This window comes from Emys orbicularis, chromosome 8 (genome assembly GCF_028017835.1).
Source record: "Emys orbicularis isolate rEmyOrb1 chromosome 8, rEmyOrb1.hap1, whole genome shotgun sequence".
Taxonomy (NCBI): Eukaryota; Metazoa; Chordata; order Testudines; family Emydidae; genus Emys; species Emys orbicularis.
This window is the reverse complement of record NC_088690.1, coordinates 37,080,068-37,224,246: the sequence shown is the minus strand read 5'-3', so window position 1 is coordinate 37,224,246 and position 144,179 is coordinate 37,080,068. Positions and strand designations below refer to the sequence as shown.

Sequence of the window (144,179 nt, the reverse complement as noted above, 5' to 3'; positions counted from 1 at the left end):
TCCTCCTCCAGTCTGTGGCTCTCTTGCAGGTGTGGTGGGGCTGAACGCAGACCAGCTCTTTAACCCCTTGTTGTCCAGTGTGGGGTTCGTAAATGCTATCACACAGCCATTAGCTTCAGTCAGGAGTTGGGGTGTCTGTTTCAGAGCAGAAAAGTAGGAAAGGTTGTGAGGGAAGAAGAGCAACATTGGTGGCAAGAAGTGGGGTGTCTCAGGGAGGAAAGGGAAGCTGCAACTCATGGGAGCAGACGGGTTCTGTCTTGTGAAGGAAAACAGTAGGTGGAGTTGGGGTGGAGAATAAAAACACTTATATCAATTAGTTTGAAATGGAAAGGGAGCAACTATGGGGAGGGGCTTCTAGGAGTCTCTTGGGAGAGGATGAAGGAAGAGGCAGTAGTTCGAGAGGGGGGTTGGGAAGTTGTTCTTGGTTTCAGAGTATACCTATTGCATTTTAAGGACATCTCTATTTGATGCCTCAGCCCTGTAGCCAATAAAAAAAGCATAAGATTGGATAAAGGATAGTTTGCAATAACCAAGCAAGAGATCATATACTGTCAAACAAATGTACAGTTCTGTACCATGAATAAAATACTTAGGTGAAATGCTTTAAAAATAAGCTTTGTGCTGTATTTATATGTAGTTTTTCTTTATTCTCTTGAAGTGTGGATAATCACCTTATTTGGGAGGGGGGGGGGTTGAAAGGGTCAGCGAAGCAGAGGTGTCTCGGGAGAAGGGAACCAGTATTAGATGAGGTGAAGCAAGAGGAAGGTTTCTCATGGATGAGGAAAGGCAAGGCCAGGACAGGAGCCAGACACAATGAAGAAATAGATGAAAATGGGTTTCCTCCCTCTCCCTCAGATCAGAGCTTGGAATTTGGGATGGATCCATAACTGCAAAAGATCACTCTGTATCCTGCCCCCTTAATTTTGGCTGTTCAGATAACTGAGGATGGAACAGGCCCTGTGTATGTCAAAATGTTACTGTTATTATCTTTAAAATGTTGTGTCATAACAATCAGTGGTAGATACAGGAAAACGCCACCTAATTCAGCATGCCTCCCCTTACCTCACATACCTTAATTCTTGCCTCCTGCTTTTCCACTAGTCTTTACAATTGCCCTTTGGCTTCTGTTCTCCACACACTAATCAAGGTGTCTCTAGAAATCATTTGTTCTATTAGTTCCAATTGCTTTCCCTGGTAACTTATTCTATTTATTATCCTTTGCATAAAATAGATCTGCCTGAGTTCAGTTCTTGATCTCCAGCCCTTCTTTAATTTGTTTAGTGAATTTCCACTCTACTTCTTCAGATTCAAAGGTGTTTGTGTGTTTGAATTCCAGTGTGAATATACTCTTGTAATAGAATGCAGGGTGTTGGTCTTGGGTCAATGGTTGAACTGGTGGCACATAAAGGGCTATGATTATGTGTCATAATGGTCTTATTTGTCACCTTTATTCTCACCTTCTGCGGTACATGGAGATATTTTCAATTCCTTTTCTATTTTCATTGATTCTGTGAGAATTTCCATCAATGTAATTCCTTTAATTTGCTCATTGTAAGGAGCTAACTTTGTGGAAAGAGAATATTTTATTTTGCCAAGGCAAATTCGCTCTATTTTTTCTTTTGCTCAATAGATTACAGCGTATGTTAATATGGATCCCAAATAGGGCAGATATTCTAAAGACTGGTCTACAGTACAAAGTTAAGTCGATGCGAGTCAGCTTGCATTAACCTAGATGTGCATGTGACTACATCAAAATATGTCTCCCGCCAACATAAGTGCCCCCATTAGAGTGATGCAATAACGCCAACTCCAGGAGCGACACCACAGTCACCGTTTACCTACTTAGGTCAATGCAGTGCAACTATAGACACTGAATGACTGCGTCAACACTAACAGTCCAGCAGCTGTCCCTCAATGCTCTGTCCCTGTGACTGTGGTCAGTCCAGTCACAATTTTGAACTCCACTGCCCCAGGCTCAAAGACCTCCTACCCTCCTCACTTTAAAACACCCTGCATGTTTTGAAATGCCTTTTCCTGATTGCCATGCTGGCTCCAAGTACACAGGTTTAGACGCACTCCTGCCTGAAGCAAGCAAGATGTCTTTGATATACTAGACCTGTGGAGAGAAGAGGCTGTGCAAGCACAACTATGGAAAAGCCGTAGAAATATTGACATCTATTTGCAGATTGAGTAGAGGATGCTGAAAGAGTGGCATGACAGGGCTGAGCAGAAGTGCCCCGTGAAAGCAAAGGAACTTCAGCAGGGATATCAGAAGGTGAGGAAGGGCACCAAGAAATCTGGAGCTGTCCCGACGACCTGCTGCTTTTACAACAAACTGCATGGCGTACTTGTCAGTGACCATACCAGCACCCCACAGACAACTGTGGACATTGATCCCCTACCAACCGTCCCCAGCGTTAACCCGGACACAGAATCAGGGGAAGGATCAGTCAGTAAGTGTTTTAAACATGTAAACATTTATTTTTAACAGAACAGGAATATTAACAATATTAACAATGGGTTTTTCATGATTAGTTTGCCCTAGGCGCTTAACGTTTCAGTCCTTGGCAGTGCAACTACTGAAAAAAAATCTAACAATGTCTGGTTTAGCATGATTGTTTTGCCCTAGGCACTCTACTGTTTAGTCCCTGCCCGTGCAGCTACAGTAAAATCCGGTCTATATGTCCGGGGATAGAGCAGAAATCCTCCTGGGACATCTCCACGAAGCTCTCCTGGAGGTAACTGGAAAGCCTTTGCATCAGGATCCTGGGGAGAGCGGCCTTATTGGGTCCTCCGTGGTAGGAAACGTTTCCGCGCCAGGAGACAATCAAGTACTCGGGGATCATTGCCTTCCAGAGCATGGCGGCATACGGCCCTGGTCTTTGCAGGCTTTCCCGAAGCATCCTTTCTTTCTCCGTCTCTGAAATCCTCATCAGAGTGATGTCGCTCATGGTGACCTGCTTTGAATTAGGTAGGGGAATGTTAGTATTGGGACTGCTTGCCTGTTCCTTTACAGAACTGTAACCGGCGGTTTACAGCCACGCGGTGGAGGTGGGAGAGGAGCAGCATACAGGGATCTTTCCCTGGGACAGCCGCGAGGGGGTGGGACAGGGGCAGAGTTCATGCTTGCCGGATTGCTGGCAGCAGGGACTGGCATTGCTTTGAACGTGAAAGGAGGCCAGTGCTATTATTAAAGTTTTAAGCAGCCACAAGTCTACGGCTTACCATGTCAGCCTGTTACCCAAATTCCGCTGTCCTGCCCCGCTTGTCTGATCTGCACTGCAAGACCCCAGGCACTGAATGCGAAGGCCAAAAATTCGACCTTGTCCTGAGTGCGCATGTGATAGGTGCTGTGCATGGTCTTGTTCACAGAGAAAGACTATGTTCTTTGTTCACCCAAAAATTTATCTTTCTGAGGAATTCACTCCCTTTTTCCCATCCCACAGCTGCGACTGTCTCCCGACCTACCCTGGCATCACACTCCCAGAGGCTAGCGCAGATTAGGCGTAGGAAGAAGAGGACACGGGAGGAAATGTTCTCGGAACTTATGGGCTGCTCCCGAGCCCAGGCAGCCCAGCAGACCCAGTGGAGGGAGAACTTGTCCCAAATCCACCGATCACACATGGAACGGGAGGAGAGGTGGCGGCAGGAAGACCAGCAGGCAACTCAAACGCTGCTTGGACTAATGAGGGAGCAAACAGACATGCTCCGGCGCCTTGTGGATGTTCTGCAGGACCGGAGGCAGGAGGACAGAGCCCCGCTGCAGTCTATCTCTAACCGCCCTCCCCCGCCACAAAGTCCCATACCCCCCTCACCCAAAGTCCCAAGAAGGAGGGGCGGCAGAGTCCGTGGAAACTCTCACTCCACCCCTGCAGACTGCTCAAGTACCAGAAGGCTCTCATTCCCCAAAATTTGATAAGTCCTTTCCTTCGCGCCTCACCCAAGCCCCCGTCCCAGTTTCATCCCCCAGTTTCATGTGTAGTTGCTAATAAAAAATACGTTTCCGTTAATTACTGTTTCCATCATGTTCTTTTAGAGGAGAGTCTGTTTGAAGGGGGGAAAGGGGGTTGGTAATAAGACAGGACAGTCACCTTTACCAGGGTACAGACGCGGGGGCAGGTTCAGCAGCAGGGCACACACACATTGCAGTCACTAGTTACCCTGGTCAGTCTGGGAGGTGGTTTTCATGTTCTGTGGGGGGGGGGGGGGGGCTATGTGACTTTGTGGCGGGGGAGGGCGGTTAGAGATCTTATGCAGCGGTCCTTATCCTGGATCACAGAGCCACGCAGCAGGGGATCTGTAACCGTCCTCCCCCTGCCACAAAGTCACATAGCCCCCACACACAGAGTCCCGAACAGGAGGGGTGGCAGGCTCCGTTGAAACAACCAGTCCACCAGTGCATAGCCTGTCATTCCTCGAGTTTAGAAGTGTCCTTTGCATCACTACACTACACCCGCTCCCCACCACAGTCTGCGTACCAGGTTCAACACTTTACCGCGAAAACAGTAATAAAGAAAACGGTGTTCATTAACAAATTTTAAGTGATTTTATTTTTAAACGTGTGTTGGAAGGGGGGGAACGGGGTGAACGGGGTATGTAACTGGAGAGGATAGTGAACATTCACTGGGTAAAGAAACGGGGGCAGGTTCAGCTTCTCTGTAAAGAAACTTAATAGTCACAGGATACCCTGCTCACTGAGGAACCTAGCTTTCAAAGCCTCCCGGATGCACAGCGCGTCCCGCTGGGCTCTTCTAATCGCACGGCTGTCTGGCTGGGCGTAATCAGCAGCCAGGCTATTTGCCTCAACCTCTCACCCCGCCATAAAGGTCTCCCCCTTGCTCTCACACAGATTGTGGAGCACACACCAAGCTGCAATAACAATGGGGATATTGGTTTCTCTGAGATCAGAGCGAGTCAGTAAGCTTCTCCATTTCCCCTTGAGACGTCCAAAAGCACACTCCACCACCATTCTGCACTTGCTCAGCCGGTAGTTGAAGAGTTCTTTTTCACTGTCCAGGGCGCCTGTATAGGGCTTCATGAGCCAGGGCATTAGCGGGTAGGCTGGGTCCCCGAGGATCACTATAGGCATCTCCACATCCCCAACAGTTATTTTGTGGTCCGGGAAGTAAAGACCTTCCTGCAGCCGTCTAAACAGACCAGAGTTCCTGAAAACACGAGCTTCATGAACCTTGCCCGGCCATCCGACGTTGATGTTTGTAAAACGTCCCCTATGGTCCACCAGTGCTTGCAGCACCATTGAAAAGTAGCCCTTTCGGTTAATGTACTGGCTGGCCTGGTGGTCCGGTCCCAGGATAGGGATGTGAGTTCCATCTATAGCCCCACCGCAGTTTGGGAATCCCATCGCGGCGAAGCCATCTATGATGACCTCCACGTTTCCCAGGGTCACTACCTTTGACAGCAGTAGCTCAACGATTGCGTTGGCTACTTGCATCACAGCAACCCCCATGGTAGATTTGCCCACGCCAAAGTGGTTCGCGACTGACCGGTAGCTGTCTGGCGTTGCAAGCTTCCAGAGGGCTATGGCCACTCGCTTCTGGACAGTCCGGGCTGCTCGCATCCGGGTGTCCTTGCGCTTCAGGGCAGGGGACAGCAACTCACAAAGTTCCAGGAAAGTCCCCTTCCGCATGCGAAAGTTTCGCAGCCACTGTGATTCATCCCAGACCTGCAGCACTATGCGGTCCCACCAGTCCGTGCTTGTTTCCCGGGCCCAGAATCGCCGTTCCACAACATCAACATGACCCATTGCCACCATGATGTCCTCGGCGCGGGGTCCCGTGCTTTGTGACAGGTCTGTGCCACTCTCAGACTTCAGGTCCTCACCGCGCTGCCGTAGCCTCCTCGCCCGATTTCTCAGCATCTGCCTCTGGGAAAGGTGGATGATAAGGTGCGAGGTGTTGACAACGGCCATAACTGCAGCGATGGTCGCAGCGGGCTCCATGCTCGCAGTGTTGTGGCGTCCGCGCTGTCGCTGACCAGAAAAGTGCGCGAACTGATTTCCCGCCGGCGCTTTCAGGGAGGGAGGGTGGGAGTGACGGTTGGATGACGACAGTTACCCAAAACCACCCTCGACACATTTTTTTCCCCAGAAGGCATTGGGGGCTCGACCGAGAATTCCAATGGGCAGTGGGGACTGCGGGAACTGTGGGATAGCTGCCCACAGTGCACCGCTTCCAATGTCGACGCTTGCCCCATTAGTGTGGACTCACAAAGTCGAATTACTGTCCTTAGTGTGGATACACACGTTCGACTTTGTAATATCGATTCCACATATTCGATTTAAGTAAAATCGAACTACTCTCGTAGTGTAGACATACCCTTACATTGGAATAGCTTATTTTACTTTCTGTAGAGGAATAGATATCAGTATAAAGCATCCTTTATACTGGTATAACTGCATCAGCACGAGCGAGGTTGTACTTGTAGTAGTATAGTTAAAGTGATACAACTTTTCTGTATAGACAAGTCATAAAATAAACTAATAAGAGGAAAGGACATCAGCTTACAGAGTGGGGTCATTACATTTTGGATTTATTAGAAATTGAATGCTTGCATTTTGCCTAAGGAAGATAATACTCACTTTCAAGAAACAGGCAGTTGTTATGAATTAAAGACTCTAAAAATCCAATTATGTAACTAATAACTTTACAAGCATTAAGTGTATTGCTTCTGACCTCTATTTAGCAATTTGTATAATCGCAGCAGTTTTAGTAGTACCATGCCCACAGAATGGTCATTTTTCAGCATCACTGTACTGATGATAACATACTTGTGATAATAAAACATAGTTATCAAAAAGTACTATATTCAAGGAGGCAGAAGTGTTAGAAATGGCAATCTGCTTTAATAGCAATCTATTATTCTGTTCTCCGCCCCCCACCCCATGGGTAAATTATGGAGAGAGCTAAAACACTGCTCTATCTGTAGACATTCCCAATATTTTGATGTATCTTACTGATTTTTCAGGGGGAACCTGAATATTTTCATTGTTGAAAAACTGTAAATGGGGTTAACTTCTGGACAGCTCCGTTAGGCCCTTGCATGTAGGATATTTACCCTTAAGACCATAATCAAATTTGAGACAAAACTGAGATTCAAAATCTTCCAACTTTATGATTATTCCCTTTGCCTCACTGCTTGAAATAATTGTAAAGTCAAGGTTTTAAGGTTGAAAGTTAGCAACTCTCAAGGGCATTTTGATGTTGCAGTGCTTCACAATATAAAGTCCAGGATTAAAAATCCCAAACTGAAGGAAATCAATGAAACTGACGTCATACAAATCAAGTCATTAACAATATAAAAAAGTAGGAAACCCAAAGAATTAGTACCTATAAAACAAAAAATGTTCAGCAACTGGCATTCTGCTGGAAGGTTGGGACTAATAATGTAAAAATGCCATGAGTGCAGGGGATTGGACTAGATAACCTCTCAAGGTCCCTTCCAGTCCTATGATTCTATGCTTATAATAGATTTTATAGATATACATAAATATGTTCAGATCGTGTATTAAAAACATGATATCTTAAATCTCAGAAATGATATTTGAGGCAATTACTAATCAGCAAAAGATTCTAATAAATCAATCAACATAAAGTTTGTTCTTCATCAGCTAAATTCATGGTATCTTAAGTTATTTGCATTTTTAAATGGCTCACCTGGCTTAGCAATGATATTCAGATAATTTCCATAATGTCGCCTGACAAAGGCAACTTATAAATTGCTTATTCAATTTTTGACTTTTAACAGACATAAGTGGGATAAAAAAGTTAAGTTAGCTGAAGTTAGGTAGAAAATTCTATGGCCCTAATACTGCTGCCTTCCCACATAATGGTTGGAGAGTTTTACCTTCCAAACCAAGAGCTGTCTCAGGATCTACAGGGAAAGCTCTCAGACGCGAGGGCATCCACAGAGAGTTGGAGTATTTGTTCAGGAATTCAGTGTCTACACTCTACTCTCTCATCTCCCCTTCCTTGGAAACTGCTCAACACCACCACCTTGATCAACTTTTTGTCTTCCTGCTAGGGTGGTTTTGACATGGCTCTGCAGGTCTCTGTGTAAGATAATGCTGGCAGCGACTCAGCATTCAGTAATAAAGAGATGATATGGCCTACATAATAATCTGGCAAACTTCCTAAGAATATCAAGGGCTCCCACATCCCTAGGAAGCTCATTAGGGTATCAATGAACTTTACAAAGCAAAACTCATTCAGTCTCAGAACAACAGGGAAGATAAAATATTTTTAAACATTGTAATAACCATAAAAATTAGTAGAGGGACTAAGGAACAGGTGTAAGATCTAGACCTACTTTTAAACTTTTTTTTTTTATTTTACTGACAAAGGGTAAATTTTTCAAAAGCATCTAAGTAACCTAATCACCTAAATCTCATTAAAAAAAAAAACTTAAGGCACTTAGGAGCCAAAGTCACATTAAAAGTCAATGGGATTTAAGCTCCTCAATCACTTATGAAAATGGCACTTAGCTCTTGAGTCACTTAGGAGCTTTTGAGAATTTTACCTTAGACTTCCAGCTGAGAGTATCTTTAACAACTGTTTTCTTTGTCCCAGATCTTTAGAAATTGCTAATCCAGGTAACTTCAAATTTGATCAAAAATTGTAGAGAGGAATCAGTCATATTATTAACTGAAACAGCTTTGTCTACAAGAATCTTGGGGTCCACAAGTAGCGCTCCTAGGCACTATCGTAATATAAATAATAATAATGGTAATAAATAAATAAATAAATGCATTAATAAAATAAAATAATAATAATAATAAACAGTTTAATCTATATGGGATAGTTACCTATCTGTAATTCTGCTTCTCCAGACCTCATTTGAATAGATTCTCGCTCCTTAAGCAGCAGTGTAGACCAAGCCTAAGTCGATGTAAGTTATGTCGCTCAGGGGTGTGAAAAAATACCCCGTGAGCGATGTAGCTAACATCGACCTAACACGGTGTCTGTGTCGCGCTACGTCTTACCTTCCAGCTCTCATGGAGATGGAGTACTGAAGTCCACGGGAGAGTACGCTTCCATCGACTCATCGCATCTTCACCAGGCCTGCTAAATCGATGCCGCTGCATTGATCGCAACGGCATCGATTTAGCTTGCAGTATAGACAAGCCCTAAGTCTCAACTGCCTAGTACAAAACAGGCCAAAACTTTCTCAGCTGCAACAGACATTTGACCCTTTGAGAGACAGGTCTTCATTCTGAGACCAATTGCCAGTCCCTCAGGACCTTATAGAACTCTCTGTTTCAATTCCTTGATGAGAAGGAAGCAGATCTCTGCAAATTCGAAATATAGTTTTGTAGAAAGAAATATATTCCACTGTGTTAGCAAAAATTCAAGCCTTAGACCAGATGGCAGACTTGACTATACCAGACATAAAAGCTAAAGGCTAAGGACCAGTTTAAGAGCATTCTCCCCAAGAACATCTAGTTCAGAGGAGGAAAATCCTTCAGGAGGGCAAAAGCCTCTATCTCACATAGATGTAAATGTCTACCCAATTTGACAAATGGAACCTAGGTTCCAATACGAAAATAATTCTCAGTTACTATATGGGAATGGTGTCAAGAAGGGAATAGCTATAGACCATTTATTTCAAGTACCCCTAAAACATTTGCAGACAAACGTCAATATTGTTCTGATTCTGTTGCAACTTAAATGAACTATCAATTATCAATAAATACCTCCAGTCTTTCTGACAATACTAGTGGGTTATTTTGTTTTTGATACAACTCTTAGTGGAAAATCTGAGAAAACAAACCCTCAAATCTTTATAATTCCTGATGGACAGATGTGTACTGAGGACTTGCTCAGGGACAGTTATGTTACCATAAAATGTGAAAACTAGGTTTCATCCATAGGGCTACACAGAAGGTCCATTACACTCCATCTTTCACTGCAGTTAAGGATAGCATTTGTTTGAATTCTCAGAGTTAGATACATACTAATGCAGTAACAGCTCGACAACACTAGCACATTCATATTCAAAGATGAGTCAGGAGTTGAGTTACCTAAGACCAGAAAAGTTCACCTAACATAACCCTCATGTTACCTACGTGACTAAACTCCAAAGGATCTGAGGATGTCTACAGTTCTAAGTGACAGGAGAATTTGAAAGTCATCACTTTCTAATAATTTCAGCTTCAAAATATGATGCCGGGAGAAACAGCTCATACTTTTGAAAGCAAGAGAATAGTGTTTTCTCACCATCTCAGTTGGCTACCAAGCAGTAGTGGAAGGTAGCCCATGGGAATCTGCACATCTTCTGTGAGAACAAAGACAAACTAAGGACTTCACCTCTGAACATATTTCAGTCATATCTAGAAGTGAAGACATGAGACAAGAACATAGAAACAGAATCTCATGATTCATAGAAGGTGCCAAAGTGAATGATTTAGATATGAAACTTTTTAAGCACTGAGACCACGAAAACACAGCACGATGAAAGGCGATTCTGATGACAAAACCATGAGGCTCACACTGACAATCCCTAGTGCACTCGGCATGTTAATGCTTGAAGAAAACGATGAGGCCAATGACCCTCATGAGCTGCAGTGGCTATGAATCCCTCCCTGCCTCAAAAAAGGACAGCTCACAGATTATTTCATCCATGCAGCTATAAGCATTGAAGGAAGCTGGGGTTGTGAGAAGCCAAACCAGAGCACTGGAAAACTATAAGGGAAAAGATCAAATCAAACGATTCAGAAACACTATCCAAACTGAAACCAAAATCTGTAGTGGGGAGTGGATGCTGGAACTGGCCTAAATGGATGCAGCTCTGATGGGGAGCAGGTCCTTAGCTCAATGTGGTCAGAAAGGAACTGAAATAGAATGTTCTAGAGGGCAAGAAGAAACTGGCAGTTGGTCTTCGAATTAGGTTGATCCATCTGAGCCTTTTGTTTTTATTGTTTCTCCTGAAATATCACATACATTTTCTTTTTTAAAAACTTCCAAGAATAAAAAAAACTGTTTTTAGAAGAGTTATAGCAGATGCAGAACTTTTGCAATGATGTACATAGTGCTTTGAGCTAAGAAGCTGGTCTGCTTCCAAGCCAACTAGAAGAATTTGGAGAGTATTTGCATCAAATCATATCCTTCCTCATGGAAATATGCATTGGAGCACATTTCTCTGCTTGTTCTGTCTTTGTTAGGGAGAAATAGCTATTGCCAACTTGCTATTATAACAGAAGAAGAGATCCTGGAAACTTTTTAAACGACAGTAAACACAACTTGTTGTTGAGAACTGTACACACAGGTGTTGCTGGATTGTCTGCTTGGCTCCAAGTGCCATAGCAACGTGCTTCTGCTAAGGCTCACTACATAATAATTCCCTTCATACAACACTACTGGTAACTTTGGTTTCCACTCCCAGGTTCCTACTATCATTACATAGGGCATCTAAACTGGGAAGACTAAGAGATTCTGGAAAACAGTCCAGATACTTTCAAAAGGGGGAAAAAAGGGCAAAGCAGCTTTCTCTGCCCCCCGACCCCCCCCCCCCGAACAATGATTGGTACATTAAGAAAGCTCAGCTAACAAGGTAGGAAACCTACACAGAAGCAATAGTATACAGCTGAAGGACATTTTTCAAGCATCTTTGTAGAAACAATGCCAAAACTAGTGTACAGTGATCAAGAACAATTCCTACCACCAGGTTCTTTGCATTTATTTAAATGTTTATACAAGTTGTATGATTGACATTTATAAAATTTCTAAATATTAACCTAAATATAACAAGTATTCCCTGGATTTTTGAATGGGCCAGTTTAAAACATACTGTTTCTCCTTCAACACATAGTGGGCAATTCAATTTTAATGCAATTTCTGTGTGTGTAGTTTCCTAGGTTTTTAAAAAAATCAAACTGAAAAAACAAATTCCATAATGTGACAACACCTAGGTGGACAATGCTGATGACATCCACCAAGATGTAATGGAAGTGCTCCTCCCTCAGCTTCTTTGTCCTGGTCTTGAAACCATGACAAATGGAGCATCCATCTCTAACATGTTCCTCCTCCAAACACTTGAGACAGTGAATAATGGTCACTGATAGGCATAAACTTTGCTCAGGTTGCAGAAAGCCTAAAACCTGGGGATCTTGGCACAGGCTCCCCTGGTACTAGGCAGGGCCCGTGGCCCTCCTGACTGGAAAAAATGACATAACTAAAATTTGAAATAAAATGAAAAATAAACAAAATTCAGATTTTTAAGAGACAAAAGGAGTATCACTAGGTATAACTGAGTCGATACATAAGAGGGACATTGGATATTTGCAATTCTTTGCATTCTAAGATGATACACAGTCTAATTTTTAATACTTATTGATATATCTAGTGAATCCATAGTTATTCTTGATCCATTCAAAGTTGTTAAGGATAATAGCAAGTCTAGTACAGAAAAACAACTAAACAACCAAACTGGACTTGAAGTGGAAATGTTCAACCATGAATTATAGTCTCTTGTATAAGCTAATGTTGTACCATTTTTTTAAAAAGGTAAACAGCCTCATGGTAATCCAGGTAATTATAGGCAAGTTAGCACGACACTGATCCTGGGCAAGATAATGGAGCAGTTGATACAGGACTTGATAAATAAAGAATTAAAGGAGAATAATGTCATTAATGGAAATCAACTTGTGTTTATGGAAAATTGATCCTGTCCAACTAACTGGATATCTTTTTTTGGATGAGATTACAAGTTTGGCTTATAAAAGTAATACTATTGATACCAACAGAACTCCACTGGCCATCACCTACAGTCCTCAGCTAAAACCTCTCCAACGCATCATCAGTGATCTACAACCCATCCTGGACAACGATCCCTCGCTTTCACAGGCCTTGGGAGGCAGGCCAGTCCTCGCCCACAGACAACCCACCGACCTTAAGCATATTCTCACCAGCAACCACACACCGCAACATAGTAATTCGAACTCAGGAACCAGTCCATGCAACAAACCTCAATGCCAACTCTGCCCACATATCTACACCAGCGAAACAATCACAGGACCTAACCAGATCAGCCACATCATCACCGGTTCATTCACCTGCACGTCCACCAATGTAATATACGCCATCATGTGCCAGCAATGCCCCTCTGCTATGTACATCGGCCAAACTGGGCAGTCCCTACGAAAAAGGATAAATGGACACAAGTCAGATATTAGGAATGGCAATATACAAAAACCTGTAGGAGAACACTTCAATCTCCCTGCACACACAATAGCAGATTTAAAGGTAGCCATCCTGCAGCAAAAAAACTTCAGGACCAGACTTCAGAGAAACTGCTGAGCTTCAGTTCATTTGCAAATTTGACTCCATCAGCTCAGGATTAAACAAAGACTGTGAATGGCTAGCCAACTACAAAAGCAGTTTCTCCTCCCTGGGTGTTCACACCTCAACTGTTAGAAGAGGGCCTCATCCTCCCTGATTGAACTAACCTCGTTATTGCTAGACTGATTCTTGCCTGCATATTTATACCTGCCTCTGAAATTTCCACTACATGCATCTGACAAAGTGAGTATTCACCCACGAAAGCTTATGCTCCAATACATCTGTTAGTCTATAAGGTGCCACAGGACTCTGTCGCTTAGTATTGATCTAATATTCTTAGGCTTCTGTAAGGTGTTTGATTTGGTACTGCATGTCATTTTAATAAAAAATAGAATATAAAATTAACATGGCACATATTAAATGGGTTAAAAACTGGCTGATAGGTCTCAAAATATAATTGTAAATGAGGAATCATTATCAAGCAGATGTGTTGCTAGAGGGGTCCTGAAGGGATGGATTCTCGATTATTTTTATTAGTGACCTGGAAGAAAAACATAAAATCATAAAGTTTGCAGAGGATACAAAATTAGAAGAGTGGTAAATAATTAAGGAGACAGGTCACTAAATCTGGATAGCTTGGTAAACTGGGTGCAGCAAACAATGTGTGTTTTAATATGGCTAAATGTAAATATGTATCTCTAGGAACAAAGAAAAGAGGCCATATTTACAGCATAAGGGACTCTATCCTGTGAAGCAGTGACGCTGAAAAATATTTGGGAGTCATGGTGGATCATCAGCTGAACATGAGCTCCCAGTGTGATGCTGTGGCCTAAAAAAAAAAAAAAAAAAAAAAAAAAAAATGCTAATATGGTCCTGAGATGCATAAACAGGAGATCTTGATTAGCAGTACAGTGGTTATTTTACCTCTATATTTGACATTGGTGCGACCACTGCTGGAATCTTGGGTTCAATTCTGGTGCTCACAATTCAAGAAGGATGTTGATAAATTGGAGAAGGTTCAGAGAAGAGTCCTGGGTATCTTGACAAAGAGGTTAAAGGGTGACTTGATCTCAGTTTATAAGTACCAACATGGGGAATAAATAGTTAACAATGGGCTTTGCAATCTAGCAGAGAAAAGGATAACACAATCCAATGGCCACAAGTTGAAGCTAGACAAATTCAGACTGGAAACAAGGCATACATTTTTAATGGTGAGAGTAATTAACCACTGGAAAAAACGGTTACTCACCTTTGTAACTGTTGTTCTTCGAGATGTATTGCTCATATCCATTCCAATTAGGTGTGCGCGCGCCGCGTGCACGATCGTCGGAGAATTTTCTACCCTAGCAACACCCGGTGGGTCGGCTGTGGAGCCCCCTGGAGTGGCGCCTTCATGGCGCTGGATATATACCCCAGCCGACCCAGCGCCCCCTCAGTTCCTTCTTGCCGGTTACTCCGACAGTGGGGAAGGGGGGCGGGTTTGGAATGGATATGAGCAACACATCTCGAAGAACAACAGTTACAAAGGTGAGTAACCGTTTTTTCTTCTTCGAGTGCTTGCTCATATCGATTCCAATTAGGTGACTCCCAAGCCTTACCTAGGCGGTGGGGTCGGAGTGAGACATCGCTGTGTGCAAAACCGCTGATCCGAATGCAGCATCGTCTCTGGACTGCTGTACCAGCGCATAGTGAGCGGCGAATGTGTGGACCGATGACCAAACCGCCGCTTTACAAATGTCCTGGATCGGGACCTGAGCCAGGAAGGCGGTCGAGGAGGCTTGGGCCCTCGTGGAGTGGGCGGTGAGGCGCGGTGTCGGGACACCGGCCAGGTCGTAGCAAGCACGAATGCAGGACGTGATCCAAGAGGACAGGCACTGTGAGGAGACCGGTGAGCCTTTCATCCGGTCGGCCACTGCAACGAAGAGTTGTGTCGTCTTCCTAAACGGCTTTGTACGCTCAATATAGAAAGCCAGGGCCCTGCGTACGTCCAAGGAATGCATATGCTGGTCTTGACGGGTAGCGTGCGGCTTAGGATGGAAGACCAGGAGAAATATATCCTGGTTCACATGAAAAGGTGAAACTACCTTGGGAAGAAAGGCAGGGTGGGGGCGAAGCTGCACCTTGTCCTTATGGAAAACTGTGTATGGAGGCTCAGATGTAAGCGCCCTGATTTCAGAAACACGCCTTGCTGAAGTGATGGCTACAAGGAAGGCTGTCTTCCAAGATAGGTACAGGAGTGAGCAGGTAGCCAATGGCTCGAACGGGGGCCCTGTGATCTTGGAGAGAACCAGGTTGAGATCCCACGTCGGAATGGGCTGGCGTTGCTGTGGGTACAGTCAGTCTAAGCCCTTGAGGAATCTGACGACCATCGGGTTAGAGAAGACCGAGGAAGCGTGTTCTCCTGGGTGGAACGCCGATATAGCGGCCAGGTGAACCCTGACCAAAGATATCGCCAAGCCCTGCTGTTTTAGGGATAGGAGATATTCAAGTATAAGAGGAATTGACGCCTGCAAGGGGGGCGTGGCTCGCTGCTCGCACCAACAGGAGAAACACTTCCACTTGGCTAAGTAAGTGGTCCGTGTAGAGGGCTTTCTACTTCCCAGCAGAATCTGTTGGGCGGGATGCGAGCATTGCCGCTCTGTCCAATTCAGCCATGGAGCATCCACGCTGTGAGGTGGAGCGACTGCAGGTCGGGGTGACAGAGCCGGCTGTGGTCCTGAGAGATCAGATCTGGGCACAAAGGAAGCGTGATCGGTGTTTGAACCGATAGCTCCAAAAGTGTGGTGTACCAGTGCTGCCTTGGCCAAGCTGGAGCGACTAGAATCACCCATGCCTGGTCTCTGCGTAGCTTGAGCAGTACACTGTGGACCAGTGGGAATGGAGGAAAAGCGTAAAACAGGTGGTCCTTCCACGTTAGAAGGAACGCGTCTGACAGGGAGCCCGGAGATCGCCCTTGTAGGGAGCAGAATGCGTGGCACTTCCTGTTGGCTCGAGATGCGAACAGGTCGACCTGGGGAAATCCCCATCTCTAGAAGACGGAATAGATGATGTTCGGGCGAATCGACCACTCGTGCGTCTGGAAGGACCTGCTGAGACGGTCCGCTAGTGTGTTCTGGACTCCAGGAAGGAACGATGCCGTGAGATGTATCAAGTGGACGATGCAGAACTCCCACAGGTGGATGGCCTCTTGGCATAGAAGAGACGACCGGGCTCCTCCTTGCTTGTTGATGTAAAACATGGCCGTGGTGTTGTCGGTGAGGACTGACATGCAACAGCCCTGTAGGAGACCGAGAAATGCCTGACAGGCTAGGCGCACCGCCATCAGCTCTCGAACATTGATGTGCAGGGCTAGTTGGGGTGCGGTCCACATTCCCTGGGTATGGTGCTCCCCGATGTGAGCACCCCAACCTAGAGATGAGGCGTCCGTGACCAGGTGCAGGGAGGGTTGAGGGGCGTGGAACGGCACTCCTGCGCAAACCGCCTTGTGGTCCAGCCACCAGGTGAGAGAGGTCAGGACCGAGATCGGGATTGTGACCACCATGTTTAGGCTGTGTCGATGAGGGCGGTACACTGACGATATCCAGGCCTGAAGTTGGCGAAGTCGAAGTCTGGCATGCCTGGTTACGTAAGTGCAAGAGGCCATGTGACCCAATAGGCCGAGGCACGTCCTTATTGTGGTAATCGGAAAGGCCCGGAGCCCTCGAATGATGCTTGTGATGGTATGAAAACGATTGTCTGGTAGAATAGCTCGGGCGAGTCTGGAGTCTAGGACTGCCCCAATAAATTCTATCCTCTGGGTTGGCTCCAGAGTGGACTTCTCTTTGTTGAGTAGAATTCCCAACTCGTGGAATGTTTGTAGTATTATGTGGACGTGAGCTTGAACTTGCTCCCTGGTGCGGCCGCGCACCAGCCAGTCGTCTAAATACGGGAACACCTGTATCCCTTGTCGACGAAGGTATGCTGCCACGACAGCCATACATTTTGTGAACACTCTTGGAGCCGCGGACAAGCCGAAGGGAAGGACTGCAAATTGGTAGTGCACCTTGTTTACCACAAATCGAAGGAAGCGCCTGTGAGGGGGGTAGATCGCTATATGAAAATATGCGTCCTTCATGTCGAGGGCGGCGAACCAGTCTCCAGGATCCAGGGAAGGGATAATGGTCCCCAAGGAGACCATGCGGAACTTCAACTTTACTATGAATTTGTTGAGTCCGCGTAAGTCTAAAATGGGTCGCAGACCCCCTTTTGACTTGGGGATCAGGAAGTAGCGGGAATAAACCCCCCTGCCCCTTAACTCTGGTGGCACCTCCTCTATGGCTCCCATAGATAGGAGGCCAAAAACCTCCTGTATAAGGAGATGCTCGTGAGAAGGGTCCCTGAAGAGGGACGGGGAGGGGTGATGGGAGGGGGGAAACGAAGAAAATTGGATAGCGTAACCCCTCTCCACCGTGCGAAGGACCCAACAGTCTGATGTTATGAGGGACCAAGCACGGTGGAAACGGGAGAGGCGATCCCGAAAAGAGGGAGATGGATCCTGGGTAGTGGCTGGGGCGCCGTCCTCGACCGCACCTTCAAAAGTTTTGTCTAGGACCTGAAGGTGGCCTAGGCGGGCCCTGGTTCTGACCGGGTTGAGGGGCGGTCGACCTGCGCCTACCACCTCGTCCCCGCCTTCTGGCGAAGTCCTGTCTTGGACGAGGCGGGGGAGGGTAGAACCTTTGAGGCTGGGGCCTAAAGGGTCTGCGCTGGGGCCCTGGGACATGCATCCCCAGGGAGCGCATGATGGTTCTCGAGTCCTTGAGGCTCTGCAACCGAGAGTCCGTCTTCTCCGAGAACAACCCCTGGCCCTCGAAAGGTAAATCCTGCAGGGTCTGCTGCAGTTCCGGCGGCAAGCCCGAAACCTGGAGCCAGGAGACTCGCCGCATGGCGATGCCTGATGCCAGCGTCCTGGCGGCCGAGTCCGCTATGTCCAATGAGGCTTGTAAGGAGGTCCTCGCCACCTTCTTACCCTCCTCCACTAAGGCCCCGAACTCTTCCCTTGAGTCCTGGGGAACCAACTCTTTGAATTTTCCCATGGAGTTCCATGAGTTGAAGCTGTAGCGGCTCAAGAGCGCCTGTTGGTTTGCCGCTCTGAGCGGCAGACCTCCCGCCGAGTACACCTTGCGCCCGAACAAATCGAAGCGCTTAGCATCCTTCGACTTGGGCGCTGCCGCCTGCTGGCCGTGACGCTCTCTTGCATTTACAGAAGACACAACCAGTGAGCACGGTGGAGGATGAGTATATAAGTACTCATAGTCCTTGGAAGGGACGAAGTACTTCCTCTCTACCCCTCTGGCTGTGGGTGGAATAGAGGCAGGAGTTTGCCATATGGTAGTGGCATTAGCCTGAATCATCCGAATTAGTGGCAATGCTACCCGGGATGGGGCATCAGCCGAGAGGATGCTCACCACCGGGTCCTGCACCTCTTCTATCTCCTCCGCCTGGAGGTCCATATTACGCGCCACCCTACGTAATAGGTCCTGGTGGGCACGAAGATCTATTGGGGGCGGGCCCGAGGATGTTGTGCCCGCCACCGCCTCATCCGGGGAAGATGAGGAGGATGCCTCCGGGGGCAAGGGGTCTAAAGGAGGATCCTGTTCCAAGGGTCCCTGAAGCGGAGGATCGCCTGCCCCGGGGTCCAGGGCCTGAGGTGGTGTAGGCACGGGAGCCTCCATGCCCCCGGGGGAGGACGGGAGATGGTGGCCTCCGGGACTCTGGGCTCTGCGCATGCCGAGCGAGAGGCTGATGGTGGAGCCCCTTGCGTCTGGTGATACGCCCACGGGGTCCAGAAAGACCAATGCGTAGGGTCCTGCGCAGGGTCCTCTGCCGCCTCCTGCCAGTGGCCCAAGTCAGCAGCAGCAGCCTGACCCTGAGGAGGGTATGCTGATCTCGAGGGCCAAGGCGGTGCCGAACGCGTCTGAATGGGCTCGGTACGATATGGTGCCGATCGGTGCCGGTCCGTAGACGATCGGTCCCTACGCGGTGCCGGTGAGCGGTACCGTGATCGGGATCGGTGCCGCTGGCCATGTCGGTGCCGAGATCCGGATCTGGACCTAGACGACGACCGCGAGTAGACGTGGTACCGGGAGCGGCCCCTCGAACTGGAGCGGCGCTCGTACCGGTGCCGAGAACTACGTCGTGAGTCCGATCGGTACCGATGATCCTGACGGTGCCGAGACGTGGACCGGTGCCGTGAAGAGGACCTAGGCCGCGAGTACGACTGGTGCCGAGGTGATAGTTGGCACCGGGACTGCGAGCGGCGTCGGGACCTGCTCCGAGACCTGGAGCGGTGCCGTGAGTCCACGCCCGGAGACGGCGGGCGTACCAGGGCAGGCTTGCCCCTGGATTGCACTGTGTGAGGAGCGGGCGGTGCTGCGGGTTGAGATGGCGCCGGCTCCGTGAGAGCGATAAGGTCTTTCGCCGTCGCAAAGGTCTCCGGAGTCGACGGGAGACAAAGCTCCACCATTGATCGAGGTGGTGAGCCAGTCCGCACCGGACTCAACGGCCGCGGTGCCGGAGTCAACGGTGTAGCAGATATCTGCAACTTCTGGCGCTCTAAAGGCGGACGCGGCTCTACCACCGGCACCGGGGGAGCCGGCGTCTGCAGGATAGCTGTCTCCTGTGTCTTGCGGGATTTCTTGTGCCCCGGAGACAGGGAACGGCGCCGAGGCCCTTGTGGCGTCCGCGGTGCGGAAGGAGGCCGGTGCTGTGAGGCCTTATCCGATTCTGCCCACAGTGTAGTACTGGTCGGTGCCGCAGGGGCACTGCGCACCGAGGCGCTCGGTGCCGGGGCTTGGCGCGCTGAGGGAGGATCTGGGATTTATGAACCGTCTTGAGTGAACCTGTCCCTCTTGAAAGGTTTAGATTTCAATGCAATGAAAGTGTCAGTGCCCTCCCATAATATTTGGGCTGCCTTCTTTGATGTTTATGATTAACAAGTGCATGACAGATTCAATTATAGCCTTGAGAGCTCCTGCTGTAACTTCTAAAACTTGACATCTCTTTGATCTTGCTATACAGTTAAATTCTGATATATATATATATATTGGACATTCTTTAGGGTGTAGTCATATTTGTGTTACGTATTTACAATCCCTCATTTTGCATTATAGTTTCCCAATTTCTTGTTCTGCTACTGGTGTTTTAATATTACTGGTTTTATTTAAGTATTACATTGGTATTGGCAAAACCAAAACTGCTAATTTTATTTTTCAAAACCCTCTGTATGCTAATTCAGCCATTTAACATAAGCCGTATCATGAGCAGATGGTGAAAAGAAAAAATTTGAGTTCTCATGATATTTCTCAGAGGGAGATGGATGGATAGATGGTTTCTGCTCAGTGCAAAACTTGCTGACTAAAAAGACTATTAAAAAAAACACAAGGAAATATTCAGATAGCATCAACTCTATTGAAGTACTGGACTGCTGACACTGAGGTTGCTCCAACTCATTGCCACAGGCAATGAGAAGGAACTGAGTGGCAGTTGGGGTTACTCCAGGCTTTATGCCCTGGGGAGAGGGGGGTGCCAGGGCATGTAGGATTCCAATGAACACTGCTGATTAAAAGATTCCTTTGAATGCACACCAAGTGTGGAATCCACATGTACAGATAGTCAAAGAAAAATGACAGCTGCAGAGGATGAGACACTCCAGATCAGGAGTCCTTGTGTGCATGGAAAGGTGCCCACCTTAAGGCATGGATCAATAGTGGAGTTCAGGTCCATTTCCTGCCACCTTCCTCTAAATTAGACTCTGTGGCCTCAAAGAGCACACTAGGAGGAGGACAGAGGAGCTCAGAAGGAAACATCTCAAAGCCTGAGGGAGCACAGTGGCTAATATCTCATTGATGGAGACTCTGAGCTGCCCTGAGTGAATAAAGTAGAGGGACAGCAGAGAACTTCTCAAGGGATAGGAAGCCAACATAATCAGAAGCCATGGTTTACAATCTATTGTTAGAAAGTTTCTCCTTACATCTAACCCAAACCTCCCTGGCTGCAGATTAAGCCTCTTACTTCTTGTTCTACATTCAGTGGACATGGAGAACAATTGATCACTATCCTCTTTATAACAGCCCTTTACATATTTGAAGACTATCAGGTTCCCTGACCCCCCTCAATCTTCTTTTCTCAAGACTAAACATGACCAGTTTAAGCTTTCCACATAGGTCACATTTTCTAAACATTTTATCATTTTTGGAGCACTTATCTGGACATTCTCCAATTTTTCCACTTCTTTCCTAAAGTGTGGCTACCAGAACTGGACACAGTACTCATGCTGAGGATTCACCAGTGACAAGTAGAGCAGAATATTATCCTTTTATGCAACTACATCATGTTGTTGTCTCATGTTCAATTTTTGATCCACTATAATCCTCAGATCCTTTTCAGCAATACTACTGCCTAATCAGTTATTCCCCATTTTGTAGTTCTCAATTTGATTTTTCCTTCCTAAGTGTAATACTTTGCACTTATCTTTATCTCATCTTACTGATTTCAGACCAATCCTCTAATTTAAGTGGTTCTGAATTCTAATACTGTCCTTGAAAGTGTTTGCAACCCCTCCCCGATTGGTGTCACCTGCAATTATTATAAGCACATTCTCCAGTCCATTATCCAAATTGTTAATGAAAATATTGAATAGTACAGGACCCAGGACGGAGCATTGTGGAATACCATTTGATATATCTCCTTATATGGTAACAGGAAGTAGAGCCGAAGTATAGCTTTCTAAATGCAAAACAGAGGACAGTTTGGGAATAAAATTTTTCAGGAAATTTGGTGACAGAAAGGCCATGGATGAAGAACTAGTGATGGCATATTGGCTGGCAGGCATCTTATGCAGCTGTACAGGTAAGAAACTACCACTGCCTCTACTGAGTTAACCATGTGTGGAAAGTTAAGAGATATGACAGTTGCCATTCTTATTCCCCTATTTAAATTTTGCTCTAGCTAAGACAGTCCCCTCCAGATTTAAGAACCCTAACAATGTGGGTGGTAACTAGGGACAGAAAATTCCTCTGCCTGCAAGACTTGGCATGCCTTACCAGTAAGCCTCTGCTCTCAGCACCTGATGCTTGGTTGTCTGTCATAGTGATAGAATGCTCTTACTAGATTCTCCATGTATTGCCCTTCAAATCTTGGATGAAGTGGGTAATTGTATGCTAAACCACACCAGTTTCTAGAGAGTGGAGTTCCCTCTCTGCTAGTGATCAGTTTCTTGGCTATCCAAAAATTACTTGAGGGCTAGAACAACTATGGTACTCTGAACTTGCTGAGAGTGAGCGTGGGGTAAATACATTTTTTTAAAAGTGAAAACAAATACAGTTGAGTAATCCACCACTTCTCGGACTAAGTTCTGCCCATTAACTGGCTGGCTTTGAAATCAAAGGCATACTTTTGTTCATGGAAACAAGAGTCAATGTAAAGTTCAGCACCTCTGTGAACTTGTACATCCATGATTGCTGACAGTTAATGAGGACATGATCAACAGTCCTGGTGAAATCATCTGGGCTGTATCAGGTCTGCTTATGAATCTTTGGGAGATGCAAAAGTGAGTCAGCAATCACCATGTCACAGGCAGTGGCAAATTCCAGCAGTTGCTGTCCATTCCTGTTCTTCTGCCCAGTACCAAACTTCCTGAACGTACTCGCCCAGGTGTCATTATCCTTTCCAATCTGTACATTAAACGTGCCCAGGATTACGACAACATCTTTTTGGAGTTTCATTAAAGACTGACTGTAGTTGCTGGTAAAACTTATCTGTATCCACATCATTGGCTTTGTTTTTGCTGGGAACATACACTGCAATGATGGTAAGATGCCCACAGCTGGTACAGAATCTGACACTGATAAGTTGCTCATTAACACCAGCCAGCCCTGCAATGCCCATTGGACATTGGGTCAAAGTACAATAGCTACCCCTTGCTGAAGTAAATCTGAAAGGCCTGAGAACAAAAACATATAGTCCTCAACTTTCTTCTCATCACTTCCTGGCTAGTCCTGTCCCTGCCAGCAGGTATATGGGATCTTGGGGAGCAATTACCACACAGGTGGGGTGCCAATTAATTTCTTTATTAAAGGAAAAAGGAAGTGGTGGGAATTTAACAATGAAATACGATGGGATGGGGTGTTTAGGGTGTTTACAATAGACAATGATGGGGGGGTTCTTCTAGTAATGGGATAGGGGGGTTCAATAGTGGGGTACAATACAGTTGGTAACCAATTAACACCGAAGTATAAATGTAACAGGTAGCTAACAATTTCTATGTAAAGAGTGTGTCACAGCAGCATATAACCAACTAACAGTATGGGTAAAATGTGTTAAATAACCAACAACTTTAGGTAAAAAATGTGTCACAGTGGTGTAAATGTAAAATGTGAGGTGTATTAGAGAGAAAAGGGGTGACCAATGGGGTTTTATGCTAGAAAGAGAGAGAGCAGACGGGCTGCAAGTTTAAACAGCAGAGAGAAAGAGAGAGAGAGAGAAAGAAAGTGGTAGAGAAGTGAGGTTGGGGGATGGGGGAAGAGGAGCACGTGGTGGAGCAGAGGCCAAAGGCAGAGGGAGATTTAAACTCAGGGAGACACAGAGAGCAGACAGGCTGCAAGTTTAAACAGCAGAGAGAAAGAGAGAGAGAGAGAAAGTGGTAGAGAAGTGAGGTTGGGGGATGGGGGAAGAGGAGCATGTGGTGGAGCAGAGGCCAAAGGCAGAGGGAGATTTAAACTCAGGGAGACACAGAGAGCAGACAGGCTGCAAGTTTAAACAGAAGAGAGACAATTATACAAAACACAGCAAAATCTTATCTATGATTTAACTTAACCAAAACTACACAAATTAGCAAGTAACAAAACACAATGCAACAGTTCTTTAAGCCTAACTTACAGGGTACAATGCAAGCAATTTTCTAAACCTAACTTAACTACAGCTATGCAAAATGAAATTACAACTTATCTAGACTAAAGGACAAAATCTAACCTAATGGGTGCACCTTATACTAGGGGTAGTTCCAGAGGGCAGAGTGGTGTGTGCCCAGGATACAGCTCCAAGGGGGGAGGGGGATTTAACTAGTGGTGGCTGCAAGCTGGCAGCCCAGGATACAGTCCAGGACGGCACAGGCTTATTTCTAGCAGCAAAGGCGCTGCAAAGCAAGAAACAGATTACAGATACAGACCAAGGAGTTTAAGAGAGGTTTTAAGACACAGACCAAGGTTTAGCTTTAGTCTGTGTGCTGGGGAAACAGAGCCAGCAGCTAAAGTAATAAAAGTATAGAAAGTTTCACAGAGGGATTCTTACCAGTCCCCAAGGCAGCAGCAAAGGCAGAAGCAGCAACAACATCAGAAGAAGCAAGGAGGGCTCGGTACGGTCTTGATAATCAGGAGGTCTCTCAGGCAGCAATTCGTTCTTCGTGGGGGGGGGTTAAAAACGGGGGTACGCTCAAAAATAAAACGAGAGCGGAGAAAGGACCCCCCAGAACCCCTGGCTGATCAGACCAGGTAGCAATGCAGGAACCTTTCTGATCTTTGTTTCAAAAATGCCTGTTCTTAAAGTCAATCTCAGGCAGTTTCCCCACCAGTAATCCTGATAGGCTCCTTCTGTCACAGGGGAGGAGACACAGGGAAAAACTGCAGGTGAGCATAGAGACATGCCTGGGCAGAGTCCTGGACCATAGGCGTGAGTTCCCACCTCAGGACTCAAAAGCACATGAGGCCTATGACTCATGCCCAGGATCTTAAAAACACATTAGGTCTTGCAGCTCTGGACATTGCCTACCCTACACCGAGCCCAGGTTTAACAAGGTGATAACAGGACCAACCCTTTGAACAGGGCAGTAGTCCCACTTAGCACGTAGCACAAGTGGCCATCCCTTTGAGAAGGGCAATGGCTCTTGGTAAACAACTTAAGGGGCCCTCCCTTTGAGAAGGGCAGTGGCCCTGGTAAACAACTTAACAGCCAGGGAGGGGCGGCCACAGGAGGAGAACAAAAACAAAATGGAGTAAGGGGACAGCTGTAAGAAACAAAATGGAATAGGGGGAAAGCTGTAACAGACATGCCCCCCTGGCCGACCTGAACGGGCTGTGAGGGGGATGTCCCATGCAAAGACCAAAAAAAATGGAAGAAAAAGGGGTTTTACAAGTCGTCGTCTTCGTAGTATGGAGGTGGTGGCTTGCTGCTGTCCAAGGGGATGGAGGAATACCTCACCTGCAAAGGCAGGGCTGACACAACCTTACGAATCAGCTGCTTGACCACTGCTATCCCCAACAAGAAGGTTACAAGAACAATAGCAACAGTAATAAGCCACTGCTTAGCGGACTGAGCCCAGGACCCCAGACCCCAGCTGGACCACTGAGCTTGCCACCAATCCCACTTATTACGCTCTTCACGAATCTGGACGGCGAAGGAGGATAGTTGGTCAGCCACGGCTGAGACGTTGTTCCACCCAGGCTGAAGGCGCAGGCAACATTGTCCCTTAAAGCGAGGATCGAGGTCCTCCAAGGCGACACAAAAGTCTTTTTGTAGGATGGTCTGGATCAGAAGGTGGTTCTGCTTGGCGTAGTTAGCTAGGATAGTGAGGGCGTCGCTGGTGGTGTTGCACATGAACAGAGGCCGATGAACCCAGTCTGTGTTGTTGCAGGCTGAAGCTGGATGCTGTGGAGTAAGGTTCGTGAGGCGGAGGAACTCCCAGAGGAAGGGGGACCCTCCCTCTGAGGCCTCTGGTCTTGTACAGGCAACGCAATCGTGTGATGGGGGGACATCTGACAGGTTCCCGATGAGGACCTCCTGTAGGGCGTAGGCTCTCAACCAGGCAACCAGGGGTTTTCTCGAGGCGGGGCGGCAATCATGGCAACTGATTCCTATGAAGACATAAAAGAAAAAGTGGCCCATCTAGGGCCTGTTATGACCGAACACTAAGCCAGTTGTGGTGGACCAGGTCAGGCTTGCCCCGTCCATCTATTTGAATATGATAGGTGTTAGGGAACCGGCCAGGTGTGATGATGGTGGCTGCTAGTGGAGTGCAGGTTCCCTGGGCATTGGGAATAGAGACCCACACTGGCTGAGAAATACTGTAGGCAGGTTTCCAAGGTTCCCGTGGTTTAGGAGCGATCTTTGGCCATCGGCTGTATGCTGCATTAAGGGAAATGAGGGCTTGAGGCAGCGGTCCCACCCCTTGTAATCAGGGGTGCCAAGTATGGCCCGAATCTGGGTCTTCAGCATTCCGATCCGTCTCTCCACGACTCCGTTGCTTTGGGGGTGATATGGCAGGTGGGTGTGAATACGCACCCCCCACTGAGACACCGTCTGGTCTATAGCTTTACTGGTGAACGGTGGCCCTCCATCGGTCTGGATTTCTTCGGGTGCCCCCCAGGCAGCAATTACCTGGAGAAGGGCTACAGAAACAGCTGGTGCAGTAGATCGCCTGAGGGAAGAACACATTAACTGGCGAGACCCTAGGTCAACTATTACAAGCCCCTTTGGATACCGTTTTGCCCCCGGGAGGGGGCCAATGAGGTCCATCTGCCAGGTTTTACCCGGGCTAAAGTGCTCAGGGCTATAAGCACCATGAGCATAGACAGGCTTGTTAGTGACTCGTGCCCGTTGGCAGCTTAGACACCCTTGGACAGCTTGGGTGCACTGTTGCCTAGACACGCTTGACGTTAGTCTCCCTCGGTTAGTCAACAGTTGATGTAGGGCACGGGCAGGCAGGTGCCCCCACTCTTTATGGAGCCAGGTGATGAAGGGATCGCTGCAAGAGATAATGTTAACCTGGGATGTGTTACACTTATATTCTCGGAGTTGTAGATCCAGGCTGGAATGAAGAGGGTTACTGTCAGACCTGTGTGAAGGACAATGAGTAACAAACCATGGCAGCTTGGACTGCTCTGCCAGTTGAGTAATCTGTGTCCATGTTTCTTCATGAGCGGTGGGCCGTCCTTCTCCCACCAGAATGGACACGCAGTAGCTTGAGTCCACTCCCAGGACCACGCGTGTTTTCGGGTGGGCTGCCACGTGAGAGGCTGCCAACAGGACGCCTTCTGCTTCGGCCTTCTGAGCTGAGCTGGAAAAATCTAAGGGTTTAACTTGGAGGGTGTTACAGGTAGCACACAGCATTCCTGCTCGGGGAGAAGGCGATGTGCCCCCATCAGATACAATCCAAGGGGCATAGGCACTCAGTTGGGCAATAGCCCCCGGCTCAGTGGGAGCTGTGGTGGAGGAGGACTTGAGGGCCCAATGTCCAAATACCTCTTGGACCTGATAAACAAGTCGCTCCCAGGTAGCAGGGGCTCCCTGGAACTGGGGGGCCGGGGTGAAGGTGAGGTATGGGAGAAGCTCCACATGAGGCCCCTTTAGGGTGCCTGTGGCAGATTTACCCCATGGGAGAGCACACTGGACAGCAAGCATGGCAATGCCCACAGGCCCATAACAATATTCGGGTCCTGACAGCTTCCGGGCCTGATTGTGGACAGGGAGGTCCTCTTGGGACACAGTTACGGCCACATGGTCTGAGGACACAGTGAGGGTAATCTCAATAGGGTTGGTGGGATTCCATCGAGCCAAGGTGGGCCCAGAGCCCAACCAGGCAGCCAGGGAAGACACCGCCTGCTCGGCCTCTGGTGTCCAAGGGGTTTTAACATTCCTGGCATATCGCTGCAAAACAGATAGTTGTGGTAACAAAGCAGCAGGGAGAAACTGTCTGTGATAGTTAATTACACCTAACACATGCTGCACTTCACGTCTGGGGGGAGCTACCCCCAGGAGGAAAGAATTTGAGAGTGGGTGGTAAGTTGAGTGGCATAGCTGTCCCTTCTCTACAGTAAAACCTAAAAACTGAAAGGTAGAAGTAGCAGTGAGGACACTTTTAGGCAAACTGAGGTTCCACCCATCGGTGGATAAAGTGGCCTGAACCTTTTCAGTGACCTTTTGTACTTCAGTTGGTGTGGTGCCAGTTATAAGAATGTCGTCCACATAATAGATAACGTGAATGTTGGGGAGGGATGGTACCTTCTCTAATGTGCGGGTTAGGGCTTCGCTGGCATAGGCAGGTGAGTTTTTGTACCCTTGGGTACATGCTTGCCATTGATACTGGGCTCCCTGGTAAGTGAAGTTTAACAGTCCCTTGGGGTCATAGAGGGGGATCTGGTAAAACATATCTTTTAGGTCTATTGTACAGGCCCATTGGTTAGAGTCATCCAGTAGGATGCGTTCTATAGTGGGGATATCCCATTTGGCAGCGAATGCTACCGACCGTATGTGTTTGTTAGCAGCACGATAATCTATAACCATCCTATACTCATTGGTCTTGTGTGGTTTTGGGATTCCCCATGCACTGGACAAGTATTTGCTCGCTGACACACGCCGAATCTTATTATCTTTAAGCAGTGTCTCAATGAGCTGGGCAATGTGTGGTTGACCTTCTGGGGCTGTGGGTATGGGTCTGTATTTCCAGGGTGTGGGGTTGAGCAGTTCAGGCTCGTGGGGGGCACTGGCACCCAATAGGGTGACTGGTAGTGCATCAAGCACGGCTTTGGCCAGTTTAAAACGCCGTAGCTCCTGAACCCCAAGGAGTGGCATGGGTCCCACTAGGGCCCGGAACGTTACTGGTGTGCGGCCTATGGATGCGTGTACCTTTACTTCTGGGCGGGGTTCTGTGCTGTTGAGGCCTTGCACATAAATGGTGTGTCCTGTGGGAGTGTGAGGGACGTGAGGAGGAACAATGGACACCTGTGCCCCCGTGTCCAGCAAAAAGGGGATGACGAGACCCTTGTCAAAAACTAGCGGATAATAGGGGCGGGGGTCCCCTTGCCGGGTGCTGGCCGCCGCCGAGCACCCGGCCATTACCCGTTTTTTGGCTGGGAAGGTTCTGGGCGCTCTTCCCATCCCAGAGTTATGGCCAAGGCTCTTTGCTGCTCGCTATTGAGCTTACGTACAACCTCCTTAGTGAGGCCCTTGTACAATAAGAACCCAAAGATTTTGCGTTCTGTAAATGAATGCTGTGAGTATTGGGACCTGGGTTGTGAACTGGTATGTGGTGGGGGTGGACTGATGTGTGGTGGGGGTGGACTGATGGGTAGAGCTTGGGCTGAGGGCCATCTTATTTTCTCGAGGGCTTCATAGAGTTGCCCAATGGGGCGCCCAGCATACCCCCTTAGCCACAGAACTGCCCCAGTGTCAGGGGTGGTACTGTTATCCATGGCTAAGTCAATGGCAGCTTCGTCTATGGGTATCTCGGTGGGGTCAATAACATGCCTAAAGGCATTGACCTGGTTAATCTGGGCCTGAGTAAGTCCGAGAGGGTGTTGGGTAGGGGACCATAGCATGATGGACCCCCCTGCGATGGCACATCTCAGGGAAGAGATGTCCTTGACGCTTCCTCTGGGGACTTGGACCCCTTGAAGGGAGTGCTGTAAATGGAGGGAGGCCAGGGCTGGGGCAGTTAGGGTCCATGCGGTGTTAGATATTACCGGGCTCCCTGAGAGACCCCTGGACCAGCTACTGGTCCTGGCTAATACTATGCCCTCTTCTCTATCCACTAACTCCTGTCCATTTTCCAGAGCCAGGCGGCCTAGCCACAGTAGTGGTGGCTCATTGGCCCCCCTAGCGGTGTCTGAGATGAACTCCTTCATCTCTGCTTTGGAGCGGGGTCGGAGTTCTGTCACCTGTGTGGTGTTGCCCTGGTCATCAATCTTTATACGACTGATGGATACTGGCAGGGCTTCACCAGAGGTGACAGTGGGTGCAGGTTCATGGGCTTGGGCCTCTGGAGGGGCTGAAGGTAGGGCTGGGTATAGTGGGGTTGTCTTGAGGGGATATGAGGCCTCTGGGTGGGTATATGGGGGTGGTTTTTCAGGGGATTCATTGGGACTGGGCAGGCTAGGGGTCAGTGGTGGTCCCTCCTGGCTAGGCTGTCTGGTGGCCTCCTTGGCCGAGGTCATTAGGGCCCCATGGAAAACAGTTAGTTTATCAAGGGCCTGAGCCAGGATCTCATAGGTAACTGTGGCTACCTTTTGGGGCTTATATACATCATGCCACAGTTTCTTGGGCTTTCGAATTTCATCCAGCTTCTGCACCAGTTCGGTTAATATCTGGTGGGTGGGGGACCCCTGCAAAATTCGCGGTTCAGGGGCGAGCTTAGATGGGGCCCCCCCGCAGGCTTTCATGACCCTTCCCACCTCTCTCCAGAGGCAGGTGGGATCTGAATCTGCGACTGGCTCTCCTGCCTTAGTGCAGACTGGCCAGAGGCTGGAATCAGCAGGGCTGGCCCTGACTGTGGAGTGGCAGGTTAAGAGGCACCCCACATCCGTGAGCCCCAGGTGGGTGGTATACACCCTGGAGCTCTGGCCTTTGCCAATAGTACAGACCCATTCTAGGGCCTCAGGCTGCTGTTTACTTTGCAGCAAGTGGTATTGTAGGTGGTTGGTCTGATCTTCCTCTGTCCCAGAGGTCTTGGCCTCTTTCCAGGGACAGGGAGGGCAGTAATTGTTACCCCAAGATCCTGTTCGTGACGCCATGTCCCTGCCAGCAGGTATATGGAATCTTGGGGAGCAATTACCACATAGGTGGGGTGCCAATTAATTTCTTTATTAAAGGAAAAAGGAAGTGGTGGGAATTTAACAATGAAATACGATGGGATGGGGGTGTTTAGGGTGTTTACAATAGACAATGATGGGGGGGTTCTTCTAGTAATGGGATAGGGGGGTTCAATAGTGGGGTACAATACAGTTGGTAACCAATTAACACTGAAGTATAAATGTAACAGATAGCTAACAATTTCTATGTAAAGAGTGTGTCACAGCAGCATATAACCAACTAACAGTATGGGTAAAATGTGTTAAATAACCAACAACTTTAGGTAAAAAATGTGTCATAGTGGTGTAAATGTAAAATGTGAGGTGTATTAGAGAGAAAAGGGGTGACCAATGGGGTTTTATGCTAGAAAGAGAGAGAGCAGACGGGCTGCAAGTTTAAACAGCAGAGAGAAAGAGAGAGAGAGAGAAAGAAAGTGGTAGAGAAGTGAGGTTGGGGGATGGGGGAAGAGGAGCACGTGGTGGAGCAAAGGCCAAAGGCAGAGGGAGATTTAAACTCAGGGAGACACAGAGAGCAGACAGGCTGCAAGTTTAAACAGCAGAGAGACAATTATACAAAACACAGCAAAATCTTATCTATGATTTAACTTAACCAAAACTACACAAATTAGCAAGTAACAAAACACAATGCAACAGTTCTTTAAGCCTAACTTACAGGGTACAATGCAAGCAATTTTCGAAACCTAACTTAACTACAGCTATGCAAAATGAAATTACAACTTATCTAGACTAAAGGACAAAATCTAACCTAATGGGTGCACCTTATACTAGGGGTAGTTCCAGAGGGCAGAGTGGTGTGTGCCCAGGATACAGCTCCAAGGGGGGAGGGGGATTTAACTAGCAAGCTGGCAGCCCAGGATACAGTCCAGGAAGGCACAGGCTTATTTCTAGCAGCAAAGGCGCTGCAAAGCAAGAAACAGATTACAGATACAGACCAAGGAGTTTAAGAGAGGTTTTAAGACCCAGACCAAGGTTTAGCTTTAGTCTGTGTGCTGGGGAAACAGAGCCAGCAGCTAAAGTAATAAAAGTATAGAAAGTTTCACAGAGGGATTCTTACCAGTCCCCAAGGCAGCAGCAAAGGCAGAAGCAGCAACAACATCAGAAGAAGCAAGGAGGGCTCGGTACGGTCTTGATAATCAGGAGGTCTCTCAGGCAGCAATTCGTTCTTCGTGGGGGGGGTTTTTAAAAACGGGGGTACGCTCAAAAATAAAATGAGAGCGGAGAAAGGACCCCCCAGAACCCCTGGCTGATCAGACCAGGTAGCAATGCAGGAACCTTTCTGATCTTTGTTTCAAAAATGCCTGTTCTTAAAGTCAATCTCAGGCAGTTTCCCCACCAGTAATCCTGATAGGCTCCTTCTGTCACAGGGGAGGAGACACAGGGAAAAACTGCAGGTGAGCATAGAGACATGCCTGGGCAGAGTCCTGGACCATAGGCGTGAGTTCCCACCTCAGGACTCAAAAGCACATGAGGCCTATGACTCACGCCCAGGATCTTAAAAACACATTAGGTCTTGCAGCTCTGGACATTGCCTACCCTACACCGAGCCCAGGTTTAACAAGGTGATAACAGGACCAACCCTTTGAACAGGGCAGTAGTCCCACTTAGCACGTAGCACAAGTGGCCATCCCTTTGAGAAGGGCAATGGCTCTTGGTAAACAACTTAAGGGGCCCTCCCTTTGAGAAGGGCAGTGGCCCTGGTAAACAACTTAACAGCCAGGGAGGGGCGGCCACAGGAGGAGAACAAAAACAAAATGGAGTAAGGGGACAGCTATAAGAAACAAAATGGAATAGGGGGAAAGCTGTAACAGACAAGTCCCACTTTATGTAAAGCATAGATCTCAATATTCACACTTTTCATCTGCTTGACAAGGATTGCTTTAGCTGTTTCAAACAACATTCAAATGTTCCAGGCACCAATTTTACATTTGCCACCAATACACAGGATAGAAGAATGGCCTTTTCAGCTACAAGAACAATTGACCAGATTGTCACAGATGGTGGCTTCAGTGTAAACATCCTCATGATTTGAAGAGGTTATTCACCTTGTACAGTAACTGAGATTCTTCAAGGTGTGTGGCCCTATGGATGCTCCACTATAGGTGTGGCAGCGCTCCCTGTGCCTGGGATCAGAGATCTTCATTAGCAGTGTCTGTCGGGCTGCACTTGTGCACCTCCCCCTTCTCGCGCTGCGAGCAGAACATACATATAGTGCTGTGCAGTACGACCACCCCCCAATTTCTTCTCTACCGCCTTTTGTCTGGGATGGAATCTGCAGCAGAGCTCACTTCTCCTTTTCCCTCAGTAGATAGCGACGTACCTGTCAGTTTTAGTGTAGCTAGTACTACTTCTTCTCTTTTTCTCTATAAAAACCCCCCAACTTTTTTTGTTTTTGCTTTACACCTTTATAGTTATTCTATAGATCACTTGTAGAAGAACATATCAATCCTGGAGGGCAAAAGTGCACCTCCCACTTAGAAGAAAGCCAAAATTCATACGATTCAACCAAAAACTTTTATTACACCCAAGGTGTCAGTTGTCTTTCTGTTCTGAACTGCTTACGGCCATTGAAGCATTAGAATCTGATATCTCACTCCCTCTGTCATCTGATGTGGAAAGGTGTTGTGTCAAGTTATCACTGCTGCCAGTTCAGTACTGGAGCATCAATGCTTCAAACATCACCCATGGAACACTGAGGAGATGCTCACAACAGTCAGAGCTAAGAAAAAAGCAAGGCTACAATTGAAGTCTTCAAGGACATGTTTGTTGAGAGCAAAAGCAAAGGCTGACCGTGGTGGTTTGACTTCAGAACGTCATCAAGTCATTGTGTAAGCAAGGTGAGGAATCCTGGTGGTCAAATCAGGCCACCAATTTAGAATGACTGCTACCAAACACAGTCTCCATAGCCTCTCTTCAGCTTGGCAGTGTTTAGAGGGGAAAGTTGGGACCAGCTTGTTTCATAAAGAATCAGGATGGCAGTGTCAGCCAAAGTTTGCTAGATCAGTTGCATTAATGAGAAGATCATTTCAAGACACTCCTCAATCGTCCATCCCATGAAGTCTCTCTTCCACTTGAGGTATGGCATGAAGTTCCAGTAGAGGCATCTTCCTTCATCCAAGAAGAGATCTGAATCAGAGTCCATAAGCTGAAGTCTGGAAAGGCACCAGGGTTTTGTAACATTACCTGAGAGTTGATGAAAACAAGTGAGTTTTGTTCCATTGCAGCATAGGCTCTTCCAGACCATTTGGCATACTAATATCATCCCTCATTACTGGAAGAAGGGGGTTAATCTGCATCTGTTGAAAAAGGTGATAAAGGCTAAATGTAGCAACTATAGAGGGTATTACACTATTGTCAGTCTCAGAGAAAGTCTTCACTTCTGTATTAATGTCTCAAATCAATAATGCCAGGATACTCAGTGCGGCTTTAGACCTGGTCGTTTCACTGTCGAGCAGATCTTTACCTTGAGACAACTTTTTGAGAAGATGGCTAAATTTAATAAGCCGTGCACAGTGCTTTTTATAAGATTTTGTCAGTCTTTTGATTCAGTATATCAAGTTTGTGGGATCTGATGAGGTGTCTCAGCATCCCTGGGAAGATAATGGCATTGATAAGAAAAACTCCATAATGTGGTATAGCGGTATCTGTAGGGGACCAGCTCTGGCGCCCTCTGGAGTGGCGCCCATATGGTGCGGTACAAGGGGTGCTGCTGGCTCTCCCCACCCTAAGTTCCTTCTTGCCAGAAACTCCAACAGTGGGGAAGGAGGGCAAGTCATGGAATGGACATGAGCAACACATCTCAAAGAACACAAGTTACAAAACAGGTAACTGTCTTCTTCTTCGGGTGCTTGCTCATGTCCATTTCATTGTAGGTGACTCTCAAGCAGTGCTACCCAAGACGGGTAGGAGTTCATGGACATGTCGATTGCAACACAACTCTGCTGAATCCAGCATCATCTCTGGCCTGCAGGGTGATGGCGTAATGCATCGTGAACATGTGTACTGATGTGTGGCGGCCCTGCAGATGTCCTGGATGAGGACGTGTGCTAGGAAGGCTGCTGAGGACGCTTGTGCTCTGGTTGAGTGAGCCTTTAGTATAGGTGGCGGCTTGGTCCACGCTAACTCATAATAGGTCCAGATACACAAGGTGATCCAGTTAGAGATCCTCTGCAAGGATACCGGCAGGCCTTTCATCCTGTCCGTGACTGCGATAAAGAGTTGGGTCGACTTGCGGAAGGCCTTTGTATGCTCCAGGTAGAAGGCTAGGGTGTGCCAGACATCCAAGGTGTGCAGCCGTCTCTCCTCCGCAATTGAGTGTGGCTTTGGACAGAGAATCGGGAGAAAGATATCCTGGTTATCGTGGAAGTGAGACACCACCTTGGGCAGGAACGCTGGGTGGGGTCGCAGCTGGACTTGATCCTTGCAGAAAACTGTGTAAGGGGGCTCCAAAGTGAGGGCCTTAATCTCAGAGACTCACCTTGCCAAGGTAATAACTACAAGGAAAGCTACCTTCCATGACAGATGTGAAAGGGAGCAGGAGGCCAGTGGCTCGAAGGGAGGTCCCATGAGCCTTGAGAGGTTGAGGTTCCATTGCACAATTGGGTCCCAGACCGAATTGCTGCTCTAGTCCTTTCAGAAACCGGATGGACAGCTCATGTGAGAACACCGATTTGCCCTGGACCTGCTGGTGGAAAGCTGATATGGCTGCTAAGTGCACCCTGATGGAGGAAAGCGCAAGGCCTTGTTGCTTAAAGTGGAGCAGGTAATCGAGGATGAACTGCACAGACGACCATGTTGGGGAGATGCCATGCTCCTCCGCCCAGCAGGAGAACCACTTCCACTTTGCCAGGTAAGTCGTTCTGGTGGAAGGCTTTCTGCTTTCCAAGAGGACCTGCTGTACCTGGCTGGAGCAGGCCCTTTCCTCCGGGTTCAGCCACTCAGCAACCAAGCCATGGGGTGGAGAGAGGGAAGGTTTGGGTGCAGGAGCCGTCTGTGGTCTTGCAAGAGGAGATCCAGACAGCTAGGCAGTGGCCAGGGGGCGCCACAGCCAGGCTAATGAGCACGCCGAGGCGATCATGACGACCCTTACCTTGTCTCTTGAGTTTTGCTAGGACTCTGCTGATCAGCGGAATTGGTGGGAATGCGTACATCAGATCCCCCTTCCACAACAGAAGGAAGGCATTGGAGAGGGAGTCCCTGCCTAAGCCCTGGAGAGGGCAGAAGTGCTGGCACTTCCTGTTCTGCCTGGTGACAAACAGGTCCGCTCACGGAGCGGAAGAGCATCTCGACGACCTCTGGGTATGGAGTCCTGCTCGGTACTGGAGTCCAAAGAGGAGGGATCACATATGGGAGACCAGGACAGTGCCGATCAATCGTCCCGGTTGCAATGGTGCCGATCCCAGCTCTGTCTGAGGGTGATGACTCCATGCGCCAAGCTCTCGGAGACCAACGGTGCTCGGCGGATCTGCAACGGTGGCCCAGCGATTGATGCCTCATGCTTCTTGAACGGTGCCGGTCCATCAAGCAGGAGCGAGTTGGCTATCGAGGTGGGGAGCACGGACCTGATTGCGGTGACCCATACTTGCACTCCGGCGGCGAGGCTCTCGGGACCATTGGCTTGTGTCCCTGGAGCCGTGCCGCACACTCGGGGAGTGGCTAGGTCGGCCCTGATATCGGGGCTGCAGGGACGGGTGCACCTCCATGGGCCTGCACTAAGTCACCAGCGCTCTGCGTGCTGAACCCAGTGAGTGGTGCCCTTAGTCCAGACTGGTGAGGGCTCCTTCGGGCTGGCCTCCCTATGTCCAAGGCCTGGCAGCTCAGCGCGGGCGACCGCTGGTGGGACTCCCTGAGGAGGAGAGCGGTGCTACACAGATGGGGACTGCTGGAAAGGTCCCATGGCAGGTTTGCCCTTAGAACAGGGCACCACCATGGCCGGCACCAATAACAGTAAGATGTCCTGCTCTGCCTGCTCGACCTGAGCTGGGGCCTGGCTCACAGAGGTGAAGAGCCGCCCTTTGCGGGTCCTTGCTCCCCTCTGGCCCTCTCCTTCATTTTACGGGATGTCGGCAATCGTCCCCTCCCAGCCTTTCTTTGCCTCCCGGCTGGTGCCGGGGAGAGGGATTGGCTATGGTCCAAAGACGGCACCGGCGGAGCGCTTCGTACCAATGCTGCGGTACTAGGAGCAGAGTCTGACCTGGATGGCTCCAATGCCGGTGCTAGCACCGACTCTGTAAGGAGCACCCGGAGATGTATGTCTCACTCCTTCTTTGTCCAAGGCTTGAACCTCTTGCAGATCTGACACTTGTCACTGATATGGGTCTCGCCCAGGCACCTCAGACAGCTACTATGAGGATTGCTGATGGGCATCAGTTTTTTGCAGCAATCACAGGGTTTGAAGTCTGGGGATTGGGGCATGCCTCGTCTCTAGGCTGAGTCCCGTCCAGGACTAACTTTAACTACCTACCTACACTAAGGGAAACTACTAACAAACTTAACTATTTACAGAAAAAGGTTCATTTCAACGGATTAAGAACGAGAAGGCTTGTCAAAGCAAGAGATGTTCCACCACCGTCACTGGCGGTAAGAAGGAACTGAGGGTGGGAGGAGCCACTACAGAGGGCGCCAGAGCCGGTCCCCTACAGATACCACTGAGGGAAAAACTTCTGGCACCAGTGCATGTGGTGAGCACACAAACCTACAATGGAATGGATATGAGAGCAAGCACTCGAAAAAGAACTAGAATCTTCTAAGCCGAACACAGGAACTACCAGCCCATCTACACTGCTTCAGTCTTGCTATGGACATATTATAAATATGGAAAACTAATTCTGAAGCCTGTGGGCTTCAGCCAAGGAAAGCTGCTACACACCCAAGTAATCACAAGGGCGCTAAAAGCTTTGGTGGCTTGACAAAACTGCCAGTGATGGATATAAACTGAATATACAATCAGTGCACCTTAAACATCTTGCCAGAGATCGACCTGAGTGGCGCTCAATTTGTAAGGAGGTCACGTCCCTTAGAGATCTGTCATGATGATGGTGAGAAATGGTTATCTAAGTAGTCCTGATTGAGCAAGTGAGCCAGAAAATTCTTTGAACCCTTCTAGTCACTAGAAAAGAATTTCCTCTTTCCTCCAGAGTACCATCTTCCAGGTCACCTCTTTAATTACATTAGCTGGATTGCCTCTTTTAAAATGCTTAACTTCAAAAATGATTTGAATGATCATTGCCACTCCTCCATCACGCCATATCCATTGTAGAAAACCTTCTGCTTTAGAGCTGATAATAGTCTTAAGGTCAAAAGGTGAAATAAGCACTACTACAAATCTGAAACTACAAAAGGGAGAGGGGAACTGCCCTTCTTGGCACAGGAAAAACTACTCTTGGGAGGAAGAGTTGGGCACCCAGAGACAAGCAGTCCATTCAAATGTTCAGAATCATCTACGGATGAAGCCATAATAGTCTCCATGTGATGGACAAAAAGGGATAAATAAACTCTCACATGGGGTTTAGGAACGCTGTTTCATCTCAACATGTATGTGAAACTACTGGGAGTGCTAGAGTGAAAATTTGGGCTGCAGCAGAATAAGTATGCTGATGAAACACAGCTCTGTCTCATTTTCATTAAAGTCATATGGCTCAATGTCCTTTTTCCCAGTACCTGGACAAGAATAAAGAGAGGTATGCTGGGTTGGGCGAAAGCCCTGAAGGGCAAGACAAAATTAATGGGAGGATAGGATTCTGTTATTGAGACGATTCACCCCTCTATTATTCAGGAGATTCACCATTTGGGTCTGGATATGTAGCAGCTGTTGGAACTGATGACCAAGAGTACCTTTTTCAAATGGCTGGTTATACATTTGTGACCACTTCTCACAGATCTGTACTTCAGCGTGGGATTTGTGACTTTTAGATCCTCATTATTTAAAGAAATTTGTATCTATATGGTTCATTCAGAGTAAGAACGAGAAGAGTTTTTTATTTATTTCTTAAACTAGTGCTGGTTTGCAATGTAACACTGCAATGTATATAGCCAAATAGTTAAATCTTAAGGTTAAGATTTTTAATCTTAAAAAATTATATAGCAGCATAAATTTACATGGCAATTTACAAAACAAGGGAGATCAGTCACTTCCCCCGAAGAGCTAAGGTATGTGTTAGTAGTACACATTTTAAAATCAGAGTAAATAACATCACCTAAGAAGGTTGAAAATCTTTATTTAAAGGGAGTAAATTTGCCACAATTTTTGGTTGTCCAGATTTTGTTTTTTAAGTTCATACATAAATTCATAGTATTTGCACTACTGGACAAATAAGAAACCACTTTTGGACCCATCTTCCAAGTCCAATGTTGTTTAGCAAATTAATCTAGGTTCCTCTCCAAATGATGGAGAAATCAATTAATCTACACAGAAAAGTTCTTGAGCTATCTAAAATGACTTTTTTGCATAAAGGAAACATACTACAACTATTTTAAAGCAGATATTCCAAAGCCAAGATCTCTGTATTTTAAAATATCAAAAATGCCTACGGAACTGGAAAGTTCTAATAAGGTAGCTTATGTGGGTACCGCATTATTTGTATGCTGTCTAAAAAGTTATTCAAACCTCTTTATATGCTAAGAATAATTTACATTTGAAAAATATGAATGTTGATTTTTCAAATTATCAACATTTTATATAATTTAGATGATAATGTAAGAAAGATAATGTCAGCTCGGTCTTCCAGCAGTTCTTCCAGCAATTAGGACATTTAATCTATGCATTATCTAAACAAATATCTTTACTTTTCACTCTTTACAGTAAGGCAGTTTTATTTTTTGTTTCTTTGCATAATGCAGTAAAGAATTGTTTTGATCATTATCTTCCCAATTACAGAAATATTAACCATAATATATTTCTATAATTAATAACCTTGCAATTGTCTATCACATCTATTATTAGAGAATTCAAGTTAGTCAAGAACTGAACAGTGATTTTCTTCATTGAGTTTATAGACGACACCTTTATGGCAGTTATAAGACCATCATTTTTTAATTTAAATGTATATAAACAGAGCCTCATAATGAGTGTTAATGGGTTTATAACAAATAGAATTCAATATACATTGTTTTCTGCTTGAGTTTTTGTAACAGAACTTAACAACCTGAGAAAATAATTATAGCTACCTATTCTTAGAATAATAGGTTTGGCAACGTTCAATTAAACAAATAAAAACACCCCTAAATTTGTAAACATCTCACCAGATGCACGTATTGTAAAGTTATTTCTACATTACACACAACTTTTACTGTACAGCTATCTGATACAGATGGTTCAAGATATAAATAGTTCAGCAAGAGCTGAATACTAGGAATGGTAAACTTTCAATTCATATTTCTCCTCAGATAGAGTTGAGCACATTTTAACATGCATTCAGAAGACAAATGTAGTCAAAATCTCATTACTTATTAGTTCTGGATGCTGTCAAACTAATTCATTAAAATTCTGCTTTTAAAAATACAGGGCACATCATGCTGTTAAAAGTGAAGGACTTTTAGTCTACAACAGGCTTTTAATTTAGACTTTGTAATATACAAAGCTTTAAATTGGTTCACAAAGCTTCAGACAGAGTTGAAATGATTTTATTTGTAGTTCAGTCTGGGTGATGATTGCAATACTTGAAGCATAACTTCAGAGCCATACTTAGGGCGTGTTCCTGACCAAGCAGATTTCAATGCAATTCATTTTTATTTAGTACAGTGGAGACTAATGCAACACCTCTAGGTTATGTGGTAACCTTTAAATATTTGACAGATAGTTATTGATTATACAGCCATCCTAAAGAACAGACACCAGGTCACAAAGTAATCTGACATCAATAAACCTACAGTAGCTGTATTGAAGAAGTGACAAAAAAATGTTTTGAACCTTGATAACTTTTACCAATACAGAAGTTCAGAATTATACAGTTATTCTTTAACTGGGACTGTGTGTTAAGTTATTTTTAACCTAGAGAAATTAACATTTATTATGCGGAGAAAAATCAATTTAAAATAAATGTGTAGAAACTAACTTGCCAAAAGAATTTTCTTGAATGTTTTTCAGAACAGGTGAAACCCCCCCCTCGCCCAACAACAACTATAATATGGTCCATTGTTCTAATATTTGTTTTAGCAACATGGTCACTTTGGGGGTTTTTTTGTTTTGTTTTTTAACCCATGAGAATATTTTATGATTAGTAGAAAATCTTTAACAGACACAAAAGATGGAAGATGAAATTGCAGCAAGACAGCATGGCAAACCTGAGAGATCTATTAGTGCATAAATCTACTTAAAACAGAAAAGAGAGAGAAAAAGAGCACTAACAAACCACAACAAAAGTTGTCCTTAAAGTAGTAGGTTATAACAGGGTGGGAAATGTGTAATATATATGTACTCCTCCAAAGCAGTTACTGTCTTTCTAAATATAAGGAGCTGATGTATTTTCACAGCATCAGATTTACTTATGGTATAAAGCCATACAATTGTAAAATTATTACTATGATTATTCTTTTCCCACCCTGGCAGAGAATAAACATGAATTCAGAAGCACAGTGGGAGTGGAAAACAAAGAAGAGAAGAGAGAAAAGGCAGCAGAGAAAGACAGAAAAGGTGAATACAGAGCTACAGAAGTGTTTATTGAGCATGCTACAGAGGTAAGCAGAGTACACACAAAATGAAATTAAACGACTGTCAAACCTCCCAACTTTGTTAGAAAATTAATTTTTAATTGTGCCGCTTTCAAACTATACTGAATTTTACATTTCTAAAGATGTAAAAACTTAACTAATAGAAAATATACATGACCTTTTTCTACATAGATAACAGAATCTATGAATCTTGAAACTAAGTACATCAATTTCAAAAAGCATTGGTCATTTAAACAGAATCAGATTAAACAGTTCAGAATGACAGAAGAACTGTTTTCAAAATAATTTGATCTGTAGATTCTGAGCCATGTTCATAGTAAAGTCAGATCGATTTCTAAATACAAAATATTTTGAAGAGATTTATTAAAACTGAATATTACAATGCAAGGTAAATTAAGACTAAAGGCACATAAACTTTGGTCCCACCTGGTTGTCAGTTTTAAAAAACTGCCACAAAATTAACCTTCCTGCAAGTGTTCACAGTACACTTTCTTCATCTTTGAAAAATACATGCACCAGTTCCTGAACTAGCTAGACCAGTCTGCACATGCTCAGAAATCCACAACCATATTCCAAATCTTAATTACAAACTAAAGATGGCAATATATATTTAAATGCACATAAGTCATGTCAACTTCAAAAACATCTACGAAAAATATTCAACCACAAACAAGACATTACTTAGTGCTGACATTTATATGATACGTCCCACAAGAGTGTGTACAAAAAGGTTAAGATTCCACCCACAATGCTTTCCACATAGGGCTCAAAAACACAGAAATCACTTTTTTCTCCTTCAAAAAATTAATATTCTGTACCTTGTTAATTTTCTCTAATGCCTACATTCATAACTGAATCTAGACCAGAATCATGAAATACAGGCCATTTACAAAAAAAAAGTTAAAGTAGTAGAAATAAAACTTACTGTGTTTTAATCTTTCAAAGTAATGTATCTTATCTGATTAAAAAGAAAGGTACGTGACAACCCAATAAGTAATAAAAGAATTCCAAGCAGGAGAAACAAAAACCTTAACCTTTTTAACACACCCCTGCCTAAATATATTTTAATTCTCATGTAACACTGTGCCCCAGCCAACCAAATTCATTTTACTAGCAAATGCAATTCTAGCAACACTAGTTTTCCTTTTTAAGGCACGTATGTCAACTAACTTGAAAAACTGTGGGCTTAACTTGAAACCCTTTTAAACAAAATGATGTTTCTCTAAACAACAGATGAAAAACCAACAGTTAATATCACTGCTTTTATTTTCTTATGAATGTTTTTTTTAAAAACAACCAAGGAATGATAACAGCATGAAAGACAGAAGTCAAACTCTGGTCCCCACTCTCCTGAACAGTCAATAGGTGACGACACTGAACAATGCGATACACCTTCATTTTTTATCTCCCATTTTAAATCGTTGATTTGGAGAAAGACACTCTCAGATGGTGATTTTCTCCAAGATTGTAATTATGCAGATCAATCAAAGCCTGAATAGCTTCTTCCACTGTTGACATCTGAAGAAGTGCCATCTTGTGATCTCTTCTGAAACAAAACAACAACATTAGGAACTCAATCAATACTAAATAAGGGCCTAAAAACCTTTCTTCCCTCTCCAGAAGAGTATTTTTTCAAGACGTTCTGTTAAAACATATGAAGTCAATCTTTTGTTAAAAACATAAGGATTCAAGGAAAAGTTGCTTACTGAAAAAATTTAAATGCTTTCACAGTGCCTCCAGTGTTAGCAAACAGTGTGCGCAGATCATCTTCTGCTACTGATGGTCTAGAAAAATGGAAAACAAAAAAACGTAAGAATTAATTATTAGTGGATCTAGTATTTTATGGCTTATGTGAATCCCGTTGGCTTATTGTCATACAATACTTACGGAATATTGGACAGATGAAGTGTTGCAGACGGAGGGAATATATTCTGAAAATTTTTTGAGCCAGGTTTCTTGAAGCGATGCAAGGGTGAATTACCAAAATCTTTAGTGAGCCCTTGGTCATCAAGTCCCTCTCGAGGTAGCTGTACTGTCTGATGCTTGGAAAGGGTAACTCGAATAATCTTTCCATACATTTTTTGTCCATTAAGATGACTCATGGCTGAAAAAGACAAGTTTATTAAATTCAGTACTACATTTCAAAACCCTGCAAGGATGCCATATAGTTTCGCATTAAATCACGGATTTCAGCCAACATTGCAAGCTAGAAAAATAATTCCATTTCAAAGTTAGTTTGTAAAATTTTCAAAACTGCACTGCTATGTTTAGCCATGTATTCAGTAAAACATGCATGCAAACACAACCCTATTTTATTCTGTTATTTGAATGGTCCAAATAATTTATTCCAGGTGAAAAAGCCCACCATGACACTAATCAACATATACACCACTACCTAGTATTATGATCAAACTTCTTTTTTCTGATTTAATTGTGGTATTTTTGTGTATGCTATTGTGCTGATATGGCCAGTGTAGTAGCAGACTGATGTCCATAGGGTTAAATTAGAATTTGGAGCTAATGTTTAGTTCAAAAACTAAATTAACACCTCTTTCTCCTCCAACAACACTATTATTCTGTTCACATAAAGCAGCATATACACATACGCTTTTTGGAATACAAAATGAGTTGATGTAATAAGTTTTCATGTCGCATGGACAGTCTGGGATCGGAGAAAAACTAAAATAAGAGTAGACTGACAAATATGAACATGTTCATTTGAATTTCCACAACATGATTTCAAATACTTAAATTTACAGATTTAAATGAGGCATAAATGAATCTAATCTTACCCAGCTGTGACTGGTTCCCATCTGCCATCTGTATAAGAGCACTGTCTTTCTTATTGTATAAAATCTTCACACGCTGCACATCCCCATAAACACCTTTTTTGGAGTCAGAGAGGTAATCCAAAAGAAAAATTAATTTTAAGTCTAATCAACTAAACAGCACATCTTGACATATCAATGAAACATTCAGACATCAACAAGATCGCCCACTCAATCTCAACATTCACACAAATGAATAAAGAAGATCAAGATTTTGAATAGTGAATTTTGAAAAGAATAAATTTTTGATAAACCCTCAAAAGCTATGTGAATGATATTAAATTAAAGACCATGCAAAATATATTAGCATGCATTAAAAGAAAATCTTGTGTCTATGGAGAGTTTTTAAACAGCAAAAGAAAAATAGCAAAAGATTTACTATTCAACTTTAAGCCAAAAGTGCTAGCTACAAATAAGAATTAAGGTGAAACAAAAATTAAATCAATAATAAAAGTATAGTGCTAACAATAACATACCGAAGAGGGTAAACAGACTTTGGGGCGTAACCATCTTTAGAAGGAGAGAAGAGCAAGCAGCGTAAGACAAGAAGAGAGAAGAGTCGAGGAAGAGCGGAGATGAACAGATCATCCATAACGAAGGGTGGTTCCCGCAGAATGGTGAGGTGGTCATGGATCATGGTTCAAGGCGGTTAATTGGGGCAAGTTGGTCCGAGGAACACATTTTGTTCAAGCACAGAAGCATGAACATAGGGAATGAAGACAGGGAACGTAGACAAGGATAAGGAAAATAAAGGATAAGACGGGGGAGGGCATGGGAATTTGAGGAAAGACAAGGAAAGGGAAGGTGAACACAAAAGGAGAAGGATGAAATGGGGAAGGGAAACAGCAATGCAGAAGAAAAAAAGGAAGTGGGGAACAAAAAAAAATAAAATATAGGTCAGTACATAGGAAATGCAGGAATTTGGTCAGAAAATGGTTGGTTTATGTACTGTACAAGAAAAAAACTGAGTAAAATGTAGTCACCCAAGACAAATATGGGTAAAGTACATCCATATCAAAGAATAAATTACAGCATTTCATCTCAACATGAAAAAAAAAAAGCATGCAATAGAAATTTTAAACTTTGAACTTTAAGTGCATAAGCATGGCTGGGTATGAAATGCAGGCAAAAATCTTTCAAAATGGCACTCTGATCCAAACATTTTAACATGCAAGACTGTGGATGAGAAAATAGTAACGAATGATAAATAAGCTTAATGAATCATATTAACAGAGGCCAGTTAAAAATGAAACAAGTATTCCAACTAGACAAACTGATACATCAAACTTCCCACATTTCATACCAGCTTTCACAGCAATTAAAAAAAATTGTACAAGACAGTAAAAATGCAAAACTAAATAAAACCCCTTAGATTTTTAGAGTTAGCAAGAAAGGTAACAGTATTAAGGTGAAAAATGTTTTTGGAGACAAATGAATAATAACTGCAAAGAAAAAATTACTAAGAGAGACTGGAAGAGTGCCTCGTCAAGATCTTTGGGAGAACCTTCAAAGAAAAACGTGTTAGAGCAGTTCACATAAATTAAGATTTTAAAAATGCAGTGACATGTAAGCATGAAATGAAGCAGCAAATAATTAGAAAAGAAAAACATAATTCTACTTTACATAAAATATAATCTACAAATTAGAATACATTTTGCTGTTTTTGTGAAAATATTTAAATTACAAATTGAAAGCCAAACATGCAGTATTCACCATATTTTTCTTAGGAAAAATAGGTAGCCAAATATCCAAGGATATTTTAAGTTGTTAGCTACCTAGGGAAACAAAAGTATTTAACTATAATAGAAAAAAATATAAAGTTTATAGTTTCAAAATTAATTTAAACATACAAAAAACAAGAAAAAATCCTTTGATCTTAAAGTATGCAAGTGAAAATAGAGGCAAGTGCAAAAAAATGAAAACATTTACAAATGAAGTGTGATTAAAAAATAAGGAAAAAAAGAGTTTATGGTTTCACTGACCTCTTCATTTAAATTGCTAACCAGGAGGACTGTATTGCCACCAGCGGAGACTCCAGGCATACCCACTCGGCCAGCAGCAGCAGCGGCTGCTGCAGCAGCAGCATTCGGAATAGCCAAAGGACTCAGCGCTCCTGGAACAGCTGCAACAGGAAGCCCTAATTTTAAAATAAAGCATATTTTACGAAATACAAACAAGTCGTTTAAAAATATCTAAATTAGAAGTTCAAATACTGTATTGTTTACACTACAAAAAAATTCATTCCACGATTCGTATTTTCCAATGCTTAGTGAAATGGATCAGTACTAAATATCAGGAGAAAAACCAAGGTTCTCGCTATTTTCTTGCTTCAAAGCACTTTATATGCTACTTCACTTCTCTAAAGACCATTTTGTTTTCAATCAAATGTGTAGTGAACCACACATATTGCTCTTTTTTCTTAGATTAAAGCAAAAACCTTCCATAATAATATCTATAGGTTTAGAAAAGGTTCAGAAAAGGGCAAAAATGATTAGGGTATGTAATCACTTCCGTATGAGGAGAGATTAATTAGACTGGGACTTCTCAGCTTGGAAAAGAGACGACTAAAGGGAGATATGATTGAGGTCTATAAAATCATGGCTGGTGTGGAGAAAGTAAATAAGGAAGTGTTATTTACCCCTCATAACACAAGAACCAGGGGTCATGAAATGAAATTAATAGGCAACAGGTTTAAAACAAACACAGGAAGTATTTCTTCACAGAACGCACAGCCAACCTGCGGAACTCTTTGCCAGAGGATGTTGTGAAGCCAAGACTATAACAGGGTTAAAAAAAAAAACTAGATAAATTCATGGAGGATAGGTTCATCAATAGTTATTAGCCAGGATAGGCAGGGATGGTGTCCCTAGCCTCTGTTAGCCAGAAGCTGGGAATGAGCGACAGGGAATGGATCACTTGATGATTACCTGTTCTGTTCATTCCCTCTGAGGCACCTGGCATTGGCCACTGTTGGAAGACAGGATACTGGGCTAGATGGACCTTTGGTCTGACCCAGTATGGCCATTTTTTATGTTCTTATCAAAATGACTTGAAAAAAATCTTTTTGATGCTTAATTAATCTTGTTGCTGGAATATACCAGTCAAGTCGGTGAAACTAAATATTAATGCAAGTTATCTTCACCATTATATTTCCTTTAAATTACCCTTTGGTATTAATTACTTTCTTCACTTCAACTTGATGCTTTAGGCTAGGTTGCAACCTTGCAGAGTAAGGCAAATCGAGTAGCCTACATATTACCCATAGCGATAGGCTCAGTGGGGGGGAAAAAAAGTTCCAGCCATGAAGACGCAGGAATATTCAGTCCAGAGATATGGCTCCATAGTGGTAATCCTCCCTAGCCTCTCTGAATCCTAACAAAGTTAATTCAGGAACTCAGCTGCCATTGGCCACTTGCACTTCAGCCCCTCCCCTCCAAAAAGGCTAAGGCAGGGATAGTATTAATTTATGATGGGTTTTCCCAGTGGAATCCCTTGGGTACTTATCCCCCTAGGATACACTCCTTCCCCACCATCCTGTGAAATTGTGCCCCTGTGCTATGCCTGCACTACCTTTTACAGGTAAATTAGACATATTTGTACAAGTACATTTTATTTAGTCTCCAACAAATAAAATGATAAGACTAGCACAAAAATCATAATTGTTCAAATGATTTATTACTTTATTCTATTGCATGCTATTTTCCACTACTGCACTAGGCCTTGCAGATTTCACTATGTGGTCTTCTGATGCCTGGATGATGATGATAAATGAAAATTTAACTCAGGACCATGTAACCTTGACCAGTTGGGCCCACTAACCCATCTAAATAGAAATCTTTAGTTTGCAGATGAGAATTGAGTTTTCTCCCTTCTTCCCCTCAGGAGCTAATTTTGTTTAAAAATAAAAATAAGGGAAAGGCAGAAGAATTCTCCCGTCTCAGATAGTGAGTAAATACTGAGAAGCTAATTGTGACTGTACTTGTCAATAATAAAATAAAATATTCCCAACACTACTAAAAATAGATATTTGAGCAGAAGAAAAATGGAGAAGTGTAAAATAAGTGTGGTTACAAAGTTTATTTCACACAAAGTAAGTAAAATGTCCATGCTCCAACTCATTAATCATGTTTCTTTTACGGGGGGGAATTTATGAGAGAAATAATTAACACACTGAGATTTTACTGTGCTGGAGAAAAGGACTAGCTAAGTATATAATATTAATTTATTGTGACTGAGTGGGATAGCCAGTATCTATTATGCAGTAATGGTAAAACAAAACAACGACAAAAACAATGTTAGGGATAGAGATTAATTCTGAAAATATTTTTATGGCATTACATAAATCAAAGTTATATTCTCCCTTAGAAAACATGTTCAGTTCTGGTCATTCCATGTCAAAATCAGATACAGAAGGGTTGAAAGAAGGGCAATTAAAATTAATGATGTGAAAGGATTTTCAAAATAGAAGAGTTTTAAAAGATATTAGTCTATAGTGTCATAACACAGGTATACAAAATAATGAATGCTACTGAGAAGGTTAACTAGGCAATCCTATTTAGTCCCTCTTGTAACTCAAAAAAAAGGGGAAGGAGGCATCTAATAAAATTAAAGGGCAACACATTTAAAGACAATAAGAATGCTTTGTTTTTTAGCACAATGCATAGAGTTTAGTGGGATTCAACAAGGGATTAGACATTTTTATGGATAACAAGAACATCCAGTTATATTAGAGAGGCTAAATATGTGTACATGGACAATCAAGCTTCAGGATATAAGCCAATCACTATCTGGGGGTTAGGAAAAAACTTCCCTGCCCCAGACACAATATATGAGGGTTGTCTATAATCTTCCATTGAAATATAGTACTGTTTGCTGTCAGAGAAAGTATACGGGATTAGACAGACCACTGGTAGTTTTGCATGGCAATTCCTATATTCCTCAAAATCCACTTTTCACTTTCTTTTCCACAGTTGACCGCCATGCAAATTTATACTACTATATACAAATGTATCAATAAATAAGAGAAAAGTAAGTTAGATGTAAAAATGATGTGCCAAAGTTTTCCAAAAGTCATAGTTAAAGTTGTGCCCTGAATGTTTCAAATAGTAAAGGGCAGAGAGGCATTCAGCAATTAACTGATTTCCCTTTAACTAGCTATGTTCTGCTGTTGTATCACAGAAGAAATGCACAGATATTAGGCACTGTATTAGAGCAACAGAACCAGCCAATAAAGAGGCTGAGATAAGTGAAAAAATGAAAATATATCCAAAATATTGAACACTATTTCAATGCCTCCAATTTTTCACATATCCCATGGAAGAAGATAAGATGAACCCCTCATCCCCTAAAGCTACAAACCAGAAAGAACATAACTTTCATAAAAGTTTGTAGAGCAGACTGTTAGGAAAAAAAAAACATATCTTTGCTTGCAATATGAGAAAATGTGTTCTGGAAGTTACATTGATGCACACTTGGAATCCCATAATGCTACTTTCTGTCCCCTCAAAAACAGTATCAAAACTGTATTTTAAAGAAAAAAAGTACTCACAACCAATTTTTAAATAAATATTATTTCAGAATAATTTTAAAAAGTTTAAATACAATAAAATGTTATTTTTTTTATGTTGAAAAGACTGATTGTTAAGATCAGTTGTTGTATAAATTGGATGAAGTTTCAGGAGAGACCATTTGTTAATCAAAAACTAAGTACGGTAATTCCTCTACTATAATCTGGGGCCAGTGATAGTTGCATGAGTTAAATTTGTCAAAGCAGCTTTCACCTGTGTTCGTTATTTACATATTTTACAGTGAAGAAATGACTAATTTGGTCTTTTCTGCAAGTTACACACGTTTTTACATTATCCTGGTCTCCTCTGAGACATTCCCTCTCCAATCCCTTACTTCATAATTGGCAAACCACAACAGATGCACGTCAATGTTTAGAGAACAAAATACATTTATCCTATTGTGCAATTTAAATGTGCATTGTATTGTACAACTAATTCAAGACCCAAGTAATTTGGTCATAAATTTTTATATTTGTAATGTAGTTCCAAGGGGTGGAGGGGGTGACAGGGAGGAGAACTATGGGCTTCAAACATGTAATTTGTTTCTAAATGCTTTTACCACTCCCTGTATTGTGAGGGCCACAACATTTTTGTGACAGCCATAAAAATGATACATTTACTCTCCTTGCTAGCAGTAGTAGTGGATTTAAGTATACTTTTGAATTATATTAGTATTTCAGATTTTTGTGATGTAAATAAGAGGAAATAGAGCAATGTATAAAACTTGTTCCCTAGGAAACATATTTTGGAAGACTTTAATTCAGACATAAAAAAAATGCAGAAATAGATTTTTATATTGTACATACCCATTTTTCATGTCTGTTTTCGGTAAGCTCAAGAAGTATAGTTAAAGAAGGTCACATATGCATACGTTAGCTGCACAGTAAAAATTCAGTAAAGATGCACATGACGGGGCACTATGTGCCCACTGCACAACTTTTTCCATGTGAAGTGGCAGAAGCATAGCACAGTTTAAATGTAGGCCATTTTTATCTATGAAAATGCCATGACACTAAAGAATCACTGCAGGAGCGAGAAACAGTAGCTTTGTACCATTGGAAAGCAGAGCTTCCCAATGAGACTTAACACTCACTATTTCAGGACCTTTGAGGACTAGAAGTAACATTTTTAAGCATTGAAAAGCTATTTTAAGCCATTTTTAGAGGTTTTTTTAATGGCTCCCTCTGAGCCCTCTACAGCTAAAAGCGTAGTAACTGATATTTTACAGGTAAAGGGATAAAAAATAGTCCCAATAATATTTTTAAAACAGTCCTAAAATATTATTTTTGTATCCCCTGTGCAGACTACACAATGGCTTTCTTCTGGGATGAACTGCATAACTCACCTTATAGTTTTGTCATTTCCACAAGGCAGCCATTCCTAATTTAAGCTGGAAAACCTTTAACACATACCAAATCATATTCCTATACACCCTATATACCCAGGCATGCAATTTATAACATTTATAGTAATATGTAGCTGTATTTATCTTTTCTGGTTTTGTATCTCCTACTACTGCATATCAATCGCTTCATGTCAAAATGCTGTGTTGTGTTATCAATTTGTTGCTGAGGTAATAATTAAAATATCAGTACCTTCAATGGAAGAATAAACAGAAGCAAATTGAAACTACCAATATTCATCTATATGTCCTTACTTATTAAAATTCCTCACCACTACTTAAGGGCCTTTTCCCCTCTTAGAAAAGATATATAACCATGATTTTAATTAGAAATGATTTTTGTGTGTTTCCACAAAGCTTTAACCAACCATAAATATACAGGTTTAATCCTGACTGGGGCTTCTGTGTACTACTACTACTACTACTACTATATTAAAATAACAGATGACTGCATTTTTATAATGTTCTTAACAATTAGCATAGTAAAGCAGAATACAAAGGCACAGCTTACCAGGACCTGAAGCGGAAGTTCTCCAAAGGTTGTATCCTCTAAAGCAGCGTTTCTCAAATGCGTCCACTGGGGCCACATGCGGCCACCAGGGGCTTTTCTTGCAGCCACAGCCTCCTGGGCTGTGATGGGATGGGGGGCAAAATAGCGGCCCCTCCTCCTCCCTGTTGCTCCAGGATGCACCATCTTGGTGTTGATTGCTGGGGCTGCCAGTAGGGGTTGGGCCCTGCCCCACCCTCTGAAGACTGCTGGGGCACAACACTGGAGGAGCAGGTAGCAGGTGAGTTCCCCACCTTCCCAGGGGTTGCATGGCTCAGGCATTGGCTTCAGCCCTGGGGTAGTGGGACAGCAGGCTCTGGCTGCAGGGCTTCAGGCTCCAGCCGCCGGGCTTCGGGTGCGGGGCTCCAGGCTCCAGCCCCCTGCTGCCTCTCCTGCCCCCCATCAATCCTCCCCCATTGCCCCTGGCCCCCTCTGCCTCCCCTGACCCCCAATCCAGGGCTTAATTTCTCCCCAGGCTTGACAGGGCTAAGTAAGGCTGCTGTGAAAAGTGATACTTGTATGTTTGTTAATATCACTTTTCACAACAGACTTACTAGCTAGCAATAAATAAATTACACTGATTTGGACATGTATATGTGCATATTTGTTTGTTTTTCCTAGAGCATTTTAGGAAAAATTGTCTGAGCGGCCACCAGCAAGAGTTGGTGGTCGCAGTCTGAGGCCACCAAAAAAATTTGTCCTGAGAACCCCTGCTCTAAAGATCCACATTCTTAAGTCTTGTGTCCTCACAGATGCACCTTCAGGAGCTGACTAGCAAAGCTTGTATTATAAAGTTTAGAACCACTCAGATGGAAACAATTAAAGCATGTGTCTCAGAGGACATACATAGCACGTCATAGCCTCTAATGATTAATTCTTTTTTCAATTTAAAAAGATCTAGGTTTCTGGGGAATAAAATGGAATTACAACTCAAACAGGGAGCAGGATAAATGAATCAATCTATAGGAGGACACTCCAAATAAAAGCAAGCAAGTTCTTTCTAAAAAGGTGACCATCTTTTAATGATCTCTATAAACGAAGAATGAAATGCTTGAAATTTGTCCCTATTAATGATTTAGACCAATTGATAAAAGAAACACCTTATTTTTGCTTTTACTGGATAAAACTGGCACAAGAGATAGCCACAATCTAGAGGAGAAAGGGAAATAAATATTTAGTAAGAATAAATTAAGAGTCTGGATGATGTGGGAGACTGATAACGGAATACAAATGAACCCTATTGCCCCTGGTTCAAATCTGGCCTGGGTAGGTAAGCAGTTGTCAGTCCAAACCCTACTGGACAGCTTTTCCAAATAGAATAAGCAATAACAATCAAATCATTTTAGCAGTCTCATCAGTAAGGCTCCGTGTTTGTCACGCAGGTCACAGATTCCGCAACTTTCCATGACGTCCGTGACTTCTGCAGCGGCCCCTGCGGTTGGCCTGGGAGCTGCCTGAGCAGCTCAGGCAGCCCCTGGGCCAGTCGCAGTGGCGGCTGCTGGGGCAGTCTCAGGCTCCCCTGCCCCCAGCAGCAGAAGTTTGGGTTTGGAGGGACTTAGGGCTGGGGATTGGGGTGGTGCTTACCGGGAGAGGGGCTCCATGAATAGGCAACAGGAACTCAGCTCCTAGCTCCATGTGCTGCCTCCGCCAGCAGGCACCGCCCTCACAGCACTTACTCTTTGAATACAGAAGGACTTAAGAGAATTTACAAGTAAATCAATTAATTTGAGTTAAAATTTAAAATAATGGAACCTTTAAGAAATTTAGCGCTCTAATAGATATTTGTGAAGTCCCTAATGATCTCAATAACAAAATACTGTAGATCCTTCAAATGTAAAACTCATTGAAATTGGCTATATCAGAAAACTTTTTTTTATGATTAATTGGGGGAGGGTACTGCTAATCTACGACAGATAATTTCACAAAAAATGCCTTCTTTCAAAATGGTTACTATCTACTATTTTTCTCAGTGGAGTGAGGTGAACAGTTCCCTCTTTCAAAATGGCCACCAACTCCTATTGGGAACAATGGAAATGATGCCAAACTGCCTTCGTGGAAGACGATGGCACCCTATCCAGTCCCTTCTTTGTGGAATTCTCTGCAGAACATTATTCTTTAGTCCTTGTTGAAGTAACCAAGTTATGCAGAATGACAGCAAAAATGAAAATTATTTTCAATAACTACTCTCTGCACCATATTGACTTGACAGGAAAGTTGGGAAGGGGAACTCAGGGTGGATGTGAACAGAGAAATGTGAAGGACAATAGTGAGGAGGAAGTGGTGTGTGACCAAGTAAGGGAAATATGGAGCTTAGGTTTTAGGCGACAATGGTCCTAAAAGTTGGAATAAAGTGAAGGTTTATAATATACATCTTCAAATCATTAGAAATATCACATTGTAACATTCTCTTTGGGATTCTTGTTTAGTGTTCATACATGAACATTTTAATTAAATAAAAAGGAAATTCCCAAATCAGAACTATGTTAAACTGGAGTTAAGGTTGAGAGTACATATCAGTAACTTAATGGTTGAAAACATTACTGGGATGTTCAGATTATCCCCCAAACAAGCATTACAAACCCAGGATATTTACAGTTAAGGTTACCCTTAAAAGAAACCCCAAAAAGTTAAAGTATGAAAATCAGTTAGGGAACTCTGCCCTGTAGTGATACTAACAACAAAATATATAATGTCTTTAAAAATCAGTTTATCTAACCTGAGACCACAAACACTATTATGCATTAGTTATAACAGTATGGTTATTGCACAACATCATTACAGGGTGGAGTTAAGGTTGTTTGGATGCCTTTATGGTGTGTTTCTACGTCTGAATTTCTTTTAATTTTAACCTTAACTGAATATCCAGAGTTTGTAATACTTGTATGGAGGATAATTATAACATCACTATAATACTTTACACTTACATTACTATATACAATAAACCTTAACTCCAGTTTGTATCTTGGAATATATATTACACTGATATTGATCAGATATAACTGCTTACATATCAGAACACAGCTAGTGGTCTTCCCTGTATAGAGGATTTTCCCTATGTGTTTTTTTTCATATTATGTAAAAAATACATGCCACTCCAAAGGAACAACTATTGCTTCTGACAATTTACCTGAAAGCACTCCTTTCTGTCCATTAATGAGTTTTCCTTCTTTCAAAAGATAAAAGGCTCATTAAAAGACATCCAATTTATAATCTCAAGGATTTCTGATCCCCTTGTTCTTTCGCAGCAGAGAATGCAGTATATGAATGAATAATCATCTGTCAGGGCCAGGATTATCTTTTTGGATGTCCGGTTTCTAACCGATTATATAGTACAGAGACCTCATCGGTTAAAAGGTTCAGAGAAATTACACATCCAAGGAAAAAGTGATCCTTGTTCTGTAGATATTTACAGCTGGCTATTCTGAATTATCGGGTACAAATATTTTGATAAAAACCATGATCAATTTGTAGTATGATACACTGGTAATTAATCAACAGAATAGTATACATGATATGGAGTGAATCTTAACATATTTCAACACAGTGACCCTGCATTCATGAATTTGGTCAATAGCTGTACTTAATCTTTCTAGTTTATGGATAACACATTTTGGGAGAGGGGGGGCTGTTTTTGTTTTTTGCTGTTGAAGATGCAATCTTATCAGCTCTTTTTGCTAAAGTATACCTGGGCACAGCACATCAATGTTTTTTAAGTGTACATATATGTTGCATGGTGAGCAGTATTTGTAAACTAACATTTTTATCAGAGAGCTTAGAATCATTAAACAAATTAAAACCTTATAAAACAGAAAAGAAACTCTGTTTATATTAGGCTAAAAAACATGAAAGTAGGGCTAGGCTTGTGGTTAACGTACTAGACTAGGACTCAGAAGTTCTGGGTTCAGGTCCCAGATTTTCCACAGACTTCCTTAGTGACCTTCTGCAAACTCAATAACTCTGTGTTTCAGTTTCCCGTGGGTTTGGTCTGCCTTGTAGACTTATAGATTTACCTGTTTGGGGCAAGGATTATGTCTTAATATGTGTTTGTACTATACCTAGCACAGTGGAACCTCAATCTCAGTCCTCTAGGCATTAGTGTAATACAAATAATATAAAACACATTCCCAAATAAAAAACAGCTGGTCAATGTCCTAGTAAAACCACATATAGAGTGATACAATGGTTTTCCACTTATACAGTTTTAGATTCTCTACTCCAAGACTTTAATGCTAGTCAGACTGCTAAAACTATATTTAATTCTTGAAGAAGTGTCTATTAGGACTAAACCCTTATATTCAACATGTGGTTATGAATTACAACTTCTCTTGTAAAATCGGTAACTGATCTTGTGATAATTCTCAAATATGTAATAAAATGAGCCATTGTGTCAGAATTGAGCCCTTATTTTTCCTATCAGAGTTTGGTGATCTCATCCTAGCTTCTACAGTAACTCCTCACTTAACGTTGTAGTTATGTTCCTGAAAAATGCGATTTTAAGCGAAACGATGTTAAGCGAATCCAATTTCCCATAAGAATTAATGTAAATAGGGGGGGTTAGGTTCCAGGGAAATTTTTTTCACCAGACGAAAAACTATATATTATATAGATATACACACAGTATACGTTTTAAACAAACAATTTAATAGTGTTCACAGCTATGATGATTGTGAAGCTTATCACATGTTCACCATGTTTTCCCACCCCCTCCCACCTTACCATCACCTCCAATGATCTTTTAATTTCTTATTATTTTCTCTCCCTTTTCTATTTCAACCTCAAGTACCCTAACAAAAATGCTATTCATCAATCTGCACACACAGCCATTTAATCAACCTCATGATCATTATTCTATCCTAACACCCACTTCATTTTTAAGTCACTTGAATGTGTATACTTATACTGTAAGCTCCTCAGATGGGGACCTTGTATTTGTATATTCTATAAAGCACCTTGCTTATTTGTAATAGGGCTATCGATTAATCACAGTTAACTCATGAGATTAACTAAAAAAAAAAATCACAATTAAAAATAATTAATCGCGATTAATCACAGTTTTAATCAACTGTTAAACAGTAGAATACCCATTGAAATTGATTAAGTATTTTTGGATGTTTTTCTACCTTTTCAAATATATTGATTTCAATTACAACACAGAATACAAAGTGTACAGTGCTCACTTTATATTATTTTTTATTACAAATACTTGCACTGTAAAAATGATAAACAAAAGAAACAGTATTTTTCAATTCACCTCATACAAGTACTGTACTGCAATCTCTTTATCGTGGAAGTGCAGCTTACAAATGTAGATTTTTTTTTGTTACATAACTGCACTCGAAAACAAAAAAATGTAAAACTTTAGAGCCTACAAGTCCACTCAGTCCTACTTCTTGTTCAGCTAATTGCTAAGATAAACAAGTTTGTTTACATTTACAGGAGATAATGCTGCCCACTTCTTTTTTACAATGTCACCAGAAAATGAGAACAGGCATTCACATGGCACTTTTGTAGCTGGCATTGCAACGTATTTATGTGCCAGATGTGCTAAACATTCATATGCCCCTTAATGCTTCGGCCACCATTCCAGAGGACATGCTTCCATGCTGATGATGCTCATTAAAAAAATAATGCGTTAATTACTTAGTGACTGAACTCCTTGGGGGAGAATTATATGTCTCCTGCTCTGTTTTACCTGCATTCTGCCATATATTTCATGTTATAGCAGTCGGATGATGACCCAGCACATGTTGTTCGTTTTAAGAACACTTTCACTGCAGATTTGACAAAACGCAAACAAGGTACCAATGTGAGATTTCTAAAGATAGCTACAGCACTTGAACCAATGTTTAAGACTCTGAAGTGCCCTACAAAATCTGAGAGGGATGAGGTGTGGAGCATGTTTTCAAAAGATCCTGAACCACCAAAAAAGAAAATCAACCTTCTGCAGGTGGCATCTGACTCAGATGATGAAAAGAATATGCATCAGTCCACACTGCTTTGGATCGTTATCAAGCAGAACCCGCCATCAGCATGGACACGTCATCTAGAATGGTGGTTGAAGCATAAAGGGACATATGAATCTTTAGCGCATCTGGCATGTAAATATCTTGCAACGCTGGCTACAACAGTGCCATGTGAATGCCTGTTCTCACTTTCAAGTTACATTGTAAACAAGGAGAGGGCAGCATTATCTCCTGCAAATGTAAAAAATGTAAACAAACTGAACAAGTAGGAGGACTGAGTGGGCTTGTAGGCTCTAAGTTTTACATGGTAATGCAGGTTTTTGGTTTTTTTTAAAAACACAATTCTATGTTTGTAAGTTCAACTTTTATGATAAAGAGATTGCACTACAATACTTGTATTAGGTGAATTGAAAAATACTATTTTTGTTTTTTACTGTGCAAATATTTGTAATCAAAAATAAATATAAAGTGAGCACTGTACACTCTGTATTCTGTGTTGTAATTGAAATCAATATATTTGAAAATGTAGAAAACATCCCAAAATATTTAAATAAATGGTATTCTATTATTGTTTAACAGTGCGATTAATCGTGCAATTAATCGAGATTTTTTTCATCGCTTGACAGCCTTAATAATAAATAACGACTAGCTTTTATATAAGACTTTTCACTTGTACATCTCAAAGCGCTTTACAAAGCCAATCTGTATATTACACCCATTTTATAGATGGGGAAACTGAGGCACAGGAAGAGGAAGTGTCTTTCCCCAAGGTCATTCAGCAGGCCAGCAACAAAAGCCAGGAACTGAACTCAAGGGTCCTGAGTCCCAGTGCAGTGACCTATCCAACAAAATTAACATTTTACAGAGGGAAAAAAAGATTATATAAATCTCCATACTCATGAAATAGATGATGGTATTGGAAATTTATCATGTACCTAGATGGTATTAATTTTTTCCTATTAAAATAAGTTGGAAAAATCATCTATGGTTTTTAAAGAAAATCAATTTTTTAAAAATCAATTTTTCTGTTTGCCAGAAGCTGGGAATCGGTGACAGGCAATGGATCACTTGATGGTTACCTGTTCTCTTCAGTCCCTCTGAAGCACCTGGCATTGGCCACTGTCTGAAGACAGGAGACTGGGCTAGATGGATCTTTGGTCTGACCCAGTATGGCCGTTCTTACGTTAAATAATTTTGTCATTAAATAACAATTTCTATCCTATTCTAATAAGATTTATCTTTTAGCAGTGCCGCAGTCCAGTCTATGGGGGTGTGAACTGTAGAGCACTCTAACGTGTTGCATTCTAACTACCCTGTGTAGACCCTGCTGGCATGAACTAAAAGATGACTATGTTAATACAAACTAGGTCTTTTTGAAATAGACTACATCAATGCCTCATTCAGTGCACAGAATGGACAGTGCTCACAAAGAGTAGTTTCAATATTCTGTTTTCTCCTCATTGTTCCTTGTGTGCCCGCATGCCTTCTTTACTGCACACTAATTAAACCCTGCTCTAAAGACAGAATTATCAATTTCCTCATGGGCTTTTCTATGGCACTCATTACTACAGTATCTGAGTGCTTCACATTCATTTTCATTACAGCCTGTGAAATGAGGGGTTATCATACCCATATTACCTATGGGGAACTGAAGCAGAGAGAAATAAAAAGTGTTCACTAACTCTGGGTGCTCAATTTGAGACTTCTAGAAACGGATTTTTTCAGATAACTTAGCATTCTATATCACTTTATATTTTTCAAAGTACAGCTCCCAATGACTTTAGTTGCAGGTGTTAGTGCTCAGAACCTATACAAATCAGACCCTGGGGTCTCAAGTCAGGCACCCAGAAAATGAGAAACACAATTACTGACCACCTGTGAAAAGAAAGGTTTAAGCAACTTGCCCAGCATCACCTAGGAGCTCTGTGGCAGGGGAAGGGATATAAACCAATTCTCAAGGCAGCATTCAACTGCTTTAACCATAAGACCCATCCTCTTTGTTCCTACAATCCCCCCTCTTTCATTACACACCTTTCAACTTCTGCAATAAATATGGCAGAGATTCTACAGACAATCTCTTTTATTACACAACCCTGATTCCTCCCCAGAGCAGGTCCATCCTGTACACAGAATAAGACAGAAGCCCTATGGAAAAATGGTATGTGATCATGTAAAGACTATCATATGCATGTACACAAGATGGCCAAATTAAGGTTGCACAACCTTAATTCTGCATTTCCTAACCTCTGGCTTGACTTTGCAACCCTACTAATGTTCTTTTAGCAGAGTTTTTGCATGTGTGTGTAATTTGCTAGTTTTTAAAATGAGCTAACTGAAGATATAGAAATTTGATCACATGACATCCAAATGGGTTATCAGCAGAGTTGGGCAGACCTTTGCCTCTTGAGCAAAAAAGAGTAATTTATAGCAGTAGTAGGCTGTCCTTCTCTATATGATATGTGGATTAACACTAGAGGAGAACGAGATACACACTTTACTAGTGGTTAATCACAGATATTTGCTAACAGCAAAGGAATAGTGAGATTCAGCAGTCTGAGGTTCCATTACAGGTTCTGGAATAAATTGTGCACCAGTGAGTACAGTCTTCTGCCCATTCCCTGAAGTGAGAATCCTTCTGCTCAATCCTCCCTACTCTGGCCTTGTCCTGGTCGTGTCTCTTCCCTACCCCGGCTCACCATCCCAGTCCCATTCTCCTCACGTAACCAGTCCTTCTCCACTCATCAAGCTTCTAATTCTAGCCCAGTGGTTCTCAACCTATTTACCATTACGCAGCCCACAATGTGTTATATGGCCGCATCCAATACTACCTATATGGCCCTGCGGATGTCACGTGGCTGCAGCTGTGTGCTGACTGGGCCACAAGTGGTGCACAGGCTGCAGGTTGAGAACCACTGTCCTAGCCCCAGTCTTGTTGCCCAGCAAGTCCTTGTGTCATCCTTCCAGTCTGCCTTGGTCCCAGTGTCCCCACACAGCCACTACCAGTTCTCCCACTTCAACCCTCAGCTCTTTGTTCTCAGTCTCCTTCCCCAGTCATTCCCAGATCCCTGCTTCTCCTCATCCAATCTCTCTCCTCTCACTCCCCCATTCACATTCTCCACCCCCACTGGTTCCCAGTCCCAATCTCCCTCCATTGGCTCTTGTCAAAATTCAGTCTTCTGCACTTTCGCCCGCAGGTTCCTCGTTCCAGTCTATGTTCCTCCCACCCCTCACAGGTCCAGATCTTTTCTCCATGGCATCTGAATCAGGCAGCTTCTCACTCCACACTGCCTGGACCCACAAAGGGAGACGCTGACAGCACAGAAGAGACAGGCTTCCTACCTTCAGCTCAGGGGTCCAGACAAGGACCTTCGCAGTAGTCCAGAGCTGCAATTGCAGTGGAAGTCCTGCTCAGCCCCAGGCTGGAGCAAGCCCAATGTAGGAACACTCTTTTTAACTGCTAAAATCTAAGAAGTCTCTGAACATGTGCGAACTGTGATTTTTTAAGGCTCACAACTTGGCAAATTTGGGCGGATTTTCACTGTGATGGCAAAAGGCACATCCCTGACACAAAGATCATCCCCTGTCAAATTTCAAGTCCCTGCTCTGAAGTGGGGGTGGGGAGCACTAAACTTTCTCAAAGAAAAGGTCACCAGAATTTTTTAACAAGGGGAAAACAAATGTATTTTCCCCATGCCTTGTTCTCAGAAATGGCTGAGCCATTTTGGCTGAATATTTAAAAAAAACATTCAGTATTAGGCAGATATCTGGCATGGAAATCATCAGCCCAAATCACTGAAGTTTGGCTAAGTTATGTACAACTGACAACAGGGTCAGAGCAACTGAAATCAGAAGTGTTGGGCAACCTCAGTAATAGACAGTGCTGTCAGCTCCGCCCATAATCAAATACTTCAAAAAGCTATTTGCTGGCTGCCATAAAAGAATGCAGCACTTTACATGAATGGCTGATCCTTCCTTCTAGCTTCCCAACTCCAAAGGAAACAAACAATAAGTGGCAGGGCCGGCTCCAAGTTTTTTGCTGCCCCAAGCAAAAATAAAAAAGGGGAAAAAAACCAGAATGCCGCACCTTGAAAAGTGCCACCGCCAAAGGGCCGGAGTGCCGCCCCTTGAAAAGTGCCGCCCCAAGCACAAGTTTGGAACGCTGGTGCCTAGAGCCGGCCCTAAGAAGTGGGTAAGATAATAAACACAACACCGTTCATTGGGTCTTGTAAAAAATCTCTAAATCCAATCTGAACTCTGCTGACAAAATGAACCCTAAAACTTCAAAATATAAAGGACATCCAGAACAGGAACTGGTTAAAGCTTACTAGTTTATATAATCATGAAATTTACAGGGTTGATGCCAAATTAAAATGATAAAACAAAAACAAGATAGTGTATTAAAATTTTTTCTCTCTCAAAGCATAAGTACAGTAAGTACTGAATGCACTGCCTCTACCAACAACCAGAAGACTGTTAGAAGCTATGAATGTTTATCTATGCACTGCTCAGGGAATCTCAGTTGCTTCTTCCAATGGGTTCTAATATCTTATCAGCTCTTGAGCTTGCATAACAAAGCGCTAGAGATAAGAGTGCTGATCTATGTAAAGGAAAAAAATTCAATAATTATGAAAAATAAAATGCTAAGATGGAATTTCTTTGTATACATGGTCTCCTTTTTGTCATCTGCTCTTTTATTTCTTTGGTATTTTTTATAAAAATTATAGGATGACACTTCTTCCTCAAAGCATCTTTCTTAGTTGAAGAAAATGGACACTGCATATATGAAAGCAAGGCAAAATTTCATGACCTGCTTACAGTGCCAATAAGGACACAGATCCTGTTCCTGTGAAGTCAATAGAGAAGCTTCCTTGATTTTAACAAGACCAATATCAAGTCCCAAAGATTTCGCCATGAGGTGGGCCGGATGAAAGGAAGATACTTTAGGTCACCAACGGTGGAGGAAGTTGACTGACACCGGAACAAAAGGAAGGATGGTTTGGGGAAATTTAAAAAATGTAAGTAACTAGACAAAAACTTTTGATAATGTGTATATTCTGTCCTATTCTTGTTTCTCTCTCATCTATTTATACAGTAAGCTTGCAGGGGCAGAAACTGTCTGTCTTACTAGAATTGCACACCGCAACTGAAAACAACCCTAACATATCTTTGGGCTCTACCATAATATAAACATTAAATAATTACAATGATTAATAATTAAAAAAAACTGCATTTGATTAATTGGGAATGGGGAGGGAAGTGTTTTGAAAATTAAAATCATACCTAGAAGTGAAGTCTCCTTTGCAAATGCTGCAGCAATAGCTGGGTCCAATGCTGGTTGCCCATCACCAGATGGAAGATCAGGGCGAGTATAGTCCCTACTTTTATCATTGTTGTACTTCACATTTAAATTCACCAGTTTGGAAAAATCAATCCGTAGGGTACAGCAAGCATTATAAATATTTTGACCATCTAATGCCTGAAAGAGGAAAAATGTATTTAATAATATACAATATTGCTTGGTCACAACTGCTGAAGTCTGATAAAAGTGAGCACACTTTTGTCCATTTAAACTAAAATTATTTAGTTTAAAAACCAATAAAGATCAAACGCATTATGTAGCTCATAAAGGTCATTCCTGGAAGCTTTTTAAATTCCCTTACCTTGAAAAATTTTGCATACCAAAATACCTGGAGATTTATAGTAGCATTTTAGTGCAGTAAAACTTGAGACCTAGTTTGTCAGATCTACTGAATCAACCTGTTTTACACGCTGCTTGGTATTTAACTCAGGTTTAATGCAGATATACTGTAAAGTTTCCAAAAGTTAAAACCACAATAAACCATTCTTTTTAAAGGCATTAGAGAGAGACAGAAGACTAAATAAAAGGCATTAAAATAATATGTAAAAAGTGGTTATGTGGAGAATCACAGTATTTGCAGTGTTCTAGTAGAATGTTTTTTGTTCTACTGTTAAACAAGAGCAGCATCAACACTTAAAAGATAAATGAAAAAGAGATCTGCTACACCTATTTTAGGCAATTTTTTAAAACAAACAATTCCTTACTGTTACTGTGGTTCGAGATGTGATGCAGCAGTATTCCACTTAGGTGTGTGCGTGCCCACCGTACCAGAGCTGGAGAATTTTGCCTAGCAGTACTCACAAAGGGATGGTGCTTGCGCCTTGTGGCCATAATCCCTCCCCTGGCTATATGAGGTGGTGCTGCTTCGACCCCCGCAGGTCCTTTGCACAGAACACCCAGAGACTAGACTCCAATGCAGAGGGGACGTAGGATGGGTCGTGGAATACATGTCTGCATCATATCTTTAACAATTTCTTCTTCCTTGAGTACATGGAGCCATGTATTCCATTTAGGTGACTCACAAGCAGTACCCAAAAGCAATTGTTAGATGTAAGAGTGTATTCAGGACAATTTACTTTCTATTAGGATAGATCGAAGTAATTGTTGAATGTACGGCCTTTTGGCTAAGATCAAGTGTTGTATTCAGATGTTTAAACTTCATAGAAACTAGTAGAAAGTTACTTGTATTGTTTTCACTTATCTATTCCTGTCATAATGTAATAGCAAACATTTACATGGTAAATACCCTTGCAACCAAATTACACATCAAAGAAATCTTGTGAAATGCTAATGAAGGACTTAAGGGCTTTAACAGAAAAAGTTTATTTCAAGCAAGTGGCCATTATGTATATCAAAAATCTTCAATCTGTGCGGTGTGCCCCCATAGGGGGCGTGGAGTAATGTTAGAGGAAGGGGCACAGCTGGGTCCCAGACCAGCCCCCACAGGGGGTGGGGAGGGAGCTCCGCCCAGCTCCTCTCCTGGCCCCGCGCCAGGGGTCCCATCCTCCAGCCCTGCTGCAGGCCTCGGCCCCCTTACCCCTGTCTGCGCTTCCAGCTCCATGGGGGAGGGGCGCGAGATAAAACGTTTGGGGACCACTGATATATGTGGTTGGAGGTCAAAAATCTAAGTGCATTCCTCAGCCATCATCATCAAAGGAAAGGCGCACATGGGTAGATAGACTGTCAGCTTGTCTTCTGTGAGAAGATATAAACATGAATTCAAAGAAAGGCTCCTGTATCTCTGGACTGTTTGGATTCTAACATGGCAGAAAAACTGAACGAGAAAACAGAGATCCCCAGAGTTATTCTGGGTAGCCCTGAAAGACTTTTGGGAAACTGGTGTCTATTACATCACTGCCACCATTTGGAGTTACAAACTGTACCTGTTATATTTTACCTGCCCTAGCCTCTCAATAACTCATTCTTTTTTCTTAGCTAATAAACCTATAGGCAGTTTACTACAGAACTGACTGCGACCATTGTGTTTGGTGTAAGGTCTGGAGTACCAATTGATCTACGGTGAGTAACTGGTCTTTTGGGACTGGGAGAAACCTGATGTGGCATGATTTTAGGTTTAAATTGAACTTTTATCACAAAGTTCAATTTGTCTGGTTGGCAAGATAGGCTGGAGAGGGTAACGGGATTTGTCTGTGACTCCATGGTGTTAAGACTGGTATAGTGAGCTAGGAGCTTACATTTGTTACTGGCTTGGTGTAATCTAATTATAGAACATACAATCAGTTTGGGGTGTCTGCCCTCGTTTTCTGACAGTCTGCCTTGAGATAGTAATTCACAGTGGTGAGCCGCTTCAGACAATGTGACAGGTTTAGTTCATAAATAGGTATATGAATGACCATATAGCAGCCCTGCAAATGTCCAATATTGAGACAGCACTGAGGAACGCTACTGACTTTGCTTGTGCTCTCATCAAATGAGCTTGCACCCTCTAAGGAGGCATAGCCAAAGCTTTTTTATAGGCAGTCTTGATACGGGATGTTATCCATTTAGAGATTGTCTGTGAAGAGACCGCTTCGTATGACAAACAGGTGAGGAGAATCAAGAAATGGTTTAGTCCTGTCCAGATAGAAGGCTAGATATCACCTGACATCTAATGTATGGAGATGAATGCAGCTTTGGAAAGAACACAGGTAAATATACTGCCTGGTTCAAATGAAACTGAGAAACCACTTTAGACAAAAATTTCAGGTGTGGTAGTAAATCACTTTGTCCTTAGAGAATTGTGTATAAGGAGGCCATCAGTGCCTGCAACCCTCCTTGTGGATGTTATCACTACCAGGAACCAAGTCTTCTGACACAAAAGCAGAAACAGACAAGATGCCAAGGGCTCAAATGGAAGCCTCATTAAAGCTGCTAGGATCGTGCTAAGATTCCACAGGAAGCAACGCTCAGACTGGAGGATGGAGACAAAATCCTTTTAAGAATCTTGCTACCTTGGCATTGGAAAAGACTGATCTTCAATTAATAGGAGGATGAAATGTGGATATCACTGCCAGATATACTCTCAATGAGCTAAGCACAAGGCCCAATGACTGAAGGTGCAGCAAGTACTCCAGCTGGCTTCTATTCAGGGCATCTTGAACTCCACAGGCCAGCGAAGACAATGAAAACTGCTTCCATTTTGCCCAATAGGCCATTCTGGTAGAGGGTTTTCTATTGCTGAGTAGGACTTGTTGAACAGCCACCAAACACCATACTTCCTCCTCATTTAGTCATGAAGCAGTCACATCATGAGATTCGGGAAGCTGAGCACGGGATATAAGAGGCAAGCATGATTCTGTATGAGTAGGTCAGGATGGAGAGGAAGGGATATAAGAGGCTGAACTGACAGAGCGAGGAGGTCGGAGAACCAGCACTGCCTCAGCCACACCGGGGCAATGAGAATGAGCGTGGCCCGATCCAACCTCAGATTGAGCATGACCTGTGGGATGATCAGAATTGGGGGGAAAGCTTACAGGAGAGCCAACTGCCACCTGAGATGGAAAGTACAGGACAGGGAACCCAGACTAAGGTCCCCTCAAGAGCAGAATAAGTCAATCGCCGGAATGCCCAAAGCTGAGAAGATGACATAGAGGACACTTGTCTTCAGAGACCATTCATGACTCAGGAAAAAATTCCTGCTGAGATAGTCCGTAAGGTGATTCTGGATCCTAGGTAAGTGGTCGGCTATCGGCATGATACTCTCCACAATGCAGAACTACCACAATATGATTGCCTCCTGGCACAGCATCCTGGAGTGTGCTCCCCCTTGCTTGTTCACATATACATTGTGGTGGTATTGTCAGTAAGTATGTGAACCACTGAGCCCAATATGGTCCAGAAAAGCATGACATTGTAGATGGCCTGAAGTGCCAGCACACTGATATGCAGTGAGGCCTGCATCTCTGACCTTGACTTTTCAGCAGCCCCAGATGAGCTCCACAGCCCATCAGGGAGGCATCGGTGACAACAGACCTGGTTGGTAAGGGCCAGACAAAGGGAACACCCTGACAAACATTCTCTGGAAGTGTCCATCACTGCGATATGTCCAGCACCAGTGGAGGAAGATGGACCAATCTGTCCAAGTGAAGAGTTGGACAGTAAACTGTCCTGAGACACATTTGAAGGGGGCAAAGACGCAACCTTGCATTTGCAACTGTCAGTTGGCAAAAATGCTCTCAAACTCGTAGAGTCTATAAGGGCAACAATTAACTCAATTTTCTGAATGGGAACCAAAGTTGACTTTCCGATGTTTAGGATGAGACCCAGATGTTTGAGCAAGTGCATGTAGTGTTGACATGGAAAAGGACTTCCTCTCTGGACACTGCCCCTCAGTAAACAGTCATCGAGGTATGGGAAGTTGTGGATTCCTTCCTTCCTGAGGTATGCCATCACCATGACCATACATTTGGTAAAAACCCAACAGGCCAAACGGAAGCACCACATACTGGAAATGGTGCTCCGCTATAACAAATCAAAGGAATGTTCTGTGGCTTGTCAAAATTGCCACATGAAAATGGGCATCCTGAAGGTCCAGAGCAACCAACCAGTCGTTCCAAGACAACGGGGGAGAATGGGTCACGTATCTGATAAATCTGTTGAGGACATGAAGGTCAAGAATCTTACTCCTCCCTTGGATTTGGGCACCAGAAAGTACCAGAAATAGAAGTTCTGACCCTGGTGTTCCGGCAGAACCCCCCTTCACTACTCCCAAAGCCAGTAGAGAGCAATCCTGCTCAAGGAGCAGCATCTCATGAGAGGTGTCCCTGAAGAGGGATGGGGAAGGAGGAGGATGCAAAGGAACTGGACGGCATAGCCTCACTTGACAATGCTTAGAATCCTGATGTCAGTGGTGACTGAGACCCAAGCACTGTGAAAGCAAGCAAGTCTGTTCCCAAATGGAGAAAGCAAGGAGAAGGGAGCCATGACTGGAACACGGCTCTGGTCCAAGGAGTCAAAATGGGTACATGGAGGACTCTTGGGAAAAGCATGTCGACTGGCCAAACCAGAATGCCTCCTCCTCTGGGACCTATGCCCCTTTCTGGGGTAGTCCTGCTGTATCAGGGAGGGAAAGGCTGCCCAAATGTGGACTACAGATGCTGCTGACCACCACAGTGACATCTCTACACTGCCGGTATATACACCCCCAAGGATTCAGCGGTTGAAGGGCAAATCCTCTATGGCCTGTTGCACACGGGGAGCAATACCCAGATTCCACAGCCAGGAAGCCCTTCTCATGGTCACCGCTGAGGCCATCACTCTGCGATGCAATGTGGACCGCAACAAAGTCTTAGTCACCAACCAGTCTTTGGTGATAAATGCTTGAAATTCCTCCCTCGGGGCTTCAGGGGATACATCAAGTCCATACATTTAGCGTCCTTATCCTTGGGAGTTGACTTACATCTGCTCTGTCAGGCTCTATTGTTCACAGCAGTTACGACCAGGATATCTGGGGCTGGATGTAAGTAAAAACCCTCAAATCGCTGCACTGGAATGAAGTAGCATTTCTCCGTGTGCTTCGCAATAGGCAGTACTGAAGCTGGATTGCTTCAGAGAACTTAGCAGGCTCTCAGAGCTCATCGTTAATAGGGAGGGCGACTAACGGGCAGGCAGCTGCAAGATATCCAACAATTTATGGGTATTCTCCTGCAGGAACTCTGCTTGAATACCCAGAGAAGCAGCCATGAACTACAAAAGATCCTGGTATGCCTTGAAATACTCAAATACCAAAGGAGCGGAAGAGCCAGGCACAAAGGAATCATCCGGGGATGAAGATAAAATGGTTAACTGTGCCAGATCCTACTCCAGGACTGATGGGACCTGGATGCAACAACTCTGGATGTTCTGCAAGGGAAAGATTCACTGGTGCCTGGGCTTGTGGCAGATCAACTGTTACCACCACAGACCTGGCCAGTGATTTCACCTTAGAGCGAGATGTAGAGTGGAACCTCTGTGACCGAGAAGCAGGGGTCGGAACCAGAGTCAACAGTACAGGATCTCCATCCTCCCTGCATGGTACCAGGGAGTGGTTGACGGGTCCTGCTCTTTCCTGCATGCCAGCATTCACACTGTACCGGGCTGCGTCTCTTCTGGAAAGACAAGACACCATGCAACTTCGAACAACCTTAATCAGTCTCATGCAACCTGTTTCTCGCCACACTCAATGGGGAGGGACTCCTCCGTCTCTTTGGAGAGGTACCAGCTCCAGAGCAGGAAGTGGTAAAACTCTCAGAACCTGAGGGTGACCTCTGATCTAACACAGGCCTCGGTTCCGAAGCCGCACTGCCTGTTCGAGCAGGTGCTGCTTTAGACAAAGTTCCCGTGCCACCTGAGTCCATCTTGTGAATGATTTGCAAATCGAACACCGATCCTTGGTACTGTATGTGGGGATTGTTGTTGGGAATTGCCCCCTCACATGATGGACAGTGTTTAAACCCTGGTGAGGACATCACCAGAGAAATGCCGTATATATTCGATCATAAGCCAGTTAGTTTATAAGACGACCCCCCCAAGATGGAGGAGTAAAAATGGATTTTTTTTTATGACCCATTCATAAGCCGACTCTATAAATCAGGGGTTGGCAAACTTTGGCTCCCGGGCCATCAGGATAAGCCTCTGGCGGGCCAAGCCGGTTTGTTTACCTCAAGCGTCCGCAGGCACGGAGGTAAACCTAAGTAAACAAAGTGTCCCCACCCGCCAGTGGCTTACCCTGACGGGCTTGGACAGCAACTGGTGGGAAAATTTTCGGGAGGAGGGAAGAGAGAGAGAAGCTGGGGGTCAGGGGAGTAATCCCTGCGACCCCCCCCCCACATGACCCCCGCCTTAGCCCGGGACCCCCACACTCTCCCCATCCCTTCCCACCTTAGCTGGGGCGGGCCAGGGGAGGATGTCTCTGGCCTGGCCAGAGCTGCTTTGGCAGGCTGGGCGGCGCGGCCACAGCCTGCTCCGGTGGGCCGGGCCGGGCGGCACAGCCACAGCCTGCTCTGGCTGTGCCTGCCAGCCCCAGAGCTGCAGCTGCTTCGGAGGCTGGGGGGAGAGCAGCATGGCCAGAAGCAGAGAGACTCTGGCCCCGCCTCTTCCCTTCTGGTTCTGCTAGCTGTGCTGCCTCTCCTTGCCCCCTCTGTTGGGGGCTGTGTCCCACCTCTCCCTCTCTATACCCATTCATAAGCCGACCCCCTTCTCTGATGCTTCCCCTTTTTACTAAAAAAATTCGGCTTATGAACGAGTATATACGGTACTTAAACTAAAGCTAACTAAAACTAACACTATACCAAGGGTGCTAATTAACTGTATACTACTGGAAAGGTCACTAAGAAATAGAGAGGTTGTGAAGTTAGGAACCACACACAGCTCCAACTCCGGCCATGAGCAGTAAGAAGGAACTGAGGGGGGTTGGGGTGGTGCCGCCTCATACAGCCAGAGGAGGAGCTATGGTCACAAGACACGAGCGCCGCTCCTCTACAGGTATGGCTAGGCAAAATTCTCCAGCTCACACGTGCTGGGGGTGCACACATCTAAGTGGAATACATGGCTGTATCAACTCAAAGAATTATGTATTTTTCTAATTCCAAATGGAGTTGATGCATGTATCAGGCCCTTTTAGAGGTTTCTAAAATACTGAACATCTATATATGTATTTTCAAATTTTATTTTTGTTTAAAGAAAGCCACATCAGTGTTATTTTTCATGTCAGTGGTTGTTAATAAGAGCTATTTTTCTGTACTTCCCAGCAACAAATCTCATGACTAAATAAGCTCTAATTAAAAAGCTTAATACAGGAGAGTAATAGTGGAGGTTTTCACAGCTGATTAAGTTTTATTATTTGTTTGGAAAAAATTGTGCTCATATTAAACCAATATATGATTAATAAGTGATTCTATTAAATACAAATTATAGAATCATAGACTTTAAGGTCAGAAGGGACCATTATGAACGTCTAGTCCGACCTCCTGCACAATGCAAGCCACGGAATCTCATCCACCCACTCCCATAACAAATCCTTAACCTATGTCTGAGCCACTGAAGTCCTCAAATCATGGTTTAAAGACTTCAAGGTGCAGAGAATCCTCCAGCAAGTGACCAGTGCCCGACGCTGCAGAGGAAGGCGAAAACCCCCCGGGGCCTCTGCCAATATGCCCTGGAGGAAAATTCCTTCCTGACCCCAAATATAGCGATCAGCTAAAGCCTGAGGATGTGGGCAAGACTCACCAGCCAGACACCCAGGAAAGAATTCTCAGTAGTAACTCAGATCCCACCCCATCTAACATCCCACCACAGGCCATTGGGCATATTTACTGCTAATAGTCAAAGATCAATTAATTGCCAAAATTAGGCTATCCCATAATACCATCCCCTCCATAAACTTATCAAGATTAGTTTTGAAGCCAGCTATGTCTTTTGCCTCCACTGCTCCCCTTGGAAGGCTGTTCCAGAACTTCACTCCTCTGATGGTTAGAAACCTTCGTCTAATTTCAAGTCTAAACTTCCCGATGGCCAGTTTATATCCATTTGTTCTTGTGTCCACATTGGTACTTAGCTTAAATAATTCCTCCCCCTCCCTGGTATTTAACCCTCTGACATATTTATAGAGAGCAATCATATCTCCCCATAGCCTTCTTTTGGTTAGGCTAAACAAGCCAAGCTCTTTGAGTCTCCTTTCATAAGACAGGATTTCCATTCCTCGGATCATCCTAGTAACCCTTCTCTGTTCCTGTTCCAGTTTGAATTCATCCTTCTTAAACCAGAACTGCACACAGTATTCCAGATAAGGTCTCACTAGTGCCTTTGTATAACGGTACTAACACCTCCTTATCCCTACTGGAAATACCTCACCTGATGCATCCCAAGACTGCATTAGCTTTTTTCATGGCCGTATCACATTGGCAACTCATAGTCATCCTGTGATCAACCAATACTACGAGGTCCTTCTCCTCCTCTGTTACTTTCAACTGATGCGTCTCCAGTTTATAATAAAAATTCTTGTTATTAATCCCTAAATGCATGACCTTGCACTTTTCACTATTAAATTTCATCCTATTACTTTTACTCCAGTTTACAAGGTCATCCAGATCTTCCTGTATGATATCCCGGTCCTTCTCTGTATTGGCAATACCTCCCAGCTTTGTGTCATCCGCAAACTTTATTAGCACATTCCCACTTTTTGTGCGAAGGTCAGTAATAAAAAGATTAAATAAGATTGGTCCCAAAACCGATCCCTGAGGAACTCCACTAGTAACCTCCCTCCAGCCTGACAGTTCATTTTCAGTATGACCCGCTGTAGTCTCCCCTTTAACCAGTTCCTTATCCACCTTTCAATTTTCATATTGATCCCCATCTTTTCCAATTTAGCTAATAATTCCCCATGTGGAACCGTATCAAATGCTTTGCTGAAATTGAGGTAAACTAAATCCACTGCGTTTCCTTTGTCTAAAAAATCTGTTACCTTCTCAAAGAAGGAGATCAGGTTGGTTTGGCACGATCTACCTTTTGTAAAACCATGTTGTATTTTGTCCCAATTACCATTGACCTCAACGTCCTTAACTACTTGCTCCTTCAAAAATTTTTTCCAAGACCTTGCATACTACAGATGTCAAACTAAGAGGCCTATAGTTACCCGGATCACTTTTTTCCCTCTTTCTTAAAAATAGGAACTATGTTAGTCATATGGTACAACCCCTGAGTTTACAGATTCATTAAAAATTCTTGCTAATGGGCTTGCAATTTCATGTGCCAGTTCCTTAAAAATTCTTGGATGAAGATTATCTGGGTCCCCCGATTTAGTTCCATTAAGCTGTTCGAGTCTGGCTTCTACCTTGGATGTGGTAATATCTACCTCCATATCCTCATTCCCATTTGTCATCCTACCATTATCCCTAAGCTCCTCATTAGCCTCATTAAAGACTGAGGCAAAGTATTTGTTTAGATATTGGGCCATGCCTAGATTATCCTTAACCTCCACTCCATCCTCAGTGTTTAGCAGTCTCACTACTTCTTTCTTTGTTTTCTTCTTATTTATATGGCTAGAGAACCTTTTACTATTGGTTTTAATTCCCTTTTCATGACTTTTAGCCTCTCTCACTTTATCCCTACATGTTCTGACCTCAATAAGGTAGTTTTCCTTCCTGATCCCTCCCATTTTCCACTTCTTGTAGGCTTTCTGCTTTTTCTTAATCACCTCTCTGAGATGCTTGCTCATCCAGCTTGGTCTACAACTCCTGCCTATGAATTTTTTCCCCTTTCTTGGGATGCAGGCTTCTGATAGTTTCTGCAACTTTGATTTGAAGTAATTTCAGGACTCCTCCACCTTTAGATCCACAAGTTCTTCAGTCCAATCCACTTCCCTAACTAATTTCCTTAATTTTTTAAAGTTAGCCCTTTTGAAATCAAAAACCCTAGTCACAGATCTATTTTTGTTTATCCTTCCATTTATAGTTTGAACTGAATTAGCGCATGATCGCTCGAACCAAGGTTGTCCCCTACAATAATTTCTTCTATGAGGTCCTCACTACTCACCAAATACAAATACAGAAGGCCACATTCAAATACTATGTTGAAATCTATGTCACATGATAGTCCAGTTGACTGATGCCCGTTTCCTTAATTACACTTAATTTTTTAGGAAATTCTTTGCAAGTTTCATTTTTTATAACTAGTTGAAACAATTATGCATTGAAATTTTCCTAAAAGCAAAGAATTAGATCATTTCAAATTCTCATTTAGATTGATAGCACAATGGACATTAACAATGAAAAATTACTCACCTGGAATTCTTCTTTTTTGAAACTATTATTTCACAGAATTCTTACTCTTGGGTCTTCTGCTCCCAGCACAAGACAGGGCAGAATTTCCCAAAGTTCAAAGCTTTTGAGTGCTCAAAGGCTGCAGTAGTAGCAGCAGGACTATCCACCTAAGCCCTTCTCACTGATCATGGTCCAACAAACTGCCATTACCTCATTTCCTAGAATCTTCTAGTCAGCTCTCTAATTGTGGAGGATAAATCAAGACCTCTCAAACTAGTCACAGGTGTAAAAAATTAACCAAAAAAAAAAAAAAAAAAAAAGCTAAAAAAATGTTCTTAGGGGAAAAAAAACAACCAATTAGACAGACAGACACATTCTCTTTCTCACTCGCTCTCCTTTAGAAAGGCATTATCCCATAGGATTCTCACTCTGACTCAATGGATGTCTCAAAATAAAAGAAGTAATACTATAACAGGCACCGCACAAAAATAGACAAATGACCAATATTCTAACTTTCAAAAATTCGCCAATTCAAATATGAGACGCCTGAAGAGAAACAAAACTAATAGAGGGTGAGAGAGTTTGGTCATTGGCTCAACAGCACTGAGGGACAGAAACTCCATCCACTGTAGTTGAATCTAGGCAACAATGCTTTGTATGATGGTTGCTGCCATGTGGCTGCTTTGCATATGTCAAATTAAAAACAGACTCAGGCTGGCATCAGAAACTGCCTTGCCTCACATTGTACAAACTGTGCAAGGGGTGGGCTGCAGGCCTGCCCGGTGTCGTTTGAGCATTGGCCTGCTAAACCCAGGGTTGTGAGTTCAATCCTTGAGGGGGCCACTTAGGAATCTGGGGCAAAATCAGTACTTGGTCCTGCTAGTGAAGGCAGGGGGCTGGACTTGATGACCTTTCAAGGTCCCTTCCAGTTCTAGGAGATAGGATAGCAATAAGAAATACAGTCTGCCAGCCATTTAGATATGGTACCTGTGATAGAAATTTTGTCTGCTACACGTAGAATCCCAAAAGCCTTCTAATGTGACTTGTGGAGAAAGACCTCACTAAAACAGACATGCAAATACAGAAAAAGTGCCAGGAAAATGATTGGCTCAACAGGGAGGAATTCAGTTACCATCTTTGGAAGAAATATTTGATGAATTAGCAATACCAACTGTATCTCTTGATATTTGGTATAAGGTAGATCCAGTCATTACAGCTGAAAGCTCACCCACTTAGCAAGCTAATGCCACTGCCACCAGGAAAGTTATCTTCCAAATAAAAAATAAAAATCTTGAGCTCACAGGCAGAGAAATAGCTCAAAATCAGCTATCATTAGCTATGTCCAAACCACAGTAACAGGCCACAAAATGGGGGAGGGGGAAAAGGGAGGAGTGTCAAATGTGTGAAGCTTCATATTAATCTGATGACTATGGGTTGCAGACAGATTTACGTTCAACTGGTTTACAATGGGCAGAAAGAATCGTCAAATTAAGAGAAATGCAATTAGACTTTAATTCAGAAAGACAAAGGTAATCAGGCATGTATAGAGGGCACTTAAAAGCATCCATATGTGCCTGTTTGTATTTTCAACTTAGAACTGTAATTCCATCTGTCACCACCTGAAAGCGTAGTAACAACTTGAAGCACATAACTCAAGAACACTGAATCTCAGGAGTTCCTTCTTGCCAGGAGTGAGGCAAAGAACAAGATGACTCCTTGCAGCAGACATGAAAACTGTAACTGCTTGGGGCAGTGTGGGGCACCTTCAAGAATACTGAAACCTTATCTCTTCTGAGGTTGGCCAGAATCTTTGCAAGTACTGATGGAGAGCAGAGGTACTGATGGATAAGCATATAGGACCCTCCACATTCACAGTATGGAGACGGGATCCTGACAAATATGGTCACCTCCTGGTATCATATGGAGAAATCCTTGATCCAGGGACCACTTGTAGCATATGTTCTTCTCCAGGAAAATGGGAAATCCAAGACAAAGCCTGCTTTTGCATCTACTATGCTTCCTGACACAAGAGCTGCAATCCAGAGGTCCCTGCTTGCTTATACAGAAATAATAGCCTATTTAAAAAAAGATCACCTTTAGGATTCTCAATGTCTGAAAATCCTTAGTCCATTCCAGGGTGACTACATCTCTTACACATTATAAAATTACATTAGTTAAAACTAGAAATCTAGTCCTAGCAGAAGAAGATCCATAGCCTATCATCAGGGAGGAGTTGCCCTGAAGTTATCATTCAGATGGGATGGGAAAGTCCCTCTGGAACTTGCTTCCACTACGATTTAGGTTTTAATGAGGTTATCCATATGGAGATATGTCACAAGTACTATGCATACAGTTAGGGATAACCATAACACTCACAAGTATGGTTCAAAATGACCAGCTATGACAAATCTTCTTACTAGACGTATGATGTCCTCAAACGGTGTTGACAAACTATTTTGGGGGCTCCTACATGGCAGTATCCTTGAATTAGCCCATCATCCAGAAGGGGAGACATATGCACTCCAGCCTGGCTCCAGGTAGGCCCCGACTACTGTCATTAAAATATGGAATACTCATACAAGTCTCAATGTCAATACAGAGAACTGGCAATGCTGTTCCTCTATAAATCTTAGGGTATGTCTACACTGCAATCAGATACCCACAGTTGGCCCGTGCCAGCTGACTCGTGCTCAAGCTAAGACATTTGGGCATAGACATTTGGGCTTGGCTGGAGCCCAAGCTCTGGGTCCCTCCCCCGCTCACAAGGTCTCAGAGCCCAGGCTACCTCCTGAGCCCAAACATCTACATTGCAATTAAGCAGCCCCTTAGCCCAAATCCCGTACGCCTGAGTCAGCTGGCATGGGCCAGCCTTCGGTGTCTAACTGCAATGTAGACGTCCCCTAAGACAATGTTTGTGACTGAAATGTATCACTTTGTGCATGTCAGCATCTGAAAGGTCCAGAAGCCTTCCTCTAAAAGAGACATGATAGCTCAGAGTACACCAGAGTCTTGTCTCAGTGTTTTTTCACTTCACTTCAGTTGCAGATATCATGATCCAATCCAGAGGTGGTGATAAAAACATAGATCAGCATGTCCAGAATCTATTCCAAGAGGAAATGACATTTTCATGGAAAACAAGTGGTAGAGGAATGCATTTTTCACTATTTATGCTATCTGAATGAGTGAAGTTCCATAGGGCCAGAGGCTTCATAGCACACATTCTTGTCAATACCTCACTATTTTCTTCACAACACTCAGATAAATACCATCTCTTCCAAGTACTTACATCACTTGAGTTTTTCAAATTGCTCTTTAAGTTCCTTACTAAGTCTTCAATTTCTGTTAAGGTCACATTCTCATTTCCTTTGAAGTGTGCCACTGGAAAATTAATTTCCCATTATCTTCTATAGTAAGAATGATGGAAAAATCATTTAACAACTTCACTATCTCATCATGCTTTTCAACTGACCCCCAGGCAGCCCACTAGTTTTTTAGAAGGCCTCGTCACACAGTCTTCTTACTTCTAATGTACTTCAAATGTATTTAAATAAGGGCAAGTCATTTCTTGTTCTCTTTTGTCTCCTTTCCAGTCAATTTTCAATTTAGCTGGCACAGTCTGTGATGCTCAAGACAGATTTTGGCTTTTTAAAGGATTTTTTTTAACCCAATACTTTAACACTAAAAACTGTACTCATTCATTTTACTTACACAGTGTGGTCCTGATATCTGATTGGGCCCTATAGGTGCTACCACAACACACAAAACAACAATTATTAGGGTATACATTATCTCTGTATGAAAAAGATTACTCTCTTTAAAAAGCCGGGGAAGAGTTTAGGACATTACTAAGATTAGCAATGTCTTATACTAACACATTTTTCAAATATCTCTTGTAAGCCACACAGGATAAATATGAAATTAAAGAATCAGGGTTAGCTTAAGTTTGGTTAAGGAATACATGTGCAGTAAAGAAAGGCCCTGACTAGCAAGTTGAAGGCAGGGCTTGAAAATACTAAATTATAAGGCCAGAAGGAATGATGTAGAGAGGATGTCTGGTTCAAAGAATAACTAATAAGATATGGGGAAGTTTCTAAAAAGAAGGCCTCTGACGTTTAGGGGGGACTGCGCATGGTTTTAAATCAGACAAAAGGAATCTGTCTTAAAAGAAGCCAGCATAAGCCTTCCCACCCTGCATACCGGTGTTAAAGCCTACATAAATCGAGATGCAATGGAAAAACTGCTCGTCAGCAAGAAGGAGGGGAGGAAAGGACTTGGGAAGAAAGGAGGTTGTAAATCTTATGTGGATTAAGACTAGAACTAAGGATGAATTGTCTCAAACTGTTTTTTTATCTGAAGTTAGTAATTGGCAGTGACTTTACATGATTGTTGAAGGGTATAAAAAAATAAACTCTTAAAGGGTTCATTGCTAAATAACCATCTTGGAATCAATATGGATGTAAGCATCCTGGGGTTTAGCCCATTTGCAAATATCTTACTCAAATGCTTATAAATGTTTACTACATCCAAACAGTAACAAAACTGCTTATTATTTATGCGTTTTAGGCAAGTTTAGAGCAATTGTATAAATACCATTTGGCCTTCAGATTTAATAAAGGAATGTATGGTTAAATCAATGTCATAGTAATATCCTGCACAAATAATAATAATTCCATCACCATAGGATATCACTAGTCCAAAAGTAATTTTGTACTTACCAATTTTGCTTGCTGTGCATTTACTGGATCACCATATTGCAGTAAAGCTTGAAATTGGTTATTCTTTGTGAATGTGATTATTTTCAACACAGCACCAAATTTAGAGAATATCTGTCAAAAATAACAAGACTATATGTATAGAAATGTATTACAAATCATATAAACTAAAGTTACATAGACAACTGGCTTACTTGGTGAAGAACATCCAGGGTTACAGGGTAGTACATGTTGTCAATAATTATTCTAAGTACTGGACTCTGAGCTGGAGTCACGGCACTCTCACTAACAGTAGTTCCACTAATGGGAGTATTTGTTGTCTGTACTGCTGTCACTGCCTGAAGAACAGCTTGAGCCCGCTAAATAAAAAGAAAAAATATGTATTATAAACAAAGTATTTCAAGAAAAAAGGTTCAGAAGCTTATAGATATATTCATATTGTTACTACCAATATATATTCAGTTACCTTTGGCACAATAAAAGTTCACCTCTTTAAAAATATACCTACTGACGTAACAATAGAATGATAAACATTTTAGATATTCCTTCAGTGGTATGGCAGCAAAACTAAACTATCTACTAGATCTAGACAATAAAGTGCAATGCCAAATTAGGGTAGTATAATGGAAACCACCATAATCTACTACCAGGGGAGAAGGCAGTAGCACTGAAAATAATGATTGGTTCTTACTGAACAACAGGAAGTGGCTTCAAACGAAGCCAATATCTGGCCTTTCTAGCAGCAAGTATGGTGCTCTACTAGTAGGACAAAAGTGAGCTTTTGGGGGATTTCAGAAGAATATTTCCACAGGTTACAATGAGGAGTAAAACAACAACAAAAAACAAAACTACAGAATCATAATGTGATTTACTGAATAACTGAAGTTTTTTTTTTAATATTTCCAAAATTCATATTAGAGTTAATCAAAACAATAGTGAAATATTAAGCAAAAGGTTCTGATAGGAAAAGATAATGCAAGTATGGTACTTCAAAAATATTCCAATTTGTGTTTTAATGAAATAATACACAGTAACTGAACAAAGTCAGAATGAAGTGGTCACAGATAAGCAAACTACAGTTTGTATTATCCATCCTCTTTAAAAACAAAAATCCCAAGAGTTTCTTAAAGCAACAAGCACAGTTTTAAAAATTCTTACGATAATCACATAGTAACAACACATGAGCACACATCTACATAACTACTTCTATTGCCAATTGATCAAATTTTAAAAGGGTTAGATGATTTTCTGAGGAAAAAATGCATAAAAGATGGTTTTCATTTCATATGTTTTATTATAGTACCTTTAAGAAGTGAAACAATACACAACAGAAAAGACAAAAGTGTGCATGCCAGGAAAATAAATAAATCAATCATCGACATATGAATGCATACTGCATATTCTAAAGGTATTACCAGAGACAATACACAACTGCAGATCCCACAACTTACATGATATTCCTCACACTGAAACGAATTAAGGAATAAGGAAAGTAAGAAAAAAAGACCTGGTGAACACTACTTGGGACAAGAAAGTTTACTGTATCATGTCAAGTATTAGTTAATGCTACTCTGACAAAAATATTTTGAAGACAATGTTAATTTCTTTTTAAAAACACATGAAATACATCACTTTTAACCCAATCAAACATTTGGTTGAGTTACTTCATTGTTTCAGTCTTCTAATTTTTAAATAAATAGTAATGTGTCAATTAAAATGTATGTCTGAGAATAATCTGGGGAAAAGTTTTTGCAAGTTCTGGTCCTTAGGTTGTACAACAAACTTTTACTCACACAAGTGAGCTCAATCAGGACTATTCAAGTAAGGAAGGATTGGTCTGATCTGGCTTTCTACATCAGAGCCTGAAAACACTCTTTCTTCAGTGTGTGCTTATTCCTTACATTTAATTGCACTAAGGTCAACTGGACTGCATACCAGAGCAAGCATGGTTGTTGGAATAAGCATTTGCAGTGTAGGGCCTACAGCTTAGAAATTACAAGAACAATGGATTGTTTTGGAGGAGGAAAAAATTCAGTTTAATTTTTAATATTTGTATAGAAACCCTACTTTTGAAGGTGTTTGAGAAAATGTAATGTTGAATAGGCAAAATCAGCTGCATATTTAACTTATGAAGTATTACATAAAATGGATTTCTTTTCAAGTTTCTACCACATTTGACTATTTCACCTTTGATCCTAGGAACATCATAATACATAAGCTTATAAAAATACAAAGTCTATATTAAAACATTTCATTCTGACAAACTGACAATCAAGGAGATTCACAGTTATGGCAGTCATTCTGTTCTTAACTCACCTAGTTGTGCCTAGGTACTGCAGCACACAAGGTAAAAAATGTTTGTTTTAAATCTGAACTTTAATGTTATTTTGTTGTTCTGTTTACATGTCTTTTAGGACAAAATATCTTTACAAAATTATTAAAATGACATGAAACATTCAAATGACTTTTACATCTATTCTTTTAGTCAGGCATAAACCTATTGTGATTAGACTTTTTCATAAATAACCATGTTGCTGACAACCAATCATGGGAAATTCATAGAGTCATAAATGCAACTTGTTTTTACTTTCAGAGTTCAAAAACTTGGCTGTTTAAGGTACCCCATCTTTTCTAATTACAGCTCCCTCTCTCATCCCTTTAGCTTAACCATTTGTACTTTTCACCTTTTTCATATTTCATCTTTGCAATGAATCTACTGACCCTCATTTTCTTTGCATTTCTCTGTCTCGAATGTAAGGAAAGGCTCATTTTAAAAATGAAACCGGCTAGCTTTCAAATGTAACCTTCAAATTTTGGTAACAAAATTATGTGGTGAATGCCCCACCAGACCAGACTTAATGGGATATTCTGCACATGACCCGCGAATAACTCCTTTTTAGTTTTCCAGCACATTACTACACTGTCCATCCCCATCATAGCCAACTGGCTCCTGCTCTGTATATTTCTCCATCAGGCTGGTGATGTCACAGAATATTTACAGCATTGTACTGTCAATTAATTTATTATAAATAAAAAATGGTTAAAATAAGGGTGCTTGCAAGACTGAGCCAACTTAGTGCTAAAACAAAGGTGGTATGGAAGCAAGGATACTGCCAAAAGGCTGACATTGCCACAGGACCCCAAAGAAAATGAAAGGCAAATACATGACTGATAGTGTTCCTATTGTTTAAAGTTGTACATGAATCCACCACTTATTGCCCACGCTGGTGGCATGTTTTATTATTCCCTTTACAAACTTCATTCTATTTACCTTTAAGTACCCATTTCTTACAGCTGGCACTTTTTAAACGTACAATTTAAAATATTTCTTTAATGGATAGGAGAATACTCAGAGCTCCAAAAGATCTAGTATGTTTGTAGTGCCAGGCAGGGAAATTAATACTGAACTAAATTTTAGCAGAAAGCAAAAATATCAACCAGAGGGTTCCAGAAAACTTCTCTTAAAAACATAATAAAAAAAATAATTTGCCATTAACACACTATTATACTAGAAATGACTTAAAGTCATTTCTAGTATAATAGAGAGTAATAGAAACTGTAGATTGTCACAACAGACAGCATTAGTCTGATCGAAAAGGGAACACAAGAATGAACATGAATATATTAACATTTGAACAGTGAAGGGTCAATGCTTCTTTTCCCCATTCTTTGTAGGATACAGCAACCTCAAATACTAAGAAGACCTTTACCGCCCCTGCTATGTTATCGTTGAAACAGTTCCAAGTTCTATTAAAAAAAATGTATTACAACTGTTTTGAAAGAATAATCGGTTCTACACACATCCAAGATCAAACAACAAAATTCTCAGTTACTGAATACATTTTTCCCAGGGTGATCATTAATGCATTTTTCTTCAGGAACTGTCCAGTGGGAAGAGCAGACCAAACAAACTGAGGTTATCAATACTATCGAATTTATGATTCAAAACACTGGGAGTAGGACTCTGCATTAGTGATGGGGCAATTCCATATGGTACTGAACTCTCAAATGTGCCAGAAGCAAGAAACTTAAAGTTTTAGTCATGTAACTTCTAAACCAAGAGTCAATATTAAGACTTATTTTATGAAAAAAATTCAAATTTAATTAGAAACAATTAACCATGAAATACATTAATAAAATTCTAACATGTAATTGCAACATGTACAGTTCCAAACTCTATGTCTTTTATAATATCTCAATAAACTGCAGCTATTAGAAATAAAGTTTAGTTTATACAAAAATATATTCATGGCTACATAGTGTATAGTTGAATGTATGCTAAGCTTAATTTGCTATTGTATGCATTCGTTATACTCCATAACAGTAAATATACCTGATTTAGTGTATTATCAGTCTTTAGCTCTTTATGATTAGAATACTGAATATAGATGGGTTGGTTACGAAGATGAGGTGTCACAGCAGAATAGTAATTAACCATAGTGATAGCTGCTTCTTCTGTTGCCAGCTCCAAAAAAGCCTATAATGTAAGAATTAAAAAAAAAAAAAAATAGTATTTACACACTATTTACACTTTGTATTGCTAGAATAAAACACATTCACATAATGAAGGGATCTGATAAGATTTCTAGTTTTCATGTTTTGCCCCCCAAAAAACCCAAACAAACAAACAAAACTAAGCTCTCTGGAATGGGTCTGTAGTTGGCAAATAAACCCCATATCTTCAAAGACATCATTTTAAGTCTGCCCAGTTTAGCAAACTGGGGTTTGTGCACATAAAACGATACCTTTGAAGAGGTTGGCCTAAACAGTTAGCTTGAAAGCCATATTTTTTGAGTGTCATCTGCTCTGAACTATTAGCCCTTCACTGCTTTCTAATATAAAATAGACTAGAAATAGTATGGAGCACATGAAAGAGGAATGCAAATTGAAAGAATGCAAGGCTTTTCATTTTAATTATTTACCATTACATCCGGATTTATCTCAGTAAGATTTTACCAGTATATTTGGAATTAAAAAATACTTAATCATTGTACTATAAATGGAACTCTGAAACAAGAAGAATACCTGATTTTTTCCTTTTAGCATCAGGATGTTGGTTACCTTACCAAAAGGTAAGCCTAAAGCAATAACTTCTGTTTCTGTCACTTCACCAGGCAATTTCCTGATATGAAGAACACGAGAAGGAGCCCCATCCATTTTATCCTCTGCTTTGAATTTCTTGTTGTCATTACCATTGGCTGAAAGACATTTTTAAACTCCATTTCATATTTACAAGTCAGTAATATTTTAGAAAATATCCACATAAGCAAACTTTTCAAATAAGATGCGCTTTGTACTTGATGCTAAATATTCAAGTCATCATGTGAGCTATGCACCCTTCCATTCATGTCAGCAAAGCCATTTAACATTTACCTACAATTTCTAAAGGAACTAACAAGCAGATGAAAACGTGAAACTGTCAGAGGTCGTATGACCAAGTTTGTGGAGAACAAATGTGATGCCAGAGGACCAGAGACAAACCTATGTAATTGATAAACAAGTCCAGTTAATTTCACTTTGATTGTGAAAAAAACCCTAGAATAAATCGATAGGCAGGCACTTATGTAAAAAAAATCCTCTCAGAGCCCAGCCTGAGTAATAAGAGTTGTTGTTGGAGAATTCCACAAAGGGAAGAGAATGGAGAAGTCCACCATCTTCAACTCTTCAGAGCAGTGAGGGTAGCTCTCAGTCATAACTACAGCATTATATTCATATATTAAAGTCAGAGGGAATCATTAGGCTCTCTAGTCTACCCACATGTATAAAATGGCCATAGAATTTCACTCATTTACCCCTGTACTGAGCCCAATAACTCGTATTTGATTAACTCATAAAGGCATCCAGTCTCGATTTAAAAACATCAAAAGCTGGAGAACTCCACACTTCATTTGGTAGTTTGTCCCAATGAACCTCCACTGTTAAAAATTTGTACCTTATTTCTAATTTGTATTTGTATGGCTTTAACTTCCAGCCATTGGTTCTTGTTATGCCTTTCTCTGCTACATTAAAGAACCCTATAGTGCTTTATAGTCTCCCTGTGAAAATACTTATACACTAAACATAGACTTTAAGGCCAGAAGGGACCATCATGATCATGTAGTCTGACCTCCGGCACAAAAACTTACCCACCTACACCTCATATCACCTCTCATTTTCTTTATGATAAATTAACCAGATTGAGCTTAAGTCTCACAGTAAGGCACTTTTCCAGGCCTCAAACTGTTTCTCTCTCTTCTCTGCACCCTCTTCAATTATTCAACATCCTTTTTAAAATGTAAACAGCAGAACTGGATGCAGTATTCCAGTAGTGGCACCCCCACTGATGGAGTGGGAAGGGAGAATCCACACAGTGGTAGATGCTTTGCCCCGACCTCTGAGGGTATGTCTACACTGCAAAGAAAATCTCATGCCTGGCCCATACCAGCCGACTCGGGCTCTCAGGGCTTGGGCTGTGGGGCTGTTTCACTGCTGTGGAGACTTCCGAGCTTGGGCTGGCGCACGAGCTCTGGAACCCTTCCACCCTTCAACTAGGGCCATGAGCTATTCTGGTGTCTATACAGAGAATTATTCACTAATAGGACAAGCAGTAATACCAGAGCTAAGAAAAAATATTTGTAGGGGTTTCCCCCCCCCCCCCAATGAATAAAAATTAAGCTGGCAAAACTCCTGAAATTAAGCAAGTTTAAAAAAAAATTCATGATTACTCTATGAAAATTTAGTGTAAAAGACATTTTCTAATAAAATGCAAAAAAAAAAAAAAATCAAGTTACATTGTTTCATTTTGACTATGTACTATTGAGTCCAGTTTCCTGACTGTGTTAACAAAAGCTATTCTGACTCATTGACAGATAGGGTTTATGCATCATGGGTGGACTCTATGCCAGCCCATAACGAGGCTCTGTCAGTGTGAACAGCAGGGAGTTGATGCTACACTTGTTGTAACGTGGGTTTCTAAGGGCCCAAAGTCTTTTAAGGAAAGTGTTAAGTATCACTTCACGGATAGTAATTCCAGGGAGCATTATTTGACTTCATATGTGTTATGTGCCAAGTTATCATATTTATGCAGAAATATGCAAATTGTTGATCTATATTAATAAAGAGCATTTGTCAAACTTCTGAAAATTTCAGGAAAATGAAAACTACTGTGCTCCCTTCAGTCCTACCATATGTTAAAAACATACCCATAATTTAGATTTTTTATTAAATTAAGCTACATCTTAAAATACATCTTTACATGTTTAATTAAAGAATAAAGTATATTCAATATGGGATGTTAAGAAACGCTTGCATAAAATTATTTATGTAAAGTGGAAGAAGATTTTCAAGTTTCCAATAGTTTTACTTACTAGTGATTGTTTTATATTTGTTACATCTAAGTGGAAATTTTTTCTTTATACCAAACAACCCAATGTACTTTTAAATTAGTTAGCGGTAGGATGAAAGAGCTTGTTGTTTAGCAAGCACTCAGATTTTCATACATAGTTTTCTCCTTTCTTACATGTTTTAATAAGCAGTAACATTATTAACAATGCTGACATTTAAACTACTATTACTGGCATCTGAGTTAGCACTGATAGAAAAGAATAGGGCAGTTCACACCTCAAAGTTTCATTTCAGGCTCTCTGCAAACTCAGGCAGAGATCCCTGCATTTGTTACAAAAATGTCTCATTTTGAAGGTTTTCTTAGCAACCAGAACAGCCAGAAACTAACTTTATTTGTTTTTAAGGACTATGAAATCTGGGACTGAAAATGAAATATGGGACTCGGGAGTACAATTGAGAGGTCAGTCCATACTCCCTCATCTCCAGCTAGTGCTTCACAAATCTACAAGGGTACATGCAAAACACTTTGGAAACACTGTATTAAAGGAAATATAATTTTATTTTAACATTGTGTGCATATTTTAATTATTATTTTTTATTGATCTTGTAGAAATGGAAGGGTAAATTTAAGATTAGATTTCAAACCCAATATACAAACTTTTAGCCTTTCAAATGATTGTTTGCTCTCCCCACACTTTGAAGTTGCTTGATATTAGAGTTATATCTAGAGTCCTAAGTATAATAATGAACTTTTGTTCTGGTCATTTTATCTTTGCATAGATACTCTGTGAGAAATTCCAGGCTCCTGATTGTTTAAAATTAAAACATACAGAGATTCCCTTTAACTTGTGGCTCAGAGTGTGAAATGGATGGTTGTCTCCACCTCAGCTCATCAAATGAGGAGAGTGTTGCATGTAACAACAGAAAGCAGTTTACCCAACACCTCATGGAAAAGGATGGAGTTCCAACAGATGATAAGAAATGCAGTTTCTCAAAAATTCTAATTTCACCTGCTAACAGAAAGCAGAGATGTCTTGCTTCTTCCCTCTCTTTGCCAGCCAGCAGAAACCAATGTGTTTTATATGAGTCATGGATTGAATAACACTGTCCTTTGTAAATTTTTACAAAGTATGTATTAAAGTGAACTTTCAAAATAAAAATATTGAGTTTGAAAATATGAAATTCATTCAGTTTTCAAAACAATTATTAGAAGCATTTGGCACTGAAGGAAACCTCTCCACCTTACTCTGCATGGTCTCTCACTTACCATTTTAAATGATACTTCTCAACAGGAGATAAAGTTTAATGATATATTGTGGGGGAAAAGGGAATGATGATCCCATTTTAATACATGAAAAAACAGATGTTGTTCAAAGCCGCTGGAAGGTGAACTCAATTATGGTTAGAAAATGTTCAATCATTTTAACAATGGTATACCTACGTAATCAACCACTGAATGGCTGTAGCAATTATGTACTGTGGCTCATCTCAATCACAGACAGATTAAGGAAACAACAGGCCAGCCTAAAAGGTCTTCCCTGATGCAACAGGCTAAGAAGTAAATAGGGGCAAGCCAGGAGAAATGTCAGTGTTTCAATTCTGCCAAAAATTACAATTACAGTATTTGGCACGTTAAATAGTTGACTGGCTTCAGGCCTGTATTATCATGAAATCTAACTTTTACCAGATCTGAAAAGCCTAATCAGTTTAACCTCCTCCCCCACTGCTATTTTCTGGACAAGATAAAAATTAATGTTCACAAGGAAAAATATGTGCAACTCACTGTGGAAAAGCATCATCTAAAAGGATCATCCAAATGATCATTGTTACTAAGCTGAATTATTTGTTTAGTATTATCCCTGTTCCCAATTCCAAACAAATCCCATCTTCAAAAGACACATCTACAGGATGGGAAAATTCCAAAGCTCTCGCTAGGTAAAATGTACTCAATATTCAGTTACATACCATTTAGTAATCTGTTAGTTAAAAGTAATCTCTACAATAGCCAAAATTATTATCACTTGGAATTTCACTGAACACCACACACCCACACCCACACACCCACCCCTTCTCAAAAGTACTGTCATCACTTTTCCAAATCTATACACAGAACTCCATGATGCTGAATAACCAGCAACAATTTAAGAGACTGATGGGTGTGCTATACATATGCTACTATTTTAAGTCTATTAGATGCATAAAACTCCTTGGGGCTTAATCCCCTCCCAAAGATTAGAAACATTCTGTTTATTTAGCATAAACTGAGTTCTTGAAGTTGCCTGTTTAAGAATAGTCAGGACCTTTCACTCCTTCAGCAAGGTATTGATAATTCCTATGAAGGGCAAAACAACCACTTGCTTTCTTTTAAGCAACCAAGAGGGTCAGGGATCAGATCCAAAGAACAGAGAATCATACACATCCTCAATAAAAGCCATGTTAAATGCAACCAATAGATGACAGATCATCCGGAACATGTGGCTCTCAATCATACAGGCTGCAGAGACCGTCCTGGAGCCAACTCAGAAGTCAGAGCTGCTTTAGAAAGAAAACAGCTAATCCCAAAGCCCAGAATAATACCAAGCAATGAACAATGGGCCAACTTCATGTTGGAAATAGCTAAATTTGGAAAAAAAAAAAATTACTAGCATGAACTGTCACTTTTCCTTTTTTGTTGAAGAATTAAAAAAATCCAATTTTGTAAGTGTTCTGAGGTCAGAGCAATCTATGTTAGACAAAAATGTACTCCATCAGTAAAACTTTCTTATGGCAACTTAATTTAACGTTACTGTGAAAAACTGAGATGTAATTGAAGATTTAATCTGAAAATTAAATTAAAAAAATTAGACATCTCCTTGCTATGTTGTGATACAAATGACCCACTGTAACAAACATTTTCTCTTTCTTCCTCCTACAGTGAATGCCCTGCAGTTCCCTTACCCATATTTGCTCAGCCTCCATTACCTAGGTCTATAGCAACTTCTGTGTAGTTTGGGCAAGGGTTATGCCCTGGAAGAATACCTGTCTATTAAAAAAACTTTACTTTCACCTATTGTTTCTCTTGAGTTACAATTTACCATCTCAATCTTAACTATAATTCTCTTGTACATATGCACAAATATAACAGTTGATATTAGTTCATCGGCTAAAATCTGATAATTACAACTGGTGAACTCAAATAACCTCAATTTCTTCTAACTGACCTCCTCACACAGAAAGGACAAAAGAGTCAAATTTGGGATTTTTTCCCCCCTGTATTCAGCAGTCTGAATAAATCAAGATTCACATTTTCAGCTGAATAGAAACATAAAAATTAATTTTGTCAGGCACTACGTTACAAACATCTGTATTATACTGGATGCGTAATTAAATGATCCTGTTAAGATTGTAAATTAAATATTCCAGCATATTTCTTAATATGGATAATTAATTTTAATAGGTCTGATAAAGAGCCTGAAATTGGGAATAGGATCTCTCCCACGTACAAATAGGTTCCCAGAATGAGGCAACTGTGGAGATAAGTTATTATATTAATACTGCACACGGAAGTCTTCAAAAGATATCCTAAAGAGTTAGCTATTCTTTAGATGAAAACTGAATTTTTACTGTTTGACATTAAGATATAGAAAAAAGTCACTAGTGAAAATGCATTAAGCATAACTAAAATAACTGACCATGATTAATACCATAACATTTATTACAAGTTTTCAATCTGAAACCAAACAATGCAAATATCTAATAGTTAAATAAAATTAGTGTGACCTACTATACATTGGGGGAGCGTCTTGTTAACCCCCACATTCCTCATCTGTATTTAATTGTGATATTGCATATAAAGCATGCCATGTGAGATATCAGGAGAAAGGTTAGAATAGTGTCTTTCAGCAGATCAAATCTAAATATGTGTATTGCCAATGCATTTGAAATTATAAAAATTGTGTTGTATGGTTTTCACTAAAATATGCTGTGGGTTTGGGAGGCACCCAGATTGACAAGGGAGGTAACCAACAGCAAGGTAGGTGCTGTTGAACAGACATCACCAGCAATTGTCCAGCAAGGGAGCTACAATGCAATGACTCACCTGCATGAGGCCACACCAGGAGAATTGCTCAACCTTGCCTGGAGACTCAGCAATGCCCATGAAACATGCCTGTACTTGTGTTCTACAAGCACATGGACTAAGGGTATAAAACAGAAGACAGCGGCCACATGCTTGGCCTCCCCTGCCCCCACCTATGCTGCAAGCAACAAGGACACTGAGAAGACTTAAGACTCCAACAGAGGAGACTGGCCCAGGTTTCAAGGGTGAAATCTGTGTACTATGAACTGCAATATCCAGTGGGGTGAGAAAAACTGCTTAATCTAGATGTTGCCCAATCTAATAGAATTGAGAGTTTAGACTGCGTGCTTATATTTTATTTTATTTTGGTAACTAACTCTGACTTTTTGCCTATCACTTAAAATCTATCGTTTATAGTCAATAAGCTTATTTTACTGTTTATCTTTACCAGTGAGTTTGCCTGAAGTGTGTGGCAAATGTGCTCAGGTTTGCAAAGGCTGGTATATATATCCACTTTCTACTGATGAAGTGGTGAACCAATTAATAAATTTGTACTGCTCATCTTGAGCAATGCAAGATGATATATTCCTGAGGCAGTGCTAGGAGCCGGGGGGATTTGGCTGGTGCCTTTCTCTGTGTGATTCATGAGTGGCTCAGGGAGGATTCATGTAACCTAGCTGGGGTGGGGGGGCTCTACATGCAGTTGTGCTGAGTGATCATAGCGCCTGGAGGGGCTTGCTGCTTGTCACTAGCAAGGCATTGAGACACAGCCCAGACTGGAAAGAGTTAAGGGGCACAGCAGTCCCACGGTCCCTGGGTGCACCTCGGGGATCCTGTCATAATTAGTTTGTATCTAAAAGAGATACATGGACCTGAAGTTTTAAGTGTCACATCCAAGACACTTATCATACTTAGAGCAATGTTTCCCAACTGGTGTGCCGAGGCACACTGGTGTGCCGTCACGTCCAAACAGGTGTTCTGCAGAATTTTTTGAAAAACTGCAAGTGAGAACAAAGGGGGGTGGGGGGGAAGCTGCCTCACTGCCCCAGCTCCTCCAGGGGCAGAGCAATCAGAGCTCAAGCTCCCTCTCTTCCCCCCTCCCCTCCTGTGTGAGCAACGGGTCGCCTCCTCTGCCCCTCCCCTATCCACTGTCAGCTGCCAGCCAGAATGAGGACGAGCCCCTGGAGCTCAAGGTGTGCCATGGCAGAGAAAAGGTTGGGAACCACTGACTTAGAGGAAACGGAAAAGGAGCTGAGACTGCAAGTTTAAATTTCAAAAAAAGAAATAATTTTTGATTGCCAACGTGAGCTAGTGAACAGATTTACTTTTAACTTTCCTGAAAATTCTATCTTAAGTCTAGGAAGGGGTGTTGACACCAAGCTCAGTAGTGAAATACCGAACATACAAGAAAATGGATTTAATCTCCCCTATCATTTCAAATCTCATTGCAGACTTCATTATGGAGTCTCTACAGTCACCTCTTTAATGTACACACACTTTTTAGAGCAACTTGACATTTCGGGGAAAACGTTAGGGACACTTAGTCATCGTCACACAAACACTTCATGTAAATCAGTCCATTAAATAATGTGTATATTTACCAATATTGTGCATAGAACTATAAACTTCATCTTAAAAAATGTATATAGATTTAGCACTGCTACAAGTTTCCAGCCCTGGTAAATGAAGTCCTCCGCTTATCTATAGCACAGTGGCAGGGTAAGCGTCTCATATACATTGCCCTGCTAACATGCCTCAATCGGATCTGGAGCTACTTTCTTTACAGGTAAATAGCTGCCCATGCAGTTCCTGGCTTATCTGAATCTGTCAGTAAAAAGCAAAATGATGAGTTTATGATTTAGGAGTTGGAACACAGAGTCACACAACATCCATTATACGGTAACTTTCAGTCCCTACAGAGCCAAGCTGGATTCAAACTGGTGATCTTCACAGACCATTAGCAATATGTCAAGGCATCCACTTGTAATCACAACAGAGCCTATATAACTACTTTACCAACAACTGGGAATTTTGTTTAAAAAGACTATTTTTTACAGTTATAGTTTTACCTTTCGCCCAGATTTTTGAATAAAAAATGCTGTCTAAAGTTAAACTGCCAGCAGCAACTGTGAAATAAGGAAGGTCCAGTATGTCTGAAGAATAATTTTAATTCTAACTTTTAAGATCAACTTTGCACTGGAGTTATTTTTGAAAATTTTAAGCTACTTTATGAGACTTTTAAGCTACTTTTTTGTTCTGTAGAATGACTGTCTGCCCATTTATTTCCAAAATAAAATAAACTAATTGTGGGACTTTCCAAGCCAACATTTACTGTAATGGGAAAGCTCTTCATTTGCATAAAGTTGACCCAATCAATCCTCACTGGGTGATGTCAGTGACTTCAGAGTGACAGTGCCACATTCTGACTTGCCAAAGAACTTCTAAGGATAGGTTTTTGTGAGGAGAAGCCAGCCAGGCTGTCATCTTTAAGACCTGGAAGAAAAGGAGACTATATTGCTTCTGGCTATATGACGCCAGTCCATGCTGGCCAAGAACTATGTTTTCTCCATTCCCTGCCTGGCAACCAACCAAGGGGCAGGAGTCCAATAACTTGTAAAATCTAAGACTTGATAGCCACGAGGAATCAGCTTCTAATATTTCCCATCAACATTAACAAGCTGTGTTGAAAATGTTACCAGCTAATCATTATTAGCTTCCTGAAGATGCATGAAACCATAACAATGTAAATCATCTTCTATATGTTTCACACGTTTTGATTTTTTTTTTCCAGCAGGACAACACTCCTAGGTGGTCTGGTGTTCTCTCCTTATTAGGCACAGTTAAGTAAGTGTGTGTGTGATTATTTGTAAACCCACGTAGGGACAACTCCTAAAGTCAGCCACAGAAACAAAAATTAAATTAAGTACCTTTTCTAATTAAAAAAAATAAATAAATAAACTAATCTCACATGTAAATTTTATGGATTAAGATTATGTGCTTAAATCCTGATGAACTGTTCTCTTTACCTTAATTGTTTTATGTTTAACATGGAAGTGAATTGATCTTCACGGTGTGAGTCTTTTGACAAACATAAAATCATATAAATTGGGACTGAGAGTGGAAATGCCCTCCTATTTTGTGACTGACAGCTAAACAAAGACTGCCATTTTACAAGATTAAAAGAGTTACAAGCAATTGTTATCCTATTTGGCATTGTTTAATTAGATAAACAGATAATTAGATTTATTTGATTTGTTTAATATTACATAATTGTGATTATTCATTTTAGTTCATTAATAAACTATATATGATAGGAAAATTGTGTCTGATTGAGCAATTTACCAGATGTCAAGATAACAAGAACAGAAAAATCCAAGGCACAGATAATCGACCTAGTGGTGATGCACAGAACCTATCCTTTTACTGTTTCCAAATAAATGCTAATCAGAGGGGATCCCCTGGATATATTTCAACCACAAAATATGTTAAGAATATTAAGATTGCAAAGTCAGGCACTCAAAGATGGGAAATGCCAAAATTAAGGTTACCTATGTAACCTTAATTCTGCTCTCTTGAGAATATGCATTATGATAGTATGCAATCAAATAATTAGAGACTATTTTTTCCAGCATGTATCACAAACAGGGTTTGACGCCACACCTTCAGATTCATAGGATAGAGTTCTACCAATTGCTCTAAAGAAATAACTGGCAGTGGGTTTGTAGACAGCTACTAGAAGACATAGATGGCCAGCAATTTATACAACTGTTTATTAGACAGGAGTGGAATGTTGGGTATATCAGAATTCCTGGCTCAAGGAGGTAAATGTCTACCAGTTAAGCCAAACACATAGATTTTACACACACACTGACATAAAAGCTGTAAGTCTATATTTTTATCTCTATTTTGTGTAGTACCTAGCGGGTAGGGATTTTGGTAGTGAGTAACAGTGGGTATGTTAATGTTATAGTGAATTGGAAATTGATCCTCTGAATAAGATATAGTACTATTAATATAGGAATTTTGAACTTTAAATATATTTTTACAATGTTATGGATCAAAATTAAGGTTGGGTGCACAATATAAGTTAGGTGGGATAAAGATGAGTTAAGTAAAGTAGTAAATCCCTTAACTATTCATTTCCAGATTTACTGTTTAGGATTTTGTCTTCTGCAGTTATATAAGGTTTCATAAACAAAGTTACAATTCTTGATGTTTTAGCTAGATTCCACTGAAAACACACTTTCAAGCATAAAGCTTATTTTTAAACCGTTTTTGCTTGTGAGCTTAACGTATGCACATATATGCACAAGCACATCTGTATGATAATCAAACGTCAATTTACATTACTACATAATGATAAACTGGCCAATATATCACCAAAACTTAGGATGGGTAGTAATTTTTTTAAACTTCCAGCAGATACTATTAAAAATTACTATATGTGAACTTAGTTACTCAAGTACCTGTAATTATAACATTTTATTGTTAACCACTGTCAGTTTAGCTATGGCTTTATAAAAACAGGACATATAAATTCATTCATCAATTTATAACAATGCACCATTAGCATTGTTAAACCATATTTTAAGATATACATGATCATTTGTATGTCACATTGCTAAGTGTTTTGTGAATGCAATTAAATATCTATCAAAGCATATCTCTAATGAGACAGAGTTAAAAGTTACCACAGACACTGGATTGTTAATTCCCCAAATTTTAGTAGGTTTAATGGAGCAGCAGCAGCCACTGCTACAGTTAAAGTTGGATAACTGTTTCCATTCTGACAGGTTTCAGAGTAGCAGCCGTGTTAGTCTGTATCCACAAAAAGAACAGGAGTACTTGTGGCACCTTAGAGACTAACAAATTTATTTGAGCATAAGCTTTTGTGGGCTACAGGCCACTTCATCGGATGCATAGAATGGAACATATAGTGAGGAGATATATATACATACAGAGAACATGAAAAGGTGGGAGTTGTCCTACCAACTCTAAGAGGCTAATTAATTAAGAGAAAAAACTTTTGTAGTGATAATCAAGATAGGCCATTACAGACAGTTTGACAAGAGGTGTGAGAATACTTAACACGGGGAAATAGATTCAATGTGTGTAATGGCTCAGTCATTCCCAGTCTCTATTTAAGCCTAAATTGATGGTGTCTAATTTGCATATTACTTCAAGTTCAGCAGTTTCTCCTTGGAGTCTGTTTTTGTTCTGTTTTGTTTTCCATTCTAATCCCTTGTTTCCAGTCACTCAACTTTCAGGAACTTTAACCCCATCAGGCTGAAATGTTCCATTCTTTGTGTCTGCCCACTTTTTTTTTGGGGGGGGGGGGGAGGGGGAAGAAGAGAGAGAGGAGATAAGATTTTGCAGATTTCAGGAAATACAGTTTGGCTGTTTCCAAGTACAAGGAACTAGAAAACAGACATACTTTTCCATACATGAAAATATTCCTGCAATTTTTATTGAGCAGTCCTACAGTTGAAAGGAATAAAGTTTCAGAAGATTAAATTTGGCACAGAAATAGCACACCACAGAGGAGATGCATGTTTCCTTGTTCTATAGAAAATAAATGTGTTTTATAGTTAAATCTTAGAATGAGTAAGAGCAATTTTTTTTCACCGTATGCAAAGTACATAGTTAAGAAAGTATTTATTGGGCATGCAACATTTGCCTTCTTAGTTGACTAGTGAAAAGCACAGGGAAGCATATTGTTAGAGACACCAGTTTAAGACCAGTTAGTGCAGGACTTATGACCTAGACGACATTGGTGCCCTGCAGAATACCCAGAATTGAGGTAAAATTCTAATATTTCCTTGTTTCCATTCTGGTCCATTTCATAGAGTATCAGAGTCCCATTTAACATCTCTTTGCTTGGAATACTTTTCAGTGAGTCAATATCTGCCATACATCAATATAAAAGGGATGATTTAATAAACACTGGAAGGAGGGCTCGTGCTCTCCAAAGACTTCTGACCCTAACTAGTTTAAAATAGGAAACAAGAATGGAATTTTACATCAGCTTCAGAATTGATGAAGGACAACATTTACTCCAATAGTTTTTATCTGTGATTTTTACGGTGCAGCTCTCAGCTGTAGGTGTAAATGATGTCATCAACTATTGCTAGAAAAACTGAGCCCTGACCTTTAATCTTAAGCAAAGACAAAACTGCTTTCCAGAATACGTAGTGGTTGTTAGTTCTTGTCTTCACCTTTAAAACAATCTATTCTAGCATCTAGGATTTTCTTCTCAAATGTTATTTATGGACTTTTCATGCAAAGGATTCACAAATCACTCGTAAAAACTAATTTTGATATAGATACATATAGCTTAAGTGAAATACAAACACTTCTGGGGTTGACGACTGCACCCTAACACCACATAGCTTTGAGGAAATGCAAGGGTGCAGAAGTAGGTGTAAAAGTATTGATACCAGAAATAACATGGAATAAAGAGATCTGGACCTCTGGACAACTGAGGATGTTTGATTTGAAGTCTATTTTGGTAAAGGTCTGTGTACTTTGGAAGCCAAGTACTCCAAATCCTCTTGTATGTTCTGGTTGCAGAATGTTTACCACTGTTTAACAGAGTTGTTTCTGGCTCCGTTCTCTTAGATTTTAAACTATTAGTTTCAACCTGCCAAGGTCAGAATGAAATGTTGAAGTTTTTCCACAAACATGTCTTCATGATCGTGGGTGACGATGGCATGTGAGACCAATAACGATGCAATAAGAATTACAGATTCTTTACCTCGTTTTATTTTGCAAGTCACCCAGACAATATGAAAAAAATGGGAGAAAAGGTTGATATACAGAAATCCTTAAAGGAGAGAGAAGGTGTCTATCTTTCATATCATTCACTGTCTATTTGAAGAGAATTATGATTGGAATTTTCAAAAGAGACCAGGGGAATTTGGTGCCCAAGTCTCACTGAATTAAATGGGAGCTGGATGCCTAATTCCCTTGGGTTCCTTTGAAAATCCCAATCTAAAAACTTAGACAAGTTTAAGTGAAAAAAAATCTGATCTCTTGCTTCTTGTTGTGCAATTATTTATTATTTTTACAAAAACGTTTTTAAGTGCTTTACAAGGTATAGGACAAAAGGGGAAAGAAAGGAGAGAGAAAGCTTTAAAAAACAAAAAAAAAGTCTTCATTATGAATCACTGTTGGGGTAGAACTAATGGTAGGTGGACTCTGGGCTGCGTGAAGGTAAGTTGCTTTCAGGTGCATTTTCACCAACAGGTCACATCCCGGTTACAGAAATGTAAATTGCCCTCTTCCTTCTCTTCTTCTATGAAGACATCAGCTTGGACAGTATTATGGAATCTGATGACAGAAGTGACAAGGTCATAAATACACCTTGTTTCCCAGGAATAGTAGAAAATGAAGACCAGGACAAATCAGAAAGAGAAGTTCTTGAGAACTACACAGTGCAAAAGAGGGAGGTAGAGCCATTTCTCGAGTGTGTTATGGAGTAGCTACTGTTCCAAATCACACTTCCTTTACAAATAGAGTGATCAAGGATTATATCCTCTCTTTATAAGGGCTTCACAAGTCATGATGCTTTGAGTGTGATAGCAGAACTCTGACTCATGTCAATACTATTACATATATATAAATTCAATGGCAGAGAGGCCAGAAGAAAGATTAGAGGTGAACCTATTAGTCTATTGACCTATAATACATTTTTAAATGACATTTCGAACCCATATGCCTTAAGACCTGGTCAAGAATTTGAATAAGAAAAATGCTTGGTTTCCCTTTTAGGCTTAATTACGCCTTAGTTGATCATTTACATTATGAGTGGTTGAAGAAGAATCTGTACTGACCTCTCGCTTGCAAAGCTGGAAAAATATTCCCTGGCTCTGGATACAGCTGGAAGGATTGTCCATTAGATCTCACCAGACAAGATGTGGGAGTTAGTCAATATTTTCTATTCAGAGGCTTATGTCTCATAAGAGAGATGGACTGAGGAAACAGGTTATGTTTTGATGAATTCCTGAAAGTTTTCTCCAAGGATATTTTCAAGACTACCCATTGAAAATGACAATTATATTACTGTATTCAGGAGCATCTTTGTTAGGGATTCTTATATTTCTTTTAGAGCTTCCTCCTCTTTTTCCAATATTTACTATTACCATTAGAATGGGCAACGGATCTGGGCATCATAGAAGAGCTCAGGTTAAGTTCATTGAAACTTGTGGCTAGTTTGACTGTAAAATAAAAGTATGGGCTAAGATTTTTCAAAAGTGACAGTGATTCTGAATAGCTACCTTGAGACACCTTGAAAGGCTCTGATTTTCTCAAAGTACCAAACCCCATTTCTCTGAAAATTGAGCCCTATTCGGTGTTTTAAGTTGGATACTCAAATCACATTTTAAAATCTTGACCATAGGTTTTTTAAAGCCCAATAGTATGGTAAATGAATATTTTTCAACAAAAATCTTGAGTTCATTTGTTCCATTTGAGTACAGTCTTTCACAACCAACTGGTGGCCCTTGTAAGAGCCTGGGGGAAAGGATCAATTTGAGAAGAAAGTAACATTTCCATTTTGCAGTCAATTTAAACTAATTTAGTTCTCTCAAATTTGTGTTTTAATATTGGCTCACTTGAAAAGTGACATTAACTGTAATGTAGCAGTAAAACTTGACAGTAATATAGCTTTTTCGTTTAGAATCTTCTTTGATTAAATAACATGGATTTAGTCCTGATGCATAGAAAGTTTGGGAGCAGGGGAGAAGGAATCATAGTTTTTCCCAGAAGATGGAAAAGACTGTAAAGAAAAGATGGCAAGTCAGGACACTTTCTAACTCAAGCATACTATTATTGTGTCCAAGGATACCTAGAAATGAAATAGGGATATCCCCCAGAAGCAAAAAGGAAACTAGGAGAGCTGGGTAAAGCACTGGTGTTCAGAAACCTTCCTTTAATCTAAAAATAATTTATAGGCTCTCTGTAGTGGTTTTAAAGCTATGCCACAGTCATTAGCACTCAGGGAGGAAAGTGCTACCTTTTACTGCAGGATTACTGCTGATATGGTCCACTGGTAGTAGGAGCTACTAGACCACGCTGCTGCACTGCTGTGGAGAATTCACCTACCACAGTAAAGTGGTGAGCTAAGTCTTCTGATTACAACTATTTAGATCACCCACTAACAGACTAGAGGTATGAACTAAACCACTCTGCCACCAGAATGAAAGACCTAAGTGGTAGGTGTGCCAAAACAGCAGGCCGAGCAAAGCTCCTTTGACAGATACACTCTGAAATAGTTGTAAGGAAGTTATAAAAGAAAGGGGAACAAGTTTCAATTACTGAAAAGCCAATTTATTTGGAGTCCCCAGCAGTTTGACAAAGGAACACTAACACACGCTGCATTGAAGTGCTGCTGTGAGCCTAAAGCTGCTTCCATACTAAGGCAGTGAACTAGGATCAGAGTCTGTGCTGTGGCAGTTTAGCTGAGGGTTATTAGAATTTTAATTATTCATAAAGTTACTCCACTACTGTGAAATGAGCAGGCTAATCCAGCAGGGATGCCCAGACATGTGGATGTCTACACATGACAAAGTTAAATTCCTATAGCAGTTCCTGTTAGCCATTATTTGCTCTGTATCACTCCTTAATTTGAAGAGAATTGCATAACTCATTCCATATTAAAAAGTGTAATTTCTTTCATGTCCCATCCAGTTCCCCAGCCTTAAGAATTGTTTCATCATCTGTAAATTTCCATTAATTTAATTGGTTTACTCATTCAAATATTTTTTGAGTCTTTCAATGTAGATACAGGGTTGTTAAAGTCTGGTGCATGCCAACAATTTATTCTTGTACAATAGGATGGAATCTACTTTTACTATTTTAATTTTACTATTTCCCCCTTGTAAACAGGAAAAGATTCTGAGATATAATGTTAGATTTCTCCTTTGAAACACTTACCAGTAACTACCATGCTGCTCATGTTAGAGTTCGGACTATTGAGTACACTGCCTGAAAGAAGTTCGTCAGATCCTCTCTAAAAAGAAAGAGACAATAAGAGTTTTTTTCCCTCTATTTTTGTCATCTTTAATGTTGATATTAAAAATATCAGTTTGACAGGGCAAATCCCTTCAGAGAGCTTTAAATGAACATTACATAAGATTTGGCAGATTCTCCCTTTTCAGAAAAGTGACAGTAAATAAAAAAAAATAAAATCTAGACAATACAGTATATTTACATAGCATCTCTCAATTCAAATAATTCCATACACACAATCACTTCATCCACAGCTGAAATGCAACCTCAAGGGACCACAAGAGCTGTCCAACAGTACACGACTTACGAAATATTTTAGAATAGGAAGTTAATATTTTATCCACTGAAACTAAATGGGGAATTCAGGCAAATACTGAAATTAGAATTTGACCAACGTGCTACGACTAGCACTCCTATTAGACAAAGTTCAAAGCAGACTGTTGTGTTTTGCACTTCTTTATAATACACCTCTACCCCGATATAACGCAACCCGATATAACACGAATTCTGATATAACACGGTAAAGCAGTGCTCGGAGGGGGGGAGGGGGGAAAGGGGCTGTGCACTCCGGCAGATCAAAGCAAGTTCAATATAACGCGGTTTCACCTATAACGTGGTAAGATTTTTTGGCTCCCAAGGACAGTGTTATATCGAGGTAGAGGTGTGTATATAAAGGAACGCTGAAAACAATTTTTTTTTTTGTTGGAGGATGGATTTCTTTTTGGTTTAAGCTTCATAAAAATATGAAGAACATCAAGTCTATTCTTTCTGAGTCTTCTTTTTGGATGATTTCAATGTGGAATGCAGATACCAGAGGAGATTTGGTGTTGAATCCTTAAAGAGGGATCCTTTTCCCCCAAGTGTTTGAGTTAAATAGGTATAAAAAACAAGTCTGAAGCAGTTTAAACACTTAACAAAATATACTTCCCCTCTCAGTGATGAGGTTTCATTTCCTTCCAGGATAGAAAAAAAACACCCAGATGCCCAATGTAAAACAAGTAGGATTTTTTGTTTGTGTATTTTTTTTAAATCTTTCAGGCCTTCCTCATAAGTCAAAATGAATTAAAACGGGCATAAACCTCCCCTCCTTTGCATGTCATCATTAATAGGCTACTGGATTTTTTACGTCCAAAAGAGGTTAGGACCTCAGTTTTGTGTCTTAATTCAAAGGTATCTCCAATAGCACCAATGCCCTTCAGCACTAACCCAGGCCATTGGGTCATTACTGAAAAGGATGAATGCCAGTTACTGAATCACCAAATATTATTTTGCATGGAATCTGTTTCCATTCTGAGTACTGACCACAAACTGCTTTACTTACAAAATCTTTATAATAATCAAGATGTTTCAGACTGTACTGTCCTTGAGCCAGGTATTATCTATCTCTGTTTGAAAAGCATCCTGTATATTTTGGATAGTTCTTCATTCTAAATAATAAATACATACTAAACTAATCTGAGAATATCACAATAGTAAGTGGTATGCTTATACCAGGATGCATATAATCAAGCCCAAACTGTAATATTAGTGTATATATTCTATATATATACACACACACACACACACACACGTATAGGAATATGAAGAGGAATATTGGAATATATAACACGTTTTGAAGTATCCCATATCTAAAATCCACAACATACTAGACAACACACCAAGCCATTACAGTCACTAAGCTTATTCAGTTTTGAGCACTAGTTCTCAAAGTTATTTAAACAGACTATTTTAGGTTTCAAAGTAGCAGCCGTGTTAGTCTGTATCCGCAAAAAGAACAGGAGTACTTGTGGCACCTTAGAGACTAACAAAATAAATTTGTTAGGGTATGTCTACACTACGAGGGTAGTTCGATTTCACTTAAATCGAATATGTGGAATCGATATTGCAAAGTCGAACTTGTGTGTCCACACTAAGGACAGTAATTCGACTTTGTGAGTCCACACTAACGGGGAAAGCGTCGACATTGGAAGCGGTGCACTGTGGGCAGCTATCCCACAGTTCCCGCAGTCCCCGCTGCCCATTGGAATTCTGGGTCGAGCCGCCAATGCCTTCTGGGTAAAAAAAATGTGTCGAGGGTGCTTTTGGGTAATTGTCGTCATCCGTCCGTCACTACCGCCCTCCCTCCCTCCCTGAAAGCGCCGTCGGGAAATCAGTTCGCGCACTTTTCTGGTCAGTGACAGCGCGGACGCCACAGCACTGCGAGCATGGATCCCGCTGCGACCATCGCTGCAGTTGTGGCCGTTGTCAACGCCTCGCAGGTTATCATCCACCTTTCCCAGAGGCAGATGCAGATAAACCAGGCGAGGAGGCTACGGCACCGCGGTGAGGGCCTGAAGTCTGAGAGTAGCACAGGCCTGTCAGAAAGCACAGGACCCAGCGCCGAGGACATCACGGTGACAATGGGTCATGTGGATGTTGTGGAACGGCGATTCTGGGCACGGGAAACAAGCACGGACTGGTGGGACCGCATAGTGCTGCAGGTCTGGGATGAATCCCAGTGGCTGCGAAACTTTCGCATGCGGAAGGGGACTTTCCTGGAACTTTGTGAGTTGCTGTCCCCTGCCCTGAAGCGCAATGACACCCGGATGCGAGCAGCCCTGACTGTCCAGAAGCGAGTGGCCATAGCCCTCTGGAAGCTTGCAACGCCAGACAGCTACCGGTCAGTCGCAAACCACTTTGGCGTGGGCAAATCTACCGTGGGGGTTGTTGTGATGCAAGTAGCCAACGCAATCGTTAAGGTACTGCTCTCAAAGATAGTGACCCTGGGAAACGTGGAGGTCATCATAGATGGCTTCGCCGCGATGGGATTCCCAAACTGCGGTGGGGCTATAGATGGAACTCACATCCCTATCCTGGGACCGGACCACCAGGCCAGCCAGTACATCAACCGAAAGGGCTACTTTTCAATGGTGCTGCAAGCACTGGTGGACCACAGGGGACGTTTTACCAACATCAACGTCGGATGGCCGAGCAAGGTTCATGACGCTCGCGTCTTCAGGAACTCTGGTCTGTTTAACGGCTGCAGGAAGGTATTTACTTCCCGGACCACAAAATAACTCTTGGGGATGTGGAGATGCCTACAGTGATCCTCGGGGACCCAGCCTACCCGCTAATGCCCTGGCTCATGAAGCCCTATACAGGCGCCCTGGACAGTGAAAAAGAACTGTTCAACTACCGGCTGAGCAAGTGCAGAATGGTGGTGGAGTGTGCTTTTGGCCGTCTCAAGGGGAGATGGAGAAGCTTACTGACTCGCTGTGATCTCAGCGAAACCAATATCCCCATTGTTATAGCAGCTTGCTGTGTGCTCCACAATCTCTGTGAGAGCAAGGGGGAGACCTTTATGGCGGGGTGGGAGGTTGAGGCAAATAGCCTGGCTTCTGATTACGCCCATCCAGACAGCCGGGTGACTAGAAGAGCCCAGCGGGACGCGCTGTGCATCCGGGAGGCTTTGAAAGCTAGGTTCCAGAGTGAGCACGGTTACCAGTGACTTTTCAGTTTGTGTACAGAGAAGCTGAACCTGCCCCCGTTTCTTTACCCAGTTAATGTTGACTATCCTCTCCAGTTACATACCCCCTTCACCCCCTTCCAAAAAAATAAAATCAGTTTTATTTTGTTAATGAACACCGTTGTCTTTATTACTGTTTTCACGGGAATGTTTTAAACCTGGGACGCAGACTGTGGTGGGGAGCGGGTGTACTGATGCAAATGATGCTTCTAAACTCCAGGAATGACAGGATTCGCAGTGGTGGACTGGTTGTTTCAACGGAGCCTGCCAGCCCTCCTGAGCGGGACTGCGTGTATGTGGGGGCTATGTGACTTTATGGCAGGGGGAGGAGGGTTACAGATCCCCTGCTGCGTGGCTCTGTGATCCAGGAAAAGGACCGCTGCATAAGATCTGTAACTGCCCTCCCCCGCCACAAAGTCACAGAGCAACCTCCCCCCGCCCCTCCCCCCACAGAACATGAAAACCACCTCCCAGACTGACCAGGGTAACTAGTCACTGCACTGTGTATGTGCCCTGCTGCTGGACCTGCCCCCGCCTCTGTACCCTGCTAAAGGTGACTGTCCTGTCCAATTACCAAGCCCCTTCCCCCCCTTCAGACAGACTCTCCTCCAAAACAACATGATGGAAACAGTAATGAACAGAAACGTATTTTTTATTAACAACCACACATGAAACTGGGGGGTGAAACTTGGACGGGGGCTTGGGTGAGGCGGGAAGGAAAGGACTTTTCAAATTTTGGGGAATGACAGCCTTCTGGTGCTTGAGCAGTCTGCAGGGGTGGAGTGAGAGTTTTCACGGACTCTGCCGCCCCTCCTTCTTTGGACTTTGGGCGAGGGGGGTATGGGACTTGGTGGCGGGGGAGGGCGGTTACTGATAGACTGCAGTGGGGCTCTGTCCTCCTGCCTCCGTTCCTGCAGAACATCAACAAGGCGCCGGAGCGTGTCCGTTTGCTCCCTCATAAGTCCAAGCAGCGTTTGAGTCGCCTGCTGGTCTTCCTGCCGCCACCTCTCCTCACGTTCCATGTGTGTCCGGTGCATTTGGGACAAATTCTCCCTCCACTGGTTCTGCTGTCCTGCCTGGGCTCGGGAGCAGCCCATTAGTTCTGAGAACATGTCCTCTCGCGTCTTCTTCTTCCTCCGCCTAATCTGCGCTAGCCTCTGGGAGTGTGATGCCAGGCTGGGTTGGGAGACAGTCGCAGATGTGGCTGTGGGAATGAGAAAAAGGTAGTGAATTCCAGACCATGCACTGCACCTATCATATGCGCAATCAGGACAAGGTCGAATTTTCGGACCTCGCCTTCAGTGCCTGGGGTCTTGCACTGCCGATCTGGGAAGCGGGGCAGGACACCGGAATTTCTGTAGCAGGCAGACATGGTAAGCCGTAGACTTGTGGCTGCTTAAAACTTTAATAGTAGCACTGGCCTCCTTTCACATTGAAAGCAATGCCAATCTCTGCTGCCAGCAATCGGCCAAGCATGAACTCTGCCCCTGGCCCACCCCCTCGCGGCTGTCCCAGGGAAAGATCCCTGTATGCTGCCCCTCTCACGCCTCCACCGCGTGGCTGTAAACCGGCGGTTACAGTTCTGTAAAGGAACGGGCAAGCAGTCCCAATACTAACAGTCCCCTACCTAATTCAAAGCAGGTAATCATGAGCGACATCACAAGCATGAGGATCTCAGACAGCGATAAAGAACGAATGCTTCGGGAAAGCCAGCAAAAACCAGGGCCGTATGCCGCCATGCTGTGCAAGGCTATGATCCCGGAGTACTTGAGAATCTCCTGGCGCGGAAACGTCTCCTACTTCGGAGGACCCAATAAGGCCGCTCTCCCCAGGAACCTGATGCACAGGCTTTCCAATTACCTCCAGGAGAGCTTCCTCGAGATGTCCCTGGAGGATTGCAGCTCTATCCCCGGACATATAGACCGCATTTTAATATAGCTGCACTGGCAGGGACTAAGGAGTGGAGCGGCTTGGGCAGCAGAATCATGCAAAACCGGACATTGTTAGATTTTTTTTAAATAGTTGGGACTGAATAGTTAAGCGCCTAGGGCAAACAAATCATGAAAAACACATTGTTGTTATTGTTAATATTCCAGTTCTGTTAAAAATAAATGTTTAGATGTTTAAAACACTTACTGCTTGATCCTTCCCCTGAATCTGTGTCCGGGTTAAATGCTGGGGACGGTTGGTAGGGGATCTCTGTAAGGGTGATGAAGAGATCCTGGCTGTCGGGGAAATCAGCTTGGTAAGCGCTGTCGACTGCCTCGTCCTCCTCATCTCCTTCCTCATCTTCCCCGTCCGCTAACATGTCCGAGGAACCGGCCGTGGACAATATCCCATCCTCAGAGTCCACGGTCAGTGGTGGGGTAGTGGTGGCGGCCGCACCTAGGATGGAATGCAGTGCCTCGTAGAAACGGGATGTGTGGGGCTGGGATCCGGATCGTCCGTTTGCCTCTTTGGTCTTCTGGTAGCCTTGTCTCAGCTCCTTGATTTTCACGCGGCACTGCGTTGCATCCCGGCTGTATCCTCTCTCTGCCATGGCTTTAGAGATCTTCTCATAGATCTTTGCATTCCGTCTTTTGGAGCGAGGCTCGGAAAGCATGGACTCATCGCCCCACACAGCGATCAGATCCAAGACTTCCCGATCAGTCCATGCTGGGGCCCTCTTTCTATTCTGGGATTGCACGGCCATCTCTGCTGGAGAGCTCTGCATCGTTGCCAGTGCTGCTGAGCTCGCCACGATGTCCAAACAGGAAATGAGATTCAAACTGCCCAGACAGGAAAAGGAATTCAAATTTTCCCGGGGCTTTTCCTGTGTGGCTGGTCAGAGCATCCGAGCTCGGACTGCTGTCCAGAGCGTCAACAGAGCGGTGCACTGTGGGATAGCTCCCGGAGCTATTAGCGTCGATTTCCATCCACACCAAGCCTAATTCGATATGGCCATGTCGAATTTAGCACTACTCCCCTCGTTGGGGAGGAGTACAGAAGTCGAATTTAAGAGACCTCTATGTCGAACTAAATAGCCTCGTGGTGTGGACGGGTGCAGGGTTAATTCGATGTAACGGCGCTAAATTCGACATAAACGCCTAGTGTAGACCAGGCCTTAGTCTCTAAGGTGCCACAAGTACTCCTGTTCTTTTTTTGAATAATTTTAGTTTGCCTCACACCCTTGTTGATTCTAGATTCTGCTCTACACATTTTGGGGTTCAAACTGGCAACATGATTTGACTTTAAATTTAATAAAAGAAAACAGCAATGAGTCTTGTCAGAGGAAACCATTTTTAATTAGATCAAAAGAATGAACTTAAAACAGACAAAATTGAAAGCCAATTCAGAGAAGCTATGGAACCTTTCCATTATTCACTCTATATAACTATTCTCAAGTACAAAGATGACTGAAATGTAGCAGATGGAACTCACTGAAATGTTTTTTCTTTCTCTTTGAAGATCTAAATTTCTACCCCAATATTTGCTAAGGGGAGGATATCATAGTTTAACATCAAAATTATGGAAATAAAATCATGGAAGACAAGATGGTTGAATTTAAAAAATACCTGCACTTCTGTGCAGTCAGCCCGCCAATATATTTCCACTGAGGGATATTTTACCTCTGTTTGCAATGGACAAAAATAACTAGTGATGGCAGCTATCACAAAAAAAAAAGTAGTTATTTTTACTACTAATTAAACAGATTATACACGGTTGTTTAAAAAAAAACAACACTATGGTAGTTTCTCAAAAAAAAAACACACCCTGTAATATAATATTACTGCATATTTAAGATTTCAGTTTGCTTGTAAGACACAGCCCTTCCCCTACATCCAAAGGGAATTCCCATGCTGCTCACTGTACTGACCTGGATATATTCAGATTCTGTTTTCATTGCTTCATTTGAGGGCAATTACCTGCTCATTCTCATGCCTGAACATAGATGACTCACAGGCCACATCTCTACGAGTGCTGGATCTAGGCACATGCAATTTTGAGTCTAGAAGGCTTTCAAGTCCCTTGCTTCTCATGATTTTTTCTTTTTGTTTTGGAAAGATGGATGCTATTTCAGTCTTGGCAAAGCAACAACTCTTAAAATCATGGAATCCTGATCTGTCTTAAGTAAAAGCCAGAACACTAACCCTAGGAAGGGAAGACTTTGTACAGAACAAACAAACTACTCGATGAACTACTAGTTTACAACTTAAACATGGAGGGTATTAGACCCAGCCTCTTAAATAATCCTGACTCATGCCTGCAAATTCTGTTTTGTCCTTCCTAACTCATCCTGTCCCCCTCAACGCAGTCTTTCACCAGAAATGTGAAGAAAAATATTTAAAGTGTGGTTCTACCCAGAAAAGCAGATGTGTAAGAGTGACATTGTGAGATTCCTCATGCAGGACCAAATTTTCAAAAAGAGATTCAACTGTCAACTTAAGCCTTCAATATGTGACTCCTAAAAGCAATTTACAAACTTCAGAAGCATAAATTGCTTCATGTACTGTAAATCTGAAATATAAAAATTAAAAGAAGTGGAATGTAGGGAATGTTTAACTGTGTATAATACCACTGCACAACAAATACAATCAAATCTTTTAGTTCTTTCAAAAATTACAGGACAAAACTATAGAAAAGGAGGACGAAAGTGCAGTGACTAGCCACAGTGTATAGATCTTTGCTTTAAATGTTGCAACTAATTTAGTATCCATATTATAATTAGTTTCAAAATGGTTTGTCCCAACACGTATTACTTTGAAAATGTATCTAATCTGAATGCCACAGGTTATGTTATACACCTTCCTAGTTTTATCAGGCCATTACAGTCATCAAAATCCCCTGAAGTCTAACCATGAAACCATTCAAGCTGGCAAAAAAATCTATTGTCAACTATTTTTCCCACATCTCCAGAATAATATATTTTAACTATAGTAGAAATCTCTTTCCACATGTAAGAAGCAAAGAATAGAAATAAGAAGCCAATTTGCAAACATTTTTAAAATCTATTACTGCACTTAAAACTTGGCAGCTACCAAGTTTTATTAATTGCCTCGTGAGGACCTGTCAAAAAAATTCTAAAAGTCTAAAAATATATATCCAAAAGTTGTCTGCCCAATTTTTTATTAACTCTTAAGTAGAGAAAAATGTTTCGGAAGTCGATTCTTATACCTAACGTAACAGATTTGTTTAGGTTGAAGAAGGCTTAATAAAAGCATCACTCAAATTTGCAGTCTCCTCTGACAATGGAAATAAACAAAACACGAAGTAAATGGTGTTGACTAAAAAGTCAACAAATGAACAAAACTATCCCTCTATTTCAAACATAGTAGTAAGAGCCAGCACTATCATCTACTCTACTGTGATACAATTAATATCTAAACAGTTTTTAATTACAATCTGGTGAAGGGGATATAATAATTAAAAAAGAAATTCTGTTAACTCTTGGGAGAGATTTTGATTTACCGATGATACATATCTATTTTAAGTAGAGAATAGGACACTTTTTCTGTGATGAAAGAAAGCAGAAAAAATGTTAAATGGTAGTTTTAGTTACATTGTACATTTACCACAGTTAGTCTCAGCCTAGGGGCATATGTCGAGCCATGAGCATAACACCACTGTGAAACACTCAGGGTATGTTTACATTGCAATAAAAGACCCACAGCAGAGCCACAGCTGGCCTGAGTCAATTGACCGGGCTCTGAGACTTGGTGCCACAGGTTTTTTACTGAAGTGTAGATGTACCCTTAACTTCTAACAGCATCTGCAGGCAACTGAAAACTATCAGGATGATGGAGGAGTAGCAGCATTCAAAAACAAGTGTTCAAAATAATCAGTGACTACCATTCCAGTAGCTTGAGTCATTCTTCTTCAGGGAAAGTTTCTTGCAAATCCAAAATATAAAGTGTCTTCAGGCATTTAAAAAAAACATTGTCTCCAGGGATGAAAATACTAAGAGTTTGAGTTAGTATATTGGGGGGAAGGAGAGGGCACAGAACAATAAGCACTCATTTACAGATTTCAATTTGCATGAGAGATAGATATGAATTTAATTAATATTCTCTTGTCACATGATGAATTTTTAGTGAAATACAGCATGCGTATATTTTGGTTATGCTTATTTAGTGAAGAGGAAGTGCATTTATGTATAGACATCTTACCGTACACACTGACCTCAAACAGCAATATCCCCAATCTGCTCCAAAAATAACTAACAGAAGCCAACTCACTTTGTACAGCAACATAGAATCACTAGACTCCCCAAGGCCAGGGCCCCAAGAATACGAGTTACATCTGTACACATTCTCATCCTACCTACAGTCCAAAAGAAATTCCATGCAGGCTCACAGGTATGCTACAAAAATCCCCAGTTTCATCTCTGCCACATCACCATATAGACAAAAGACTTGTCTACACACAGTTTTTTACTGATTTAAATACAATTTAGTTAAATCAGGACAAGAACTGTGCGTAGACCAGCCCAACAACTCCGTATTCCACCAACAAGTGGTAACTCATTGCTGTAATTTGTTTTTAAGTTCACTTGTCTTTCTGTAACTAATTGGACATTACATGCATATGTGTCCTTGTTTGTCCTATAAGTCCTCTCCCTCACTTCTCACCTCAGTTCCCTGTAAGCTGCACGGCCGCGCAGCAGCCTATTTAGTGCCACGCAGGTGCTCAAGGAACCCACCTGGGGACCTGCCGCGGCTGGTGGAGGGGCGTCCCTTCCCCGGCCCCCAGCTAGCCTGGCCCACAATTCGATGCAGCAAGGGCGCAGGGTGCCCCTCCTCTGGCCCCAATTCTGCTGTGGCACGGCACGGGCCAGCCTCAAGCATGGCCAGAGTGGCCCAGACCCAGCCATGGCTGGGAAGCCCAGACCTGTGGTCACTTGCTTTGAGCCAGCAGCCTTATAAAAAGGCAGCCAGTTGCCAACCTAGTGAGCAGTGAACAGAGGAGAACCAACCAAGGAGTTCACCTAGGGATAGAGCCCACAGAGTTTTTGCCTTTCAGGCTTCTGGGAACAGTAAATACCAGGGTGGATAAAAATCAATTATTTAAAAAATAAAATAAATAAAGGTGTTTTTTATTTAAAATTAGATTTTTGATAAGATGCTTTTTGAGGAAAAAACCTATCTAAAGACAGTTTTAATTAAGATACATTATAGCTCAAAAGGTATCTCCTCATGGAAAAGGGATTATAAATTCTATAGTATGAAACAATATATTCATGTAATGTTTAAGAAAAGTTTTGTAAATGAGTTCCAACAGTTCATGGATTAGGGACCCAATTTTATGAGGTTCCAGGGGCTTCTGTATAGATTATTTAGGTTAATCTTTCTATCTACCCAATGGACTCAGTGCTCAATCTAGAAGATACCATTAGAGATGCTTAGTTTTGCAGTTCTCAAACTGGATTTGTGTCACCAGAGATAACACGCTTGTTAACAGCAAAGATATTTTAAATAAATAAATAATATAGAGGTTAGAAAGAACAGACCTCAACCCTATTGTCCCTCTGCAAATTTGTGTACACAGAGTTAATCCCTTACCTCTCTCTAAACGTGCACATTTTCAAAAAGTTCAATGTTGGGGGCAGAATAGATCTGGACAAGGGGAAGAAGTCTGGAGATAAATGTGAGAAGGGAGGGACAGGCAGTAGAAACAAAAGTGAAACTGTTTGAGCAGCATAGTCCAGAAGTCTTGTGGTCTTTCTGAGTGTAGCCTTCTCATTGATTTGAGATCTACTATACCATTCTCTCACTAGAAGGGAAAACCTATAAAGGCAGCAGGCCGTAAGAGAGACCCAGTTTGGAAATATTTTAATGAAGTTCCTCTACCTGTGGGTAAGACAGGCACGCATGCAAAATGCAAACAGTGCAACAAAAAAATGCAAGGCCTGATTACCCGAATGAAACAACATCATGAGAAGTGTTCCTTCTCAGGAGAAAGTTGCGTTGAAGATGATGAAAGGAACATGTCTGAACACACAGGGTCTTCAGGTTGGTAAACTTTTTTATTTCATACTTCTTTCTTAAGGACTGCTTGTCTTCCTTCTGGACTATTCTTGAATTCTCATGTTTGAGAAAAAAAAGTATAGTTGTTACTCTATCGTACTATCATTTTAGATGCAGTTGTGATAAAAAATAAATAGCTGAAATAGGCAGAACTTCCTTTTACAATTTCACCTTTAAAGTAGTACTGAGTGTCAGTGAATGCAATGAGTAATACTAAATGAGCAGTATGGTACTGCATTGACTTATTTTGTTTAGGAGAATCCATCCTCAACATACAGGATTCTGAAGACTATCCACCTTCAAGATCACCATCATTTTCTATAGTTTCAGAGTTATCTGCCAATGATAGTGTTTCAGTCACATCATGTATGTCACATAGCCACAGTATATCACCTGTAGCAAAAAGAAAAAGAAAAAAATCTCCATCATCCAGAAACAACCATAGATAAGTTTGTGATAAGAACCAGCAGATTACAAAAAGAGGTAATTGATGAATAAATTGCCCGGTTTGTTTATGCAACAAACTCTCCTTTCCGTATGATTGAGAACCCACACTTCATTAACATGGTTCAGTCATTAAGACCAGGATACAGTCCACCCAACAGAGTAGATGTCGCAGGCAAATTGCTGGATAAAGTGTATGAAAGAGAAATTGAGCAGTGTGCAATTGTTAACCTGAGTCTTGATGGGTGGAGCAATGTCCACAATGATCCTGTTGTATGTGCTTGTGTGACAACAGAAGAAGGGAATGTCTTCCTTATAGAAACAACTGATACATCAGGAAATGCACATAGAGCAAAATACTTACAAGAAGTAGCAGTAAAAGCTATAACAAACCGTAGAAAAAAATTCAAATGTCTAGTATGCAACTTGGTCACAGACAATACTGCAAATGTATCCAAGATGAGAAGAAATTATTTAGAAGAGAGTCCCAAACTAATAACATACAGTTGCAGTGCTCATTTGATGCACCTCCTAGTCAAAGACTTCAGTATTCCAGAAATAAAGGCTAATGTTGTTGAAATTGCAAAATACTTCCGTAACAACCACTTTGCAGCAGCTGCTCTGAAAAAAGTGGGAGGAACCAACTAACTCTCCCACAAGATGAGCGATGGAACTCAGTAGTGGACTGTTTTGAGCACTATATCAAGAACTGGCCTAATCCAATGACAGTTAGTGCCATTTATTTTTTCACGATTTTGTTCACAGTCACAGCCAAAGTTCTCAACATTGGGCTTAAGAGAAATGTTTGAACACATGCCGAGTATCCTGAAGCCTATTTCCGTAGCCTTGAACAAAATGCAGGGAAATAGCTGTTTTATTGCTGACGCTGTTGAAATTTGGAAGGAACTGAGTGAGATCTTAAAAAGAGAAATATGCAATGACAGTTAAATCACAAACATTAAAAAAACGAATCAGACAAGCACTATCTCCAGCTCATTTTCTTGCAAATATTCTCAATACCAGGGTCAAACCTTAACTGCTGAAAAAAGGAGTTAGCTATCACATGGACATGCAGCAATCGTCCCTCAATAATACCAACTAATAAACTTCAGAGCTAAGGGTGAACCATTCAAGAAATATATGTTTGCTGATGTTTTAAAGAAAGTCACACCAGTGAACTGGTGGAATTCACTTAAGCACTTGGATTCAGAGACTGTGGAAGTGATAATCTCACTTTTAAAAGCAGTAGCTTCTTCTGCCGGTGTAGAAAGAATATTTTCTTCCTTTGGACTAATTCATTCCAAATTGAGAAATTGTTTTGGATTTGAAAAAGCAGGAAAGCTTGTTTTTCTTTTCCAGATTATGAACAAACAGGAAAATTAAAGTGAAGACAACTGAGTTAGCTGCAGAAGCCAATATTTTAACTCTCTCATGTTGACCTGGCTGACAGTCTATTTAATTTTTTTTTTTAATTCATTTAACTATTTTAAACAATTTTAACAAAAATACAAACCTGATTTTAAAAACACTTGAATGTTTAACTACATTCAAAAATTCATATGCTTATTTTGTTAAAATATTATATGTTTGTTGTTGTTTTAGTTAAACGTCTGGTGATGTTCTCCTCATAATACAGCATGGCAAGAAAAATCCTCCAAATATTAATGATTAGCCTGTTGAATTTGAGATAGTTCACCTCCCAATGACTTCATAAATATCTGCTTCAATTACCTTTGGTAAAATGAAATAACCAAACAATCATTCATTTTCTGATATAGCTGTAAAACTAACCTAAAAAGTTTTCAAGATAAATCACTTTAAAAATGTATAGTATGTACCTTCTAAAAATGAAACCTACACCTATCTCTGAGTTGTGAAGAATATGTATTAAGGTTATAACAACCAACAAGAATGCACTTTTATGTAGAAATCCATGATTAGTCAGGAAGACTCGATTTAGTGATTTAAATCAAATCCACCCTGGTAAATACATCATCTGAAGAGGCTTGTGATACATTACAAGGAAAAAAATGTGGGTAGTGAGAGATCAGCTGCACAGGATGTGTCATATTTATCTTTCTCCCAGAGGATAGAAGCGACTTCATCTGCACAAAGTGCAAGCTGATCTCCATGCTGCAAGAAAAGGTTAAAGGACTGGAGGCCAAAGTATCGACCCTGCACTGCATCGGAGAAAATGAAGACTTCCTGGACAGAAGTCAAGATTTGATACTGCAGGCACAGTATGCCCAAGAATCGGAGACAGAAGTGCAGGGGGGACTGAAGAACAGGGAAGAAAACTGCCAGCGTGAGACCTCCAGAAGAAGGAGAGCCAATATACCCCCAACTCATATAGAAGCAAACAACTGCTTTTAGGCTCTCTGCACAGGTACTCCTGTTGAGAATGCCTTGGAAGAGTCATCTGAAGGAAGGTAGCAGGAGACCCCATTGACCAGAAGGCATGGGATGCATTGTCATAGGGACAGGGGTTCCATGACCACCAGTCCCAAGAGGCGGAGAAGGGTGGGGGTGGTCAGGGACTCCCTCCTAAGCAGGACAGTCATCTATCTGCCATCTGGGACCAGGAATCCTGTAGAAGTGTGCTGCTTGCCTGGAGCTAGAATTCAGGATGTGACAGAGAGTCTTCCGAGATTCATCAAGCCCTCGGACCTCTACCCCTTCCCACTTATCCACGTGGACACCAACAATACTGCCAAGAATGACCTTGAGTGGATCACTACATGACTCTGGGAAGAAGGATAAAAGAGTTTGGGATGCAAGTAGTGTTCTCATCCATCCTCCCTGCTGATGTTCCAGGAAAGAGGATTACTGTACTGGGATGAGCTCCATCTACCAAACACTGAGAAAAGCATCTTTGGACATTGTCTGGCTAACCCAGTAAGGAGAGCTTGAAACTAGGTCTGATGGGGTATGGTGACAAAAAAAAGGCCAATTCACATATAAGCTCAAGTAATGAAGTCAAGGGGAAGGGGCTAAATTCTGGAGAAGGGACTAGAAACCACAACTGCATTAAGGAGGCAAGGAGAAAAGCAACAGGACAGTCTTCAAAATATCTTCGATGTCTGTATACCAATACAAGGAGTATGGGGATCAAGCAGGATGAACTGGAAGTCATGGTATATGTTGAAAATTATGACTTAATTGGCATTATACAGAGACTTGGTGGGACAACTCCCATGACTGGAGTACCAGCACTGAGGGATATTGCTTGTCCTGGAGGACAGGAATAGGAAAAAAGGAGGAGGTGTTGCACTGTATGTCAAGAATGTATATACTTGCTCTAAGGTCCAAGAGCAAGTGAGCGGCAAACCTACTAAGAGTGTCTGGGTGAAGATAAAAAGGGAAAAGAATAGTAGCGATGTTATGGTGCGGGTCTATTATAGACCACCAAATCAGGAGAAGGAAGTGGACGAGGCATTCTACAAGCAGGTAACAAGATTAGCGAAGATGAGCTAGTATTAATAATTTAACTTTCCTGATATCTGTTAGAAGACTATTTCAGCAAAGCATAATATGTCCTGCAAGTTCTTAGCATGTGTAGGGAACAACTTTCTGATTGAGAAAGTTGAAGAAACCAGGAGGGGGTCATCCATTTTGGATCTGGCGTTGACCAACAGGGATGAATCAGTTGTGAACATGAAGGTGGTCAGGAATTTGGAAGGAAGCGATCAGGATTTCATAGAATTTGAGATCCTAAAGAAAGGAGGACATAAGAACAGCAAAACAAGGGCACTAGATTTCAGAAAGGCAGATTTCAACCAACTCGGAGAAATGATAGGCAAGGTGCCATGGAAAGACCAATTAGGAAGAAAAGGAGTCAAAGGGGGCTGATGATTCCTAAAAGATGTAATATTAGAGGCTCAACATCAAGCTATCCCTATGCAGAGGAAAGATAAGAAGAGCCACAGGAGGTCAATGTGGCTGCATCAGGAACCTTTTAGCTATGTAAAAACCAAAAGGGATACATACAGGAAATGGAAGCAAGGGCATGTCACCAAGGAAGTATACATGGGAATAGTGTGAGCATATAGGGACAAAAGCCAAGGCAAAGACTGAGTTACAGCAGTCAAGAAATGAGAGAGACAACAAGAATTGGCTCTACAAATATGTCATACAACAAAAGAAAGATCATGAATGGTGTGGGCCCACTGCTCAATGGAGAAGGTGAATTGGTAACAGAAGATTATAGGAAGGCAGAGCTGCTCAATGCCTACTTTGTTTCAGTCTTCTCACAATAACTTCATTAGTTGTCCAGTCATATTATCATTGCCAATAAAGGGGAAGGAATGCAGATAAGGATAAGTAAATAATACATCAGATCTTCTGACTAATCTGAATGAACTCAAGTCAGCAGGGCCTGATGCTGTTCACTTCAGGGTGCTGAAGGAATTAACTGAAGAAATCTCGAAGCCACAGACAATAAAATTTGCAAACTCATAGATGACAGGAGAGGACCTGGAAGATGGGAGAAGGGCTAACGGAGTGCCCATCTTTAAAAAGGGAGAAAAGGAGGAGCTGGGGAACTACAGACCAGTCAGCCTGCCCTCGATACCTGGGAAGCTACTAGAGCAATGTATAAAACATTTAATTTGTATAGTCCTGCGTGGATACAAAAAGGTGTATCTGCGTCTGATCTGCAAAAATTGTCCGCGGATAGCTGGGGATTTGCAGGGCTCTAAACAGCTCCACAGGTCAGGGCGCAGCAATGACACAGGACTGCGTCAAGCCCCCAACCGCCCACTCCAGAACTACTTCTCCCCAGAGACCTCCTGCCCTGCCACCCGCTCTACCCCTGCCGTACCCACTCTGGGCAGGGAGGCTACAATTCTGGGCCCTTCTATGCAGTGCCGCCCTCCCCATGGTGGGCTCGGACACCCCTGTGCAGTTGCGGAGGCTCTAATGCACGCAGCTATAGCTGCCTGCTCATTTAAAGAACAACCACACCTTCAAAATGGCACTTTGCTCACTGCCTTCTGGGAGCTGTAGTTTACCTCCTCCTTCCGAGCAAGCTGACGACTACAACTCCCAGAATGCCCAGCACGTTGCTGCGTGATTCAGAGAGCCAAGCTGGAGTCTGCAGGCTGGGTGACAGCCATTCTGTTCGGGTGAGCATGTGCTGCAGAGCCCTGTGCGGATACAAAATTTGTATTCACATCCAAGTTATGATCTGCAAAAATGGTCTGCGGATATCCGTGGATACAAAGCAGACAGCTTCAGATTTGCAGGGCTCTATTAATTTGTAGATACCTGGAAGATGAAGGGGTAATCACTAGTGGCCAAAATGAATTCACTAAGAACAAATCATGCCAAACTAATTTGATTTCCTTCTTTGACGGGGTAACTGGTTTGGTGGATAGGAGGAATGCAGTGGACATATATACATGGACTTTAGCAAGGCTTTTGACACAGTTCCACATAACATTCTGGTAAGTAAGCTGGAGAAATGCAGACTCAGTGAAACTACCATTAAGCAGATACATAATTGGTTAAAGGACCTGGATGTAGGATCAAATTTGCAGATGACAAAGCTGGGTGGGGAGGTTACAAACACTTTGGAGGGTAGAGCTAAAATTCAAAGGGATCTTGATAAATTGGAGAACTGGGCTATAAACAACAAAATTAAATTCAACAAAGCTAAATGTAAGGTGCTACACTTAGGGAAGAAAAAACAAATGCACAAATACAGAACGGCAGATAACTGGCTTGGCAGCAGCACCGCTGAAAAAGATCTGGGAGTTGTGGTGGATCACAACCTCAACATGAATCAACAGTGTGATGCTGTTGCAAAAAAAGCAAATGCAATTTTAGATTGCATTAACAGAGGCATAGCATGCAAGTCACAGGAGGTGATAGTACCTCTCTACTCGGCGCTGGTGAGGCCTCAGCTGGAGTACTGTGTCCAATTTTGGTCACCAAGGTATAGAAAGGATGTGGAGAAACTTGAAAGGATCCAGAGGTATGTGACAAAGATGATCAAAGGGCTGGAATGCAAACCATATGAGCAAAGGCTGAAGGAACTGGGTATGTTTAGCTTAGAAAAGATGAGGCTGAGGTGGGAGGGGACATGAGAGCATTCTTCAAATATTTGAAAGGCTGCCATAAAAAAAAGAGAGAGAAAAACTGTTCTCTCTTGTCACAGAGGGCAGGACAAGAGGCAATGGGTTCAAATTACAGCACAACAGATGTAGATTAAATCTCAGGAAAAACTTCCTAACTGTAATAACAATAGGACAATGGAACGGACTGCCTACGGAGCTCGTGGAAACTCCTTCACTGGAGGTTTTCAAAAGAAGGTTGGATAGCCACTTGTCTTGGATAGTTTAGACTCAACAAATCCTGCATCTTGGCAGCAGATTAGACTAATGACCTTGTGGGCCCCTTATGCTCTATGATTCTATGACATGTTCAATGAGATCCTGCAAGCCCGTGCTGCATTGGATCATGAGCACAGGGCCTGGAGGATGAACATTGTAGACAGTCTGGAGAAGGAAAGAGTGGTAGAGGAGAAAAGCCCAGGAGTACCAGCAGGAAAAAGGAGAGGGAGATGTACCAGGACATAATGGGGCTTCTCAGGCAGCAAACACAGATCCTGCAGACTCTGGTGGACCTGCGGGTTCAACAACCCCGGATTTGCCTCCCTCTGCAGCCCATTGAGAACTCAATATTGGGATCTCCCTATACCTTCTCTTCCTCCTCCACCAACATTCCACATGGCATCAAAGGTCAATGCACTCTCCCTACCACTCCGCCCTGGGAGACATTAAAGACAACACAGCTTCACATACACTGACTTGCGAAAGCCATGGTAGATATATGTGGTAGCTGAAATGGACATCAACGTTCTTTCCTCTTGAAAAGTTCTGTTCTATTAATTTAGAAAGTTTTATTAAATTTTCAATTTATTTGTTTTAAAATTGCAGTGGTTCTTTTGCACTGATTTTGTTACATAATACAATTCTATTATTTGGAACATAATTCATCTTTATTAATTCACAACATATGCTGCTGAGTGCTCAGCAATTCAGAAAGCAACCAATTACCTGTTACTGCACTGTATCACACAACTCAGAGGATCAGTCACAAACAAAAATAATAGGTGAGCTGACAATGTTATATTCCTACATGTACAGTAATCACCACACAATTCTTACCAGGCCACAAAAGAGCAGGGCCAGATAGAGAATACTACAACGCCACACATTACTCCACTCACTGTTAAAATTGCCTTTCAAAGCCTCCCTGAGCTGTATAGCTCCATGTTCATCTCTTCTAATAGCCCTGTTCAAATTCAGCAGACAGCCACTCCACCTCTGCCCTCCATCCCGGCAGAAACTTTTCCCCTTTTGCTTCACAGATATTAAGCAGGACACAGCAGGTAGCTGTGGGATATAAACATTGGGATATTTTTCTCCCTGAGGTCCAATCTTGTGAGTCGGCAACACCAGCGACCCTTCAAATGACCAAATGCACATTCAACTGTCACTCAATACCTGCTGAGCCAGTAGTTGAATCGTTCCTTGGTGCTGTCGAGGTGACCAATCTATGGCTTCATGAGCCAGGGGAGCAAGGGATTGGTATTTCAATATTGCCAGTGGCAATTCGCCAGTAGGGAAAGAGTCCATGCTTGTAGCTTTCTGAACAGTCCTGTGTTCTTAAAGATGTGAGTGTCACGCACCTTCCTGGATCGGACACTGATGCTGGTGAAGCGTCCCAGTGATCCACCTATGCTTGCATAATCATAGAAAAGTAGCCCTTTCTATTGATGTACTCAGTGGCAACATGGTCTGGTGCCAAAATAGGAATATGCATGCCATCTATTGCTCCACCACAGTTCGGGAACCCCACAGCTGCAAAGCCATCCAGTATGTCCTGCACATTACAGAGTCACAATCCTGTACAGCATGAGGCATTTAAAAGCTCTGTACACTTGCATGGCAACAGCCACCGCGGTGAATTTCCTGACTCCAAATTGATTTCAGACAGGTAACAATCTGGTGTTCCACTTGTGAGCTCCACTCACTTCTCCACTGTCAGTGCAGCTCTCATTTTGGTGTCTTGTGCTGAAGGGCTGGGGTAAGCTCCCTACACAGATCCAGGGACATGGCCTTGTACATCCAAAAGTTCCGCAGCCACTGCTCATCATCCCAAACTTACATTACGATGCGATCCCACCAGTCAGTCAGTGCTTGTTTCTCAGGTCCAGAAGTGGTGCTCCACCTTCTCCATCTGTTCCATGCACACCATTCAATTGATTCTTGCTATGTCCCATGACAATCTGCCCTCCAAGGAATCATTTCCCCCCCCCCCCCAATTCAGGTCTTCTTGCGGCTCTGCAAATACTACAGGATCGTGGAACCCTGTACTTGCAATGCTCCTGACAATAGTGCAGAACTGTGCAGGCTTCATGCTTCTGTCTGAGATGGCAGACAGCAAGGAGGGACACGTGGGTTTGTGGGATTTTGAAAAAAAGACACGAAAATTATGGGATACACATACAATTATGGGATGGAGACAGTTGTAAACTGGGACATTGACCCATGCTCCTAGTCACCCCATGCGACTCGTTTTGGCCCCATCATGCATTGCCAAAACTCCCCAAAAAACTAGCGAGCTGGATAGTGTCTAGTTGCACAGTGAGACTGCCTACCCATTGTGCACTGCACTCTGCATTGACACAAGCACTCCTAGTGAATACATGCACTGCCAGCACAAGGAGCCAAGTATGCACGTGCATAAGCGATGTACGAACTGCGGCAGCTGTATGCTGATGTAACTTGAGTAAACATAAATTTTTAGTGTAAACATAGCCTTAGTCAGGCTCACTTATAAGAACGGCCATACTGGATCAGACCAATCGTCTATCTAGCCCGGTATCCTGTCTTCTGACAATGGCGAATGCCAGATGCTTCAAAAGGAATGAACAGAACAGGGCAATTATAGAGTGATTCATCCCGTTGCCAAGTGCCAGTTTATGGCAGTCAGAGGCTTAGGGACACCCAGAGAATGGGGTTGTGTCCCTGACCATCTTGGCTAATAGCCTTTGACGGGTCCATCCTCCATGAACTTATCTAATTGTTTTTTGAAGCCAGTTATACTTTTGGCCTTCACAACATACCCAGCAATAAATTCCAAAGGCTGACTGTGCGTTGTGTGAAGAAGTACTTCCTTTTGTTTGTTTAAACCTGCTGCCTATTAATTTCATTGGGTGACCCCTGGTTCTTGTGTTATGTGAAGGGGTAAATAACACTTCCTTATTCACTTTCTCTACACCATTCATGATTTTATAGACCTTAGTTGCCTCTTTTTTAAGACTAACAGTGCCATTCTTTTTAATCTCTCCTCATATGGAAGCTGTTCCATACCCCAATCATTTTTGTTGCCCTTCTCTGTCTTTTCCATTTCTAAGATACCTTTTTTGAAATGGGGCAATCAGAACTGTACACAATAGCTATGGGCACTCCATAGATTTATATAGTGGCATTATATTTACTGTCTTATTATCTATCCCTTTCATAATGGTTTCTAAAGTTTTTAACTTTTTTGACTGCCATTGCACATTCAGCTGATGTTTTCAGGGAACTAATCACAATGACTCCAAGAGCTCTTTCTTGAGTGGTAACAGCTAATTTTAGACCCCATCATTTTGTATGTATCGTTGGGATAATATTTTCCAATATGTATTACTTCGCATTTATCAACACTGAATTTCATTGGCCATTTTGTTGTCCAATCTCCCAGTTTTGTGAGATTCCTTTGTAACTCTTCGCAATCTGTTTTGGATTTAACTATTTTAAGTAATTTTATATCATCTTCAAACTTTTCCACCTCACTATTTACTGCTTTTTCCAGATCATTTACAAATACCTTGACCAGCACTAGTCCCAGTACAGATCTCTCAGGGACACCAATATTTACCTCTCTCCATTCTGAAAATGGACCATTTATTCCTACTCTTTGTTTCCCATCTTTCAGCCAGTTACTGATCCATGAAAGGACGTTCCCTCTTATCCAATGACTACTTAGCTTATTTAAAAGGCTTTAGTGAGGGACCTTGTCAAAGACTTTCTGAAAGTCCAAGTACACTATTCCACTGGTTCACCCTTGTCCACATGCTTGTTGACCCCCCCTCAAAGAATTCTAATATGTTGTTGAGGCATGTTTTCCCTTTACAAAAGCCAGGTTAACTCTTCCCCAACATATCACGTTCATCTATATTTCTGTTCTTCACTATAGTTTCTTTTTTTTTTTTTTTTTTTTTTTTTAATAATGGAGATATCCCATCTCCTAGAACTGGAAGGGACCTTGAAAGGTCATCGAGTCCAGCCCCCTGCCTTCACTAGCAGGACCAAGTACTGATTTTGCCCAGATCCCCAAGTGGCCCCCTCAAGGATTGAACTCACAACCCTAGGTTTAGCAGGCCAATGCTCAAACCACTGAGCTATCCCTCCCCCCAATCTGCCTGAAGTTAGGCTTAATGGCTTGTAATTGCTTTCTTCAAAGACTAGCTCTTATTCTGTACTTTCCCTGTCTGTGCAAATAGATCCTTTTTCCCTTTAAAAACACATACCACAAAGTCTATCTTCAAGAAAAAATGGTGAGGTACATACCGCTAACACTATCAAGTACCCATGACTATTTCCCTGTCTATATATTACTCTAGATTTCTGATCTAATTTTTGAGGCTTGTTCTCTAAAGGCTCCTCCCTTTAGGATTGTTGTAGTTTCCTAATCTTGCTTAAGCTCATGACACTACATTTTTCAGGTAAACAAAATAAATATCCCCACTGAAATGTTTACATTTCATAGGCAGGTGGATAGCAGGAAATTTCACATTTATTTTAAAACACACTTCAGATACGTGGCCTCAATTTGCTCTGAACATGTCACATCAACAGTTACACTTATCAACATGAACAACAACTTAGAATTCTAAGAATGTGATGGTCTTACAATGAAGGAAAGTGTTGCCTTTAAGTACCCAGGATGTAAAACAAAGGATCTCTAACAGAATTTGCACAATCCTTTCAAACAATGCATGATTTAACAGGAATTATTTCATTATACATGATTCAGGGCATTCCCTAAGAGACTGATACCGAAAGGGGTTAGAGTGCTGAAATTGTACAATTTAGTTGTTTCTAGTACAGCTGGAACTTTATTTTATGGAGTGCTACTTTCAAGAGTCTACTTCATAATGAAAGAATTTTGCTGTGTTCACTTCCATAATCCCAAATATGCTCTTCAACAAGTAATATACACACACTAGACAACTCTCTCATCTGTTCATAAATTGTGCACCTGTGGCAACATATTTGTCTGTATAGTTCCAGGCTAGCCCTGTGCCATTGTTCCCTTCATGATAACTATATTTTTGTCGCATCCAGCTCCTACGAAGTATTGATCGTATTCCTGAATGCAAAATTCATTTCAAGAGTGAAAGAATCAGAGGGCTAACTGAAATTAACTATATGAAAGTTCTCCAGTTATAAGAAGTGTACCAATGAGGAAATGGGAGTTTGGGGGTAAAAAAAAACAACAACAACAAAAAACAGCAAACTTCTGCTCTCAGATCTGCAGGTCAAAACTTCATTCCCATATTCTGCTCCAATTATAGGTATCCAGTTCTTGTTGGCCTCATTTGGAGTTTTTTGCAGGTAGGGAGAGGGGAAAATATCAGCTTTTAAGGTCATCATGCAGCAGTGAGAACAGAACATTGCCCAAACATTATTTCTGAGAGAATACATCTGTTGGAATAATCTTTAGAATAAATTATATCACTATATTAATCTGCCATCCACGTGACTGGTCTTGATAACAAATTCTCTCATTTCTAGTCAGTTTCCAACTTAAAGTTTTCTGTTTATTAAAGCATATCCCGATGACAAAATGTCAGCTGACAATCACTTATTGAAGTCTTGCAGCTCACTTCAACTCCACAAATTAACATATATCATATTAACAGGTTGCCAGTTTAGCATCAGCTAGCTTCACATCCTACCTTCACGCCAACTGCAACATCAGTGACAATGCTGTAAAGAAAACAAGAAACCTGATTTAATAGTAAGAAACATGTCTGAGTTTTCAAGCCACAGATTGACTCTCAAAATAAATGATTTCCCCATAAAACTGAACTCTTAATAGATTTTAATTAACTTTAGTATTTAGAAATTAAAATAGCAAAGACCGACCCCTCAAAAGAGGAGAGGGGTCAACAAAAAACAAAACAGGAATGGGAGTGGGCTCAAAGGTTCAAAATAAAAGACATCCAGAAGGCACACTGAACAGAGAATCCCAGAGAGTGCCCACAGCTACAAAAGGTGTCCATGATGTCAGTGAACACTACCCAAAGAAGCTCTGTCTGGACACAGGACTTAAGAAGTGAGAGGAATTAGATCCCACAGTCAGAGAACCCACCCCATCCAGCCTCCTCCTTCTAGAGTCTGATAGATATCCATTTTGGCCAATGCCAGAAAGTCTGAAGAGGAAGTCTCTGGACTTTGTGGGACAATGGATAGACTGAGAATAGGAGGATTTAAGGACAGGTGTAGTACATAAGATACCTTTCTGTTCATTCTTTAACAGTGATCCCTACAGAACAGTTCAGGGCAGAAAGCGATTAATACTATTTCTGAACTGAAAAAGATGACCACATTGAAGGCTAGCGCCTACAAATGGCACCCTACACCCATGTGGAACAACAGCACAGACATGCTCTTATGCAGATCCATTTGCAGAATCTAGCATTGGGTAGGCAGAATATAACAACCCAAAACAGAATATAGCCAGGATACCCTAATTAACACAAGTATCATAAAATATTAAAAACAAAACGTGATAAGTAAAGCATGCCACTTCCATGGGTATCAATTTGTGAGTAGCACAAAGGATTGACTTTTTAGACAGGGTTTGTAACACCAACATTATGCTGACAAGCAACCATAAAAAGACTTTAAAATCACATTACCAATAGGTTATACATTTATCACACAAACACAAGAGATTGTTTAATTGGTTTCAAAAGAGGGAGGAAAGTTAAATGAGGGCTGTAAGATGCTGCACAAGTACAAGTGTTTATGCTGACAGTAGCTATAAACACCAGCGGTGGTTCCCAGCCCCAATGAAAAGAGGGCCTTGTGTATAACTACCCACCCAAGCTCCCTGCCACGAATGAAGGCCCTTGCTGTCCCATATGGTTGACGCCTGCAAACCCTTCCCTACTTAGGCTTTTACTGCCTGTCTCCAGTATACACAAAGGCATCTTTCTACCTTAAATAAAAAAAAAGCCAGAGGGCTATTAAACAGCTATTGAAAACAAAAGAGCTTGACATCTGCCTCCTCCTGCTGCTGCTGCTACTCCTCCTCCTCCTCTCTGGCCAGCTCCAAAACAAGCAGGGGTCTTGTTCAGAGCGTTTCCCCTAACCCCACAAATGAGGGGGAGGGAATAAGAGGGAGGGAATGGGGGCACACACACACACACCCACCATTGAGAGGGCCACAGAATGAACAGGACGCTAAGTAAGGGCTCACACAGCCCTAGGTGAGTCAGGAACGGACCCTCCCCAGCCCCGCATCTGAGTCCGTGTTATGCAGAAGCTCCCCCCACCTCCTCCATCCTCACTGGGCCCCAGTCGGTCTCCAGTTCCCTCACAGGGAGGATGCAGGAGCTAATCCCCGTTATTCAGTGGGGTGTGCTGGGCACCCTGCTCCTCCCAGACACCCGCGGGGTGGAGAGCGAGCCCCGCTCTGCCCAGCCCCCAACGGGAAGGCGACAATAAACCGGCGGCGGCGGCACCCGCTCCCCCACCGCCCCGTTACTCACCCGTCCATCGCCGAACAAGACAAAGCGCTGGCGAGCAGGGCAGGGAGCCGCGCAGGCAGCGAGCGGAGAGAGGCAACGAGAAAATGGCGGCCGGGCCCCCACGGAAACCGCCGAAGGTTGCCGAGTGCCAGGCTCTGCTCCCCATCAGATTGGGCTCCCTCGTTGTCACTGGGCATGCCCGTGCGCTGTGCGCATGCTCAGTAGCAGCAGCTACTGGCGCTTCTGCGATGCCCCTCGTCACCTGCCTGTCTGAGCCAAACTATTCCCCCCGCGGGGGCCAAAGCAGGCAGGACAAGCAGGGCGGTTTCCTAGCCTTGCTGCCCACAAGGCCCACTCCTAGGCCCATCTCCCACGTCACATTCATCTCCCAGCCCTGCTGACTGGAGGCCCGCTTTTTGGAGGGAAATTCTTTGACTGTTTCCCTCAAAGTCTGGCTCCTTTAGCTGGGGAGAGACTCCTCAGCCCGGCTGCGCCTGAGAAGCGAAACTTGCCAGATCTGATGCCCCGGGACTTGGATTGGATGCCCCAGGCTCCAGCCCTGGTGCCAGGCTTCACTTGTTGCAGGAAGAGACTGTCCAAACTTGGTGCTGCATCTCCTTCATTTCTGGGGCCAGAGGGGGAGTAATTAAAGCCTTTCTCTTCTTGTAATGGAAAATTTTGGAGAGGAATTGCCATCAGTAGTCCATCTTCTGTAGTATCCTGCCTCTCCAGTTGGCCAGTGCAGGGTCCTTCAAAGGAAATTATTACCTCTCATAATGCACCTAATTGTGCAACAGAATTCCAAAGGATAGGAAAGAAATTCTTCCTGTTTTAAATTGAGAGCCATTAGCTTATGCCCTGAAACATGAGCAAGGAAAAGATAGACATGTTATTGCACACAATATAATAATCACAGCTAGTGCAGTTAATCCTAGATATCAACCACTCTTAAGACCCCTGATGAACAAAAAAGCAAAACCATCAAGCATGCTATAATATGTTCCCCCTCCCCCCCTCCAAGCAATTAAAGATTGCACACAATGGCTCATACTTCCCTTGGGGTTAGGGTTCCCCCTTCAAAGCTGATAACAAATATACTTTAATTGGTATTAAGATGAACATATAATTTCCTCATGGCCACAACAGTCCTGAAATGTTGGACATTGCAGGATTTGGGCCTAAATCTAAAGTAGGTATATTTATACTACAAGGCCATTTAGTAGCATGTTTGGTTTCACAATGTTGCAAACTCTCTCTGTTTTAGCATGAGTCTTGCAATATTTGATATTTTACTTATATCCAAGGCTCCTGGAGATGGCTGATTATGGGAGAATCTCAGCTTTCATTTCTTTGAAAAAAAACATAAAAGTTTCTAGCCTTTGTGTTTATGGAGAAAAGCTTTAAAAATGTGAACCAAACATATGATAAGAGCTCAGAAACCAGCAGGGAAATAAATAGAACTCAACATGCATTTTGTTAAAAAAAATATATATGTATTCTCATGATTTTTAAGCCAATCTCATGATTTCCTGGGTCCTACCTCATGGGTTTGGTAGGGACGTGCTGGCCACCACTTCCTGCAGCTCCCATTGGCCGGGAACGGCGAACCACGGCCACTGGGAGCTGCAGCCGGTCAATGTAAACAAACTGTCTTGCAGCCCGCAGGTTGCCCACCCCGGTCTACACTACAAAGTTAAGTTGACATAAATTGCCTTGCATCAACCTACTGATGCATGTGTCTACATTAAATTTGTCTGTGACCAGCATAAATATTCTGTTATGTTGATAGAGTAAAATCACTTCCCCAAACAGCATAGAGCCTTGTTCAACCTACTGTGATAGATGTAGTGTAAGTGTAGACACTGTATGACCAGTGTCAAACCAAACAGTCCTCCAGCCACTATCCCACAATGCCCCAGTCCCCACGACAGTGACCACTCTGCTCATGATTTAAAACTCCACAGTTGAGGGGTCACATATACTGAAAGCCTTCCCCCCACCCTTTCAAAACTTTTTTTTAAATGTACTTTGCTTGTTGCCCACGTTGGTGAACATACTTAGCAGCTCACCTTTGTGATTGTGTCCACCCAACAATGACTACACACACACACAGGTAATAGATGCACTATTGCCTGGAGCAGGCAGGAAGAACTGGATTTCCTGGGCCTGTGGGGAGAAGAGGCTATACAAGCACAGATATGGAACAGCCCTAGCAATGTGGATCTCTCTGAATAGATTGCATGGAGGATGCAGGCTAAGGAATACAATAAGGATCAGCAGCAATGCCACATGAAAGTAAAGGACCTTCACTAGGAATACCACAAAGTGAGAGAGGAAATCTGATGCTGCCCCACAGACCCGCCACTTTTACAATTAACTGTGCGCCATACTTCTTGGTGACCCCACCAGCACTCGACGGACTACTATGGATACCTCAGAGGAGCCCAAGATGGAGACCACTGGCTTGAACAGCAAGGAGGAGGAGGAGCAGGAGGAGGGAAATGCAGTGGGGGACTCCTACCATGCCATGAGCCAAGACCTGTTTGAAACGCCACAGAACTCTAGCCAGTCTTGTCAAGTGAGCTCAAATGAGCCCGCTGATGAAGGGGAAGGGAGTTTAGGTAAGTGTGTGCAGGCAATTTTCCTTAAATTTTATTTTATTTACTTTTCCTTCCTCTTCCCCCTTCCCCATGCTATTTAAAGATGACACCCATCCCATCCCCATATTATAAAACAAAGGGACTGTTTTTCACCATCTTACCTTGTCAGAGTAAAAAGTAAATTCAAGCCAAATTCTCGAACAATACTATATGCAGAGTTGGTGTAGCCATGTCAATCCCAAGATACCAGAGAAACAAGGTAAGTGAGGTAATATCTTTTATTGGACCAACTTCTGTTGGTGAGAGAGACAAGCTTTCGAGCTTACATAGAGCTAGTCTACAGGTTCCTGAAGAAGAGCTCTGTGTAAGCTCAAAAGCTTGTCTCACACACCAACAGAAGTTGGTCCAATAAAAGATATTACCTCACTTACCTTCTTTCTGAACAGTGCTATGGCAGTTGGATTACATAAATCACATTGATTCAGTGTCCTGTGCTCATTTTGAGGTAGAACAAACAGAAATATAGTCAGCATCTGCTGAGAAATCTTGATAAAACTTTTATGGAGATATTCTGCAGTCCTCTCCGGAAGGTTTCTAGGGATGTTGGCCTTATTTCTTACTCCACGATAGGACACTTTCCCACACCACTCTGCGATGAATGTGGCTGGCACCATCTCAGCCAACAGACTAGTGGCATATGGGCCCTGGGAGCTTCGGGGTGCCAGTACCAGTTGTGTTCGCTGTGCTTTTGTGACCCTCAGGAGTGAGATAGCCAAATCACCATTGCCTGTGAAAATAGTGCCAATATTTATTGCCATTGCTCTATACTTATACCCATAGAACAGGGGCCAGAATTTTATAGCTTCATGCAAAAGAAAATCCACCACCCCACCCCTGGTAGGCCATACTCACCATGGATGGTGCTGGAGATAATGCTGTGCCAAGGCACTTCAAAGCAGAAGTGTCAGTAAGCATTTCTTATTAAAAGTATTAATGGGAATAAGGGAAGGGAGTTTTGAAACTTATCTTTCCCATTTAATTGTGACTGTAAATCTAATGTGTGTGTGTCTGTTTTTATCAGCAGCTTCTGGTATGGAGTCCTTAAAGGTGCCCCCGCCACACCTGCAGAATGCCTGACCCTGATGTGGATGAGAAAGAAGAGGTAGGACATAATCTGCAAGATCCTACAAGCCAGTGCTGCATCAGACCATGAATAAAGGGCTTGGAGGGTAAATATGACTGAGAGCATGGAGAAGGACAGGGAGGACAAGCAAAAGGCCCAGGAGTCCCAGCAGGACAAGGGAGCAGAAATTGCATGAGGGTATAATGGGTCTACTCAGGCAGCAAACCAAATGCTGCAGTCCTTCGTTGACCTATGAGGCCAAAAATCCTGGACTCAGCCTTTGAACTCCTTGGAGAACTTCATGGTCGCTGCTCCCTCCACCCCACCCCACCCAACATACCACGTGGCATTATGAAACACATCCTAACCCCTCCCAATCCATTTTGGCAGGGCCGGCTCCAGCATTTCTGCCGCCCCAAGCAAAAAAAAAAAAAAAAAGCCGCGATCGGCGGCAGCAGTTCAGCGGCAGGTCCTTCGCTCCTAGAGGGAGTGAAGGACCTGCCGCCCCCGAATTGCCGCAGGTGCCGCCCCTCTCCCTTGGCCGCCCCAAGCACCTGCTTGTTAAGCTGGTGCCTGGAGCCGGCCCTGCATGTTGGGGTACAATAAAGAAAACCACACTTTCACAAATCGGTGTATTTGTAGCCACAACAGACTAAGCTGAATTTTAAAAGTTTCACCCCATTAAGTTATGTTAAACGTTTGTATAACATTATGTGTGATTGAAAATAAAGTATTAGGTGCAACAATTGCATGCACAAAATCAGAGTGCAAACAATCACAATAGGGGGAAAAAGGCATATGTGCATGTTCCCCTTCCTAAGACCTGGAGATTGGTTTGACTTTTTGTCACAAACATTACACACTGATGACTAGGCCTGACAAGAGGAGGGGAAAGGGAGAACAATTTACCAAGGCCCCAAGCTCAGGGGGTGGGGTGTGTTTCACCAAACATCTGTAACTGGTGAAATCAACCACATGCATATTTTAATCCACACTGTTCGTTTTGTCCCTGTCAGAAGAAACTTAGTGTCTCAGCAGATTGGTAGTGGAATAGATTCTTGCAGCTGTGCTTGAAATCTAGCCTAGGTTGGATTGGAGAGTCGTTTCTACAGTGTGTTGTGTTCTATCATGATAGAGAGGAGACAGGAGTCCATTGTACTGAACGCAAAATTGATCCTTTATTGAGTCTATAGGACACAGAGTCAAGTCCCTTCCTTTTTCTCCATTTCCTAAACTAACGCAGCCTGTAAAACCTCCTGTCTCCATATGATGTCTCCTTAAGTGCTAGCCTGCGTTTAGCATTAAATTAACTCTACAAAAGGCAGCTGATATGTAGTGACATCAAAACAAGCATGACAAAGGCTGTCTACACAGTTGTAAGGACTGGATTTATCACTTAGTTATAGCCAAACTGAGTTTGAATATAATTTGGCTTGCTAGCCTGAAGGGCAGGGGGGAGGGAGTAGGGGGGGAAATTGTATTGGAAATTGTTTTGTTTTAAATTATCTGGTTTGTATCCCTACCTAATATAGAGCATGGATGTTCTATTGTGGTTTGACTGGTCAAATAGCAATGGAACTCCTGTTAGCCATACATTTACGTGATCTTAAATTATGTTTAAGCATAGTTCTTAATCTTGTTTATTTAGTCATTGTAAACGTATCCTAGCATTGCAAAAATGACTGTCTTTCACTATTAGAGACAGAGCGAGTCAGTATACTGCGGTTTGCCACCCTGCATTGCAAGTAACATGGCTCCTTAACTTGCTGGACTCCTACACAACTGAACCCAAGGAACAAGTACCCCACATACCAATATAAAGGGGATCACAATCTGACCCCCAAATGGGTTAAGTCACTCAGGTTGGAAGTCACTCTTACATTGGATGTCTAATGCAGGTGTCTTTAATGGCGATTCTGCATTTAGTGCCCACAAAGCATGCGCTTGAGAGTGAAAGGAGCATTTTGTCTTTTTTAAATTCTAATACAGTGGTCTTATTTTCAAAAATCAGATTGTTTGCTGTCAAAGCACTATTTTCATGGATGTTGCATTCTTATTGTGACGGGTTCGGTCACAGAGACCTCCCTGGGACTGCCATCTGATGTGCTGAGACTACCTCTGAGCCCGTTTTCCCTGCCAGCTTGGGACTTCAGAACCCTGTCTTGTTGAGCCAGACATGCGGGCCTGCTGAAAACACAGCCCCCACATCCCCCAAAGCTGCAGACTTAACTGAAAACAGCTTACGAAGTGCTCCTGTCTCCAGCACCCGGATACCCAGTTCCCATTGGGGTCCAAACCCCAAATAAATTCATTTTATTCTGTATAAAGCTTATACAAGGTAAACTCATAAATTGTCCACCCTCTGTAACACTGATAGACAGATATGCACAGCTGTTTGCTCCCCCAGGTACTAATTACTTACTCTGGGTTCAATAATAAACAAAAGTGATTTTATTAAGTATAAAAAGTAGGATTTCAGTGGTTCCAAGCAATAGCAGGCAGAATAAAGTAAGTTACTAAGCAAAATGAAACAAAACACGCAACTCTAAGCCTAATACATTAAGAAACTGCATACAGGTAAATCTCACCCTTAGTGATGTTCCAATAAGCTTCTTTCACAGACTGGACTCCTTCCTAGTCTGGCTCCAGCAATCACTCACACCCCTGTAGTTACTGTCCTTTGTTCCAGTTTCTTTCAGGCATCTTTTGGGGGGGGGGGCAGCTCTTAAGCCAGCTGAAGACAAAATGGAGGGGTTTCCAGGGCCTTTTATATTCTCTGTCTTGTGGGCGGAAACCCCTTTGTTCTCCTGTGCCAAATCACAGCAACAAGATGGATTTTGTAGCCACCTGGGCAAGTCACATGTCCATGAATGATTCAGCTTTTTGCACGCCGATGCCATGGTTTACATGTTAGTTTGAACATTCCAAGGAAAGCTCAGATGTGGATTGGCATCGCCCAAAGTCCATTGTCAGTTAAGTGTTTCTTGATTGGGCACTTACTGAGACTAGTCCTTTCTCAAGAAGCTGACCAAATGCTTCACTCAGGCTACTTAGAATCAAACACCTTGAGATACAAGTACATAGCCAGTAATCATATCTTCATATACAAAAATTATACACACATAGAGACAGCACAATCATAACCAGCAAACTACAACCTTTCCATAGACACCCTACTTGCCCTCCTCTGCACAAGACCTGGTGCAACCATAGGACCCTGATTGCAACGATGATCTATACGGTCAGAGTTCATGTCAACAACGTCACACTTACATTGTAATAAGAAAGCACACAGTGATATTTTCTTTAAATTGGAAGTTGTCTCCCACAGGTTTATCCATGGGAAAGGGTGATATAGCTACCTTATACCAAGGACAGACACCAACACCTATAGCTTGATTGCCTTATATTTTCCATTATAATCTTCTGTTTTCAGTTGCTCATAATTTTTTTCAAACTTAACCATTTTCCATCCAGGGTGTGTGTGTCTCAAGCCAATTTTTTTTCTTCCACTAAAAGCAGTTCAGCAGTTTCATTGAATGAGGTCAGGAAAAATAAATTATCTTGCCCATGTTAAAAAATTCTTATAACTGAGATGCTCTAGTGCGTCCATGTTTTGGAGCAGGGTCTTGAAATTTGGCGAGGGGGAGGGAAGTCATGCTGGTGTCAGGCTCAGGGATACGCCTTTTCCCATCTCTGTGGAAATACACTCACCAAGTTATGAGCCACTAAAAAAAACCTGTTGGCACATTGTCAGCAGAGACTTGTTAGAGTTTGGCTTCTAAATTCTTTGAAGATACTATCTGCACTGACCAGGGCCCACCCAGGGCTGAGGGGGCTGGCAGCATTTCCCTACAATTGCTCCTCCGTACAAATGGGACTGCTGTGATGCAGGTCACAAGAAATGATGGCAGAAAAACTCTCTCTTGTGCTCTAAGTGTGTCCCCTGCTAGCACTCAGGCAGCAAGGGGGAGCAGACTGAGCTGACTCATTGCTGGAGGCTAAGGGTATGTCTACACTACGAGAGTAGTTCCATTTTACTTAAAGCGAATTTGTGGAACCGATATTACAAAGTCGAACGTGTGTATCCACACTAAGGACAGTAATTCGACTTTGTGAGTCCACACTAACGGGGCAAGCGTCGACATTGGAAGCGGTGCACTGTGGGCAGCTATCCCACAGTTCCCGCAGTCCCCGCTGCCCATTGGAATTCTGGGTCGAGCCCCCAATGCCTGCTGGGGCAAAAAATGTGTTGAGGGTGGTTTTGGGTAACTGTCATCATTCAACCCTCACTCCCGCCCTCCCTCCGTGAAAGCGCCGGCGGGCAATCAGTTCGCACACTTTTCTGGTGATTGACAGCGCGGACGCCACAGCCCTGCGAGCATGGAGCCTGCTGCGATCATCGCTGCAGTTATGGCCGTTGTCAACACCTCGCACCTTATCATCCACCTTTTTCAGAGGCTGAGAAATCGGGCGAGGAGGCTACGGCAGCGCGGTGAGGACATTAAGTCTGAGAGGGGCACAGACCTCTCACAAAGCACGGGACCCCGCGCCGTGAACATCATGGTGGCAATGGGTCATGTTGATGCTGTGGAACAGCGATTCTGGGCCCGGGAAACAAGCACGGACTGGTGGGACCGCATAGTGCTGCAGGTCTGGGATGAATCACTCTAGGAAATCCCCCTGGGATCCCAGGGGGATTTCACAGTGGCTGCGAAACTTTCGCATGCATAAGGGAACTTTCCTGGAACTTTGTGAGTTGCTGTCCCCTGCCCTGAAGCGCAAGGACACCCGGATGCGAGCAGCCCTGACTGTCCAGAAGCGAGTGGCCATAGCCCCCTGGAAGCTTGCAACACCAGACAGCTACCGGTCAGTCGCGAATCACTTTGGAGTGGGCAAATCTACCGTGGGGGTTGCTGTGATGCAAGTAGCCAACGCAATCATTGAGCTATTGCTCTCAAAGGTAGTGACCCTGGGAAACGTGCAGGTGATCATAGATGGCTTCGCTGCGATGGGATTCCCAAACTGCGGTGGGGCTATAGATGGAACTCACATCCCTATCCTGGGACCGGACCACCAGGCCAGCCAGTACATTAACCGAAAGGGCTACTTTTCAATGGTGCTGCAAGCACTGGTGGACCATAGGGGACGTTTTACCAACATCAACGTCGGATGGCCGGGCAAGGTTCATGATGCTCGCGTTTTCAGGAACTCTGGTCTGTTTAGACGGCTGCAGGAAGGTATTTACTTCCCGGACCACAAAATAACTGTTGGGGATGTGGAGATGCCTATAGTGATCCTCGGGGACCCAGCCTACCCGCTAATGCCCTGGCTCATGAAGCCCTATACAGGTGCCCTGGACAGTGAAAAAGAACTCTTCAACTACCGGCTGAGCAAGTGCAGAATGGTGGTGGAGTGTGCTTTTGGCCGTCTCAAGGGGAGATGGAGAAGCTTACTGACTCGCTGTGATCTCAGCGAAACCAATATCCCCATTGTTATTGCAGCTTGCTGTGTGCTCCACAATCTCTGTGAAAGCAAGGGGGAGACGTTTATGGCGGGGTGGGAGGTTGAGGTAAATCGCCTGGCTGCTGATTACGCCCAGCCAGACAGCCGGGCGATTAGAAGAGCCCAGCGGGACGCGCTGTGCATCTGGGAAGCTTTGAAAGCTAGGTTCCAGAGTGAGCAGGGTAACCTGTGACTATTAAGTTTGTTTAAACAGAAGCTGAACCTGCCCCCGTTTCTTTACCCAGTTAATGTTGACTATCCTCTCCAGTTACCAACCCCCTTCCCTCCCTTCCAACACACCTTTAAAAATAAAATAAATGAAACTTTGTCCATTAACACCGTTTTCTTTATTAAGGATTTCGTGGTAAAGTGTTGAAACTGGGACACAGACTGTGGTGGGGAGCAGGTATACTGATGGAAAGGACGCTTCTAAACTCGAGGAATGACAGGCTCCTGCTCCTAGAGCGGTCCGCAGTGGTGGACTGGTTGTTTCAACGGCGCCTGCCACCCCTCCTTTTCGGGACTCTGTGTGTGGGGGCTATGTGACTTTGTGGCGGGGGAGGGCGGTTACAGATCCCCTGCTGCGTGGCTCTGTCATCCAGGCTAAGGACCGCTGCATAAGATCTGTTTTTCGCCCTCCCCCGCCACAAACTCACATAGCCCCCCCCCACAGTATTCAAGACAATATAAATTGCAATATAAAGTACCCCATGCTTACCACTTCAAAGCCATACAAGACTACTTTGATGGAAACTAAAATTAATTTTTCTGATAGTGTTTATAATGTATCATTTGTAAGTTAGTTACAACTGCACCTCAAGCATTTCTACAGAACTTAATTCAATATTCCAACCCATTTAAAAAAAATCTTATTATAGAAACCACTTACAGGCTTTATAAACACATTTTCATATTATTAGTGAAGGATCTTACTAAAGAGCAATTTCCATGCTGAAAAATGCACATATACCGTAAGTTGTTTATAATAAAACCAACTAAATGGCATTTGCTTCCAGCAAAACTTCTAACTATTTTCTTCATTTTGGTTAGAAAATTTATTCCTCTGTGGTACCTTTTTGTGCACTTGGTTGAATAGTAAATTCTTTAGATGTTAATTTCCCCTTTTTTAATGGAAGTATTCTACAATAGTATCCAGGTAAAATGATACTTATAGAAACAGCAATACAAACAAAGGCTCTGATCCTCCAAAGCCTAACAGCAATCAATGTGCATCATAGCACTGAGTGGTCATCATCATCTTCTTCTAGCGTTTGCAGTGCTTGCCATGCCGCCTGACAGCAGCTTCATCAGTAGAATGAAGGGCCCTAAGGCCACCATGAAGTCTGGTTAGTGGACACGCATTAACAACATGTGCCATTGACTGATGGAGACCACACTGACAAAGTGGGTTATTGCACAGACCTCATGTGAAGAGGTTGGCGGCTCATATTCCTTGTCCAGTTTGGAACCTATTCAGCAGAGTCCAAAGGTGACATGGCAGGTCAAATCCCAATGGTTGAATGGTCAGATCAGTGACAAGGAAAGCATTCCAAATGGCTCTAGCTGAACACTTATCATTCCATAAGGTTGCTTCTGACAGATTCCAATCTGGCAGTTAAGACTACACTGGACACCTCAATGTAAGTTGTGCTCTGGGGTGACTGAAGATGTCCGTTTACAGTGGGAGACCTGATTTGGCATGTAGTTTTTCCACCCGTCTGGCTGTAGACTCTCTGCAACAAATGCGTGGAGGAGTTATGTTGCTCAAATCTGTTAGCCATGAAATAAAAGAGGGGTGCAGGGTGCCTGTAATAATGCACATGGTCGAGTTCAATTTGATGTTGACCAATTTAGTGTAAGGCAAATGACACCACGCAGGGGCACAGTATTCCGCTGAGCAACAGCACAGAGCCATAGCCGATGTCAGAAGTGTCTGTGCACCTGCACCCTATGTCGAACTGGCCAATTTGCTGATTAGATTATTCCTGGTCCTGACTTGGCAGCAGTCTTTTTTAGATGGCCAGATTTAGTCAAAGAGTGGTCCAGTGTGACACCAAGATAGACTGGTTTTTGCCTCATGTTCCATTCATTCTCTGCAGAGGAAGACATCTAACTCATGTTTAGTGAGTGTGTTGTAGAGGTAGAAGACACTCAAAACCGTCTTGGTCACACTTGGTTGGAGGCGCCAACCACTACAATAGTCTGTCAATGTGGCCAGGGTGGCATTCCAGATGTTCAGTAATCCAGTGAAAGCGCATGACTGGGTACTGCAGCAGATGTCATCTGTATAGATAAACATGCGTGACCGAGTCAATGGTCGGTCATTTGTGTAAAAATTGAACAGGGTGGACGCAAACATGGAGCCTTGGGGTAAGCCATTGCATTTTGCACTTGTTTTATGTCCCATGTGTACTCAAAAATGCCTCTCATGAAGTAGTTCAACACTGTCCACACCCATGCTGGGAGAGCTCTTGACAGTTTTACCAGGAGATCAGTGTGCCACACTGTATCGTAAGCTGCTGTCAGGTCTAAGACAACAGCTCCCGTCATAAAATTCTGTTAAAACCCATTTTTATATATGTAATGAGGGCTAGGACTTGGTCGCATGTGCTTTGACCCTTCTGGAAGCCAGCTTGGTTGACATTGAGCGTAGCCTCCGCATCTGGAGATATATGCTGGAGGATAGGACTTTGAAGACGACAAATAGCAGAGAGATTGGTGAGTAGCATGCTGCATTGTGTGGGTCCTTTCTGGGTTTTAGAAGGGCAATCACTTGACATTTTCCAGATCCTTGGCAGGTTACCCTCATTAACAAGCTTACTGAGCTTATTGAGTGGACATGTGCATCTAATGTACTCACATGCCCAGAGGTTGGAATTTTGCATTTGGATATGGATAACTGATAGGTATGTTTTATAAAAAAATAAATAAATAAAGTGCCGAATCCTTACAGGGCCATTTCAATTATTTTCTGAGAGCCCAAGTTTTGACCAACTTAAAATAGTGATCATTGCATATTGGGTATTAATCAGTGCTTTATTTTTATCTATCGCTATTATTAGTTTAGTGCTGACATCGTGCAGTGAAGTACCAACATTATTCATTATTTGCTAAGCACTGTGTGCATATTTTAAGTAAATAAATAATTGTTAAACATGCAATGTACTAACAGTAATTAGTGAATAATTTGATGTATCATTAAAATAGAAAACAGTAACATTTCACAATGTTATCTGCATTCTACACTGACAGTATTGTAGTTGCTCTTCATGACAGTAAATTATTTTTATTCTTCCTGGAATTTGCGTTTTAACTGTATGAAGGATATTTATCTTTGTGATTTTAATTTTGTACACTGCTTAGGGATCAGGTAGGTGCTATATTAAAATCTTAACTAACTAAATTTGGTATTTGGACTAATACCAAAAAATGTTAATCTGCAGCTCCCTATTAGTCATTTATTATGGTGAACAAAATTAATGCAAAAAGTCAACTAAGTCTCATAACTTCCTCATGACTGTGGATTGATCACAAAATTAATTTTGTTACTCCTCTGAAACTGTATGCAGTAAAAAAGACTAGTATAAATTCTGCCCACTAACACGTCATGCCAGGTAGAAGAGGGTATTGGCAAGAACTAACCAGTACAAGACACTGAAATTGATCCTACATGTAATCAGATTTAATTTTTTTTATAAACACCTAATTTTCCAGCTGATGTGGAACTTCCATTAATATCAGTGGGATTTAAGCAAAATGAGGTCCATTGTAGGGATCCTTAATACATGAAATAATCCTCCAGAAAATTTAGATGAACAAGAACTAGTTTAGCCAGACCCAGCTAAGGCTCCTTTTTCCTCTGTTTCACACCACTTCCATCTCCATTTGCCAAATCTTCCCCCACCACCCAGAATCTTCAAGAAGCAAATCAGGTAACTGAAAGCACACAGGGCTCCCTGCCCATAGACTCCTCCCTTTTATTCTGTATGCAAATTCCCCCTTACCAGCCACCATGGTGATCATTACAGCTCACTGAGGACCAATCCCAGTCCCACATATAGGGCAAATAGCTGAGCTAGGTACTGGGGAACTGTGCTGAGGGAGGAATTCTTCCCCGCAAGCTGTGGATCTGTTCTGTAAGTACTCCACCCTCAGCTGCATAGGCAGTGATAGATGCAAGCCCTGCTGGCCCCAAGAGAAAAGGAACAGGATTTGCTCCTCAGACAATAAAACCCCAAATACTGTGTTTAATAATCATTGTTTCTTTTAACAAACTTTCTGAAGCAGGATTGTATGCTTATTTTAGTGCTATGTCCCTTAGTGCATTAGCTCATGCCCCTTTCCTTTATCACAGCAATAACTCTCACATTTACAAGCATGGAAGACTTAAAAAGAACTTTACCCTTTTTGTTCTTTTCAATATCTATTCCATTGATGCTGTCCTTATGGGTTTTCTATTGCCTTACTTCACTCCCAATGCAAATGACATCATCAGATCAAAACAAACTTTAAGACTATCTAAAGGACTACCTAACAAAGTAGCTTTGCTTGCCTTTAGCAATTTAATATAGTTTCTGCTGAGAACTTTGCTCAGATGTGGATGAAGACACTTCCACACATCTGTATGCAGTCCTGAGCTGACTCTCCTCTGGGCCCATGGGCTGATCCAAATGAAAAGTTCCTGGTCATCTTTTAAGTACATAGCCACAGAGTTCAAGAACAATTGATGCTTTGTGATCACATCTTTGCTCAAGACAAAAATGGAAGTAGCAGTGCCCTTACTAATTCTGGTTTTGTACAATGTCTGTTAGCAATGGGAGTTTGAAGACACATGGTACAAAAATTCAGAGGTGAATTTCTTTCCTGTGATCACATCTATTCTCCTGTGTCTCTGTAAATGCCTGGTATTTAATAAAGGTAACAAACATTCATTCCCAGTACCTGAATTTAATACAATGCACCAAAAGAAGACTGAAAAAGCCAACACATTTCAATCACCAAGACTACATTATCTCAGGAAAATCACAAGGTTCTGAAGCAGAATGTTTAATTCTTCTAGGGTATCGGATATGCTATCAAATAGATCATCAAGTTCCTGCTTCCTACTGTGACGTGCCAATAAAACTAATTATATTACTTCTAAGAGTTCCATAACGGATGCTATATGCTGCTAATGTACTTTGGTTCACATAAATGCAGAAAGAAAATATGCAATATCGCCATGTTATTGTAAGCCAAGTACATCCTTTATCTTATTTATTGCTATAGGAGCTCCACAACTGATCAAGAGTTGTGGGAGTGACTCAAATCCAGAAAGGAAAAAAAAATATTTCCATTACTCTGTGTACAGGTCATCCACCAAAAAAACAGGATATGATTTAGATGATGGGTGAGGGTTTGGGATATTTTTATTTACAGTCCACCCATCCCTAATAATGCTATGATAGCGATACAACTAGATATGTTAGATAAGGAGCAGCTGTTTTAATGGTAAATTTAAAGATATGGGGCAATCGGAATCTGGTGTAACATGGACATAGCACTATAGAAGTCAGTGGTTTGGAATCAGTGTCATTTAATTTGATCATTTAAATGACTAATCATTTTCTAAAGTGGTTCATTTTATAGCTACCACATCTTTACAGGCTGAAGAGGTCTCTTTTCTTTCTTGACATTTGAATGGGAGATATTTGGGATCAGATTTTATTTTCTACACTCACTTCCTGTAATCCAATCAAATGGGCCCACCTAGATGCTCTCAAAGCAAAAATAAATCTTGTCTAAACCACTGGCCAACAAATGCTTCCTGTTCATTGTCATATTTAACAGTGCAAAGTATTTCATGTGATCATCAATAGAAAAATTAGATGTTACAGTTATTCAAGGAATTTACAAAATACCTTTAAGTACATTAATAGACAGATATATAGGGATATTAAAGTCTTATAACAGCGGAAACAAACCCTAGAACCAAATTCTAGCATCCAATTCACCTAGCAGATTTCAAAACAGTGGGTGAAGTATTTAGGGACTGGGGGTTTATCTACATTTAAAACGCTATTCTGGCACAGTTGCACTGCTGTAGCACTTCTGTGCCAATAGGAAGGATTCTCCTGTCAGCGTAGGTAATCTACCTCTGAGAGGCAGTAGGTAGGTTGATGGAAGAATTCTTCCATCGACCAAGCGATGCCTACATAGGGACTTAGATTGGCTTAACTATCCTGCTCAGGCGGGTATGAATTTTTCACATCCCAATCAACATAGTTCAAACAGACCTACCGGTAATTTCCTAGTGTATACCTGGCCTGAAATGTATAACTAGTGATTCCCTATTTCATATATTCCAAATAGTCTTTAATACCAGATCAGCCTCTCTTTCATATCAGAGCTGATGGATTAAACTGTTTGACCAAATAAAAGTACAGTAATGAATAACTACTACTAATATTGCTTTGCGCTTTTCTAGTTCCTTTCATCCAAAGATCTCAAAGAATTTCCTAAAACACTAATTAAGCCTCACCATATCTCTGTGAGCCAGGTAAAGATGATTTTCCCCCATTTTACAGACAGAGAAAATGTAGTACAGGGAAATAGAAGCAAATACTGCTCTCAACTGCACAGCCACAGAAAGTCCCTTCATAGCACGCACAGTGGAATTGTGCTGATCAAGTTGAAAGAGGAATTGGGAGAGAAACTGGCGATACACAATTCCTGCATAGCTTGGAACCATGCTCTCAGTATGGCACCATACAGGGAGCAGACAGGACAAGGGTGGAGGGATAATAGGATGTTTTTAAAATATAGGATGGGCTTAGGAATGATCTTTAAAGATTTCACCTTTTTCCTCAGTGTAGGTTACTTTGTCTGCGTTGAAGTTTTGAGAGATGAACCAGTTCAGTGTAACTTTATAAATGTATTAAAAGATTAAGCAAGCAATTATAAAACAAATATGAGTTTAAGCAAAATATCTCTGAGCTAAATTAACTTACAGGTTTAACCCAGTTTACAATAATGCAATAGTGAAATCAAGGTTATAATTTAAATATAATCAATAAGTCAATGGTTCAATGTTTCTGGCTCTCCAGTTACTACAATTGGAAATTAAATCATATGACAAACAAGTTAAACAATTCACTTAAGGTTAAGGGGAGAAGCTATTTAAGTATTCAGCTGAAAGTCTGCTAGAGGCAGAGGCTATTCCTTGCCTTGGTTTTGAGAAAGTACAGCTCTTAAAAGGATTTCTTGGTAGCATCATCCTTTGGCTGCTCTGTCCCTGAAACAAAACTTTGATGCAATTTATGTGGACAGTGAAGCTTATCTAATCTAGTTCCCTACCCCATTTAAACACGCCTGCATCTTTCTCGCAGTTTTGCACTGATTTAAAATGATTTATAGAATCCCAAGTTATAACAACTTTAGAATGCTCATTTAACTTAGAGATCTTACTGTTCAGACAAAAGATTTAAGGGTTTAGTGTTTATGACAATCTGCTGGGGTCCCCAGAACTGTGAGCCACTCCGTTACCCCTCTCAGCCTGAGCAAGAGAGAGCTTTGTTGTTGCTAAACTCCGTACCAGGAAGCTAACACACTAGCTTGTTTGACTTGTCAACAAACTCTTCAGGACTCTGCCAGTCCAAACCTTGCCTACCAGGTAACTGTGAACCCCAATTCCTGAGTTCCTCAGAGATTTCTTTCTCTGCAGTGCTCAGCCCCTCTTGGCACCCTCAAAACCTTATCAAGTTTGCTGCTCCTTTAAAGAGACAGTAGCATGTTAGCTTAACTGGGGTTGACACACCATCCACTTCAATCAAAGCACTGAGTTGGTTTATGGTAAAAGTAAAACAAGTTTATTAACAAAAGGACATAGATTTAAGTGACAGTAAGTATAAGGAATAAGGTTAGAAACAGTTACTAACAAAAGTAAAAATATGCTTCTGAGACTAAAACTCGACAAACTAGAGCCCTTTGTTCTCTCCATAGTCTTGCAACATGGCTGGCTAGACCTTTAGCCAGGACCCAACACATGAAGCCCAATGCTTTGGGCTCCTTCTAGTGAAGGACAACTTAGGGGTTCTCTCCCCTTCTTATAGGTCCAGTAAACCTTTGAGATGTATTTTTTGAGAATTAAGCCCAGACAAAGTCTCTCTCCTGCTATCTTCTCCCTGGCTTGTTAGCTTTGTTTATCTTATACATAAATTTATCTTCATTATCTCTGCCTGATTGCCAGGCTGGTCAGACACACCAATACACATTCTTTGGCTAGGACAGACTCGACTTATGCATTGTTTTGCCAGTGATCGGAGTCTTTCATCTCTCCTTCTTTGGATGGCTGGTCTAGGGCAGATGGCAGGATACAACTCTGGGTGTTATCATTGATGCAAGACACATCAATTCCATGGTTAGAGTCTTTTGTAGGGATCAGTTTCCTCTTACTCCTCCTCAGGGGATATCCTGATATCTTCAAAGACCAATTAGGTGTTACAGCCTGGTAGCTGTAATTTGAGGGAGCCACTTCTTAGCATATGCACAACATGCCTCAGGTGGCATGTGACCAGAGTTCATCACCAAATTTGGTCCGTTGGGTGGCTCATTAGCTTCCACGGCCCAGGACGGGCACTGATGGGGAGTATGACATGTAAACTGATCCATGCCCCCCCCCGAGAGCCAGTGATCTGGCATCTTGAAGTCACATTGAAGATTCCAGATTAGCTTTTTGGGTCTTGTAACAATTAATTGATAACAGCAAACAGAAGTGTCTCAACAAAGGATACAAGAACTATCATACACATCCACTCATTCCCGCACTTCATGACAATGGGTTAATGACGACAGTAGGAAAGCAACTCTGAGAAATGGGGGCAGAGCTTTGGGCAAGCAGATGACCTTACCTTAATATCCATTGGCCTACAAGCCAGAAAGCTGCTTCAAACATCTTTTAATAATGCTAACTTTCATTAAACATTTGGCCAACTAAAGTTACTGAGGCTTAAATCCAAATATGGCCTATGTTCCCTACAAGAGTAAGGGATGAGGATCTGCAAAGCAGCAGATCCTCTATACTGCTGTGTGGGGTTAGGAAGGGGCATTCATACCTATTCCTGCTACGTGG

General features: G+C 42.2%; 1 protein-coding gene across 3 annotated transcripts; it reads right to left on the bottom strand.

Moving 5' to 3' along the window:
* Positions 1-42,798: 42,798 nt before the first annotated feature.
* PTBP2 (polypyrimidine tract binding protein 2) lies at positions 42,799-126,039 on the bottom strand. Of its 3 annotated transcripts, none has more exons than XM_065409029.1 (14): positions 125,864-126,039; positions 124,043-124,073; positions 100,000-100,075; positions 83,712-83,884; positions 83,020-83,163; positions 78,881-79,045; positions 78,690-78,800; positions 63,160-63,355; positions 46,383-46,537; positions 44,877-44,910; positions 44,365-44,457; positions 43,460-43,676; positions 43,279-43,356; positions 42,799-43,118 (listed from the first exon to the last, which is right to left on the bottom strand). In XM_065409029.1, the coding sequence occupies exons 1-14, from the start codon at positions 126,037-126,039 to the stop codon at positions 42,986-42,988; spliced, it is 1,782 nt and encodes a 593-aa protein (XP_065265101.1). In that variant the 3' UTR covers positions 42,799-42,985. The 3 variants fall into 3 exon arrangements, with proteins under 3 accessions (XP_065265101.1, XP_065265102.1, XP_065265103.1); XM_065409030.1 differs by having other exon boundaries at positions 46,383-46,522; positions 125,864-125,927; XM_065409031.1 differs by lacking the exons at positions 100,000-100,075; positions 124,043-124,073; positions 125,864-126,039 and having other exon boundaries at positions 42,799-43,115; positions 83,712-83,890.
* Between the last annotated feature and the right edge of the window lie 18,140 nt (positions 126,040-144,179).

What these genes read in the sequence shown, in the direction of transcription:
- PTBP2 (XM_065409029.1), bottom strand. Translation starts at nt 126,039, where the DNA reads ATGCCCAGTGACAACGAGGGAGCCCAATCTGATGGGGAGCAGAGCCTG. An exon ending in GAGCAGCATGGTAGTTACTG is followed by an intron (nt 83,885 to 99,999) that starts GTAAGTGTTTCA and finishes AATGTCTTTCAG; the next exon opens with CCAATGGTAATGACAACAAG. An exon ending in AAAGGAGACTTCACTTCTAG is followed by an intron (nt 46,538 to 63,159) that starts GTATGATTTTAA and finishes TTTTAAAATTAG; the next exon opens with GGCTTCCTGTTGCAGCTGTT.